Here is a 144,179-nt window from a genome sequence, read left to right as displayed (position 1 = left end):
ACACACACACACACACACGTGGTGTGTGAGGATGTGACACTGCATACTACAGCACTGAGAAAACTGTTGCGCCTTTCTTCGTCCTTTTTTTCTTTTCAAACTTAACTACGGTAGCGGTGGTCTCAAAAACATAAGGAAAACTTTGACTGGAAAAGACTCGCTCACCGTATAGAAAAATAAGTAAAACTCCTTAGACTGAGACTTTAGAAAAATATATTTTATTTTATTTTATCATGCTGTGCTCATGGTGCTCTGTGCTCATGGTGCAATTAAAAAGCAAACGTTTCGGTCCTCAGACCTTCGTCAGTGCTATGGTTTTTCACAGACAAAGAACTTACTTTTAAACAACTCCAAAACAATACAGCTCAGGTGCTGAGGATTAGCCTACTAATTGGTGACATCACCTGATTGTGGGTGTGGACATTACAGAAAGGATATACAAAATCACAGTTATATAGAAAACAAGAATATTACATACATCACATGTTGACAGACTTATATAATCACTTTATGAATATAACTTTTTACTTTATAGGTAGCACTGGAGGGAGAGATCTTCATTTAAGCCACCTGGATTGACAGACTTTAAATAAAAAATCCATCTAGATTCAGTTTGGAGGAGTTTAGTGTCTAAATCACCCCCTCTTCAAGATGTCTTAATTTGATCAATGACTGTGTAAGACAGATCTGCTGTGGAGTGACCGGCTTCCATGAAGTGTCTGGCGACAGGAGATTTGATGTCCTTGCGTCTGATGGCACTCATGTGTTCTATGATGCGTGTGCGGACTGCCCTAGATGTTTTGCCTACGTACTGTAGATTACATTTACATGTGATCATGTAGACTACATTAAAGGAACTACAATTCACAAATTGTCTGATAGTGTATTGTTTGTTAGTAACTGCACTAGTAAATGTGTTCGTTTTCTTGGAATTTTTACAGGCCACGCAATGTAGACAAGGGTAGAAGCCGGTGACTCCATCCAACCGCCCCGTGTGTTGCTGGGGGGGTATGTAGCAGTCTGCTTTCACCATATAGTCTCTGATGCTTTGAGATCTATAATGAGAGAAAAGAGGAGGGTCCGTAAACACTTTAGCACCTTCAGGGTCAGCTGACAAAACATGCCAGTGTTTCTCTATGATGCTACGTATATCGTTGCTCAAAGGATTATAAGTGGTGATGCAGGCACATGAATTTTCTTTTTGGTCTTTGCAACCTGGTTAGGATTATTCAATTTAGTTAAAGCAGAGTCAAGCCATTTTTTGGGGTACCCTCTATCAACAAAGTTTCTGTACATGATGTCTCTCTCTTTTTGAAAATCTGACTGACTGTTACAGATTCGTTTCAGTCTAAGGAATTGAGAATATGGTAAACCTTTCTTCAAAGCAGGGGGGTGTGCACTGGTGGCATGTAAAAGACTATTCTTGTCTGTGGGTTTGGTGTACAGAGTGGTGGACAATTTACCATCCTGAAAAAGTACACGGGTGTCTAGAAATGGAATTTCATGTTTGCTGAATTCCATGTTGAATTTAATGGTAGGTGCCAGATTGTTCAGGTAGGACACAAAACCATGAAGCTCTTCCTCAGTACCTTGCCAGATAAGGATAATGTCATCAATGTATCTCTTAAATATCAACATATTGTGGGCAAAAGGATTGTTGTGCCACACTGAATTGTGTTCAAGGAAGCCCAAGGCAATGCCTGCATAATCTGGACTGAATACTGAGCCCATAGGTGCCCCCTGCAGTTGGAGATGATAGGAGTTCTCAAATAGAAAATAGTTTTTGTGTAAAATCATACAGCATACTACTGCATGCTTTCATTACTTAATGCTCGCTGGAAGCTACCTCTTGTATTTTCCCATCACAACTCCTCAATAGGCTCCACTGAACAAAGGCTGTGTGATTTCACACCGCATGACAGTCACGGGCAATATTGGAAAAACACATACTGTATGCACAATAATCATCTGATCTCCCCCTCTTTGTTTTACTTAAAATCCAAGGTCACTCACCAAATGAAAGTTTCTGTTTTTCGGTTCAGGTTGATTTGATTCATTTAATTGCAGTATCACGAAAACATTGTGACATCTTTCTGTGTTTCTGTTGTTCAGCGGATGTTTGGGGAGAGAGAGGGGGGTGAGGAACGGGGATTGGACTGGCAGTGTTACAGGAGGACCAACAGGTCCATGTTCAAATAAATAATTTTGTTAAATGCTCACAAAATGTGTGGTTCATGAAATAGACTTACAATAGAATTTTGTATAGTAACTCATACAAATACTTGCATTTAAATGTGTTGAGGTTGGTTGAGGACTATAGAGGGTATATGCACATGCATAAAGTGAGTGGGAAAATGAGTGGCAAAGTGAATTTAACGTTGTTTAACATCGTTTAATGCAATCAGATGAGACTTTTTCTGTTTGGATGTATGGGCTGTCAAGGCCAGAAATAATTTTTTGCTATGTAGTATGAGTATATTTAACTCTGGACAATACACTGCATCTACACTTATAGTATAATAACCAGTAAGACGCCCTGAGGGCGCCCTAAAGGCAGAGATTGCGTGCATGGCACTGCACGCATCTGCCTGGGTGACAGCAGGCGGCTGGGCGAGCGCTGGCGCTTTAGCATGGGGGACATATGGAATGAATTCTGTACTGGCCATATGTGGAGTGTGTCATGTTTGTCAACATATGGAATGTCAGAACAGGTAAGCTCCATTATGGAGATCTAAGGGTGGCAGCGGTGGCAGTGTCTTGAGTGTGTATATAGGGTTTGATGAGGGACCAGGTAGGGCCGGGCCTTAATTTTCTGGCCTGTTGAGAACTCTAGTTTTCAAGGCTGCACTAATAACTTTGGGCGGGCCCGTCTAGAGTTTGACTGGACAGGTATCGGAGACATCAAAAGGGAGACATCCAAGAGGAAGGACAGGTGGGTGACGAGGCGTGATGTCACTGGACTGACAACCATATGACATTCCAGACAATGTGTCCATAGACAAAAATACGGTATAAAACACAATAAAAGAAAAGGGGAAAAGAAAACTCCTCCAATGTCTCCAGAAACTGTAGAAGTACCTATAGTACTACATTTATCAGACTTGTGTCGTTTGTTTTAAATTACTTTTCATCTTTCTCCTACTTCAGTCACTGCCCATACCCTTTGTGTACTGCAGTCACTGTTGCTGCCAAGCCGTTGTTGGTGTGGGTGAGGGGGCCACTGTTGTTGGTGTGGGTGAGGGGGCCACTGTTGTTGGTGTGGGTGAGGGGGCCACTGTTGTTGGTGTGGGTGAGGGGGCCACTGTTTCATCGGGAGAACGGAAGATATGTGGCAGCAGTTAAAGTTTCCCCGAACAACCAGTAGGAGTCACTACTAGTGCAGCAACAAGTTCACAATCCTCAAAAATAACTATTGTGTTTATTGAAATGCCAAGCAAGATTCCTTGCTCCAACCCAGGATTTTGCTGGTGTCAGTGGGATATTTGAGATTGTTCATTCACCCTCAGCATAACCGATCAGCATTCTGCTCTCACTTTAAAATGTGTAGTAATCTACCTCCTTTCACATGGCAGGAACTATTGATTGAGTTACATATAAATCCTGAAGTTCTGTTACATCCAGCCCTCCAGGCTGTTAAGAGGCCCACAATGATATCAGGGACTTTACAATTACAAGATCAACTTTCCTAATAAGTTGTTCTCCATCAATTCTTAATTTAAACCAACGTTGTGAGATGGACCTGAAGGCTGGCGGTTGTGATTTTGTCATGTTTCCTCCACAGAATACCAACATCTATGGTTCCCTTGCCAGGCTACTGAATTGCAGTGCTTGAAATGTTCTTTTTTTATGCATTCAAAATGGTGAAAAAACGAATTGCAATTACACCTGATAATTAGCATCTTTATCAAGAATCTACAAAATAATCTATCTTGAAACAAACAAAAGTGTTATAAATTTGAAGGGGAAAGAAATTGTGGAGAAGAAATAGGCTTGTTTTGGTGTGGTGGTTGCCTGGTTGGCCTGGTGTGACCAGCCGGTGGAGTCTGGTTTTGGATGAGAATCTAGGCTACGAATCAAACTCTCTCAATCAAACTCTTTTTTTCCAGTGTTCCCTCTAATGAACGGCACTAATTGATTGAAAACGCTGGTGGGAGGGGATGGGGGTGTGTGCGTGCGTGCGTGCGTGCGTGCGTGCGTGCGCGGTTACTTGGAACAGGATGTTAGTGTGAGAGAGTATTGCGAGCCAGCCTGAACAGTGGAGGGGCCCTGCAGTCCTGAGCATTGTACAAAAGAGATGATAAGGGTACAGTGAACACAAGGGAGCTGATACATAACGTTTTAGTGGGATGTTTTGTTCCCTCAGCCATCCCTCAGCCATATATATATATATATGCTTATTTTTGAGACAAATAGTATAGTATGACCTTGGTGTTGATGATGATGACATAGGAAGTTCAAGACCAGCATGCCTCTGACATTCTATTTATTTTGTAGTGGGCTCTCAATTTAACTTTTATTTCTTACTTTTTTGGGGTGGCTGTTATTTCTTCTGTCGCTGTTAAGTAGTCATAGCTGTCAGTTCCCATCTGATGTCGTGTGGGAGTCCAGGCTGCTCCAGACCATACTGAATAACAGCTGCTCGCTTGCATAAGATATAAAGGTCAGGCACCACATTTTCATCTTCATTTTCAGGATCGTCAACATCCTCTGGAACGCATGTTTTTCTGTATCCTCCAACGAGGATGATGCAATCGGCCACCATGCAACAGCTAGCCCATCCTATAGACATCCATGGATACAGGGCTTTCCCCCGGGCTTTCCCCAGGACCTTCTCCTACAGGAGAAGGTCTCTATAGATCGTTGAAGGTCCGGCCCAGAAGACGTTTGTGGCCATCCAAATATGTACAGCTCTCCAGGCATTATCGCCAAAGGATGAATGACTCTCGCGTTCTCCTGGTAAAAGCTGTGCAGAACAGTTATAGTTATCAGTTATAGTTATCAGTTAGAACAGCTGTGCAACCAACAGTTATTCTCTGTGTAAACACAGTGATGTTATAGTAGTCAAATTCATCCGTGTCCTCATCCACATAGCCCCCAAATACAAATATCTTTGTCCCGATGATTGTAGCAGAGTGAAGCAGCTGTCATGTTGACTCTATTAATTAGTTATTACTATTAATTAAAGACCAGACCAACGTGGTGGTGTCAAACTTGTGGATGTCATTAGTCCACAGAGTCAGTGTTGCTCTGTTCACAACACTATGCATATTTAATAGTACAGTGATACAAACAAAATGTATATATATATGGTCTATATCCATCAAGCTGACCAATCAGGCTTAAATTGTTACATTACCTGTTAACAGATAACAACCTAAGCACATTTTAAATGATAGAACCCAGTATTGTCTATTGGCAATTTTCAAACTTACATTAATCACTGTATTGCTAGCCTGACACTGAATTTTCATTTTGATTCACTCGCCAGGATATTTTTTTAATGGTATAGCGAATCAGGGCTGGAGCCATACTGTATTGCAGGAGCTATTTGCAAAACCAAATGGAAGTTGTGTGTATGCCAGAGACAAACAGATCAGATTGATAGGGAAACAGTTCTGAAATGAATCATGTCACAAGCAGATTCCATGCACTTTTTCTATATATATTATAGACAACGTATAGACAACTTAGACAGCAGAATACTGAAATTCTGTAGCTACCGTATTATGTTATTGCTTGTAGATAAGCTACTGCTACAGTGTTACAGTTTCACCTCCAAAGCATTGTCAAGGTTTGTTCATTATCTCTCAGGAAGACAACAGAGAATCTTTAATGGCAGCTATTCAAAATGGAACCCCATTAACTGTGAAGTTCCACAAGGTAGCTGCCTATAGGACTTTGTTATATACTCCATTTTCACTAATGATTTACCATTGTACCAGTGTATTTTTCTTTTTAAACAATTAATGTATGCTTATTGCTGATGGCATAACATTATACAGTACCGTGTGGCTACATCTGAGCAATCTCTAACGGACAGTCTGACACGTTAAACAGGTCTTTAGCAGACATTTATGAATTAGTTGTGTGCAACAAGTTGGTGTTAAATATTTCTATGACTGATATTGGACGTTGGGCAAAAATCCTCAGTTAATCCACACAAATTGTGTGTACTGTACACAATAAGTGAACACAATAAAACTTCTGGGAGTAACTATTGATAGCTCTTTATCTTATCTTGGTCTAAATAATATTGTCATCAAAATGGGAAGAGGAATTGGTATGACTAGGAGGTGTTCTGCAGGTGTTCATCACTCCCTCCATATAATGAAATCCGTTATTTATTTACCTATGAATTGGTTCTGTCTCATTTAGAATACTGCCCTGTTATCTGGTGCATGTCAGCTACAAAATCTGATTTGAAAAAGTTGCAGGTTGCTCAGAATAAATCGGCTCGCATGGCACTAATCTGTTCATCCAGGACGGGTATATATATGAACATGAACATCTGGCATGGTGAATGGTTGAAATTGGCTAATGGTTGAAATTATTGGTGAGTCTTCTAATGCGGAACATTATCACCACCGGTAAGCCGTATAGCTTGGCTCACCAGTTACAACATGGTTACAATTACAACACTAGAAGAGCAGATTCTGGAAGCATAAGAACAAAAACAAGACCAAAATCTAATTGTCTCAAAATCACCATAGGTCAATAATACTCAATGATACCTTGCCAACTTGTCAAGTAGGCCTATACATAACTGTGATTTGTGTATTTGTTTAATTTGACTGGACTGCTAGATTTGATTTTATAATGTAAATTAGTTTTTTGTATTCATTTAGATTTTGGTTTATTGTTTTATTTACTTGAATTTGTATTTTTAGTTGTGCATCTGTATTGCATTTGCTTTGTTCCATATAATATATGGCCTCGTGACATCATGCCTTGTGACACGTCACATCACCATATATGGCAGTCTCCATATATGAAGATCACGACACTGACCTCATCAAACTCTGGCCATGGAGAAGACTGGATCATCACCTAGATCTGCATATATAGAGCCGGCCAGCAACTTTACATCTGACCTCAATCTGCATAATGGAAACCCTTAGATCTCCATATATGGAGCCGACCTGTTCTGAAATTCCATATATTGATCTGACCTCATCAAACCCTGTACACTCAAGACACGCTCCATATGGCCAGACCTCATCAAACCATGTACACTCAAGACACTTCTCCCGCTGCCACCCTTAGATCTCCATATATGGAGCTGACCTGTTCTGACATTCCATATGTTGATCTGACCTCATCAAACCCTGTACACTCAAGACACACTCCATATATGGCCAGTACAGAATTCATTCCATATGTTGATCCTGACCCCCCATGCCAAAGCGCCAGCGCTCCACACCCACTTCACATTTCTACACCTGTAAACCTGTGATGTGACAATAACGTTGAGTAGAGACTGAGAGAGGGAGAGATGCAGAGAAACTCAGTTCTTGTCCCCTGTTCAGGTTTCCAACGCAACATGACATTGTTTGAACCACGGAGGAGCACAGCGAGCCAGGAGCAACGGAGGCCACAGAGCACAGGGACAGTCAAACAGTGAACATTGATATTGCTGAATGGGGAGAGATGTGCTCTGGAAGGTCCTCGGTTTGACCCTGCAGACCTGCCTATAGTCTATGTTTTGAAGTGCCCATGAGCAATCCACTTACTGTAACCCCTCACTGCTCCACATTGTGTTAATTGTGTTAATGGCACTTTATACCAATAGTTATTGGGTTAAATGCAAAGGACATAGCTTTACTGAGGTCATGTTAAATCTTATCATGTGAAATGCTGCTGTTGTGGTCGGATGTGTCCCATCCCGTCACAATATGGCTTGAGGTTGTGTTGGTATGCAATCTTTTGAAAATAGTCGAAATGTGCTGAAGTGGTTAATGTATATGTTTTGTAATAATTATTTAAAACTACAAAGTATCTTATAAAGTTTTCAAATAAATGTATAGTGGAGTAAAAGTACAATATTTGCTATGTTAAAGTACTGGAAATTAGAATAGGCCTAAAGTATACAAATATACCTCCAAATTGTAAGTACAGTACTTAAGTAAATACTTAGTTACTTTACACCTGTCAACAGGGACTGTTGGGCGGGAGTCCTCCCGGTGGGGACTCCTCTGGCAGGTGAGTCAGACTCAATGCAACAACAGTGACATGCAGCACAGTCACAGAAATGTGGGTGTGGAAGAATTAATTGTCATATAATGACTATAAAGTCAGGAGAAAAGGCAAGAATAAATGGGTATACTACATTTAGAAAGAAAGAAAATAAATGCCGGCTATTAAATATTTGATTAATTAAATTAATTAACGAATTAATTAATTAAATTTAATGGAATTAAACCTTAAATCTCACACGCAGTTTAGTCATAATTGCAATAAATGAGCATGCTGTTGGTTTTTGCTTATTCTTATCTGACTGTCAGAAACAGACTCATGCAGCCACATCTCTTCTTGATTCTGAGATAGTGAATCAACCTCTGACGGGACTCAGATTAACATGCTCAATCTGTTATGCCCAAAGACGGCGAAATGCCACTGATTGGCGCACTGCAAATGCGTGCATATGACACTAAATTCCCCGACAATCCGTATGTAGCCTACTTTATTTCCTCCCCGTTCACTATACGTTGCTCGTCAGTGACGTCACGAGGCTGTCCCGTGACATTAAAAGCACAATGGCTGAACTATTATAGCATTTAGCTTCCAGAGTGATTTACACATACATCAAATACATATAGATATAGTCAAAATAGTTGATTATGCACGGGCCACGGCCGGGTGAACGGGGAGGAAATAAACACGGATTGTATATACAATCTAGTGTCATATGCACGCATTTGCAGTGTGCCAATCCGTGGCATTTCGCCGTCTTTCGGTGAGACCGGGTTGGTTATGCAGCATGGGGCACAACATAAAGTCTATACATTTAGTGGGATTAGGCATGCACGGTTTGGGAAGCCGTGGATATGGTTTAGCTGGATATGCACGGCTTGGGATATTCCTTCTCAGAATGCATTTCTTTCATGTGGATTCCAAGGGATTCAATTTCCCAAAAGTTGCGTAACTGTTCTGACAGTCCTCTCCGACGCTGATGACTGATGTGCGTCACTTCAATGTCCACAACTTCAGTTATGATATTTAGCGTGGTGACTTCTCCTTGCACCAGCCATCCAAATACACTTTCCAGTGCAACTAGTCCTTTATTCAGTCTCTCCATTTTTTCCTGTGACCATTTTCCAATATTGGTCTCCGCCAATTATAGTTTATATAGCATATAGTTAAACGAATTAAAATTAAGATCATATAGATTTGTTTTAAGTTTAAAATGGTCAAATTATACCAAATTATATTTATATTATGAAATGATGTGTAATTATTTTTAATAAATTAAAAGCCTGCGACTCAGCAGAGATCAGTGACTATAGCATTGCAATTTCTTAATGGCAAGAGGTGCTCCTATAAACCACCATCTTCGTGTGCTTTAGCCTCCACAACAATTTAGCTCAAATACAACTTTATAAAACAAACTTATTAGAATGTCTATTGTCTAGATTAGAAAACAATTGAGAATTGGGGTGGCAATGGTTTTGTGGTGGTGTCTTAACAGGTGTTATTAATTTATTTTCGTTTATCACTGCAGCAGGTCTTTCGGGCATCACATGCAAAACAACGCTTTGATATTTTAAATTAGATTTATTTAAAAAGGAACGACTCAATGAACAGGAGGACAATAATGTCAATGTACAATAGTCTATCACTTATATGGGTATAGGGGTATACACAAACGTATACGACACTCCACCGAACCTTAATTGACATATCAAAATGTATAAGTACATTTTCTAAAAGTATTTAAATAATTGTGTGCCGCTGCTTCTTTAAGAACAGCGTGCATCGACAAGAAAGTGCAAATTTAAGTACAACGTTATTCAATGCAGGCTTGTACAGTATCAATGAAAACAGTTTATGAATTCTATCACGCCAATATTCAACTGAGCTGGACTGAGGAAAGTCAATGATGTTGATGCTGTTTTAAAGTGCAACTGGGGACAAATTGGAAACAAATGCAATGTAGGCAGTCTCTATATAACCATTGGCATGACAGGTAATTAAATCATATTAACCCGTTGGAATGAATTCAGGCCAAAAACAAAACAAACTAAAAATAGGCCTGCAATGTGCATATCAGTTTGGGGGGGGGGGGGGTGGGAGATTCCGAGACATAAACAGTGAACATGGCCTGCATGGGTGTGGGTATGCTATTTATCATGGGTTGTGCTGTGCATAGGCCCTTATAACTATATCTGCAGGCTGCGGTAGACTATCTCAATCTCAATCATTGTTTTTGCCCGATTCTTGATCACTCTGGTCGTCCGTGAAGCACACGTCCACGTCGCTGTCATTGTCACTCTTGTGCTCGTTGTCCTCGAACATGTCCCCGTGCTTCATCATGTCGTCGCCGGCCTTTTTGACAGTCTGCCCCGGGTGCCTGGACTTGACGTGGCGCTCCAGGTCCCTCCTGCGCACCAGCACCTTGCCGCAGAACTCGCACCTGTAGGGCGTGTTGCCCTCCGCGTGCAGCCGGATGTGCTTGTTCAGGTTGCTCGGGTCGCCGAACGGCCGGAAGCACACCTTGCACTTCAGCGGCTTGTAGCCGGTGTGAGTCCTCATGTGGATCTTGAGGCCGTACTTTCTCGAGTACAGCTTGCCGCAGTACAGACACAGGTGGCCCTTCTTGGGCTTGCCGGAGCCCGCCGTGTGGTGGTGGTTGTTGTTGCTGTTGCTGACGGGAGGCATGGAGTCGAGCCTGGCCCGGTTCTTTTCCACGGCTATCTCGGAGAGCTGCTGCGTGTGCATCGCGATCTCCCTGTCGATGTTCGTGATGGAGCCCAGGTCCTGGCCCAGAGACGGCGACGCGCCGAAGTAGGACATCGACTCGGGGTACTTCAGGAGGTTGCTGAAGTGGAATTTGAGCGGATAATAAGGGGGGCTGTAGAGGAGCTCCCCGTTGTAGACGGTGAACGGCATGAGGGGGATGTTGCAGTCGCCTCCGTAGGGCTTGACCCCGTCGAACGGGGGCAGAGAGAACCTCTCGAAGTGGAGTCCGGAGGGCATGTGGGCGTAGCGGGACGGGGACACCACGCCGGAGTGCATCCGACTCTCCACGTGCTTGAAGGCCGAGCTCTCCTCGATGTGCGGGAGCAACGGGAAGCCCCGCATGGCGTTTGCCCCGCACGGCACCGCCGGAGACGAGGGCTCCATCGGGTGCACGCACTTGGCAGGGTCCAGAGAGTCGTTCAGCGGGCGCGTTGGTGTTTTCATGTTCCCAACAATGAGTTTGCTGCTGAACCCCAGTCCGTTGTGCTTATTCCCGCTGGGCTCGTCTCTGGAAGGCTCGGCCGCCACCACCGGGACCTTGGAGATGATGCCCATCGGCTTGAATGCAGAGCGGACGCCTGGATGGAAGCCCATGTTGCTGAGCACCGAGGACGCAGCGCCATGAAGGCCGAGAAGGTGGCCTGCATGGTTCCTCGCCGAGGTAACGCTCATGTCTAGCGCTCTGTCCTGTTCCTCGGAGGAGCTGCTTTTCTTTGACAGACCGACCACTTTATGGCTATTAACAAAAGGCGACGAAGACGACACCGCGAGCCGCCTGCCAGAGTCTGAGATGGAGTTGTTTTGGCCGCTCCTCGGAGAGGTCGAGGTGTTGGGGATGTCGCCGGATTTCGGCGACCTGCTGAAGTTCTCCGAGCCTCTCGCCTGCTCACTGTTCACGAAGCCCCGGCCGTTGCTTAGAGCGCAGTGGAAGTGAACGTGGGCCTTCAGTGTGTTTGGGTACTTGAATATTCTCCAGCAGTACCAGCAGATGTAACGCTCCTCACCTGGAGAAGGAACCGAAAACATGTGTTAGAATAATGATGATAATAACACATTTATATTATATATATACTTTAATGTTTTTCATTTTACCCCAATACGCACAACACAAGTTGCATGCATGCATGCGTAAAGGTGGCATGCATATATGGATGTTCACAAATCTAAATTGGCTGTCATCACCCATGTCTTAATGTTTGTATATGATCATACAAAATAGCAGTTAATATAAACCTTTAGAACCTTTTAAATCTCCATCAAGACCCATATAAACGACACCAGTTGAGCTGGTTAATATAGATGTGCGGGCTAATGATTTTGTAATGCGCATACGGGCCATTCATTGCATATTATCCACATCAAAAGAGCAAACGCCCTCTCCAATCTGGCGCTCGGAAACCAATGCATTGAATATGGGAGACTCTCTTTTCCGTGGAAGTGACGGCAGCTGTGCCTTGAAATCGCAAGTCGCCAGAAACAATGGCGCTTGCCCATCTGTTGACGCCAAATAATGGGGAAGCGTATGTCAAGGAGCGCACGGTGTGTTTGGCCGCGGAGCGGCGCGCACAGTGGATTCGTCGCAAATCAGGGCAATATACACCCCACATAAAAGTTAGCTTTCATTAGGCAACAATACCTTCCGCTCCCAGCTAATTTACCGTGAAGCACCTTGTTTGAATTTATTTGCTTTTGAATACATGAATATTAATGATGCGATGACATGTGTTAACCCCTCTGTCTCTCTCTCTGCCGCAACTGAATATAACCATCCGCTACTTCGATGGTCATTGAGACACATCAATCTCCGCTTTTAATTGCTGGTTTTTAATCCATGTTTCGTCCACTGTAATTAATTAGTTCAACACACTTATCATTTTGATTAATATGAGGGTCAGGCCTGTATATAGTCTATAGGCCTATATGTCCCTAAAGTATTTACATGGCTTACCAGGTTCGTATAAACAGTAACCTATAATGCATCTGAGCAGCCCCCCTGAAAGATTTGCGTTGATAATAATCTTTAGAAACCAAGTAACCGGATTAGTCTGATGGCAAGAAAATTAATACTTGAAAAGATTAATCCCTGCATAGTCGGCCTCAACGAAATGTTTACCCTATCATCATCGGGTATGTATAACTTGACAAATTCATCAATTTAATAATGGTAAAAAATAAATGATAAAACGAAATCACGTTTGTTTTATATAATAACAGGCGCCCATCAACTAATACACTGCAATATGCATAGCGAATGTTCATAGCCTATAAAGCTGCAGGTCTGTTATAGCTATAAACGAATTCATTTAATTTAATTTAATTTACCATGTCATTTATATATTTATCATAATATCTTTTTTTAAGTTTTGATTTGTGAATTGAAAAGTGCAGCCTGCATACATGGGAAAATGTAGCAGGCCAATTGATTGACATGATGACGTTATTGACAGTCACTTAAAGTTAAACCGATGAACCTCTCAGTATATCAACATGTGTTCCATCATTCCATGCTTTGCACTGCAGCAGCCATGCAACATTAAAACTAAAAAGCCATGCTATTAAGATTGATCAGGATAGATTAGCCTAAATTAGATGCATATATTTGTAGTCCTATATTTACCTTTCTCGTCGTGCGTTGGAGTAGCCGTGGTTGGGATGTCGTACCATTGGGCTAGCGTGTTGGAATACCACACACTCAGCTCTTCTCCGGCAGGAATCTCTCTGAGCACACGGTAGAAAATCTGTATGGTGGAAGATGGAGTTTAGCAGTTTCCCCCAAACAAACAGCATGGCTAAATATCCCTCTTTTTGTCTTAGATCGAAAAGATTAAAAAAAAAAAAAATGAAATCCCAACTTTGTTTAATCAATTCAGTGAATTCCAAAAGTATTTCACAAATAAAATAAATCTAATAATCTGGATCTTGAACTATATATACGTTTCAGTTGGTTCCCAGTTTTGGAACCACTGCAGACAAGTTTTAGACCATTTACCTAAAATGTGCACAATTTCACAGAAAGTCAGAAAACACACCTGTCCACCAGGTAAATCCGAGACCGCTTCCAGGTTTTGTTCTTGGCTGTTCCTGGCGGCACGTATGAACCCAATCCAGTCTGGGACAGGACAACCCGATTCATCCACGAATTCTCCCCTGATCAAACGAATCTATAAGGGACACACAATACATTGGAGAAATTAAACAGACATCCCACCACCAGATAACATTTTAGAATGAAACATTTTTGGCCTATATAGTTCAACAAAATATATTCCACAATGATTTAGTTCTCGCTCTGCGTATATATGCCCTTATGAATAAAATTTAAAAAAAAGTTGACTATAGCTATACACCGTAATTATTTTCAAATTTACATCGTTCGTTCCAACAATACCTGGAGGTGTGCCCATAACCAAACCCCGTTTAATGCGTCTTTATCCGCTCTGTTGGGCCGCTGTTATAATGTATATAGCCACTAAGGAGAATGACATATACGGGCCTAATTGAGTTGATATGGGAAACGAATTTGAGGAGTGTCAAAGCGTTTCTAAACTGTTCAAGCAAATTAAAGATTGAAGCGTGACATTTGACACAGAAAATGCACCTGATGATCACGATATAGCCCGGGGCCATGCATTTAGACGCATCAATCACAAATCGCTGACAGCTTTAACAATAAGAGGGGTGTATTTATGATGTTAGTTATAGGTTGAAAATGTTCGCATCCTATACATTCAGTTTTGTTAAGTGTGATGCTGGCCTAAAAAAATATGTATACTTAAAAAAAATCATGCTGAATATATTATATATGTTACTATATTATATTGCAACATGTTGCAATATAAATTTGGTTTGATTCAGAATGCTTTTTAGACTATTTCTCAATTTCCTTCGCTTGGGGCTATATATATATGGTCCATGCTGGATGGGCCATCTTTCGATGGCCGGATCACATTAAAATTAAATGGCTCATTGGAATAACTAGCCCCGTAGCCTGTGTGAAATGTGAGGCGGGTGAGGGCATGAAATCCCACACAACGTCCCAGGTCGCCCATTAGGCCGGTTAAGTAGAAACACAGACTTGACAGTCAGCCACACTAATAGAACTCAATTATTTCCGACTTGACAGCACAAACCAATTAATAACCAAAGGTCCAATGGGCAATGACAGCTCTGTTGTAAAATGTAGAAAAATGTCTATATTCAGTTCGTTCCTTTTACTTGGTTTATTATTATTATTATTATTATTATTGAAAGAATATCAAAACAATAGTTTATTTATTATTTTGATACGTGGAATTTATTTTTCATATAGGCCTATATAGGCATCTCTTGTAATCATTTCAGCAATTATGTGCTGTTACGCTCATAAAGTCATCGAACAATTCAATTTAAACATGACTTTTGATTGCATTAATAATAGGCTAAATATGATATATCATTCATTATTAAATGCACGTCATTCCACTTGGACTGAATGTAAATTCACTTGGATAGCAATTGAATTGGAGAGAGAGAGAGAGAGAGAGAGAGAGAGAGAGAGAAGGAGAGAGAGAGAGAAAAAAAAAGTTTTTAATTCTGTACCTTTTTCTTGGGTCCAACAACTTCTTTACGGTCCGACACGTACTTCCCTAGTTTGAAGATGCCCGGCACCGGTCCTATCCGGAGCCCAGCCGAGATGCTGCAGTCTGCAAACACACTGATAGTGGACGCCCGTGTGGCTTGCATGGCTGGCGCTGCGTGTGCTGAGATGAGAACCATGAAGACCACAGCCAGTGACTGATTGAGACAAGTAGAGAGAGAGAGAGAGAGAGAGAGAGAGAGAGGGAGAGAGGCAGAGGAGGAGAGACGAGGACAGGCCGATCTCCGCCCGCAAAGTGACGCGGTGGCGTATGTGGTCCTGCTTTTCTAACGGAGCGGGGAGCAAGGTATCCCTCGACACATTAACGCGCAAGGACGAGCAGGGGAGGGGGGGGGGGGGATTTGTGGTGACAGTGTGTGTGCAGTATAGGCTTATGTGTGTGTGTGTGTGTGTGTGTGTGTGTGTGTGTGTGTGTGTGTGGGAGATTTTGACTCTCCCAGCAGCTGTGTGGGAGAGAAAACGGGCCGGGGTTGGTCACATGGAGACTTTCCCTCACCCCTAGCACATAATGAATTGCACCAAAACGGTCAAGAGACAATAGGCCAGGCGACCTTCCCATCCCCAAAATCCAATTTGTCAAGGGCAGAGAAAAGAGAGTGCAGAATCAAAGGTCTGGAGCAACCATTAATCCTCAGCATGTGGCTTTGTCCGCTACTAACCGCTAGACAGTTCCGATATTTTAACTGACAAATCCACTGTATAATTTATCCATAAATTCTCCCCCTTTTCATTCTTCCCTTTCAAACCTGTTTTTGGAAATCAGTGACTACTTTAAATCTACTTGGCTGGCCCTCTTTTGGTTTTATATACTTCAAAGCACTTTTATTCTCCTCCTTTTGTGTTCGTCCTCGGACAAAGGCGGCAGGAATGTTTAGAGGACTTGTTAACTTCTATTGACTCTCGGCGTGTGCCGGGTTGAGATCAGGCAGGTACTCAACGGGAGAACGACCAGGCGGAAAAACAGCTAACCACCACCGTCTTTAATATTTCATATACACACACTTTATGTCATTTATCGTCGTCTCCACTGAATATATTTTTTTATATAGAAGTTCAAGAAAAATAATTCTTTTAAAAATGTATTTATGCAAAATCCACAATAGGCCTATTAATTAATAGGCCTATTAATAAATAGATTAGATTAATTTACACCCACAATTAAATACATTTCTATATGAATACCTTTTTAATTTGTTGTCAGAACGGTTAGAATATGGCAACTTGAATGAAGTGATATAAATCAATCTTCTCTGATATAGCTTATATAGGCATGGTGCAATATGGATTCTAAATATTTTTCAAAACACAATGTATATAGGCGGTATAGGCCTATAAAGTTATTATACGTATGCCTTATGTGCCTGCCTGAAGGATATCGAATAGCTGCTATCTCCGAAGTATTGCTCATCAGTGGATAAACAAAAAACAAATAAATCATTCCATATTTAAATGGCATTCCATTATGGACAATGCATGATGCCACCATCGCCGGTGATGGTGGTTTGTGTCTTATTGTCACAGAAAGCTTAAAAGGGGGTGACAGTGCCAGTGACAGTCGCTTTGTGGCCCGCAGGTTTTAAACCTGTGTTTGACCCCTTTGATCATGTGGCGTGGAAGCCTCGCGGAGAACAAGAAGCTGTGGGCGATAAATTCAGGCCATGAACGTGTCTTTCTAACCTCTGCCCCTTCCACTCGATGACACTGGGCAGCAATGGAGCAAGAAAAAGATTGTTTCTCTCTCTCTCTCTCTCTCTCTCTCTCTCTCTCTCTCTCTCTCTCTCTCTCTCTCTCTCTCTCTCTCTCTCTCTCTCTCTCTCTCTCTCTCTCTCTCTCTCTCTCTCTCTCTCTCTCTCTCTCTCTCTCTCTCTCTCTCTCTCTCTCTCTCTCTCTCTCTCTCTCTCTCTCTCGTAAAGGCATCCCACTGCTTCATTCTCTGGGGCTTCTCTCCTCTCCGCTTCACAAGTCAAAAGAGCGTGAACGACACGCGAACAATTTCATCAATAGGCGCATGTTATCGCCGGCTGTGCGGATGGTTATTTATTAACGTGTTGCCCATTCGTGGCTGGTTCCCATCCACTCGGGATGAACGGGTCCATGGGCCTGCACAAACCCTCTCTCACAGTGGCCGGGCCGCGATTCTCCCGCATCCTATAATGTGGGGCTGCTGAAAGTCCTATACAGTTACCATAAGTGAAATTAATTATTCGAGGAGGGGAAAAGGGAGACATTTCCTTTCTGTTTGCGATGGCTCTAAAAGTAGAAGGGTGAATCCCGCTCCAATGCGCGCACTGAAGCACGGCGAAACAGTCAAAGGATGGGTGTCAAAGTGAAAGCACTGTTCGAAGCAAATGGGATGGAAAATTAAATGAAATTAAATGGCTTGACCGGCGGCATTGTCCCTCTCCTTTTCAAAGACACATTAATTACATGGTCGGATCCTTATTCGGGAACAATATTGCGGAGTCAATCACGGCATTCCACAAGTTCCTATTCTCTTAAATGAACTCCCCGTCTCTTTAATGAACTTAAATAACGACCCTTTCTTTGAAGAAATCGGAGCTTGAGCGGTTGGGGACGTTTTTATGGGAGCTGGCCTTTTATACCGTTGTCCCTGGAAGACTGGAAGTTGCCAGCGCTTGGATTTGACCGTCCAGCGATATATACGGGGCTCTGATTTAACTGGTTGGCCATTAATGAGCCATGAATATAGAGGAACAACCTGCCTGCAAAGCAACGTGGTAAATACAAGGAGTAATGCTCCCACCAGGGATCTCCATTCATGCTCGCAAACTACTTTGGCGAGCCAAGGGGTCCACCACCACCTCTCCTGGACCGGCTTCAATAGGGCTGCCATTTAAAACCCCTCCGAGCTTAGAAAGAAAACACATTTTTTATGTCGACCCATAAAACGTTGTTTGTATCTTTTTTTGTTGAAAGGGCCCTTAATCCAATCATTGTCCCATGCACCGCGGCAGTATGGTCCAATTGTTGAAGATTCCCACGTTTTATAAGTGTCAACATCAGCATGCTGCAGGTGCACTCGACACACACTGGTCATATTGAACAAAAATACATAGAAATATATAGCCTTATCTTCTGCGGGCGAAAATCTAAATCTAAATAATAATAATAATAAATAGACCTATAGCATATATACTGCCAACAAACTGAACATTTTATTTTTCTATATCTAATTCGTAATTTTGCATTGGCCTATTTTAGGCGGAACCCCGTGTATTTTTTTCTTCCTAAAAGCTTATGGGAGATGCGGGCTTCACAAAAGGCCAACCAGCTGTGTTGGTGCGGGTGGGACATTACTGGCGCGTTTGAATAGTAATTATGCTTGTATGGGACTCCAACCAGATGACATGATTGGGATTTTAACCCAGACTAATATTCAAAATCGCATTAGAGAGCAGCCAAATAAATGGCAACCGATTCACTGCTGTTCATGCGTGCTCTTATTTTCAATGCTTTCTTTAAAAAAGAAAGAGGGGAGGGTGAAGTGGGCTGCCCCATTTTGGTATTCAAAGTCCCTACAAAGTTTGCGACGGGCTTTTCAGAGAGATTTCCCTAACTTCAGCTCACTTGTTTCGGTTGAGAAGACGCGGATAATGGCGTGTAACGTCGTGTGAATTGATATGTTTCGGTGTACCTTATAAATTCATACCTTTTCTCACTCGACCGCCTCAGAAAGAAACTGTCACTCCACGCGATTCTCTCTGCTGTCGAGCGCATTTAGCGTGAGGTCTATTTGTGAAGTTCATTCCTAGGCAAATGTATGCAAGGGGGCTCGCCATGAATAGAGCAGCGTGTCAGCCGACCCTAATTGGGATTTAGGCACTTAAAGCATATGCAGAACGTGACAGAAAGTCACAGGTTTCAAAGAAGTCAAAACTTTTGCCCTCCACGTTGAATATGGGAAACGTTCCTTATAGTATTTTAACCAGCATTTTCTTACGGAGCGAGGGTTACTGACCTAAGTGGCAATGCAACTTGTTTCGCCTAAACAACCCACGCCAATGAAATATAAACAGCTGTAACCTTGACTAGAAAACATTGGCCTATGCTTGAAAAGGACCTGCTATTTATTTAGTTGTATATGATTCTGCCTTCTTTTGAGTCTGATCTTTTCTTTTTGAGTGGAAGCAATTAGTATGCCCTTTGCATTTGTTTTGTCAGTTTGATTTAACTGATCTTGTATATATAGTGCAAACAAAAAGGTCTGAATTGTTGGACAATATCCTTGGGCAGAATAAAAATAAATAAATAATCAAGAACCCAAAAGAGCTCAATTCAAATACCACAATTGTAATTTATTTCCCCAAATTGCAATGCTTATTGGTGATTTAGCAATCTAAGCTAATTTAGAGAACATGTAATGTAATGTAATTTCAAATCACAATATAGAGGTTTTAACATTTTTAATGTAAACCGTTTTAACGGAAATGCTAATTCAAATGGCCAATTTGTATTTATATAATTACAATATAATAAAATTTTAACAAATTACAAAACAAATCATTCTTATCAGCTTGTTATTCTATTTTCACTGTTTTCCAGTGGCCCCATCATATCACCACACTTTAAAATTAACATGACAGTAGCACCATGGACAGCTCCCGATTTGCAGGCTACACAATTCTAGGCCTATATTGGTAAATCACCTCATCATATTGATGTTTTTCGTGGATCAATTTGGTTGGCTGCACATTACTAAGGGTATTAAAGTGTTATCTCATGATATGAATCGGGGCTAAACGGAATGAATAGATTAGAATGTCTTGTCCCTCATTAGAGCGCTCGTTTGACAGGCCGCCATGCATCCATAATCCGTGTTGCGTTTCTGCACAAAGCGGAAAAAAGGGGAAGCGACTATAATTGTCCCTATATACGTCTTCGGGTGGGATGTGCTTGTGGAGATGATGACCCTGTAGTTCACAGAACAGATATGAAATTATAGAGATAGTCTATAATGATAATTTAAAATACATCCTTCATTAAATGATTTATATTTGGATCATGCGTGCGTGCACGTGCGTGCATTTGTTTAATTGAAGCTGACAATTCATTGATAATTTAAATGTTTGCTATTTTATTGATATAGAACCACATGCTTATCTAGCTCTATAATGAGAAATATGAGTCATGAAAAAACTAAATGCCTACTTCAAACATCTCACCAAGGTCAATCAAAATATGTGTATACCTTACCTTGTGATTATTTCCTATTGTTACATTATAATACATCCATATAGGCCTATAGACATTTTTAATCAATAACATGAGTCATGCACCAGCAGTATTCTCTCTTTGTATTATTTCTTCTCTCCTGAAGGACATGCTGGCACAGTGAGATCAAATCCCTGCTGATCAGCAACAGGAAGAAAAGGTGGACAGAATGCGGCTGCCATCACTCCACTGTGGGAAAGAATCTGACTGATGGCTCTCTTCTCCAAGCATGGCAGGATATACCAGGTGACACACACACACTTCCCTCATGACCTCCTTTAGCCCAGTATACTCAAAGTGTGGTCGGGAGACCCACAGAGGTCCTTGAAGAGACCCATGCAGCAAAATGAGGAACAGTTTAGATTTAAGCCATATTCCCCCCCCCCCCCCTCCCCTTTTGTTTGCTATTCAAAATAGCTGATTTACAAATGTGTTGCAATGTGATGTGTTGGGAGCTTGTAGATGTGTTATTTCCCCCCAAAATATTGAAACGTCTTGACAAATCTTCTATTATGGGGGTCCCTGGCAGAGAATATATTCAAATAGGGGTCCACGGATATATATATATATTGTTTTGAGAACCACTGCATTAGCCTATTGTTCCCACAATGTCTCACTCTTATCAAGTGAAAATATATATTTAGCTTACTGCTTTGGCTTTCATGAAATTTGTTCTCAAAGTGGGATGGGTCTTCCAGGGGGTCCCCTATACAACAGCGGTTCTCAACCTTTTCAGGCTGCTAAGCAGTTCAATTTCACTATTATTTCACCATGTAAAAAGTATATAGCCAATAAGAGAATTTATAAGAATGACTATTGTGACATTATTCTCTCCCACTTATAATAATGTATTATAACAGCAAAATATTCTCTTATGGGGTCCCTGGGACAAAATCCTTTTAAATGAGGGTCTGCACTAAGTCTATACATATCAATGTGGGTGTCCTTGACATGAAAATGTCTGAGAACCACTGGCGTATAATGTAATCTATGCGACATTGTCAACCTGCCATCCTCACAGATTGGGCATGTCAGATAGGCGGAAAGTTTCAAAACTATTTCAGATCATTTCAACTCTTATTCGAAATAGTAAAAAAAGTGTTAGTGTGGGCTTTAAGCATGCTATTTTCAACGAGCAACACAGTTGACAATGTATAAAATAGGGCTTAAGTGGTTAAGGCAAGGGTTCAAAATGAATGAGATATCAAACAAGACAAGGTAATTGAATGCTGATTGCTTTATTTGCAGCTAATAGAAAAAAAAGGGGATAGGGGGTGTGTAAGGGCACACAAAAGTTTCGAGATCACATTTCAGGCCTATATGGTCAAGGCATGACTCGCTAGAAAGGGGTCATCCATGGTCTTCATGTCCAGGTCAAAGGGCAAAGGCCAGAGCCCAGACATGGGGTTTTGGTCAATGCAAAGCTCAAAGGGGGGCGTGGGGGTTTATAGGGTGCGAGAAGGTCACACGGCCACTCTCGCTTCATTCACTGTCCGACTCGTCGCCGGCTCCAGTGATGATGTAGGTCTGCTCCTGGTGGTCCGTCTCCATCACGTCTTCAGTTTTGACAGTTCTGGAGGGGGATATCGGTATTATATTCATATATCTTCACTTGAATGGGCTATATATGCATGCACGCCATTTTGGAAAGAACTTGGGCCACTTCCCTATATATACTTCCTTCACAGGTGTTACCGGCGATGATACTAATGAAGGCTCTGTTCCATTCTGGTCAAACAGAGCAGGGCGCTGCTGCTGCTATTGTGCATGTTGGCTACTTGGCTCGCTGGAAACACTCTGCTACACCAGTGGGTCTCAAAGTGTCCTTGAATGAGTTCCAAATGGCCCGGTACGGGTGTGTAACTCTGAGTGTATACAAACGGAACCAAATGGGTCCATTTGGTTCCATTTGTGCACTCTCAGAGTTATAGGGGCCCTTGAAATTAAAAAAAAGTTTGAGAACCACTGCACACTAAATGGAAAAGAGCCTTAATTAGTATCATTGGTATAGGGAAGGGGCATATATAGCCCATTGAGTGATTTGCTGAAAAACCAACCGTGCATAATTATAATGTATAAATTGCTGAAAAACCAACTGTGTAGAACAATTCCTGCACGCTCTTACCTAATGAGGACCGTCCTGCGCTCTGTCAACTCCACGGCTTGTCCCGCATAGTCCTCGAGGGTGGCGTCATATCCTTCAGATGAATATCCCAGAATTCCAATGCCCATTCCCCCTGCAGCGCCACCCTTCAGCCCGCCAGTTCTACTAACAGTGGAGCCGTCTCCGCCCATTCCTCCCTTGCCCTTCACTCCTCCTGCAGCGCCAGCTCCCACGTCACCTCCCATACCACCACCCATTCTTGCAGCCCCTGCTGCCCCAGAGCCTAAACCCCCATGAGGACCACCTGCCCCAGAGCCTAAACCCCCATGAGGACCACCCGCACCGCCATATCCTCCATCGCCTGCACCGCCCATACCGCCAGCTCCATCATGGCCGCCGGCTCCCATTCCTCCTACCCCTCCTACCCCACCAGGCCCTGTCCCTGATGTGCTATCTGACCCTGTTAGGCCACCATCACCACCCCTACCGCCCGCTCCACCTAGACCTCCACCTACCTGGACACCCTTAGTAGTACCAAAATCACCAGAAACCCTGTCTGCACCTGCCCCTCCAGCCCCCATACCAGCACCCATCCTACCAGCACCCATGCCGGTACCATCAGCACCCACACCACCAGCACCCATGCAGGTACCATCAGCAGCCATACCAGCACAAGGAGCACCCATACCTGCAGCTACACCTCCAGCACCCCTAGCTGCACCTAAACCATCAGCACCCATACCGGTACCATCAACACCCATCATATCAGCACCCATACCGGCACCACCAGCACCCATACCACCACCAACACCACCAGCACCCAAACCGGTACCATCAACACCCATCATACCAGCACCCATACCGGCACCACCAGCACCCATACCACCACCAACACCACCAGCACCCAAACCGGTACCATCAACACCCATCATACCAGCACCCATACCGGCACCACCAGCACCCATACCACCACCAACACCACCAGCACCCAAACCGGTACCATCAACGCCCATCATACCAGCACCCATACCGGCACCACCAGCACCCATACCACCACCAACACCACCGGCACCCAAACCGGTACCATCAACGCCCATCATACCAGCACCCATACCGGCACCACCAGCACCCATACCACCACCAACACCACCAGCACCCATACCGGTACCATCAACGCCCATCATACCAGCACCCATACCGGCACCACCAGCACCCATACCACCACCAACACCACCGGCACCCAAACCGGTACCATCAACGCCCATCATACCAGCACCCATACCGGCACCACCAGCACCCATACCACCACCAACACCACCAGCACCCATACCGGTACCATCAACGCCCATACCAGTACCATCAGCACCCATCATACCAGAACCCATACCAGCACCACCAGCACCTATACTGGTACCATCAGCACCCATCATGCCAGCACCTATACCACCAACACCAGCACCCATAACGGTACCATCAGCACTGATCATACCAGCACCCATACCAGCACCACCAGCACCCATAACGGTACCATCAGCACCGATCATACCAGCACCCATACTGCCTGCACCCATACCAGCACCACCAGCACCCATACCGGCACCACCAGCACCCATACCAGCACCACCAGCACCCATACCAGCACCATAACCACCGGGACCCATACCAGCACCACCAGCACCACCAGCACCCATCCCTGCACCATAACCACCGGGACCCATACCAGCACCACCAGCACCACCAGCACCCATCCCTGCACCATAACCACCAGGACCCATAGCACCGACTCCATCAGCACCACCCATTCCTCCTGTACCACCCATGTCTCCTACACCTCCCACCCCGGCAGTGCCCATCCCTGCAGTACCGGCAGCACCCATTATTCCACCCACTCCTCCGGGAGAGCTGCCTAGTCCTCCGGTGCCCGTCCCTCCTGCAACGTCCCCACCCATTCCTGCACCCGCCATGCCTCCGATGCCACCAGCAGCCATTCCTCCAGCCATTCCACCAGGACCACCCATGCCTCCTCCACCCATTGCACCGGGACCACCCATGCCTCCTCCACCCATTGCACCAGGACCACCCATGCCTCCTCCACCCATTGCACCAGGACCACCCATGCCTCCTCCACCCATACCCATTCCACCAGGACCACCCATGCCTCCTCCACCCATACCCATTCCACCAGGACCACCCATGCCTCCGATGCCACCAGTAGCCATTCCTCCACCCATTCCACCAGCACCACCCATACCCATTCCACCAGCACCACCCATACCCATTCCACCAGCACCACCCATGCCTCCTCCGCCCATACCCATACCCATGCCACCACCCATGCCTCCTCCGCCCATACCCATGCCACCACCCATGCCTCCTCCACCCATACCCATGGCCATGCCACCATACACGGCGCCGCTTGTAATGGCCATGGTTTGCACCTGGCCAGCAAGTCGCACGTCCTCTCCCTCGATCAGTGTTCTGTGAATAAAAAATAGATAAATAATGTTAAATAATACATCTTTTGACATAATAAAGCAATGCCAATGTACCAGTTCATGGCACCACAAGCTAGCATATAGCTTCAGCTTGTTCCCTCACCTGTAAGTTGTGATCTCCATCTCTAGAGCCATCTTGATATTCAGAAGGTCCTGGTACTCACGCAGGTGCAGTGCAATTTTCCCCTTCATGGACTTTAGCTCGAGCTGCAGGGCTTCAATCTTTGCCTGTTATGTAAACAGGACCGACAATAGACTGTAAGACTGCCATTCTGTCTGTGTGTCTATCTGTGTGTGGCAGTTCAAATTAAAAGATTAAACAGCATAGTGAATAGTATAACTACACTAAATGGTATGATAATATCTTTACCTGCAATTCCTCTAGTTCCTTCCTATATTTCTCTTGCGCCTCTCGTATCTTGGCCTCAAGACCATCATTTTTAGTCGTCATGCCATCCAGGTCTCGCTCCTTATTTTGGATCTGGAGGAAAGCAACATTTCAATAGGCTAACCTTTTTTAATTCAATTGAAATAAACAATAACAATCATCATCACTTTTCACACTCACGTCCTTCTTGGCGTTTGTTATTGCTTCTCTGCCGCTTCGCATTTTATCCACCTGGTTCGATGTCTTGCTGGTCATGTCTTGAAACTTATCTCCATACCACGAATCCATTTCCTAAAACATATACAATGGATATTTGGTATTTGGTTGGAAGATCGAAAACACATTTGGGTTGGCTGCAATGCTGCAATCTTATCATCATTATTATACAGGGTCAGCATAATAATTTAGTCATACTGGGCCATTAAAAGTATAAGTTGTGCAGTGTTATTATTTTACCTGGAGATTTTTGGCTGCAATGTCGTCATACTGACTTTGGATTTGTTTCAATGCACCTGCAAGGTCAGGCAAGGCGAATGCACTCTCTGCCGAGACGTGAGCTGAGTAGATCTGTTTCATTAATTCATCAATTTCCTGAGAGAAAGAAAGATGAACCAATCAGATTTCTTTTTAACAAAGTCTGTATGGATGCAATCTTTATTTAAAGATGTGACCCACCTGTTGATGGACCCTTTTCAGAAATTCTATTTCTATCTCCAGATGCTCCAGATTTTTCTCCAGGACGATGCGGGAAGTGGTGGCTTTGTCAACATCCTGTAAAATGCACAGCATTGTCATGATATGTGAACTGAGGTTAGGGAAGAATTTAGTTGACAAAAATAGTAATTTAATGGTAACATACTGGACGGAAGACTTCAATTTCCATCTCGGCTCTGTGCCTCAGCTCAAGTGCCTCTTCATACTTGACTTTAATTGCCGCCAGTTGACCATTCATGGCCTCCTTAGTAGCAACGGCGCCATTCTGAGGACCAAGAAACCATGTAATAGTGTCATCCATCAGATGTTTTAGGTATGAGTAAAGCTTGTGTAAAACCTAGATCAGTTTATTGCATTCCAAACATGTGCTTAAGACCTGTGTCTGTGTGCACGTGTGTGTGTGTGTGTGTGTGTGTGTGTGTGTGTGTGTGTGTGTGTGTGTGTGTGTGTGTGTATTGAGTATTGAGTTACTTCTGTGCATAAAATCTAGCTGAACTCGAAGACATCCGCACTGCATCTTAACACACGCAGGAACCTCTGTATTATTTGCCTGCCAGAAATAAGCCTGTTTCCAGGTTAAGAAACCTTGAAAACTATAACAATTCATCTTCATGCTCTATTGATCGTTTTAAATGTACTGTGCATAACAAATATAAATAGACTTGACAAATTCTGTCTCACCCGCTGAACTTTCATCTGCTCAACAATTTTCAGTAATTCCTTCAGCTGTTCCTCGTACATGTTGCTGAGAGCTGATGGCTTCTGAAAACGGTTCCTGTAGGCATTAATCTCTGCCTCCAACATTAGGTTCTGTGCTTCCAGGGACCGAACCTGTGACAGTGGGAAAGATAACAACTTGTATTGTAACACTTCATGTGTCCCTGGAACAAACCTCTCATAGTAGTGAAAATAATATTCCTTCTTTTTAAGGATGGCAATGTCAGTCACTCAGTTGGTTTGGTGGTCCAACTAGAAAAGAATGGTTGATTAATTTTGATGGGGATTGTACCTTTTCGATATATACGGCCAGCCTGTCATTGAGCACAATCATTTCCTTTTTTTCATGTGTGCGCGTGGTTAGGAATTCCTGATTCTCTGCGGAAGCCACTTCCAGATCAATAGCTGGACGTCCATCATACCCCACACATGCCACTGCTCCTGCACCAACACTGCAATAACAAGTGAGAAAGCATTACTCAATTACTTTTTTAATCCATTATATAATTCAAATACTGTATTACAAACTATGAGAATTATAATACACTATGATGATCCTTGCCAAACAGACTGTGTGTGAGTGTCCCACAGCTATGAAGCCTTATAGCCATTCATTTGGCCATCCTTTGTGGCTTGACCTTTTGCTTACCTGGCTCCGCGGGATTTGCGTGCAGCAGAGGCCGTCCTCCGTCCCGCTGTCTCCATGCGCATGTTGCCGGCCCCAGCGCTACGCGGGCCGTTGGCAGAGGCATGGCGGGGCTCTCTCTTGGTGGGGCAAGGGCTGGTCACCCTCGACACCTCGTAGGATGCGCTGATGTCCGACTCCTCAAAGTGACGGCGGTAGGACGAAATCCTCTCTTGGCTGTGGCTCATGATTGCTGGTAGCAGTGAGGCCTCTTGTTCTCTGGAATGGAGTGGAAGAAAAATGCACCTCGGTTGTATACTGCGGTACTACTGTCACTGCAGCTTTCTCACAATGTTAGCTCCGGCCCTTCCTCTGGGTTTTATACTTACTGTCCAAGTCAGCTGGGCTGTGACGATTGGACTGGACAGTGTGTGGTGCATGAACCAAAGCCTTTGGAATCTCTAACCTCCACACCACCCAGGGCTTGACCTGCTTGTCTGATATCTGTCAGCACCTTGTGAAGAGCTGAGCTGGGTTCATGAAACGGCTGGGTGGAGGCAATAGTTGAGGCTATCAACGTAGCTGACACGGCTCTATCTCATATAATATGTAAAGTACACACAAATCGGGCTAATTTCCCCAAACCTCAGCATCCATGGCATCGTTGGGTGACAGGCAGAGTTCGGTCTGTCACGGAAGCCAGTAGGTGCACTGCTGATGTGATCCGTGGTGATGGCATGAGGGACTTTAATTGCTAGCTGAGCAGAAGCTTGAGAGTGACTCGATTAGGTCATGGCAGAGGGACAAAGGACCCCTGCAAAATTTGACATAAATTAGTACTTATTAGTCTGGTCTGTTTTCTACATTAAAACATTGGTATGCAGGAAAAGAAAGCTGAATTAAGTGCTTTGTAGAGGAAATGAGGAGCCAGGGGAGGGGGAGGGGTGGTCTTGGCTGTAGTCTGGAGTTCACGGTTGACATGGCATAGAGATATGAGAGGGGGAAATAGTGTTCTGGCCTGTCCAGCAAAACGCTCCATTGACACCTATACTGTACAGGTCAGGCCCCACTCTCTGACTGTCTGACACAGGTCAGCAAACACTGTCTGCTTTACTGTAGGCCTAAACATTAACTGGCCACTGCCATGAACTCTCTTAATCCTTAAACACAAATATAAAACATTTATGCTGTTTGAATTATTTCATTCACCTCAGACTTGAAATGATTGAAGAGGCCTTTCCAATCTCTACTATATCAGTGGTTGACTGAATGTCCATTTCCTTCCATTGACCTCAGATCTTGCAGCTGTGTGTCACTCTCAGAGATGTGACCACGAGTCACACACCAGCACTTGTTGGCATACAATAAATCACATAATAAATCATTGCCTGCAGGGCACTCTGGCTATTATATTATTTTAAAGGACAACTTTAGTTTTTTTCAACCAACGTTCATGTTTTAGGTTGTTATTAGAGAAAGTAAAAGATGAGTGTAAATTTTTTTTCATGTGCTGCTTGCTTTTGTTTTAGGGCTAAATATGTATTTCTTTACAAAATTTGATAGCGATTTCTTTTTTTATTATTTACTATAGTCCTACTAGACCCAATAAATTACATCTGGCCACAAAAGATCACGGGATCCACTGAATGTGTCAAACTGACATATTGAGCCTATACGACACACAGTGTGGCTTCCCCCCAGTATAGGCCTCCTTCACATTCAGTAGATCCTGTGATCTTTTGTGGCCAGATTTAATTTCTTGGGGTCTAGTAGGACTATAGTAAATAATAAAAAAATAAATCGCTACAGTACAGTACAATCCCTAAAAAGAAAGAAAGCAGCAAATGAAAAAAAATTACACTCATATTTTACTATCTCTAATAACAACCTAAAACATGAATCTTGAATCATGAATGCTATAGGTTGTCTTTTGCCCTCCACCAAGGAGGGGGTTTCTCATTTTGCCATTCATTGTGTCATTTGTCATTCACTGTGTCCCACAGTATGAGGGTACAAAATGTTCACTCCAGAATCATTATTTAAGTTTTCATTCTGTAGAAAGGCCTACATTAGTTTGTTACAGGGAGCTCAGATAAAGCCTTATCTGCTCCAGGAGGTCTTCCACTATTTTTGTGTATGAAAATAGTCATTTCTCAAGTAGCCATCATAACGTCTCTGAACAAGAAATTGCATACCATTATCCACAAATCCAGTATCAATAGGCAATAGTTCCCTGGCCATAGATGAGAGATGTGCTATGATCATACAAGCAATAGTGAAATGGAAAACAATTGTCACATTCGTCATCATCATAAACTAGGAACCTGTGAATGTCCTCTGGAGGGCTAGTGACAAATTTGTAGAGAGGCAGTGGATATTGGACATGGTTAATTGAATACGGTAGATCATGCTAGCCTTTGTCAGATACATATTTGGTGGGTGTCTTCATTTAGCTGCCAGTGACATCACCATCTTAACCACATTACACCCTAGCCGATCTACAAGCTCACAATGTGTCTCATTGTGACATGTTGCGAGCTTGTAGAGAGGGGCGTGGGGGGGTGTACGATCAGCTCTTTTTATGTAACAGAATTCTGAGGAAGACCTGTGTATCATTCAGACAGGTGAAAAAGAAAACTTGTAATCTATCAAATGTTTGTGGCTGTAAAATAAATGAAGAAAAAAAAACCCTCACCTTCAAGCTGTCAAGTATGTCAACTGTATGTAGTGTAGTCCTCAAAACAAAACAAATCAGATCAAAATATTTTGTTTTCCAACTTTATTTTGATTATGTTGACAAAAACTATATTAACTGAGGCACAAATGCAAATCAAACTATGATTATTTACAATATATCAGCCTGAAATGTGTATTGTTTTCTTGGTAATTTGCAGTGGTGGAAAAATAACTCACAATTGTTAGTAAAAGTATCGCAATTGCAGTATATAAATACTCTGTTACAAGGAAAAGTCTGGAAATCAAAAGATATGTTAGAGCATCACAGTTCATTAGTCGTTTGCATAGAAAATCTGTATGCACTTAAGAATCTGAAATTAAATCTTAACATTTTGTCCTATAGTACTGTATGTGTATATACATTCTCTCCCAAAGCATACAGTCTAGGTATACAAGTAGTAAGGTCTAGAACTGAACCCTTGCATACTTAGTTGTGCCTATGATAACCCACTGTTCAGTGGTTGTAAATGGCTGTAACAGTATGGCAGCAGTTATAGCAGCTGGTAGCAAACAAATGGTTGTCGCGGAGCTGTGGGGAAACCCCTGCGGGTATTAAAAGTCTTTGGCAGTCATTCACACAGCAGATTTATGCCTTAACAATCGTGTATTATATAATAATAATAATATAATAAGTGCACAGCCCATCTGAAAACCTTTTATAAGAGCCTTTGAGAGAAATTCCAGACTGATTAAGATGAGGACTTCAAGTTCAGCGGTCCCTCCATCAGTTCAGCTGTTCGTTTTTTGCCCAGTCTTGCCATCCGCCAGGGTAATGCTTCACACTAAAAGAAAGAACGACGGTTTGTGAATATAGTGATAATACCTTGATATCAGGTCAATACATCATGATATTCAAAACAAAACAGTTCAAAGGTACCACGAAGCAAATCAGCATGTTCATTCATTTTGTATAAATGTTCCTGCAACACACTTGCGTGGGCTATTTTCGGCACAGAGCTATGGTGTAGAATTCCGTAGATTAAAAAAGCAGGTAGCTGTCCGGGCACCTAGGCTGCAATGGAGCCCGACAGTGTGTCATGGGTTTGGGGAATCCCGATCCTGACGACCTTTGCTGCATGTCACTTCCATCTCTCTCCCCATTTCCTGGCAGTATATATAAATATATAATATATATATAAATAAGGCACAAAAGACCAAAAACTAATCTTAAAAGAAAAAAGAAAAATCCTGGGGGACTCCAGTCAATGACATATGGGAGTTTAAAACATGGTTAAAACATAAAAAAGTTAAACTATTTCTACCCTGATACTTTGAATACAGTGTGTACTGCAGCTCTCTTATGACATTGACAAGCTACTGTAGGTACTAGATACTGTAGTAAAGATATTACCTATTGTAGTGCTAGTCCTATACTTTAGGACAGTGCTACAGTCGAGGGTGAAGTTTAGACGTGTGCTTTAAAAGACTGATGTGCAGAATGGTCTCTGAGTTCAACATAGATATGTAATAACTGGGTGCTACAGTCGAGGATGAAGTTTAGAGTGACGTGTGCTTTAAAAGACTGATGTCCAGAATGGTCTCTCAGTTCAACATAGATATCTATTAACTGTTCAAAGTCCTATACTTAAGTTCTCATACATAGATAATAAAATAAATAAATCAACAATCAAAGTAGAGAATCAACAGCTCTGTCTGTTTGTCTCCTATCAGCAACAGCTGTGCTTGATTACAGACCTTCCATAAATATCAGGGAAACCACAACCACAAAGTAACAGTTTTTGTATTGGCTTTTGTTTGAAATGTACCCAGTCTGCATACTGTAAAATAAAATTATCATTTCTCAATCAAACCTTGGTCTTGATTGACAATGCATTGACATCAAATTGGCAAATAAGAAACAGCTCAAATGGCTCTTTAAGTATTCTAACATCAAACCAGTGCCAGCTATTCATCAGCTTGCCAAAATTATCCATAGAGGTAATATATCGAAAAGTGAGAATCCAGCCAAAAAGATGTCAAGACAACAAAGTACCAAAGTGCATATTGTTGTGTTTGTTGGTATCCCGTTCTGTTATCACCAGATAAATGTAATCTCTTCTAAACACGTGTACAGAGTAATGCCATGGGCGCTGGCACAGGTCACTTAACTTTACATGCACACAGATAAGATTGTTATAACCTACAATTAGAAGTAAGGACTTTGTGCAAACTGCAAAGCACCATCAAGAAAGTCAAGACCTAGGACAATGGTCAAACTATTAATTCTAGATTATTCTTTATTCGTGATATATATACACAGATTTAATGTTTGTCTTGTCTAGACAAACATTAAAAACGCCATTGACAATGGACAGAGTTTAATGTTTGTTTTGTCTGTCACTGAGCAAATCGGCATATGATGTTATGTTATCGCGATGATGTAAGATGATAAGGGTTGGTAAAGCGCCCCTCACTTCACACAGGTGTGATTTTTTCTTTGGGTCTTTTCTCCTTTATTTAGATGTGGGGAGAGTCGGGGGTGACATGCAACAAATTTGCCGCTGTGGTTGGGAATCGAACCCAGGACATAGTCAGGCATCAAAGCCTATGTGGTATGCACCATAACCACATAACCATAACCATCTATTCCCCATGTTTACTATTATTATTAATGTTGCTACAAAGTCGTGACGACTTGTGAGTAACCAGAACAAAATACTTTTACTCTTTTTTTTTTTTTTAAGATATTTTTTTGCGGCTTACGCCTTTTATTGATTTTTAAAGGGACAGACAGTAGGCTGACAGGAAACGGGAGAGAGATGGGGGGATGACATGCGGTAAAGGCCGTGTCGGGTTCGGGAGTCGAACCCGCGGCACACCGCGACTGGATCACCAGTCCGGTGCCCAGACCGTTACGCTACGGCCTGGGCCAATACTTTTACTCTTAAGTAGCTGCGCAGAAGGCTTAACAAAAAAGAACACCGTGGTTCAATTTATGTCAGGCTTTAGGCAATTACAACATTCTGGTATAGTTTCTGATTATTTTGGTGGACAGTTGTCTGAGAGAACTGTGTAGCAAGTCATTCTCACGCTTTATATCCCAGTGAGGTGGCCATGTCGAGGGCTTTCTTGCTCCTAATCCCAGCCAGGCAGCTGAAGACAATGTTATCCATATGCTGGGGCATATCTCCACCATACTTCTCCTTGAACTCATCTGGATCCAGTTGGAAGGCATGGTCTACCTGTCCCACTGCAAAGTCAAAGGAGCACATTTAGCTAATAGTCCAACACAGTGGTCCTCAAACCTTTTGTGCCAAAGGCACACTGATAGGCAAGTCAAAATCTCAAGACACACAAGCTCCAATACAATATACATGCTCCAAACGCTGTGATCTAGTATATCTGCTATTTCTTTTATATAGGGACAGACAGTAGGCTGACAGGAAATGGGGAGAGAGATGGGGGAGTGACATGCAGTAAAGGCCGTTGGGATCGGGAGTCGAACCCGAGGCACACTGCCAGACTGGATTACCAGCCAAGGTGCCTGGACCGCTGAGCCACGGCCCAGGCCATAAATCTGCTATTTTAAATTATAAAATATAATTAGATTTAAAATGTTCCCCTATAACAGTGGTTCAAATATACAGTATGCCAGTTCGTAGGTATATATATTTTTTAAGTTATAGAATTTGCCTTTGGATAGTGTGAAATGAGAGCTAAATTACTGCAGTAAATTGAAGAATTCATAACAATTGGTAATTGGTATACAGTATATTGCAATAATGTGTGGTTGTCACAAAACCCCACGGTACACCTGGACAAATGGTGTGCCTTGACAAACCATGAAGTGAACTAGTTGTCTTAGTAACTTGACTAGCACACTTATATTTGTGTTGTAAACATGTGCTCTCCTCCTATAGGATTGCACTAAGCTGGTATTTATGGTCTTACAGTAGTAGTACAGTGGAATCATCTGACAAGACTTATCAGCAACATTATGTCACATGGGTCTTGTTATGAAATGTTCAAAAATGCAATATGATAATTACACCTTCACGGCTTCACCTTTGATACACCATAAAATCCTCAGTGTTAATTTGATTAAACATACAATAGACCAGGGGTACTCAACTGGCGGACCGCAGTCCGCGACCGGACCGCGGACCACCTCTTTGCGGACCACCCAAAAAAACAAACAATTTAAGTTAATAATATAAATAACATCAGATGGTACATTTCTCATGTGAAATTGCTGCAAAGGCCCCCAAAATGTCCCCCAAGGGCCTCCAAAATTCTGGCGCGCGCTATGAGCGCGCGCAGTGTGGCCTGCCAGGGCGTATAACTCCCGGCCTGATTTGGAGTTCCACTCCGGGCCTGCACTCTGCACCCCATTATTGGTTGGGTGGAAGGGGATCTGATTTGTATAAGCTTGGCTTGACCATACTAAACGGGCATAGAGCCCCGCTCTCCGAAGGACGCCGCATGGGACCGGACCTCGGTCTTATTCAAAAATAAATTGTGGACCTTCATCATTTCTAGTTGAGGACCCCTGCAATAGACTAATAGAGGCTATAGAGCAGTGGTTCGATCTACAAGTTGCCTCTTTTTTAGGTGATATTTGACAATTTGTCCAATGTTTGACAATTTGAGTATGGTTTGTTTATTTTTCATTTTAGAGGTACTTAAAAAGGTCTTGAAAGTCCTTAAATAATAATTTTAGAAATGTGCAGCCAGATACCCTATATAGACGTATACTTTATATTGGTGGTTTATTCACAGTCGGGTGAGAAAACATTTGGGGGCCATTCTGGGAGTTCCGAGTTCCGACCCACTGTTTGAGAACCACTGCAATAGATGAGGAACTCACAGGGTACGTTGATGGACCCCGGGATGCTTCCATACTCTCGCAGCTCCCAGGGCTCCCGCACATCGCAGACCACTGCCTTGTGTCCAGCCAGGATCTGCTTCAGTTGGTCATAGCTCACGTCTTCTGCGTTTCCTGACGACGAGCTGTAACACCGTAGCAACAATTCTGTCTTTGAGGTCAGTGCATCTATAATGTAAACAAAGGATGCAAATAAACAGATTCCATGTGAGGATTGAGAATGATGCTATTCTTTTTTTCCCTAGACCTGGGCGATATTATGGACAAAATCAACTCCATATTATTATGACTGTTGGTGCATGCATTCAAATAATTTTGATTAGTATCAGTATAACCATTGGTACTGAGTAATGTACTGAAGTAATTTTTTTTTACTACACTACATTTCTAGGAAGAAAAAGAGTAGGCCTATATATGAATTATCCACGTGAGCCTTGTCCTATTACAAATAATAGTGAAAATAGCAGATCTACATCAACATGCCCACACAACGCGTCACATTGCAGGGCATTTTGTGAGATTTTAGATCTGCTATTTCCACAATTATATGATAGAGCAAGGCTTCACTGTAGTGTATTTGTCCACCAGTAGGCCTATTTATACTTTTTTGACTCTGGGGTTTGTTGAGTACTGGCGGTTCGCGAGTGTCGGATAGCGTTACGCCATTGTTTTAGTCCAACATGCACTGACAGCAAATAACAGAACAACAGGAATGCAATGCAAAGAAATACCGTCGCAATGCAAATATCTATAGTCTCATCATCACACAATACCATCCCAGCCCTCGCTGCTTACTCACAATAGAATACCATCTAGGCAACGCCTTAATTGACACACACACACACACACATTAAAGTAATTTACGACTTCTGCCGTTTAATCACTACTTTACTTACTAGCCCCATATGTGCCCTCTCCTCCACATATGGGGCTACTTTACTTTACTTACATGAACAACGAGCGTGCGTGTTGCTGAGCAGACTGGACACCGTGGTGGTGGTCAGTGGTGATCGTCCCGAGGCACAACACGCACCACAACGAACTGGGTTCAAGATCAGCCGAGGAATGACACCCGTCGTAACCCGCAGGCACCTTCTGAGAGCCATGGAGATAGATAGATAGACAACTTTCTTTCTACACCTATTACTACACGGATTTCGTATGCCAGATGAGAGATCCCTGCCTGTGTGTACACACAATACACACACCGACCGACTGTTATGGTGGAACAGGAGCTTGCAATGTTGCTCTTCAGTTTGGCACTGACACTGACATGCGCGACGCGTGCTTTACGTAAAAAAAAAAAAAATACGGGTCACGGTCAAGGACACACCGTTTAAGGCAATTCGAAACGCAGCATATGCGTAACAAAACCGTTTAGGACCGACATCATAATATTAAAGATGGATCCCCACGGTATGATCGTGCTCCTCAAACGGGACCGCTGTGCGGTGTGCGCTGCGAGCGACGGACCCCCCTTTAAATCTTCAAATCGATATTAGGCTGTTTAAATCAAAGGGCACGGCTTGTCCCCTCTGAGCCACCGTTATTGCGTCACGTGTTGACGGTGGTGAGTTGACCATGTGACTCTTGGTCTTGGTGCCCCCCCCCTCCCTCTCTACCAAATGCTATCGATTCTTATGATGCTATCCTGATTCCTGACAGGCTAAACTCCTGATGATCGATTTGCTTTCTGATCGTCGCTGTGTCGCAGTTTGTAGTACTGCATGCACCTCGTCAACAGACCGGAGTTACAACGCTGCGATTGACCCAATTAAACCCTCTGTATCTGTCTCTACTCTTCTACACCTCTGCTTTCTGGGATACTAAACTAAACTATATAGCTAGCTTGGTGGCTAGTTAGGAAGTGTTCCAACTGTTGGCTCACATTGGCTGATAAAATAATAACCAGGGGAACACAACGAACGAGGTGAGAGTTTACTTTTTGAGATGTGTTGTTGTTATTATTGGGTACGTGTTTAGTAAAAAAACGTCTTATACAGGTTCGTTGCTTTTTTGTTGAGTAGTTTTTGATGATAAAGCATGATGAGCCAAAGAGGCCTTTTTGCTGCTTATCTACATTGACTGAGCCTCCCATCAGGTCTCCTCTCCTTATATATCTGATTACTAAACACCTATAGGTGGACTATAGCCTGGACACACTACCCTGTGTTAGCCTTGGGCCAATGTATTTTAATGCCGATTGACTGATCTGTGACATCTGTCTGAAGAATCGGCCAAAGACCTCTCTGTTAGCCTTGTATTGGTCGAAGGTTACTACTCTACGTGGTAACACCTGTCACCTGATGCTATGTATTTTTTTTTTAAACACCTGATAGTGTACAAATGTAGTGTCCATTAAGTTACATTTGTACTTGTACACACATTTACACAACCCATCACTGAGGAATGAGGATTGCATGTGTGTGATCATGAGACTAACAGCTGGTAACCTGGACCTCCTATGTTGACAGTTGACACCTGGACCTGGTGTAGCCTTAGCCCTCCAAGCAGAACCCAAATGCTACTGAAGTTTCTGACATTTGTTCGACCCAGTGCATTGGGTCCTGTTCCTCGTCGTCCATGCCACCTGATTAAAACATTTACTGGCTCATGTTTACATGTTAAAACGCCTCCCCGCGCTGTTTGACGATATTCTTCAGTATGAGGCTTTCTGAATATGTAAAGTATAAGTACACATACATACCTTTGCGAATATCTCCTGTGGCGCGGAAGCCGTTAAGTATTTTTAATATATGTTTGCCCGATTTGGAAGCTTGGATTCTTCTTGTTTATTGACACCTCATTGTACCGCCTATCTGGCTAGCTAGTGGCGCTATAGCTATGACACAGCAGATCAGAGGCAGGGACGTAGCCTCACAAGCCAACCGCACACCGGGAGGCGGTACAATAAACGGTAAACAAACAAGAAGAAATAAAGCGACCAAATCGGTCAAACAAAGATTAAAAATACTTAACGGCTTCCGCGCCACAGGAGATATTCGCACCGGGATGTATAGCTACTTAAAGTTACCGAATTCAGAATAACTCAAGGAAAATAATGGCGTCACATGCCGCGGGGCCTATTTTAGAGAGAATCTCCACATCCGCATTTAGGAATTTCCATACGAAAATACAGTAGCGAGCAGGGACCCAACGTGAAACTCAACAAAATATCAAAAAAGTTTTACGTAGGGTCCCGAAAGGGGCTAGTGTAGCCTAAGATTTAGACTCTTGTAGATATCGTAGGTATAGTAGTATTTTTATTTAATCGATTCTGATCTCAAAGGATCCCCAAATAAAACCTTGGTTCAGCAGGAGTTTCCTTGATTTTACAACCACATCTCCTCCCAGATAAAATCCACCAGAACACAGAAAATTACATCAACATTACAAATAAACCTTGATTCTCACAGTTTGATGTTGGCAGGCCTGCCTGGGAAGGACTTCCATAAATGATAAACGAAAAGTTTAAAAACAATTACAAGGTAACTTTTTTTAAGCTATTTTCAAATAGCCTATATATACATATGTATACATATGTGTATATACATATGTATATATAGGCTGAACGTTGGTTTAGGTTTACAACATTTTGCTTAGGACCCCCTTGGAACCTCTCCAAGGAGGACCTCTTGGGGTCCCCAGAACCCACTTTGAGAACCACTGCAGTAAGACATACACATATGATCTAGTACCGCCCATGCTTCATCACGTTGATCTGTGTTGATAATGAATGAAATTAACCCATTCTCGGCGGGAACCCCTTTTGGTGTTGGCATTATGTTATGCTTTAGCTATTGAAAAATAGCAGATCTACAAGCTCATAGCGCACCACCGAGTGGCACGCTATGAGCTTGTAGGTCTGCTATTTTTGAAAAATCGTTAAAATTGATTAATCCTCACCTGGCCTGCACTTTGCCCAGCTCCAGATGCGACTAAAGGACCCCTTCTCCTTGAAAGCCGCCGACATGACCAAGCGGTCTAACAAGCCGAGGAAACCTCGAGATGAGGAGTCATCGGATGAAGTCAGCGGTAAGCTACTGATGACGGAGATAAAATATCGTACCGGTCCACTACCAAGTAGGGACTGTCTGGGACGATTGGAAACCAGGGCCGATCGTGTGTCATGTCATTTTCAAATGATCGGAATCGGATCGGGGAGCAAACAAATGTGATCGGGACATCCCTAGTATCAATATAATTTATATCCATATCATGATATTAGACTGGATATTGTCTGTGGTTATTTGATATTGTACTATTATTATGGCCTAAGTGTTCTCTAAAAATATAAATATCTGATCGGGAAAATGACATTCAGGGGCTGTGAGTGGTAGTTTATAGAATAATGTAATGATCCAGTCAAAATGGATTGGATGTTTTGGTTTGTCTTCCCATGTTCTCTGGAGCTTTTCTGTTTTGTCTTTTCACCTTGATGTGACTCATGTCCAGATAAAGGGCAGCCTGTGGCTGAAGCGACTTAACCTTGTCGTTTTCCACTCAAAGTAAATGTAACATGTTCCATTAGAGAGCCTGTTATCTGTTTTTGATAAGAAGAGACCTGAACTTCTAGTTTTCTTTACCCTGTCGTCTGGTCAACCGCCGATCCACCGATTTCATGGCCCCACACTCCCTGGCCTCGGTAGTCCACACACAGAGTTGTCACGATTATGAAATTTTACTTCACAAATAATTGCCACTCAAATAATTGTGATTAACCTTTTTAGTTGTGTCTGTCGTTGAACATTATTGGAACTTTCATTTTTATTTGGCTTTTAGGCTTTGTAAACAAAAGTATAGAGGGTATGCGCATGCATAAAGTGAATGGGAAATCGAGTGGCAAAGTGACTTGGCTAAGTGAGTTTAATGTTGTTTAACGTCGTTTAATGCGATCAGATAGGACTTTTCTGTTTGGATGTATGGTTTGTCAAGGCCAGAAAGTCGTTTTTTGCAACTTAGTAGTTGTTCCTGCACAACGTCCGCGTATGATGATGATGTCACGTGCATACCCTCTATTAACTAGAAAAGCAGCTCCTGCAGAAACCCGGTGTGCTCGCTTCACTTTTTAAGCCCTCAGCCAATAAAATCATCGCTATGGGCTATACACACAGACACACAAAGCTGGGCATAGGAGCCCCTCAAAAAGGGTATGGGCATATACTAATGACATCAGGGTCCATATATGGGCATAAAAGAGACACAGACAGATGGGTACTCTGACTAAGGGCGCGTTCGGAAACGTGCACCGGGAATGTGGTCAGTTTGTTGAGTGTGGTGGGCGGTGACGTCACAGAGTGCGTTCAGTGTGCCTTATTTCCGAACGACCACAGCTGTGACGCATTCACACGAATCACACCGGACAACCCCAGCTTCAGGGTAGGGTCGCTCAGTGCGTGCACTCGGCACACCCGGTGTGCAGCGCACTGGATTTTCGAACGACAACGCACTGAGTGCACTGAATAAACGAACGACAAGAGAGCACACCAGTGCGTTCAGGGCGCATTTCCGAACGCGCCCTATGTCCTGGCACTACAACTCAGGGACATATTGGTTGGATAGTTGGAGCAACATACTATACTGTAGATGTGAGAAATACGAGCATAAATAACTGCATAAAGCTGAACATATTGAAGTTTGAACTAGATTTCTAGCACAAAGTATGTGGAAGTACTTAGATTCCAGAAAAAGTGGCAGAATGTAGAAGAATAAAGAAAAATTATTAATTTAAACGGTAGAGAACTACCTAAATAGTGTGTGCTGCTCGCTGGAGCACACACTTGAAAAAATATATATACCCTTGAAAATATATGAACATTTTTAACATGGAAATGGTTAAGACGATTATGAAGGAAATGATTGTGAACAGTCTGCCAGACAGAATATTCTCCCTAGGGGGCACGGTGGCACAGTCGGTAGTGCTGTTGCCTCACAGCTAGAAGGTCCTGGGTTCGATTCCCGCTGGGGACGCTGTTCCATCCTCCGCGTCATCAGTGCCCATACCTGAGGCGGGGTTGGTGAAATGGCCTTTCTGTGTGGAGTTTGCATGTTCCCTAGGGTAGGTACCCTCACAAAAAACATGCAGTAATCCTGGTCTCTAAACTAGCTCCCCCTGGCCAGCCGGGGCGCCTGATGGAGGGGAAAGGAACTGGTCGGAATAATGTGTTCCTTCCACGTGCTACGTCCCCCTCTGTCGGGTGAAAAGAAGCAGCTTGGACTCTTCATGCATAGAAGTAAGCATGAGGTCAGTCCGCTGCCCCCCCAGGTTGGCAGAGGAAGCCTAGCACCCAGGATTTACATAAGATAATTGACACTGGGTGAAAAAATGGGTTGCAAAATTGTCAGATAAAAATGTAAGAAAAACTAAATAATATTCTCCCTACAGTATAGCAATTGAGCATCTTACATTTTTGATGCCCACGGTTCCACCCACAACAAGGCAATTTTGATACAGGATGAGTGAGTCCCATGCTGTTTTGAGATGCTGCATGGTTGCCCATAACCCATTCTGACCGGGCACCCATTTTGGTGTCGGCATCATGTTATGCTTTAGCTATTGAAAAATAGCAGATCTACAAGCTCATATCGCGCCACCGAGTGGCGCGATACGAGCTTGTAGGTCTGCTATTTTTGAAAAATCGAAGAGCGACTGACATTTTTAGAATCTGATCTCAGGTCAGAATGGGTTCATCAGACCAGTGTGTGTCCGGCGGAAACCTCGTATGAATCTGATCTCAGGTCAGAATGGGTTAAGCAAATTATTTCGTTTATTCAGAGATTCTGAACTGCGATTGTTAGAAAATAAAAAAAATTACTGAGTTTTACACTGTGTGTGTGTGTGACGTGTATTTGGCTTGTTTTGCAGGGTTGACATGCCAACATGTGAGCAAGGCGGTGGACCTGGGGTCAGTGAAGAAGTCTGTGATCTCCAGTCTGTGGTCGGTGTGCGCCGAGTGTCTGAGAGACCGGGTCCTCATCGACGGAGACGCAGCCAGCTCCCACGACATCCTCGTTTGTCTCAAGTGTGGATTCCAGGTCAGAGTTTAGCCTGAAGCTTGACTTTTATATTATATATGCATACCAATGTCACGGACCGAAAATAGTTGTGAAAAGCTCACAACGCATCACATTGTTCACGTGTTGTGGGTTGAGTTTTAAAGGACCACTTCACCACTTTTCAACCTATCTTCATATAATTGGTCCTCACTAATAATCATGATAAAATGCCACAATTTATTTCTACTCAGTCTGTGTTTCATAGGAGGGCTGTGGGCAGTTTAGAATCCTGTCCACCAGTGACATCATCGTTAGGCATGTTTTGATTTTTATTAACGTGAGAACGATGGCTTCCATTTTTGCATTGCAACTTTTCAGTACTAGAAAGCCTGCAGTTTCTATTAGCTTGGATTCCCCATCGATGATGTCACTGGTGGACGGGTTTCTGAACTGCCCACAGCCCTCCTATGAGACACAGACAGAGTAGAAAGAAATGGTGGCATTTTATCATGATTATTAGTGAGGACCAATTATATGAACATAGGTTGAAAAGTGGTGAAGTGGTCCTTTAAGATCAGCAATTGGCTGATTGTTGGTGTGTAACTATATAAAGTATTTTTTATATGCTGTAGTACAATGTTGCTTGCTGAAAATAACTGATTTTGAAGTTCGCTAGAATGCAGCCACGAAATCTATGCAGTGGAAAACATTTTCAGAAAGACTGATTAATGCTTAATTTTATCTGAACATTGTTGGCCTTGTAGGCTCTCTTAATACTGAGATGGTTGGCTTGTGCGCTCACACTAGTCTCATGTTGCCAGACTGTTTGTTGCCTCTCGCAATTTCCAAATGCTTCTGTCATACAGTCTGGAGCAACGGAAGCTCTATCATGAGTAAAATATAAAGCGGAAGTGGAGCCTCCTCCCCACTACTGTTTCATGATTACAGTCGCGCAAATCTATCCTAATATAAATAGAAATCATCTAAGAATATATAGCTTGTTGCTTAGCACAAAAGGAAATAAAACAATGAACGGATTTTGAGAGGTGTAGTTCTAGACTCTATATAGCATTCGGAGATTGTGTAAAGCCCAACACACACAGTCTGTGAACGCCTCGCGTCAAAACAGCCGCCTCCGTTATTTTCAATGTACCTGTCCCACACCGGCAGTGTCAGACGCGCGATGTCGCGCGTTCACGCCTCCCCATGGCGCTCCGATACGCTTATGTTCTATTTTCCAGGTGCGGTAGCGCGCCGCGTCCTGTCGGTGTTGCTGTGCGGCTATGACGTGCGGCAATACTGTGTCGCGTCGCTGCGCACCCGCTTCACAGACAGTGTGTATTGGGCTAGTTGTCTGGCTACGCAAGACTACGCCTGCATTGAATTGCTCTAGATATACAGTAACTCAATTTGTCTCCAGAGTAGTGTTTTTGTTTTAAAGTCCATGCTGTGTTCCTTCTACAGGGCTGTAACCAGTCAGAGATCCAGCACTCCGCCAAGCATCACCAAGCTCTCCATCAAGAGTCTCACTGCATCACTATCAGCCTCAACACCTGGAAGGCCTGGTGAGAAGCCTTAGATGTTTGTAATGGTACCCTTCTTCAGATCTGTAATGGAAAACCAAGCTCTGTAGACATTGTAAATGCTCCCGTGTACATGTTAATATATGGGGACTAGGTTGGTGGAGGGTGTGTAGAGCTCAGGATCACATTAGATGATTCACACAGGGGTGAAAAATGGGTTACAAAATCGTGGGATAAAAATATATTAGAAATAAAATAAAATAAAATCATGTATGTGATTTAATTGTCAGTGATGGAAATCTAGTGGTAACAATTGTTGCGCATAGTGGCATCTTAATAATTACTTAACACAATCAGTCCCGGGATTCCTTCAAAATAGGAGCTCTGGGGTGCCGGGAAAACATGGCCGCTTTTACTTTACAGTCCCACATAAAAAAGGAAAAAAACTCAGAATATTATTCTCTCGTCTGATATCTTTGAAGATGCGCTAGGATGTGTACACACGTCATTGCAACCCGTCGGTTGGATTCCCTACGACGTGTGGACACGTCAGATAGACGGAACCTGTTAATTAAGCAATATTACACGAGAGGGTGTGGGTTAACGTGATTATTGCCACGACAGGGATGCGGTCAGGAACGAGACAAAGTTCAGTTCAGCAAGCATCACTGAAGTGGCAATAATCCCGTTAAACCACACCCTCGAGTGTAATATTGCAATTCTACAACAGTTACCCTTAAAACTAAGAAAATCGCTGAAAGAATATACTGTATATTTTTAATGACAGATGTAGTCACTACGACCGCAAATGTCCCAAGAAACTAGCTAGCCTAGCCACCGAGTTTGCTAGCGCTCTGGGAGAACAGAGCAGCTGAATTATTTGTTTTGATTAGGTGGTGAATGGTGCTAGTTTAACCCACGGCTATAAGGCTGTTTCAACCAATCGGATTGCTTCCTCGAAACGACCTGTGGTAGAATTATGTATAAACCAGGCATTTAGTCCAAACCACACCAGTTTGTAACTCCTTGCACGAAACCGTTTTAAAGTCAACCACACCAATGCAACTCCTTGCACCTGCCATTGGGGATAATGGTTGCATGTTACAAGGAGTTGTGTGGCGAAACATTGGTGCGGTTTGGGCATTAGAGTGGGCAGACTAGACAGTCACACTCAGCTGTGCATACTGTGTGAATATGTTTCTGACAATAGTTTTAGGGCGCAGTCACACCACACCTTTATTCTACCTATGAGGGTGGATTCTGCCTATGCATTTCAAAGTGTTTCTTTTTTGTGTGTGTGCAGAAAACAATTCACAAATGGAAGCAAACCACTCCATTCCCACTGAAATGCAATGGTAGAATTTGCCTTAAAAAATAAATAAAAGAGCTTTGTGACTGTGTCCTCAGGGAAGTGTTTGGTAAATGCTCTGCTATTCGAATTATTTGTCATCATTTAATAATGTTGTTCCATCAGTTTTTAGTCATTTTGGTGACCTTCTGTCTTTTTAACAGGTGTTTTGAATGTAATGAAGAGCTCTCCACTCACTGTAACAAGAAGGCTTTGGCCCAGACCCTGGACTTTCTACAAAAGCACTCGGTCAAGGCAGCATCAGGTAATTTGTTTGGTTGTGGACCTCAAGGCCTTGGCTCATCTGCATCTGTTGAAAATGAGCTTTTTGTCCCTTTTCTTTCCCTGGTCTAACTGTGTACACCAGGGAAAGGCTAGATCTGGTGTTGTTTTTGGCAGCAAATTTAGATTTTAGTTTTAGTCATTGTCTCTTGAATAGTTTTCAGCATGCAACCAATTGTAAAATGACTTATAGCCCTACTGGATCTCTTGTCCACTAGTCCCTTCCTAACATTTCAGTCTAGTTTTTATTTGTTGAAGAAATTGTCAGTACATTTAGTCTTAGTTTTTTATTTAGTTTTCGTTAGTGAAAAAAGGTAGTCGACGAACATTTTTTGTCTTTTGTTTTAGTCGACGAAAACAATACTGTAACATATACATTATTTTCCAAACATAAATACAACATGGATACATGGCATGAATGAGAAAAAAGGTCAAAGGGTGTATGTGCAAGAGTTAAATCTTAATAGTTAAATTGTATTCATCAAATGGGTTCTAAGCCTGTATTTAATATGATTTAGTGAAGTAGACAGTGACGAGATCTCAATATAGCTGTTCCATACCTGATGGAAAATTGACCCAGACCAGTATGGAACTTTGGGAGATGTAAATGAGTTGCCTATCTTGTATTGAAATGAGCAATGCACATCACTGTTGAACTGGAACATTTCTGAGCTGAAATGGATTAGAAAGAGCTCTTGTGTTCAGAGGGAGTGAAACTTCATAATATTGTAGTGGCCCAGGCAGAGTGACCACACACACCACTGTGTTCCAATTAAATTCCCCTCCCAGTCAGTGACCACTTACTTAAGCTAAAAGCTAATACAAAGTGTTGAGAGGAAGCGAAGGCGATGGAGAACAGGTTAAATGACTAAGGAAACAGAGAAGGTGCTATTCCAGCAGCTCACCTACCCCCCCTGGTGGCAACTGACATATACCCCCCCCCCCCCACACACACACGCAACACCCACACCTTTTAACCCATTTTGACCTGAGATCAGATTAAAAAAATGTCTTCTACATCCTGACAGTTTTCTAAAATAGCAGACCTACAAGCTCGTAGCGCACCACTCGGTGGCACGCTATGAGCTTGTAGATCTGCTATTTTTCAATAGCTAAGCTAAAGCATAACATAATGCTAACACCAAAAGAGACAGTTGAGACAAGTTTCAAATGCGCCAGTCAGTAACAATTTTATCTGAGAGAGAATGCATTCCATTAACCCATTCTGGGCGAGAACCCCTTTTGGTGTTCTATAAGTCTTCTGGACGGGAACCCCTCTTGGGGTTCTGTACAGTATGTACAGTATTCAAACATTTTAAAACGTTTTTCAGAAAACCTTGTTTAGAATCGGCCTCAGTCCAAAATGTGTTAAGTAAGCAGATTGTTGTTTGTTCCAAGTGATCCTGCTGTATAAGTTGGATGGATATACTGTAAAATAATGCACAACCACTGTGGCGGTGCTGAGAAAGATTCAAGCTAAAATGTCTTCTGTTGGAAAAATGTCACATTTTATATACAATGCAAATGCAAGCTCCTCCTCCTTACAAAGTAATTTTCCATATTTAAAAAATTCTAAAGGCTTTCATATATCTGTCCACACAGTGCTGTCTGAAACTTGATGTTTTTTTGTTTTTTTTCACTTAATTTTTATTGAAGGAAGAACAGACAAGAAAAACACAACTGACAAGACTTTACGGAAAGAAAAAGAAAAGACAAAAAGTAAAAGAAAAAAAGGCTGCATTTTTCATATTACAAAAAACATTCAATGAAATCCTATTGCAATATCGCTAGGCTGAGAGAAGAGATTCCACTTTTCCCAAAACTTGATGTTTTTTTTTTTTTTTTTTTTTTTTTTTTGCGGCTTACGCCTTTTATTGATTTTTTAAGGGACAGATAGTAGGCTGACAGGAAACGGGAGAGAGATGGGGGGATGACATGCGGTAAAGGCCGTGTCGGGTTCGGGAGTCGAACCCGCGGCACACCGCGACTGGATCACCAGTCCGGTGCCCAGACCGTTACGCTACGGCCTGGGCCAACTTGATGTTTTTTAAATGAAAAGCAAGTTGTAACTTTAATAGCAAAATGGCTTCCCTGTTGTATAAAGACACTATGATTGGCTCAACACAGACATTTAGCGGTTGCCTGTACAAATATCAGGAACTGAGGTGCAGAGGTTTTGGGAATTAATAGAGAATGTCCAGTACTTCAACTCTCACACACAGCCATTACCATTTCATGGCTTACTTTCTTTGCAGTTCTATTTCCCTGACACCTTACTCAGGCCATCTGAGCCCCCTCCACTCAACCATATGAATATCCACAGATGCCCCCCTCACCCTGTTTGTTCACCCTCCCCGACCCCTGCTGTCCGACCCGTGCCTGCATCCCTATGCTTCTGCCTCGGGCTGGCATGACGGGACTCTCCGGTCCGTAATCTGGTCGGTGGGCTCTACGCCATGTGTCCGTTTTGCATCCCCCCTCTCTGCTTGTGCTCAGCCTCTCCTCCTGCCCGGTAGGCAGTGTCCAGCATGGGCCTGGTCTCGGACCAAGTCAGACTGGTACCCCCTTCGTTCGCTCTATTGCCAGACTGCAGAGACGCGGGGATGGCACTCCAGCCCCCCGCCCGTCCCTCCACCTGCCGCATGGCTGCACATATTAGAGGAATTAGGCGCTTGAGCGACGCTTCCCGGCTGGGTTCCCTGAAGAACGAGTGCAGCTGTGTGGGCTCCAGCCACTACTCTGTTGCTCTCTCTATCTCTCTCTCTCTCTCTCTATCTCTCTCTCTCTCTCTCTCTGGCATACTCTCTCTCTTTCTCACTCTGTCCTGCCACCTCTGCGCCTGTGTGTGCTGTACTTGTGGGATCCAGGGTCCTTGATAAGTCGAGGGACAGGGAGTCCAACAGCTGTAGTGTACACCTTTTCACTGGACACAAGCACTCACTCACTCACTCTCTCAGCATATAGAGCTCTATAGTCTCTATAGGCTTGCAGCTACATTTTTTGCAAACCATGAACACATGACTGAATTCTGAACATTTCTGGGCCACAATAACCTATACCTGACCTGTCCTTCGAAGATCACGTTTTCTAGTTTGTTTATTCAGTAGTCAGAAAAGAGATACAAACTAGACAAAGTGCCAATCGGCACAGGTCTCCACCAGGGCAGGTCAGGTTGTGGCCTCATGGTGGCGCTATAACAGGCTGTTGAGGAAGATTTGGGCCGGAGGTTGGTGTTGGAGGGATGCAGGTACAATGTTTTTCCATGTGTGCATACATAAGTTGTATACAGATCGATGCAGTTATAGCTAAAAACAGGAATTGGCCTGTTATAGCGCCACCGTGAGGCTGATTTTGAGGAAAAAATTGTGGCATGTCGTCCTCGGCCTAGTGAAAATGTGCGTGTATAATTTAACGGAAATTGCACACTGTGTTTGTGATTTGTGGCCTTTTTTCGAAATGGACGAATCGTGTGAGCTTTGGAAGCCAATCTTAGCCAATCAGGATGGAAGATGGGAAATGGTGGCGCTCCGTGTTGATCACATGACTATGGAGATAGTGTATAACGATTTGCGTGAAATTTGGATAAAATCTGAAGGAGTAATAATAGAAAATGTGTTTTACATATGTGGGCCTCCTGGTGGCGCTATAAAGAGCAGATGTGAAAAATTCCAGGCAAAGGTTTTTCCTTGGCCTCTAGGGAGTTGGCATACAAAGTTATCCACAGATCCGTGCAGTTAGAGGTAAAAACACTTTTCGGCCAGTTATAGCGCCACCTTGAGTCTGAGTTGAAATTGTTGATGTGGCATTTCGTCCTCGGCCTAGTGGGAATGTGGGTGCACAATTTCACGGAAATCACGCGATGTGTTCATGATTTGCAGCATTCTGTTTGAAACTGAGCACTCCTGTGAACTTTGGAAGCCAATCTTAACCAATCAGGATGGAGTGTGAGAAATCTGAAAGACCGGACAAAATCTGTAGGTGTACTGTGCAAAAACTTGTTTTGCACAAAGCGGCCTCCTGGTGGCGCTATAACAGGCCGTTCTGGAAAGTTTGGGGCAGAGGTTCATCGTTTGCATCCAGGGAGTGTGTGTGCAAAATGTGGCATCGACCGGGTTAACGGTGGCCGAGATTAGCTGCTCACGGACACACGGACGGACGGACGGACACACGGACGGACACACGGACGGACGGAGTGCAAAACATACTCTCCCCACATGCCTTCGGCCTGGTGGAGACAATGAATGCACACCTGTGTTTGTGAGGTGATATGACCTTGGCTATATCATATGTGCCTAAAGGAAAAGTAAACAAATGTTAACCCCAAGTAATGATTTGCCCTGTTCAATATAATACAAAAAAATATATACCGGTATATAAATATAAAACCATTGGTGTAAACTACTAAGTACATTTACTTAAGTACAATTTTGAGGGATTTGTACTTTACCTGTACTTTTACTCGACTACAATTATTGGAATACTTTAGTTCCTAGTTACTTCGTAGATCTTGATTATCATCGCAAAACACACATGAACTACTTCAGCCCTAGCCTCGGTACCAGGCTTTCATTTTTGTTGGTGCAAAAATTGAAAGCCTGGAGGAACGCATTGGCCGCTCTGGTCTAAAAGTGGGAGTCAACCCTTCCGGGTGGGCGTCGCTCCAAATGATGTGACGTAGCGCTGCACTAGGGGGGAGAGGAGGGGCCGGGGGTGACGGACAGATCGATGAGATCCAATCAGGGCCGCGACCCGCCCCTCTAGACCACAAACCTAACACGTTAGCTCAGGCTACTTCAGCCCTATTATATATACATTTTGGCCGTTTGAATAGCCGATCTACAAGCTCACACTGCGTTGCATTGCGACGCATTGTAGAGCTTGTAGATCTGCTATTTTGGAAACATTTGAAAACTTGAAATGGGACTGCATAATGATGAGTACTTTCTATTTTTTGTACTTTAAGTACATTTTTACCTTAGTACTTCTACTCAATACCTTTGTACTTTTACTCAAGTACATTTTGAATTCCGGACGTTTACTTGTAACGGACCATTTCTACATTCCATTATTCATACTTTAAAATTCAAGTTTTAAAACACTTGAGTAGGCCTACTTTTTCCACCACTGCCCACACATTAGTTGAAATTGTAAATGGCACATACAGTACTGTATTAGACATTTTAGAGGTCTATTTGACAAATCTTCTGTTAACCCAAACCAGGAAAGCATCTGTGTCATTTTAGACTTTAGCGTTGGCTATTCAAAAATGGCACATATACAAGCTCACAGCTGCGAGCTAGCTTGTACATCTGGCATTTTTTTTTGACATTTTTGAAAAATCTTGAAAGAACTACCGGATTTAGAAGACATTTGTAGGGTCGGCCTCAGGACAGGTCTTTCAATTGTTTGAGTAATTTCCCCCAGATCTGTTTTGTTCTTTCAACTGCCTGCCAAAGGTATGAATTTGCACAACTGGTATGATATGAGTTGCATTTAAATAAATAACAAGATAAAAAATGGATGAAAATAAAATATATTCTTATACCGTACACTTTTACATTACATTCATACCAACTACACATTACTTAAAGACACTAGACTTATGCTAATTATGTTAATAATAATAATAAATAAGCATTGTTGTTTTAAACATACAGTTTCTGCATGCATGTTATAGTAGGCGAAGATTAGGCCAACATTGGAAAACATTCAGCAAAATCTACAAGCTTGCATGGTGTAGAGGGAAAAAAAGTACAGACCCCTGGGGGACCCTGGTCAACAAAGTATATACTTTATAGTTAGTTACTGCAACTTTACTTTATAAGTGGTCATTTTGCTTAAAATCAGCTGTGATTGTCACCCACTATCTAGTACCTACATTCTTCCTCTTTGCCTCTCTGAATTACCTGTCACCTACCCTGCACCTGATTGTTCCACCGTCTGGCTAATTGGGTAAAGAAGCAGACAGCCATTGTTGTATTGAAATTGACTGTCACTGTCTCTTGGGGAGCTTGTGAAATTGCATTCTAGCTTGAAGGCCAGGTTTTAGGCAGCGGCTGTTGTTGCGCTCTCCCCCCCCCCCCCCACACATAGACCTCAGGCACAAAAGAGCCCCAGAAAGGAATTTTTCAGAATGTATAATAGTTTGTACAACAACAGCTTGTGGAAGAAAGGAAATCTATTAACTGTGCGCTCTCACCATCAAGGCCTTCAGCTCAAGTATCAGAGTCCCGGTAAAAAGCAAATTGACCTCTGGGAGCCCAGCTCAGTCTTGTAACACAGCTGGGCTGTCTTTGTGGAGTAAATTAAAATGTTGCCACTGAATAGACATCAGAGCTTGCGGCACTCTGCCTATATTTCTCCATTTTGCTTTCCTTGTGTTTATTGTTATGAATTTACCTGAACGCCACTGTCTCAGGAGGTGGAGTGAGCGTTAGGCAACCGGAAGGTTCCCGGTCCGATCCCTGAACCGGAAGGTTCCCGGTCCGATCCCTGCCTCTTCCTTGCATTGTGTTTTGAGAGTGTCCTTGAGCAAGGTTGGTCCTGATGAGCAGGTTGGTGTTTTGCAGGTTTGCCACCGTGTGTGAATGGACGAATGTGACACACACTGTAAAGGCCTTTGGATAAAGACGCTATAGAAATGACAGACCAGGCATTTATCAATATCAATCAAGATACTTTTTTGTGGTTTGATTGACCAGAGTGTGGAGTGTGGACACTCTTATCACAAAAGCACTGTGTGTGTTCCTGCCGTGGTGTTCAAATAACAGGCTTTAGAATGTGAATTAGTTTTAGTTTTTGATCAAGGTAAGACTTCCGAAATAAAGTCTGAACAAAATTTCACCCACTTTTTACATGTGTAAATGGTGATGTGACAAAACGGTGTATAACTGTCCGTTTCTTTTGCCTTCTTATTGTTAAGACCTGGCCAAAGGGTAACACAAAAATATGAACTCCCTCCTTTTCAGTCCCCTAACACAGCCAGTCAACACCAGTTTAAAAAAAACAAAGTGTCCTTGAGCAAGTTTGGTCCTGATGAGAAAGGTTGGTGCTTGGTTTTCTCACCGCCGTTGGTGTGTGAATGGATGCATATATAACACACAATGTAAAGGGCTTTGAATAAAGACCCTATAGAAATGACAGACCATTTATCAATATCAATCCAGATCATTCATTGGGAAGAAGGCACACAAGGAACTACACATAACTGTACACGCATGATCCTAGGGTCATAATACAATACATATCCATGAACTTCAGCCCTTTCAATAGTATATAAAGTATATATACATTTACTGTGTCCCTTTAGATACAGAATTAAGGTGACATCTTCATGGTCACCAGGGGTACAGTATTCGGGGTCCATAGATTAGCAACTTTTGTATCTTTTTCCACGTGTCGCCTAAAGATGTTTTTGGCCCCACAGTGCTTTTGTGATAGAGTGTCCACACTCTGGTCAATCAAAACACAAAAAAGTATCTTGATTGATATTGATAAATGCCTGGTCTATCATTTCTATAGCGTCTTTATCCAATCTTTTAAGAATTGCTCTTCGGTTTCACTTCAACGAATGTATATTCAATACAATGAAGAGAAATACATTTAATTTGAGCGGCTTTGGATAAACATTGGTGTTGGTAATGCCTGCTATCCTGGATGGCAAATGTAGAGCTGCTATTTTCGGTGTGCAAACCATAGACTGTAAAAAATATGGACAAAGCGTTCTCTGGGTCTAACATGAACGTAAAATGAAGCCTGAAATCGCTTCATTGTAAATCGCCATCTTTCTAGATCCGTTTGGTACCAGCTGGCCATTGGCTGGCTCCGTTTTGGACCAGCTGGCCATTGGCTGCCCAGACAACGAGGCGGGACTTCCCCCCCTTTTTCTCCGTTGGTTTTTATTTTGACTCGAGTGGGAGGGGAATCCCGATCATAGACTGTAACGGTAGCCACGCCCCTCAGAACATACGCGATGGTTTTTTTTCTTTATGGTCATTTTTTTAATTAATGGGACCATAATTTTCCAAAAAGAATATTATGACATTAGAAATGAGACTTTAAACTAGTGACTGGAAGAAGAAAGTATTCATGACCATGTTTATTAAGGTAATACAGTCTAGGTGAAGTTGGGCCCAAATACATGGGCCTCTATGGAGCTATGGGGCTTTTTGGGTCCAGCCCAGCGCCACAACAGGCCATTATATGAACTACCGATTTCAAATGAGGCTTCACGAAATATCTGGCTGACTGCCCCCCTGGTGCAAACACCAGTCTTCCAAACACAGCATGTAGAGACAACAAGGTCGCATCACGCTGCGCTGTGACGCGTAAACCAAATCTAACACAGGCTTTAGAGAAGACTTATTTTTTTTGTGTGTGCTTATTGTTCACGTCACGTAAGCTGCCTATCAGTTAGGCCTGGTTATCAGTCAACAGCCAGCAAGAAACTTGTCCCCTGGTGGTGCTTTCACGGAGGTAATCAAGGGTGATTCCATCTTTATTCCCACCACCGCACACGGAAGTAGGCCAGATAGTGGGCAGTGTGTGTGTGTGTGTGCGCGCGTGAATGGAATATGCTGCTTCAGTGTCTTGGCCTCAGATGGCAAAGAAACGGGCTTTTCATGCCCCGCAGTCACAACAAATTAGCAAATTAATAAGACATTTGGTGTTGCATGGTCTTCCTCTTGACTGGCCGTTCTCTGACTGCATGAGGGGACGTGGCCTTGGCTGTCCACACCACTGCACTGTACATGAAACCAACTGGCCATACGATGGGGATATGTCTGATTATAATGAACACCTCGTTGGTCATAATTCATGATCCTTGTAGGATTAGGGCTGCAACTATCGATTATCTTGGTGATATCCATTACTTTTTTTGATTCATTGGATAATGGAGAAGCTTTAAAAATATATATCTCTTCTATCCGATATAGACAAATAGATATCAATGTGATTTAAAAAATATATTATTCTTTATACTTTATACTCTTTATATTTATAATAAATTGCCCATTTACAAGGTTACAACAAATGACGCTTCTAGATGGACTCAAAATGATTGTTATTAACTGATACCTGAATTTGATTATGATAATTAATTAATATTTGTATGCTGAATTATTGCTGCACTAGCTTCCTGCATTGTATTAGTAGGTAGATTTTATTTTTTTCCTACAATTTAGTTTTTGGCATGTAGCCCATTTTAATACTAAAACACACACTTAGGTTTCTTTTCAGTTAATGGAGGTTGTGATTACTACTACCAAAGACCATAGCTATAGTAATGTCATATTGTCATAGGTAGGGGGGTGAGGTTGTCTGACCGAGTCCCACTGTAATGGACTTTGTCTGGTGTTGGCAACAGTCAAATGTAAAAACCTACACAAATTGGATAGTGCACAGAATTCTGTCGCCTTATTTCATCTATGCTTATTACTTTACTGGTGACTGGCAACCTTTTTTTTTTTTTGTAAGCAACACAATTCCGAATTCCTATTGCATTCCCTTCTGAATGGCATGTGTGGTTTTAGTCATTGGAGGATTCTCGAGCGTTTGTGTCGTGCGGCACGTGTGTGCGCTCTGCTCTGAGCTCTGCTCTGCCCTGGGGACAGGCTCCACAGTGCTACTGCTGTCCACACTCGGTGGGTGAGCACGGAGGGCCAGGTGGTGGTTTGCCGAGCGCAGCACAGTCAAGCGTGGACGCGGCGCATCCAGACGTTCGCCTTCCCCGACGACTGCTGCAGGGAGAGGAAAAATCTGCTTTTCCATATGCTTGTGCTCGTCGCAAAACCCTCGTCCCTCCTCCACCCCACACACACACCCACCCCTCGTTTCCCTTACCAGATGGCTCTCTGAGCATTGTTTACCTTGGGAGACGGTCCCAGATGCAGAGTGTGACCATGCTGGGCATCCTCATTCCGCTCAGCTTGTTCCTCTGCCATTCCTCTGCTGCTTATCCTGGCAGCTCAGGTTGCACATCCAGGCCTAATTGGTTTAGTGTCTTTTACTCTTGACATGGAGCACGGCGACGTGTCGGTCTGTCGGATCAATATTTTGATATGGAAGTTCTATGTGCTATGGTCTAGGTAACGAGTGGAAGAGAGGGAGATTAACCCATTTTGGGTAGGAACCCCTTTTGGCGTTTCAAGCATTATGTCATGCTTTAGCTATAGAAAAACAGCAGATCTACAAGGTCTGCTATTTTTGAAAAGTCGTGAAAATGTGGTGAAAATCTTTGAATATATATTTCAGAGCGAACATTTTTAACTAAAATATTGGCTTCTGGGGGGTCCCTGGAACTACATCTTTCGAGATGGGGGTCTGTGGCCCAATAGAGATAATTCTGGGGGTCATTGACATGAAAAAGGTTGAGCACCACTGACATAGAAACATGGGTTTTTCAGAAGAATTTTAGGATTTTGAAGCCTTTTTTTTTATCGACCACACACACAATATTCCTCAACATCCCGCCTGCCAATCGCTGTGATTTTTTTTTTTTTGCGTTAATGCGATAAAAGAATTAGTGCCATTAATAAGGTGTTGCGTTAACGCATTAATAACGCGTTAACTTTGACAGCATTATTAAAAAGTTAAATATATTTTCATGAATTGTGCATTGTGTGTGTGTGTGTGTGTGTGTGTGTGTGTGTGTGTGTGTGTGTGTGTGTGTGTGTGTGTGTGTGTGTGTGTGTGTGTGTGTGTGTGTGTGTGTGTGTGTGTGTGTGTGTGTGTGTGTGTGTGTGTGTGTGTGTGTGTGTGTGTGTGTGTGTGTGTGTGTGTGTGTGTGTGTGCGTGCCAGGGTACAGAACATAGACTGGGTCACTGTTACAGAACATGGACTGTAAAACCTCTGTCTTTAATGGACACTGGAGGGAGGATGGAGATAGTCAGATTGTCTAGTATCAATAATCAGACAGTCTATTATCGTGAACTTGAGAGTTGGCCTTAACATATTCTTTGAAAGGTGTAGCGAACTAGCGTGTATAAAGGAAGCATATTTGAAAGTTAAGGCATTGATAGATTAATTAAAGAACAGTGTGTGTGAACAGTGTGTTAATGTCATAGAATAGATAGACAATACATTTAGATTTTTAAACAAAGGAGCAGATGGAGCCAAAGACTTGGAAGAGGTAGCTATTCTTACACATTTCTTTTGAATAATGAGTAATTTGTGTACATTATTTGCCCAGACAATATTGCAACAAATGAGATATGGATACATTAAACTGTAATAAAGGGTTAAGTGTTAGAGAGTTTTGTGTCCGGGTAGCTCAGTCGGTAGAGCTCTCGCCTTTGGACCACAAGGTCATGGGTTCGATTCCCGGGCACCGCCAACTCAGCGAATTAGTAGCACGGCTTTGTGCAGCAAGTCGTGCGGGAAGTACTGGGAGGTACTGATGGTAGGTGTAGCGCTCCACTTCAGCATTCCATCTCCCATGGGAGTCTAGCCAGCGCATTGTAACGGGGATACACTGCTGCGTGTTACCGGCTGATACCGACAATATAATAAGCCACTCCCGACCGACTTCTTCTTGAAACTTTGTTGGTTACTATTTAATTAATACATTGTAAATGGTGCATTTATATAGCGCTTTTATCCAAATCACTTTACATTAGATTGTGCATTACATTCAACCATTCACATACACAGATGGCGGAGAAAATCACCATCCGGTCGCTACCGGCCACTCTACCCCTGAGCCCCATTAATAGTCGACAATCACAAACCAACACTATTATATTGATGTCACAACAGAATGTTCACTATGACATAATCAATATTCCCCAGCCTTCTCGCATACATAAGAAGTAGGCATTGTCCCCCTCTCTCTCACGCTCGCTCGCACACACACACACACACACACACACACACACACACACACACACACACACACACACACACACCCTCACATATATCCATGCATCATTTCACACCTGCTTCACACACATTCCAATATACAGCGTTTTTCTTTTTTGTGAACCCCCTCCCTCCCATAAACCTTTCTCCGTGTCCTGTAACCACAGCCATATGGGTGTTCCCATATGGCTGTGGTGTTGGAGGGAGGGATGGAACAGGAACCAAGCCCCCAGATGTTTGCCCATCGCGGATAGCCAGATGCTGTTGGCACCACTGGGCGGATCGCCATGACGGCCATCGTTCTCGCCAAGCTGTAGCACATCTCTCTCCTCCTCCCTCAGGCTTCACTTCTATTACTCCACCCTTTCAACAAGTGTCACTCACTGTATGTAGGTCTAGTCTCACGTAGCCAGACTACTATTACACTATCTCCGAATGTTATATAGAGTCTGGCATTTCCGTTCATGAAAATATATTTAACTTTTTAATAATGCTGTCAAAGTTAACGAGTTATTAATGCGTTAACGCAACACCTTTATTAACGGCACTAATTCTTTTATCGCATTAACGCAAAAAAAATAAAAATCACAGCGATTGGCAGGCGGGATGTTGAGGAATATTGGTTCCTGCAATGCACTCCCTTCCCAGACCCCTTGTTAGGATGTTTTAAGTGGAGTAACAGGCAGCCTTCCATTTACATTTCACAAGTTTTGCTTGTGTCGTACGTTCCAGTCCAAAAATAATTCATCCATCCAGACCAAAAGCAAAACCCCCGCTGTTAATGTTGCATCGCATTGTAAACAGCTGTGCCTCGTTATAGCCACACACGTTTCTAACTTGCGGTCACAGTCCCGATACTTTTCAGTTGTGTGGTACTTTTAAATGGATTTAACTGTAACAGAAAGTTCTATCCAGACTATCCACAGTCCCATCTCCCAGTCACGGAGCTGGGACTGACGCACACAGAGACGAGTCGACGAGCAGCACATATCCAGACCAGCTAGAAGCTAGAAGCCAGAGGTGTTGCCAGTATAACTCTATGGCAGAAACAAGCAACCTAGGTCTATACAAAATAAGCCAAAAAGAAGCAACACTGGTCGTTTCTGGCCAGTGTTGCCACATCTGTTTATAAGCGATTTTGGGATTATTTTTGTAGATTGAAAAAATAGGTCTAGTCTCACGTAGCCAGACTACTATTCCACTATCTCCGAATGTTATATAGAGTCCGGCATTTCCGTTCATGAAAATAATCAAAATATATTTAACTTTTTATTATTTTTAACCCATTTTGACCTGAGATCAGATTCTAAAAATGTCTTCTACAGTTTTCTGAAAAAGCTATGTTTCTATGTCAGTCGTGCTTTGATTTTTGAAAAATAGCAGACCTACAAGCTCGTAGTGCTAGCTATGGGCTTGTAGATCTGCTATTTTTCAATAGCTAACACCAAAAGGGATTCCCGCCCAAAATGGGTTAACATCCATTTCGGCTATGTATGCTTAGATGATATCTATTATCTATCTATCCAGTGTTAATTTAACCCATTTAGACCTGGTGCAACCTATAGTATACTTTGTTTTACCAAGTTGTTGCTATACATGTAGCAACATAATTTTAATTTTTTAAAGTTTTTAATAAGACTTTGAAGGTTTTAAGAAACCTTAGATTAGGTTTCAGAAGGCATTTTTAGAATTGGCCTCAGGTCTAAAATGGGTTAACGCTGAACGTGTACAAATGTGCCTAAATGGACCCCATTTGTGTCACTTTTTACACTGAGGATTTTACTGTGTTTAAACATTTTCATTGGTCCAGGCAAGAAAAAGACAAACTTGGCCTTGTACAATTATCATTTTGTACTCAAAAGCGGATTTTAGCAGTTTTTCTACCACTGTAAAAATGTAATAAAGAAATGTGTGCGCGCAATTTAATGTGGATTTTTCTTTTCCGAGTTCCAGTTTAATAGAGGAGTTGCCATTTTGTTTCCTATGGCTTCACCTTCTCAGGGGGAAAATGGAATGAGTGTTAGAGGGCCACGAGTAAAAAGCCCTCGGTTGCTATAGCGTGGGCCAGGACACTTCTGTCAAGGTCCTTGTCCTTGGAGAAGAAAGCTTGCTGGGTAGAGGCCAGTAGCGGGCTGCTGACTGGACTATTGGATGAAAAGCCTTTCAGTTAATGTGTTGTGCTCGCGGAGAGTGTCTCAGCTCCATGAATCAGAGAGCCAAGCAAGGGGCAAGGACAGGCTCATGTCGAGAGGAGGATTGGTGAGAGCAAAGGGCAGGTTGTTAATTATGACTATAAGAATTGGTTGGTTGGGTTCAGTTTCCATGGTTTTGGACACACAGGTGGGTTTAAGTTGGACCAAAGCCATTTCACACATTGTACTGTGAAGAGATGTAAAGTCAGTGTGTAAGGGCTCCACTAAGTATTTGTATTATAATTTTTCTCTGAATGAACAACATACAACATAAAACACTTGTGTAGTGTTTTCAAAATATATTATTATTATAATAATAATATATAAAATAAAAATAATCACAGTAACCCTAATCTACTGTACCTTCTTGGTGGCCTGAGTTTAGCAAAAAATATATTTGTTCTCTTTTAGTTAAGGATTGATATTGAGATGAAATATTAACTGTCCAAGTCCTTCCAGTCTGATATATCTAGGCGAGTTGGAAAAATCATCTACTGTACGCATGGCTTACACATACAGTTAGTAGACTTCATTATCAGCTGTGCACTGCTGCAGAAGAAGAATTTAAGATGAATAGTATAAATTCAGAGTTTGTCATCGATCTATCTATAGCTTGTTCTTTACAGCAGGTTGGTGCCTTGCATGGTTCCCTTTCCCATCAGTGTGTCAATGGTAAACGTTCCTTTTCAAGTGTAGCACATTGTAAAGCGCTTTGGATAAAAAGCGCTATAGAAATGCAGAACATCTCTTCTTCCCTAACTGCAGAGATATGGCATTGGAACTGGCTGGCGTATTGAGCTGTTTACTGCCTTGTTTATATGCTGTCTTGCTTCTGGTTTGGCTTCATGTTGAACTAGTGACCGCAGAGGACAATTCTGCACCTAAGCTTCCTCTTGACTCCTCTGTATTAGTTCAAAGACTGTTAGCTACCAGTAGGGATGGGTATCGTTAGGATTCATGAGTCCGGTACCGATTCCACTTCTTCTTATCCATTCCATTTCCTAACGGTTCCCTATTTCGGTTTCAAAATGGTATTTCGATGAAAGGAGATTTCAAGTTGTTGCAAATGAATAGTTTTATTTCTTAAAAGATAACGTTCTGGTGATTAGACTCTAATTGCATTTAATGTATAAGATTAGCTATTAATAGGGAGAACCCCCCATTAGGGTCTAGTCGCTGGTGGTGGCAGTGCAGATGAACATTCTTCCTTCTCAACACTAGACTGGGTGTAGTTGAGGATGGAGGTGGTTTGCTTGTTGCAAACTGAAAAGAGAAGTGTCAGAGGCAGTGATACTCAAAAGCTGAGTCCAATCGCCTGACTATTAAAAGGGAAGAAACAGTGCGTGACTTTGTGTCTGTGGGAACCAATAGGGAGGACCGAAAATTGAATTATTAGGTACCCGGTACCCAAGCAAGTTCACTCATTCACTGCCAAGGACGAGTTTGAACAAGTTTTTCCAAAAGTTCACACTGCCAAGGACGAGTATTTTTTTGGAGCTCTTGGCTTACGTATGATCCACCATTCAAGCCCCGGAAGTGCCTTTTCTGCAGAGCTTTCATCCAGGTGGCCGTGGTTTGGAGGTTATTCTGTGAGTTTAGGTTTAGTCATAGTTTTTGAGAGGTTAAAGTTCTGCGAAAAAGGCAGTCCCTTCAAGTCCCAGTGAAGCGAGGAACAAGGAAACTGCGTGGTCGCAAAAAACGACTCCCATCCACCCCAGACTATTCTAGAACACTCATGTCTTCCTTCCGGTATCGTTCCACTTTTTCCACAACCACCATTTTCAATTGACTCTTAACTATTGAACAGATGAATATGAATATAGCATGAAGATAATTTCTTTGTGACCACTTACCGTATATGTCTACCTGTAACCTCGGGTTCTGGCCATCTAAGTGAGTTCCAGTTTTTGGTTAGTTTGCACAGTGGTGTTCAGGAGTAACAGCTGGCTTTAGAGAGCTCTCGCCCTCCCTCTCCCCCTCCCCAACCAACGGAAACTTCTCCAGCTGTCATCTGCTGCCCCAGATGACCAGCCTCTCCTTACAGCTGTCACCACAGCACCCTACTCCCAGCTACTGTAACCAGACTGTTTTTTCAGCTCCTAGACCTGATTCCAGTCTCACGATCTGATGTTCCCTTCCAACAGCCACGGCGTCTGTAACAGTATCCAGTTTACTTGTGAAAGCTCGGCATCAGTCATTGATTGATTGATTGATTGATTGATTGATTGAAATATTTATTAACAGTTTGCAATACAATTCAAGCACAACTCAATACAAAGACTGTTAACTGTGAGTGGACGACCCAATAAAGCATTACACTTGTTTACAAGAGGGTCCACCTTGTTCAATTCATCAAAACATTTAGGGACATACAAATATACACTTCTATATAGTCAAAGAGCAGAACGGGAATTCATCATAAAGGAGGTAAAAAGGGAAAAGAAACAAACAGTGAGGGGAAAAGGGGTGGGTGGGTGGGTAAGGGGGGGGGGGGGGGGGGGGATTCACATTTTACGGGGTCCAGTTTCGAATTGCAGCCGTCCGTAGGTGCCCTTTGAGAGTGGATTTGAAGGAGTCAGGGGATTTGCATGTCTTAATGACTGTTGGTAGGGCGTTCCACATTTTGGTGGCACCATAGGAGCGCAAATAATTTAGTCCCTTGTTTGTGCCGAATCTGGGTTGCACATGGTTTGTTTCACTCCCTCTGGTGTTGTGGGTGTGGACTTCGTTTACATTCAGGAAGTATTTGGGTCATGTCCTATATCACGGTGCACCAGACCCGACTCACTCTACTGTAGACGTTGTATAATTGTCCCTTCCCAGACCCGAGGCCTGCTCAGCCTTTGCTATTTACTAGTTTATATCCTGTCCATATGCATTGTGTTTGATTGTTTTGTTAATCATGCCATTGCAAGGTGGAGGATGGTTCACCGTGCGTCTTTTTCTGGCCTTCTCTCTCTACCAGGGTCGTCATCCAGGATCATTAAATTGCGAGAGGAGCCTTTTGACTATGCAGACCCGCCCAGAGGGAAGAGTCCTGCGATCAATAGCACACTGGCCCCTGTTAAAGGCATCAACAACCTGGGTAACACCTGCTTCTTTAACGCTGTAATGCAGGTTGGTATTGCAAGAAGTACAGTCCTATGCATATATTTCATGAGCACATTATATAAAGGGCAGTTAACCAGTGTACTATTATTATGACTGCATTTGTATAAGCAACCAAGGTTGTTGCAAATACATTATGGTAAATCCAAGGCCAGGCCACTTTGAAGCATGTGCTAATATGTAGAATGAATGTCATTGCTTCCTATTTGATTTGTATACCCGTAATATATTATTATGCCACCCTTTGGACATAATTGCTTTTTCATGCTGCTTTGACATTTATGATCATGCATCATGTGCACTGACTGCATTGTAGATCCATACACACCGCTATGAGTGTCCCACTGTCCCTACCTCTCTATTCAAGTGGAACCTTTTACAAGACATGTTCATTACAGCAGCAAACCAGTGTAAACAAGCTAGGCTGTGATGCGTTTCGGCTTGCTAGGTCATTTTGAAGCATTGTATGTGTTGCTAGCAGTACATCTATTATTACAATTGGGAGAATTCCACGCCCACATTCCTTGTGGCGACAGTTTTGGCGACACCTTTCTGGCGACTCTTCACAAGCGTTAACTAGGGGTGCATGATTATGAAATTATGACCGATATCCGATTATGTGTGCAGGGTCGTATCTGCCGATAACGATTCCGACCGATTCCGATATCATACGGATTATGCTGCCTTCGAACATTAGAAATACACAAAACAAAAGCGACAGAGACATGGTCACATTATTATTGCATCATCAATATCTGTGAAAATAATCTGTGTTATTTTGAGTCTGATCTGATATGGCATTTTTGTGACCGATTTCGATATGCTACAAATGTAACCGCGACGCAGCATAACATCATAAATGAGCCCAGAATGTCCACGTTCTGTTCAATCACCGCGGAATCGCGGGACGCGGATGCAGCCTACATTCCGAGAAAAAATGTTGTTTTCTTTTTTTTTGTTCAATTAGTTTATTTTATTGTGAGCGCTGCGCCGCGTTGTGAGTCTGCTATTTTCAGCATGCAACCAAGTGTAAAATGACTTATGCTGCATCTCTTGTCCACTAGTCCCTTCCTAACATTTTAGTCTAGTTTTTATTTGTTAACGAAATTGTCAATATATTTAGTCTTATAGTTTAGTCATCATAGCTTAGTTTTTATTTAGTTTCCATTTAGTGTTCCTCGGTGGAAAAAGGTAGTCGACGAGCATTTTTCGTCTTAGTTTTAGTCGACGAAATCAACACCGCTCCGAAGGCGTGTGAACCACCATTCTTCTGTGCGTTAGAATCTGGTCTCAGGTCAGAATGGGTTAAGGTACAAGGCTGGAGGCAGACGCTTTCACCTGCCCACAGATGAGTGGCTCTCAGGTGGTCTCAGGTGTTTTCCATCCATCACAGCTACAGAGCCACACTGGTCCTTTTCTGGTCATGTCGTGGTGACTGTAAGCTGGCATTCTTCCTCAACAATATCACTCTTTGTCTGCCATTTTGGTAATCAACCTTCAGGGTCGTCTTCGTTGATTGAAATTTCGAGTGAGCGCAGATCTACAAGATCACAATGCGCTGCAAGCGCTGCGTGTTGTGTACCGGGCCTTTCGCTCCCATTTGTGTTGTGTCTCTAAAGGAAATTGCAATCTTGCTGGTGAAAACATGTAATTGTCAGCAGGAGAGCCATGTCGGTGCTCACAATGATAGCGCTATTGTGTGTTCTCCATAGCAACTGTCTTCATTGCCAGAATGTGACAAAACAAATATCTGTTGAAAGGGTAGAAAGAGATGCTCCATTATCACGGAGGGGCAATGTTGTCTCCTCAACAAGGATCTTCTCCTCATTGCATTTCAAATCAGTTCATCGGTTCGTTTTAAGCCTCTCTTGGCTGAAATGAACAGAAGCGAGAATTATTTCACAAGAGTACATTTTATCGGCCACTTTTGCGTTTTCCACTAGCTCAGAGAGAAAGCCGCAATTTAGTCTCTTTTGAGTGTTTATTTTATTCAGAAGGCTCATCTTCTTTTAATTTTAAACTCACTGTTGATGACATACAGACGGGTGACAAATTAAAGGAAAAACCGAAATAACTGACAAATGCGATGGACTGCATGATACAATTAAGCAATTAACATCCTATCATGCTCTGTGACATGTATAAAAATGCTGAGCAGGCCCGCTTGACCTCGATTTTGGATTAAAGATGACAAGAGAAAAATATCTAAATGACTCTGAAAGAGGGCTCATTATTAGGGCAAGTAACGTCAGGAGTTCAGTCATAAATACAGCTCAACTGGCTAGTGTTTCAATAGGAATGGTGACTGTGTTTTATGTAATAATATAGAATAGGATGGAAGAAAAGTGTGTATGTGTGCGTGTGTGCGACGCTGCTTAACGGTGCCATCCAGTGGTATTAGCGAGGCGTTTCAGCTGTCGTGCTCGTACACAGGGACACGTATAGGGACACATAATACTGTAGCTGCGTATAGGAGTGGCTAGCACCACTAAAAAATAAGAAATATACGATAAGATAATATAAGATTTTTTAAATCCTTTTTTTTTTCTCCAAAAATAGCAGATGTACAAGCTCGCAGCTCAATACATCAGTGATGCGATTTAGTGGGAAGTGTAAGTGTCACTGCAAATCAAACAAAGTTATTCTGCGTAATCACATTTATCCTATGATGATACTTCTATCCTGATGCGGTGGTGGTCTCTTCCAGGGTGACATTAATGCCCCTCACCCACAGTACACGAGGGCTCACTGAACGGTTTGATGAGTATGACAATTATGTGAATCATAATGTTATGGCCTTCGCAGTCACCACCAACCTCAACCCACTTTAACGGACGTGTTAGACGGCACTCTCCACCATCAACCACCACCATCAAAACGCCACACATGAGGGAATATCTTTATTTAGAATGTTCCATCTCTCTAGTAGAGATGCAGAGACTTACAGAGAATGTACATACAGTATAGGCAAAATCTGTTGTTTGTCATAGCTTGTGCTTTATTTGTGTTCTTAGGCTTTAATGTGTATTTTGCCAGTTTTTCCTTTTTCCCAGCTCCTTTTACCCTCATAGTACTGTGAAATAACTGAAATTATATAATGCAAGTCTGTAATTATTTGTATGAAAGTATCTGTATTCTCTCTTCATAGAACCTGTCCCAGACACACATGCTAAACGACCTCATCCAGGAAGTAAAGGAGAAGGGCCACAAACTGAGGATCAGCCCCCCTGTAGAGGCCAACCTGGTACTGCCAATGAACCCACCATACACACACACACACACACACACACCCTGGTCCATTACATATACTAATATTACTTGTTATTTATGATTTAACGAAAGTCGCTTTTTGTTTTCTTGCATCTGTTCTCTGACAGCATGACATTAAAGTTGCATTGTTTAGAATTACCGTGAATGGAAGTGTGAAATGTCAAAAGCGTGTATCTATTGTAGGCATTCAGTGCTGGGGGGGAAAGAAAATATTCCTGTAATTTGGAGCTGGGAGGTGAAGATCATGATGGGACATCTTATCCATTCCTCACCACATCAAATTGGTTGGAAGTGCAGTTTTGATTTATTTTCATTTGAGACGTTTTTTCCCCCCCAGGGTCTGTTGACGGTGTCCCTGCCCAGCCCAGAGCCACTGACCTCAGCCATGTTCCTGTTCCTTCACACCATGAAGGACATGGGGAAGGGACCAGTCAACCCCAAGATCCTCTTCAATCAGCTCTGCCATAAGTAAGATGTGCACCCACCATTACAAGTCATGCTGGGGACAGATTTGAAACCTGATTATAACCCCAATATGGCCATTTATAATCAAGATCTGCAATGATTTGTTTAAAATAGGGGAAGTCACTATGGACGGCATGCACACATGTAGTGTGAGAGGGTTTAGGATTCATATATGTCACCAGATCAACTGATCAAGTCGGATCGGTTTGATTTTTATGATTGTAATCCGTAATCTGGCCCAATTTGAACGTGATCCTATTCCTAATATTGATATGATATAGTACTTTATTGTCGGTTCACACTGAAATGTGTCTTGCGACACAGCAGCCAAGTATGCAGAACACATATACACACATTTGACATAACACAAAGAACATTAGTTAGTTAGTTTGAACTGGTTCTGAACAGTCTTGGAAAAGCGACTGCAATCAGTGTGTTCAACGTGAGTCTTTTCACTGTCACTGGATTTCTCTGGATTTCAAATGTTTTTGAGGCATCACAGATGGATGCTTGTTGCTTTTACTGTTTTTTTTAACACATTATGAACTAATCCATGATACAAAAGTTAAGTCCCCTTTGTCATTTTGATCCAATGATTTGGCAAAACAATAAAGGGCAAAGTGTTCATCATTTTCGGTGGTCGACTCGACACAGTCGCGCAACCAAGTATAAACCAAGCCTTCAAAGTGAACACCAACTGTTAGCCAGGCCAACATACTGGGTGTTTACAACACTCGGGGCCACAGCTTTCACCTGCTTCTACCCCCCCCCCCCCCCCCCCCCTTCCTACCATGGTGACCACTTCACCGAGGGCTAGATTTCAACCAGCCAGTCCAAGCTCCACCTGGTCCCAGCCAGTCCAAGCTCCACCTGGTCCCAGCCAGTCCAAGCTCCACCTGGTCCCAGCCAGTACACCCACGAGCGCTCCATAATAAAGAACAGCGGCGAACACACACAAACACACACACACGCTGACGGCCTGACACACACATAACATCAAACGGAATGCAGACTAGTCTACCGTAACCAAACAAATGGGAGCAGCCAACTATTTTTGTGTCCTTTGGCCCCATCACTGCCGCAGCACCTGTGTCGTGATTGATCAGCGGTGGGCTCTAACCAGCCGTGTGACAGGCAGGCAGTCACACCGCACGCGGCCCCACATGGTAAACGTAGCCGTCCACAGGCTTGTCTTTGAACTCTCTGCATGGTTGGATGGCTGTGTCTTTTATTGACGAGTGGTGTGTGAGTGGTTTGGCTGGTTGGGCTCTTGTTGTTTGAACATGGTACAGTGCTGGTTGGCCGCACGCTGAGTCTGTGTGATATATAGAGAGCTGCAACTATCCATTATTTACTTGGCTATTATGATATCCATAGCTTGTGAGTTTTAGTAGTTTTTCTTTATCGAGGGTTCCCACTGACACACCGTGATACGTTGTTAGCGTGTAGATCTGTTCTTTTTGTCACGCGACACCTTGGCTTGGAGTCTGTCTTTGGGGCACTGGGGCACTGATGTAAGAGCCTCATTATTGCTCTTCCATCTATGATTGCTACAGGCCTGGACATGGGGCTCACAATGTGTCCCTAGAGGGGCTGAGGGCAGTCTGCTGCTGCCTCTACAGTATGTCTGACTGTCTAAAGACTAGATTGCTCTCTGGTGCTGCTTTTTCAAGTGCTCAGGTACCTACAGTAGCTTTCCTAGCTTCCAGTGTGTGTGTGTGTGTGTGTGTGTGTGTGTATGTTTGTGTGATGCCACCTCACCTGGTACCATCTCAGCCTGTAGCGCAGCATACGCAGTCACTGGTGCGTTCAGACAGGCAGACATTGCATGCTTATTGCTTACGCACGCACGCACATCGCACGCATGCACACACCTTGCCCTTGCACCTTGAGCCTGGTAGGAATAGGAGGAGTAATAGAAGAACGGATTTGCACTTGCTGTATTATAAACAATATTGAAAATTAGTTCCATTTTGTTTTCTACTGCCCGTTGTACCATGAGCTTGGTTTTTATTTGCAGAATTTACTACACACTATTTATGTATGTGTGTGTATGTGTATGTGTATGTGTATGTGTATGTGTATGTGTATGTGTATGTGTATGTGTATGTGTATGTGTATGTGTATGTGTATGTGTATGTGTATGTGTATGTGTATGTGTATGTGTTTATCCTCCAACAGCCACTCAATCACAGCTAGGATAACTGCTAAGGCCGAATGTTTACTATGTCATCTGTAGTTCTGTACACGCCATTGTGAATCTCCCCGGAACCTAAGCTCTCCCAATCAACCGAGGAGGAACAGGAAGAAGCAAGGTCAAGAGTTGCTCCTGTTTACAGGAAACCTTTTTTGCAACGACCTGCAACGACCTTCAGAATAGCTAGAGAGATACAGTAGTGACACTGTGCCCTCTGCTGTCACCTCTCCACACAGAGAGCCGAGAGGCTCGGCTCTGACCTTGACCTTTAGGGGGACGGCTCCTTTTCTCCTCTGCACACCGCCCTCATGTACAGTATGTTTGTGTTGAGAGGCAGGTTAATAGGCAGGTTAATACGGCTTAGACCAGCCTCAGTGCAAGTGTTTGTGACATTGGTGGTCTGTGTGTGTGTGTGTGTGCGTGTGACCGTGTGTGTGTGTGTGTGTGTGTGTGTGTAAAAACGCCGGGACAACGCTCCACACTTCCCAAACTCTTCTCCCTTCTGGCTCCAAAACTGTGGAATGCACTTCCCATTGCAGTCAGAACTGCAGCATCACTCCCAATCTTCCGCCGTAGCCTGAAAACCCACCTTTTCAGACTCCATCATGGCCCATAGCACTTACCCTAACCCCTTACATAGCATTTCTGTTGGCTTAGATAGCATTTGACACAGACTTATAGCATATTATGTAGACAGCACTATAATTGTATTGTATATAGTCATAGCACGCCATAGTACATATGTATAGCATAGTAGTGAATATGTATAGTTTATTATGTATAGTGTATGTATAGTTTCATCATATAGATATTCCACTGTTACCTTCTTATCTTACGCATGTTTCATGATAAATGCTTTTATGTGATGTATTCCCATGCTTTTGTTCTTGCCTAAATGTAAGTCGCTCTGGATTAAGAGCGTCTGCTAAATGCCTAAATTGTAAATTGTAAATTGTAAATTGTGTGTGTGTGTTAAAGCACGTGCACATACATACATGCATGTGCTTTCACCCGTAAGCAGCTGGGTGCCTCCAGCCTGACACCATGGATTGTTGCCAGGCCAGGCCAGACCTCCCTCCTCATGCCAGCTGTACGGGGGGTCCTGGTCTTAGATCAGATCAACACCAAGCCCAGGCAGTCGCATGGATGTTCTGGTCAACAGGACACACTCTCTGGTGCCAGGGGAGGTCTCGGGGCTAGTTAGTGGGGGTCAGAGACGGATGACAAGTAGCTTTAACTGAAAAAATAGGAATTAAAATTTCCAAAAAGTTAGCACATCCAAAAATTAAACAAGGTACTCACATTTCCATTTCTTTATTGGCACACACCAAAAAGGAACGCTAGCGCGTTTCGGCTATGCAGCCTTCATCACATGCTCTGATGAAGGCTGCATAGCCGAAACGCGTTTCTCATTTAAGTAGCTTTAACTGTTCTGTATTCTTTTCCTGTAAGAGTACACACAATGTCTGTCTGCCAGATACTGAGGATCAGATCTCTTCATATGCAATCACTCAAGGCTAGCAAGCAGCATGCAAGTTTCAATCAAAAGCATTCTGCTATTCAATGTCTTGATTGTTAGCTTAATCTGTTGAAATTTTGCCCAAGTGGATGAAGAGGCCTCGGGATGGCATTCATTGTACACCAGCTTTCCTCTTGGACTTCAATCCAGTTCATTTTCCACCATGGCCATTTATTGTGTCACACGATGCATTTTTCAGTTGCAGAAGTACACGTTCTCTCGACAAACCTTTCGAGTTGAGCTATAAAGGCTCCTTACAAGAAAACTGCAGGGGTTCAACAATGAATCCCGTCTAGTGCTATTTTCTTTTTTTTATCACAAAAATCATGCACACGCACAAAGGTACAGATAACATCCTGCTGTATACAGGCTGAGGACTCGAGGAAATAAAGCACACTGAAGGTTGTTTTTCATCTGGTTATAAAATGTCAGACACTGACTAGACTAGAGAATGAAGGCTACTGTGGGCCCAACCTGCCTGTCAATAAGAATCCTCCTGTCGGAGACAAAAGAGCATATACATGTCTGCATTTGCATTCTGATATAATAGTGAAAAGCCCCCTCCATATCATAGCATATTCACTATGTCCTGTTCTGTTTTCTTGTACAGCTATACTGTATATACTGATATATATATATATATATATATATATATATATATATATATATATATATATATATATGTATATACTGATACTGTGTATTGTGCGATATATTTCACTGGCACTAGCTGTTGTACAGGTTAGTAACCAGTAGCAGTGATAATTTTGACAGCAAACTTTGGTTTAGTTTTAGTCCTAGTCTTTTGAATATAAATGTCATTTTGTTTTATTCATATTTTCTTCTTTAGTCTAGTTTTAGTCTACAAAAAATAAATACGATTTTAGTAGACTAAATCTTCAGTTGATTTTGTCGACATACTATTTTGACAAGCATGGTGTCATAACAGCAGATCTTACACACTTGGTTGCAATAGAGCTCACAGTGCGTCTCACTCGCGATGCGTTGTGAGCTTGTAGATCTGCAACACCCGAGCACAACCAATCTAATGACTTATAAAATAAAATGACTTATCTAAAAATTTACCAGCAAAATAGAAAACCTACTGAAGTAAAAAGAAAAATACCTCTGGTAAAGAAATGTCCCAGTATTACATTGTATTATAGCAGTGAATGCTGAGGGTTAAGGAGATGATATGTAAAATGTACTTTAATAAAGTTGAAGTTGGGGCGATGTTCTTATTGTGCCCAAATGCCCAAGCCCGATATCAGCGCAATTCGGCGTTGCTTGGCAATGGTCGACAGTGCAAATTGGGGGATTATGCCCAAAGATGTACATTACATGCCAAGATGCGGGGGAGTGGATTATGCCCAAATATGTCTGATTGATTGAATACTTTATTAACAGTGCAGAAAAAGCATGAAGGACCAATGGTCCTTCATACATCATAGACACACATTATTTTAGGACCGTTGGTTCCAAAAGAAATTAGCATAGGAGGAGAACAAATTTAACCCCTTGTTTGAGCCAAATATGGGTTGAATGGGATTAGTTGCTGCTCCCTCTGGTGTTGTGGTTGTGGATGGCGTTTTGTAAGTGGTTTGACAGGTACATGGGTGTCTTTGTGGTCTGGTAGATCAGGCCCATTGCAAGTTGCTGCACTCTGTCCTCTACCCCTGAGCCATCCCAAACTAGCAGAATAAATATAGGGGTAAGGTGAGTTGAGTAAGGCCAAGCTGTGGCCTGACCAATTTGTGTCGGGAAGTCTGGGGCCTTGTTTTAGGGCCTTTTGTGGTGCTATGGTAACATGAGGTGCATGGCTGCATGCATAGTCGTAGTTCCCTTGAATTAGTTCTCCTGTTAGAGTCCTCAATGTATTATTACTGAAGACCGATTTACTGTATGTACGCTATTGTAGTGTACATTTGTAAATTATAGTTCTATTCTCTGTACTGTGTGTGTGAGTGGGGGCAAATGTGTGGTGACTCTTGTGCAGGTGCATTCTGTGGCGTGCGTGCCTGCGCGCGCAATCGCGCATGTGCCTGCCTGCCCGCCTGCCACAGCATGCAGAGATTCGCCTTGTGTCTGGTACCAAGTCATCCGGCCGTTAATCGTGTTTGCAGCGCAGCTGTTTGCATGGGCCCGGGCCAGATTGGGAGCAGTGCTACAGGGCCCTTCTGCCTCTCTTCCACTGGGATGAGCTTCAAGACTGGCACATTCCCACTGATCATCACATTGGAGCTCCTCTCTACTTCTCTCCTTTTTTTAATCTCACTCTCTTGCTCTGTTCCTCAATGTCTCTCTCTCTCTCTCTCTCTCTCTCTCGCTCATGATTCTCGACTTGCTGTGAGCACACTGTGTTTACTTGTCAAGGGCCTGTTTTTTTGCTGTTTGCTGAATGGGTACCAGTCCAAGATTATTCTGTGCTCAAATTATTGGACAAGCAATGTTAAATTGAGCATCCTTGCATGAGAACGTAAATGTTCACTGTCATTTTTTTGGTTAAAATAAATATTGTCAATTGTCAAAACACTGACTGAACTGGTTCTAAAATCTAAATTAAGCAAGAATCCATTCCACGCTGGTAAAAAAGGGGTCCATGAGATGTGTGTGTGTGTGTGTGTGTGTGTGTGTGTGTGTGTGTGTGTGTGTGTGTGTGTGTGTGTGTGTGTGTGTGTGTGTGTGTGTGTGTGTGTGTGTGTGTGTGTGTGTGTGTGTGTGTGTGTGTGTGTGTGTGTGTGTGTGTGTGTGTGTGTGGGGCCAGCGACATACTCAAGGAGAGGCGCATCTGGCTAGCGCTCGGGCATTAATGCCCAATTTGTAGTTGACACACTCTGTACTGCAGTGGCATCCTGAAGCTATTGATTCAGTCTGATATCATCCTGAAGCTATTGATTCAGTCTGATATCATTATGATTTGCATAGCTCCTTGATGCCAGTGTTGACCCACTAATGCTTGGACCATGAACACACTATGTATGGTAGACAGTAGGCACTAGGCAGCAGAGTTGATGAGTTAGGTTACCAGATCTAGCATGCATTGCTGAATACTACACGATACCTACCCCCAACCCACTGGGGGCGGCGGTGGCTCAGGGGTAGATTGGCCGGTAACCGCAAGGTTGCCAGTTCGAACCCGGGGCTCCCCCAGAGTTAGTGTCAAAGTGTCCTTGAGCAAGCCTCTGGACCCCTAATTGCTCCTGATGTGCAGGTTGGTGCCTTTCATGGTTTCCGCTGCCATCGTTGTATGAATGTGTGTGTGAATGTACGAATGCACAATCTATGTAAAGCGCCTTGGATAAAGGAGCCATAATAAATGCACCATTGACTGTTTATAAGCTGCACAAACCTGAGAAAGCAGGAAGGCACTTAATAAGCATGAATACCATGGTGTGGCCATTCAGCCTTATGGCACGTGTCTAACAATGCTCATTTGCGTGCCTAACAACAGCTATTGCTTTCCATGGGAAAATGCATGTCTGGAGTCCTTGAGAAAACAGAATATCCATTTTCTTTCTTATTGATGGTTGTGTTTGCATTAGATTTGATTGTATAGGCTGTTGATTTCCTTTCTTTTGTTTTACTTGTGTGAGCAATTATTGTTGTCCCCCTATGGCAGGGGTGGGCAACTGGCGGCCCGGGGGCCACATGCGGCACCCACCTTCACTTAATGTGGCCCTCAGGTTAATATCAGAATACTGATATAATATTGGTTCCAGCTGTTTACAATTCCACATGCAAACATGACCTGCTTTAATTACTTCAGTCTACATTAGTAGCTCTATGCTCAACACACGTATAATTAAAGGCATTTGAAATTACATAAAAAAATAAATTTTCAGGATTCCAATTAGAATATAGCAAAAATAGCCGATCTACAAGCTCAAAACGCGTTGCAGTGCGTTTTGAGCTTGTAGATCGGCTATTTTTGCTACGACAGTAATATATGGCCCTAGGGAGTGAGTGTGGAAATATAGTGGCCCTCTCCATCGTCAAAGTTGCCCACCCCTGCCCTATGGATATCCGGGAATTCAATCTCATCTCCACACCCCAAATCAATGTGTGATGTGATTTTAAGCTATGGGGGTGTTGAAGTATTTATGCTTGAGGGTGGTGATAGTTCATGTTTATTGGCAGCTAAATGTAATCCACCATAAATATTATTTCACCAACGTGTTGTTGTGTGTGCCCTGTCCAGACCAGTGGACCATATGGTTCTCCAAATAAAGGGAAAGATGGGCATATTATTTATTTGCTTAGACATGGTTAGGGTAATAGGGTTATTCACGTTGAGTCATATTATGTCTTTACAAAATCAAACTTGCATATTGTCAGTGGAATATTGCTGACTCAACAACATCAGGAAAGCCATATTCACGCCGATGGTGTAGGATCTGACACAATACGTCAGTGTTTGAAAGTAACTATAAGTACATTTACTTAAGTGCTGTACTTAAGTACAATTTTGAGGTATTTGTACTCAGTTGAGTATTCCCAATTTTCAACACTTTAACTTCTACTCCAATACATCTCAAGAGGCAAATATTGTACTTTTAATCCACTGCATTTATTTGAAAACTTTAGTTACTTTGATTATTATTACAACAATTCAAAAAGTAAGTAAAATAATTGAGTACTTTTTCCACCACTGCAGTACTTGCTTATTGGAAGTCAGGTGTCCCAGTTCACCACCCTCAATCTAGACTGGAGACCGACCATACCTCTTTTTAGAGTGTCTTTGCTCTTTTTAGAGTGTTTTAAACATTGTTATAATTTAGCTATTGAAAAATAGCAGATCTACAAGCTCATACGAGCTTGTAGGTCTGCTATTTTTGAAAAATCGTGAAAATATTTATTTCAGAAAACTGGAGGATTTGGAATATAATTTTTTTAAATTTGAGGTCAGGCCTAAATGGGATAATGTGTCAGGTCCCTCATGTCCACCCTTTCTCATTCCTCAGGGCTCCACGGTTCAAGGGCTACCAGCAGCAGGACAGCCAGGAGCTTCTGCACTACTTACTAGACTCCATACGAGTAGAAGAAACCAAGGTGAGTTTGGATGGATGTCCCCCAAATGTGGTTCTTGCTATACAGCTTGTATCTTAACTTTAAAATCTTATAAGAGTTTGGCTTTTCAAGTTGTCATTTAACGTTATCAATTGGATTGTTGAAAATATGTATATAGCCAAAAGAATAATGCAAAGGCCTTCCATTCCATAAACATCAGACTGTATTGACAAATCTAACAGTCGAGTTAGTTCGACCACAACAATCAATGTACAGTAGCAATGATACCACAACCATACATGCTGATTCGGTGTAGACGGAGGCAGCTGAATCAGGTCTAGAAAACACACAGCAGAATGTTCTGTGGCGTTTATGGTGTGCTCTACTGGGATTAGTGTCCAACAAACACACCTCTCAGAAAACAGCACATCTCAGTCATTTGGATCACGACTGATCTGCTCACACCAAAAGTTATTCAAGGCGAGTGAGAAAAGCGTCATGTGGGACATTGAGACAATTTGTACAGGCACACAAGGTCCGCTCTTTTTTTTCCTTCCTCCAGCCAGCCCATTCTTTGTATTTCAACCTTATGGTGCCATGTTTTCTGGCAAGTGAAGAGTGTTCCTCCCCGTGCGGGGCAATTAGACGAGGACCCCACAGCGGCCCGTTCGCAGGGCTGAGCCTGCCCCCCCCCCTCGGCCCCACCAGCAACGCTCAGTGGGCCCAGGAGGAGGAGGAGGAGGAAAGGAGCGGGTGTGCGTGGAGTGGTCACCCCGGGGCCTGGGAGGGGGCACAGGCAGGGCCTCCTTCTCCCTGGTCCCATTCAAAACTTGTGAACGCAGACAGTTGTGCCACTTGGGGGACTTGCAAGTGGCACGACCGGCATCATTGTGTGATCTTGGGAAACCCACAGCTGGTGAATGAGCTGCGGGGCCGGCCCATTGTGCTGGAGGGTCAGCCCATGTCCCCCTCCTCCCGCTCACTGGCGCACACACACACACATAGGTCCCCCCCCCCCCCTCCCCTCCCCAAACTAATCAAGGCGACAGAAAAAGGGGGTGGGCAGGGGGGGTTACAGGGGTACAGGGTTAAGCCTGCTCTCTTCATCCACTTCAGACAAGCATACAAGTATACAGCCATGCACAGATACAGTAACTTACTACCCTATGCGAGTAAGATTCTTAAAATGAAGGACGGCCTTATGGATGCCTTATGGGAGGTTCCCACAATGCATTGTAGTGCTCAAAAATATCCGAGACACAAGAAAAAAAATTACATCTGACACGCTTTTCCTTGCATGTTTAATTTTGCTTAGGTCAACGGTACACTTTTGATACTTTGTGAATGCAAACTCGTCTAAATCGCAACATCTTAAAACCTATTTTGGGCGGGAACACATTTTGGTGTTAGCATTATGTTATGCTTTAGCTATTTAAAAATAGCAGATCTACAAGCTCATAGCGCGCCACCGAGTGGCGCGCTACGAGCTTGTAGGTCTGCTATTTTTGAAAAATCAAAGAACGACTGACGTAGAAGACATTTTTAGAATCTGATCTCAGGTCAGAATGGGTCTTAAATCGGAAAGTACACATGCACTCAATTAACCCACAACGACCTCGCCTTGCACGTGTCACATGACTGGTCCGTACGGCGGAGAGGGTGTCGCCAACCTTTGAGCCCCTAAGTGTTTGTGTTGATGGGCCATTAGCATGGGAGGTCTAAATATGCTAATTCTAAACACAGCCAATTATCGCCGATTAGCTGAGACGCTAGGTATTACTCTCTCAGGGCATGGCCTGTCCTTCTTCAACCCATCTTCTTCTTTTAGCTTCCACCACCAACCAGCCAACCATCTCCACTGCACTCCACCGCACCCCGAGCTCCCTCCCCCTCGTCCCCCTCTCTGTTGGTTTGGGAGAGAGGGGGGCAGGGGTGGGGGGTGCTGGTAATTAATTAGTAGGCGAGTCTCTGCGTGGCCTGACCGTGTTGTTGGCTGAGTGGGTTGCGGGCCGGCCGGGGCCTGGATGGGATTAACAAGGGTTTTTTGACCTAAATAGTCATTCCAGTGCGTGGGTGCCAGGACAATGGGGGGACGACTGGTCGGTTTCCACAGACACAGACCACGGCCAATTATCTATTGATTGGTGCTTTACTGTGGCGGGACGCCCTCTTCACAACTCTCAACACCAACACACTCACTGACCACGCCACCTTCAATAAGAGGAGCCTGTGGAGATGACACTGACACACACACACACACACTTCTGAGTTAAATTAACGCTAAGGATTATTATACTGTGCACACACATTCCCAGACGACGGATCATGCTAATGTCACTAGACAAGTACAGTGATTGCTTCATCTTAATGATGCCTCTAATATGTGTACCTGTCAAACTGACCATTATCTGAAATAACATTTAGCTAATTGACGTACAGTAACAGTAACAATCATTAATCCACTTCTACACTTACTGTTTTTTCTTCCCACTCTTGAAGTCAAGTAATTTAGGTTCAGTTCTCTTATCTGCAATCTGCATCAATGTATATTTGTGTGTGTGTGTGACTGTGTGTGTGTGTGCGTGTGCGTGTGTATGTGCGCGTGCGTGTGCGTGACGTTTGCCAGAGAGTGAAAGCCAGCATCCTGAAAGCCTTCAACAACCCCACAGAGAAGACCGCAGACGAGGAGACCAAACGCCAAGTGAAAGGTTCGAACACACACTGTACAGACACAACATGGCCTGGATCAATAGCCCCATCTTGTGGCGTATGTTGAAATACACCTCAGGCCATTTTAAGCAGCAGGGACTTTGGTCCTACTTAATATATAATACTTTAAACTGTAAGCCAATTATAATGACTATATTTGAATTGGAAGAGGTTGGGTTAATGTTGCTGTGTTTGCCAGGCCTACCAAGTGTTGGTATCAGAAGCCTCTTGACCACTACACTGCAAATTACCTGTTCACTGTTACTATTAATAATGCTGTTCCAGTGCTCGTTCATCTACGAGTGCCTAGTTTGACTCAGTCAGAGTACTAAGTGGAATGGAATATGTTTGTTATGGCTCTGTTTTTTATGCTGACTGATGAAACAGTTCATTATAAAGCCAGAAATGCTTACATGAATCTCTCATTTTTCCTACAGCGTACGGGAAGGAAGGTGTCAAGATGAACTTTGTCGATCGTATCTTTGTAGGCGAGCTGACCAACACAATTATGTGTGAAGAGTGTGAGCACGTAAGTATGTGTGCACAATTAAAGAAAAGTAACCTAATCTATATTCCAGGTTCTGTTTTTGTTTAGTTTTGTTTTGAATGTTTGACATCCTGTTGTTGGCGTCTATATAGTCATTTGAGAATATATTCTCCCTAAACAGACTGGTGCCTCATTGTGTTAGGTTAGGTGTTCTACGAGTGCTGTATGTGTTCCTGGCAAGGCAGTGATTGCCAGTGCCATGGCACCTGTTTCCCTCACCCTCAGTCTGAAGCCGCACTCACCTCTTCAATAAAGCACAGTTGAGAGTCCCAATGTTCTTTCTTTATAGAGCAAATTACAAAGATAGCTTCTAAACTGGATGTTCACAGTGTATTTTGTAGGCTAATCAACCAAATTGTCTCTGCTTTTAGTTTTGATTTAAGCTGCACGAGGTAACTTTGCTCTTCTACCCTGGATTGGAACCTGGTTTCCTGGTTACATTGACATTTAGTGATGTTTATTTTCCTGCTGAAAATATAAACTGATATATTTTCTTTCTTTTCCTTCTCTGCCTCTCAGATTTCAACAGTGAAGGAGGCCTTCATAGACATCTCTCTACCCATTATAGAGGAGAGGGTAAGCCTTTATATAACAGTGACGTATAACGACTATGCCAGACAGTACAGACAATACAAGAATATGACTAGAAAAAGTGTTCGTCCTATCTGGGAAACTCCCCCCTGTCAGGTGATAAAAAGCGGCCTGCTCATGCATTGAAGGAAGCATGAGCTCAGTTCGGGGCTTTCCCCAGGTTGGCAGAGGTAGAGTAGCGCCAGGATTACAATTAAGGCAATAGAGTGGCCCGGACCCGGAAGAGAATTCCCCATTATTTTTTCCCATAGACGTTTCAAAAAGTATTTATTTAAAGACCTTTTAAGCCTCGGACAAAGCCAACTCTTGTTGTGACAAATCATGACAATAAACACAATGTTTTGGGCCGATCAAATAATTAGAAAGAAGAAAAAAGGGCAGGGTACAACACTGTGATCAAGTCAACAGTGCCAGAGATTACCTGATCACAGACGGACACACAGGCGGACGGACAGACAAAACATAGCTTCTCCAGAAGAGACTATGTTTTGCAAGATTCTCCCCATGCCTTCGGCCTGGTGGAGACAATTTAGCGCAGCAATCCCTGGTTGATTGATTAATGGCGAGACCATTTTCATCAACAGAAAAATACATTCTGCTACTGTATACAGACCATTTCTTTATGGTTTCTTCATAACATTGAAATGCTGTCATCTTTTCTTTTCGTCATGGTCAGATATCCAAACCGTGCAACCCTGGAAGGCTGGGTAAGATCCCACGGGAGCAGGAAGGTCACGCGTCTCACACTGATGAGATGGTCGCTGCAGCACACTCTCACAACAGGAACACCAGGAAGCTCAGTGGGCAGGTGTGTACAGTGTGCACGTGTGATTAGTCTTACGCTCTTTTTCATTCCATTGAATTTCTTCACCATTCCGCTCATAGCGCGCCACCGAGTGGCGTGCTACGAGCTTGTAGGTCTGCTATTTTTGAAAAATCGAAGAACGACTGATGTAGAAGACATTTTTAGAATCTGATCTCAGGTCAGAATAATATTTACCCCTCCTTACAATCCTTGTTGATTCTCTGTCCTGCCAGAAGCTGCAGAGCAAGAGATCTCCAGGTTCCGTGGAGGAGAGGGGAGCAGGCTGTGGAGCGGAGCGGACCGAGGAGGAGGCGGTGGCGGTGGCGACGGCCAGCGGAGCGGCCCGCGGCGTCTCGGTGTGCAGGATGGCGGCTGCGGGCAGCCTTTCGGACGGCAGCGAGAAGGACTCGGGCCCTCAGGACAGCAGCAATGACGCCGACAGCGAGGCCTCGGAGAGCGAGTGGACCCCGCGGCCCCCCTCTTCCGGCCAGAGCCACTTGCGAGGCTCCACCCCGACCTCCACCGCCACCCTCACGCCCTCCCCGACGGCCATCTCCAGCCCGTCACCCTCGCCGTCCCCTTCCCCCAGGCAAGGCGGCGCCGTGGAGCAACTGGTCAGCGCCGTCTCGAAAATGAACCTGAGCTCTACCTCCGCGGCGGACTGTTCGCCCGCCACGCACTGCTCTCCCGAGGACCCGGGAGAGACGCAGCCTCAGCAGCCCCGCGACGTCCCCCACCACCATCACCACCACCACCACCAGGGGGCCTTCCAGGCGCTCTCCCACAGCTACACGCCCTGCTCCAAGGAGTGCTCCGTCCAGTCCTGCCTCCATCAGTTCACCTCCGTGGAGCTGCTGATGGGCAACAACAAGCTGCTGTGTGAGAACTGCACCGAGCGCAGGCAGAAGCAGCTCCGCAAGAGCGGCTCAGCCGGTGAGAGCAGGGGTGGCACAGGGTGACGGGGGTGAGCGTGGGTAGCCCGAATTTGGTGTTTTATTTATTTATTTTGTTCTATTTTAGCTTATTTCCGACTGACAGAGTTGTTGTCAGTCGGATGGTCAAAAGTGTGGGGGGGGGGGGGGGGGGGGTGAAATGAGGGTGTCGCAACCTACTCGAAGTGGTGTTTGCCAGGAGTGTTTGAACTGGGGATGGCCCGGTATGTCAGCCGTATCGGTTATCGCCTTATATTTGCCCCATTGACTGCCACTAATAAATTGACGCTCACCGATGGCAGTGGCTGATGTTCGCATGATGGCTGATCAATTTTGCACTGGCTAATTGTTGGTGTGTGTTATCTGCAGAAAAATAAATAAATAAATAAACAAACAATAACATCAGTATTGGCACAGAATTTCCCAATCGGTGCATCCCTAGTTTGAACTACGCACTGACAGTAATGGAACCTAGATCAGGTTCAACCTAGAGACCACTGCCCCATTTGTTCACTGACATTATTGTGACATTTTCTCACGGCAAGAATACTAAAATAATTCGACTTGAACTTTGTGTAAATGTGTTGTCTGCACAGATAAGAGGGCAGAGAAGGTGTACACCAGTGCAAGGAAGCAGATACTGATCTCTTCACTGCCACCTGTTGTCACGTTGCATCTCAAACGCTTCCACCAGGTTAGAACTTTGAACTTTTCCCTTTGCACATTTTGCTGAGGTTAACCCATATCCTTAGACATAATATTTCATTCATGCACAATGTTATGTAATGTTAAGTCACAGTGCGTTCAGGCTGTAATGGCGTGTTGGGGTTTTGCTTTCTTAAGGCAGGGATGAACCTACGAAAGGTGAACCGCCATGTTGACTTTCCTTTAATCCTGGATCTTTCTCCATTCTGCTCTGCAACCTGCAAGGTAAACCTGCTTTTACTGCTGTTAGCAGACACAGGCTTTACACAGGCTTTACCTTCTGACATTACTGTTAATAGAGAAGACACCGTTCTATTTTTGTGTTGATCCTCTCTGATTGTGAAGAATGACCGGGATGTCACATTTTACATTTATCTTTGTGAATGTGAAACATATTCTTCTTATTTTCTTTGGTAGAACCTGGCTTCTGCAGACCGTGTCCTCTACAACCTCTATGGGATTGTTGAGCACAGTGGCTCCATGCGTGGAGGTCACTACACCGCCTACGTCAGAGTCCGTGCTCCCCAGCGGAGAGCAGAGCCACAGCGCAGAAACCTGCCAGGTAAGGGTTGTTTTTTTCTGTAAAGTCACTTGCAAATACATTATTGGTAGTGCTGGTTGATGCTTTTTTTGGGCTGGATTCTAAAGTGTATAGTAGTTGCTTATTTGGGCTTGCTTCCACATTTCTTCACAACAAGGAAACCCAGATGAATACTATGCAATTGTCCACAGACATCCATCTGAACATATTTTGTGCCTTTTTTATTAAAATGCTAATTAAAAATATTTAGATTTATTCTCAATGTGTTTTTAAATAACGTATGTCCAACCTCACAATGTGTCGCTGTGAGCCTGTAGATCAGCTATTTTCATTTGTGCTTGTTTTCATAGACCTGGCCACTTGTTTCTCTTGCAAAACTGGCAACACAGCAAGAGAAAGAGGAACTTATGCACACACAAACGCAAAGACTTATGGGCTATATGAAAAATGTGGATAGCAGTAGCCTACCCGTTGGGAGACTGGACTCTAGCTACCTGCAGCACTGCAGTCTCCCTCAAATGCCTCTCAATGTCATGAAACTATTCCAGCACAGGCAGCGCAAATCGTCGCATGTACTGTATAGGCCTATGCGCTCATGCAAAACACTGTTTAAATGGCTTAAGCATCTAACTTGCAACATTGTTTTTAATTTGCGCGATTTTTATTGCGCAAATGTATTGGAAATATGATAAACATCCTACAAATTTCATAGGACATTGCTTTACAAAAATAGGACTGGTTGTTAAAGATCCCTAAATATAGTATTAGTTTTATATACATTTTAGAAGTGAAAACATATGTTTAGATGCGATGTGACAGCCTGTCAGCTGGTCAGACAATGCTGCTCCACTTTTCTACGACAGAGAAACAGGTGAGGACAAAGCCTACGACAGCTCCCCGACCTGACGTGATATTTGGCCGGGTGCTGGTTCAAGTTCATGCGGGGATGTTAAATGCCGAAGATTGCGGTGATTCCAGTGTACGCCGCGTTGATAATGAAGGCCCTAATGACTCCCTGCTGTGTGTGTGTGTGTGTGTGTGTGTGTGTGTGTGTGCTCCAGGTACGAGGGAAGCCAGCGGAAGCTCGCCGGGCCAGTGGGTCTATGTCAGCGACACCACCGTTCAGACTGTACCAGAGTCCAGGGTCCTTAACTCTCAGGCATACCTGCTGTTCTACGAGGAAATGCTGTAGTACGACTACATGGCATTTTTGCTAATGATGTCATTCTTTTATCTGCTTTTCAGAGCGAGAGTACTATCTTTAATACTGTTATCTATAAATAGGAGGTGTGAGAGAACAACCGAAAGATGTTTCGCAGTTTGGGCCTGATGGGGCTTTTCATGTAGCTGTCATTTTTGCTTACAGTTCCTCGATTTGAAGTTGGCACTTTATATCCGACTGCATAGAGATCAATGAAAGGTTGACATTTGACAATTTAATTAATGCTGAAGTGATTTGAGTGTGCTGCTTTAGTATAATTTGAGGGTCCAGTTTTTCCACTTCAGCATGTTTTTCTTTTAAAGTGTTCACCGAGGACCTTAGACATCTGACATCACGGGTTAGAGAGTCATTGAACCATTTAAAGAGCGAGAGAGAAGCTGAAATGAGCTTTTCTTATACTGTACCTCTACAGCTCACCTAGGCCTGAGTTGCACACTGCATGAAGGGATTTGCTAGCCAACGAGAAACAAGCCAGACTTAACGCATGTTGGACTGTGCACTGCTCAGCACTGAATGGTTGAAGACGGTAATTTTCGGCTGTCTTTCTGTTTTCTGAAAGTCCTTAATAATTCTTCTGTGTGCGTGTACGTGTGCGTGTGCACAGCAGAGAAAAAGAACATTTGCTTAAAGATTAGCACAAATTAGGAAAAAGCTAAGTTATTCGCAACCTGAAGTGGTGGAATGGAATGTAGTTTTTTTTTTCTTTTACACCAGAATAAATGAATGTATATCTCTTACTGATTTATGATAGCCAAAGAAGAGTTTGGCAATTGAAAGTCCTATCAGAATATACGTATAAATTAAACACCCAAGGTGTTTTCTTCATAATGAGTTTCTTGGATATTTCCTTTTATCGCTGAGGGTCTTGAGTGTTGCAACATTACGAAGTACTTACTGTATGTGATTAACAGAACAAACAATTCACTCTGCCTCTGTTGTATTTCAACTAGTTCTAGACATGCAACCGCAACATATGACTCACTTTGATATCGGGAACGCAGACAACTTTATTTTATTTTTTCCTCAATACCATCACTAATGTTGATTGGATTTTCTTTTTTAAGAGCAGAAAAGAGGAAGAGCTATTAAGGCTCCAAGCCTGACCAAAAACATCTTACATGAAAATTGCATGGGCTCATAGTGTAGTGAATGCCTACTATTTTTATTGCCTACTCTTAAATTCCCCTGTCTTGTGAGTTATTTATCTTTTTATATGAAAATATTTTAAACGATAATGTTGTTTTCATTGCTTGTCTGACAATTGCCAAAATATTCAGATGAGGTGAGGAGTTTTCTGTACATTAAGGTAAATAGATGTTTCAAAAACAAGCAGATTTTCAGTGCCTACATGTGTGCTTCAGATTGAATAAATGCAAAGGGGAATGTGTGGCATATTTATGTACGGTATTAGCCTTCTGTATGCAAAAGAGTACAAAATCATTTCATGTCTATTGGGGAAACAATATGTACTGTATGTATGGTGCCTCAGGCTTGCAGGGTTTTTCTTCCAGGCTGATATTTCCGGTTTGTTTCCTGAAAATGACGATGATTTCAGTTATAAACTGTTTAAAACTGTTAGGATATGTACAGTATATCAGATGATAGGCTATTAAAAAAAAACAATAAATCTAATTTATGAACTGTAGTAATCTTAAAGGCTATTGTCTTTCTTAGCACATTTTATTCCTTTTCATACAACGCCGGTGTATAAGGTAATTTATAATCTTTGCTCAGTGCAAGACATCTGTAAGTCCTAGCCTGTCACTGCAGATACAGTACAGCCATATTCACTCTGTCGTTGGTGACTATGTGCCCTGACGGGTGCAAAGCAGCGCTGTTTCGGAACATGTCGCGAGCTGGTGAAGAAGAGGTGGGTGTGGAATCGGGGAAAGGGCAACGTCTAAAACTATCAGCTTAACCCCTCCTCTTGCTCCGGCACAGTATGACATCTGGATCACACTGTTGCGACATGAAAACAGGTTGTCAAGCCACCACCAACATAACGGCAAAATCTTTTTGAAATGTATTTGTCTATTTTTAAAAGGAGGAGGAGGCTGCTGCATTTTGCTTGGGGACATGCTGCTGATTCAGGATTAACTATGATTTTAATCCCAGTTAATGAAAGGCTCCCAGCACTCCTGTTAAATGGCCACAAAACAAGAGGGAGATGGTAAACTCAACGCTCGTATCTTCAAATTGACCAGTAGGTGGAGGTTAAATTTCACTGCACTGCTATGCGAGTCATTAACCAGGCGAATACAACATTTGCAGTACCACACTACATTGGGACACACCAGAAACAATGTAGCAAGCAAAACTACTAGTACTACATCACAAAGCAACTGCCAATGCCATTGGCCCTCAAGGTTACATTGCACCAGATACAAGACATGAATAACATAGACATGAAATAGATTTGCATATTTGGTGCACATTACTCTCATTTTTCTGTCAAGAAGGTATCCCACAAGGGCATATATAGGCTATAGGGTAGAATCCCATCATTAGATCAACAGAATTATGATGTGGCAAGCATGCATTTTATATTATTTGATGTGTTATCTATTTTCCCGTGCATTTTATACGTAATAGGCTGCTGTCACTGCAGTATAAAAAGTATTAATCTTTGTCCTTTTAGATTCAGGCCAGCAGCCGCAGACTGACTGCAAGTGCCGGTCAGCCTTCACAAGATTACAAAACAAGATCAATCATTTTTAAGATATCATTTTAGTCCTTTTTTTTAAAAACCAATCTGAATTATGCAGTATGTTATAACTAGCACATACACAGCAGTGGTCAGAGGCAGTCTGGTTCCTCTAACTCTTCCTTTGAGAAATGTAGACCCTGCGCTGTTGGGTTAATGGACCCTGCACTGTTGGGTTGGACCCTGCACTGTTGGGTTGGACCCTGCGCTGACAATTAATAATGCCTGGAACTCATAAGCTCAATATCTGGCCACTTGCCAAAGTGAGGACTGCCTTAGATGGATTGGTAGGAAATAGGAATACGGTCCCTGGTGTGGGAACTCCAGTTTGAATATTGTCATAAAGGTCATGGAGCATTTAAGCCTTTCATTGCACAAAGCAACTGTCTGATATGCATAGGCTATTTGTTTTTAAACAAATTTTTTGTGTTATTTAACTTATGTATTAGGTTGACTGTGACTCATGATTATGACAGTCATGTTTCAGGGCTAGTGGATTTCAGATGTAGCCTACATACACACATACAGAGACACGGTGCATAATGAAGTTAGTTTCTAGTAAATAGCATAGCATACATTCCATAGGGCTGGACCACAGACAAATAACTTGGAACTGTTGTCCTTGTCCCTAAATAAATCAAATATTTAAGGTGTTATTTTTTAATTTAGTTATAGAGCGCAATACACAAATATAAGTCAGAAACCTTGCTGTTATTAGATCTCAATTTCAAAATAGGATAGCATTTTATCAATAATTAACATCTCCAAAGTTTAAAAGCTTCTTCTTTCAGTCTGACTGGAAAAACTGGTCTATGCATTCATTCACTCCCAACAGGTTAGATAAGATTATGGTTATTCTGGACTTCCCAAAAAGACTACAAATGCTACCTACAGCCAATCAATGCACAATACTGTGCATTAAAGAAAAGCTCGACATATTAATAGTGTAACTAAAACTTAAACTGTCTAACGTGCATGGGTTAACTTTGGTCTCAAAAGTATAGGGCATCTGAAAAAGGGGGCCTTGACACTTTTTTTTTTAGAAGACTTGATTATTTAAGAATGTATTGAATGGGTGTGCTATTTTGTTTGTATGTTATATTATGTGTATATAGCAATAGCATTATTTTCTCATGCCAGTAAAGGAATTGAAAGTTATTAAATGACAATGTTGGGGTCTGCTCATAATTCCAACATCCCATTATTCCGTTACGTTGGTAGTTTGTTGGTTTGAAGGTTATTCTTTCTTCCGTGTTATGAAATATAATACCACAGATTTTGTGATTTACCATTACCGGTATGTCGCGTGCTACGGCGCTACGGCCCTCCTCCAAGATGGCTCGCGTGCACGAGACTGTACCCGACACCACGCACGTGTCGTCTCAACTCTCACAGGCACTGTGAGGCACACAGCTCGTGCACCGGCCGTGGCTAGCAGCCAGCTCACTTCTCCGTTGACTGAACTGAAGCCATTTTGATTATCTGCTAGTCTGAAAAACGGTGGAAAACTGCTTTCTTGGAAAGACGGAAAAGGTGGGAATGCTGATAATAATAATAGGCCGGAGCAGCTGTATTTTAAACCCGGTTTTATTCCAGCCTCGTAAGAAGTGAGACTGTATGTTGTTGAACATTGATCTTGCAATCCAAACGGCTGCTTGAGCTCAACGCGTCGTATTTTATTCTGTAGCATTAGCATTCAGATTAGCATGGGTATCCCGTTCCTCCTCGGCTCTTAAACGTTTTGTCAACAGCGGGTTCGAGGCCCCCGATTTGAGTCTACACGCACAACATGATTATCAACGTTAACCGAATAATGCCTCGCCACGGTGGTTCCGAGTTTATTTCACAATCTGGACGGAAATGGATGCTAATAATGTTAGCTGTTTAGCTAGCTAGTATCGGTTAAATATTCATTTTTGCTTCATTTTGTGTTGCAGCCATTAGCTGCTAGCGTCAGCTGTCCTCTGTATGCTTCGAGGTTCGACGTTGTGTTATAAATAAACTAATAAAGATGTTGTGGTGTTGTGTTTTTGCAGGGCTGCAGGGACAGGGATGTGGGACCAGGGAGGACAGCCCTGGCCGCAGTGGCCTCTCAGCCAGCAGCAGTGGATGCAGTCTTTTCAACACCAGCAAGATCCAGGTCAGTGAATGACAACAAGATCCGATCTCATATTTCACTTGGATCAGTGGTTTTCATATCAAGGTCCATTATTTATTCGGCATTTGAGCCACGGACCACCACCATTTGATGACCCTCAGACCCAAAACTTGATGTATTGATAGACATAACAAATCTTCTACATTCTCTAATTGTGCAGACCTTGAAAACGTTCACCACTGAGTTAGATAAAACAAAATGTTTTAGTTTTAAACCTGTTTGACTTGTTTCTTACACCAGGTCAAGTGGACTGGGCAGCACTGGCTCAGGCGTGGATTGCACAAAAAGAGTCGACGGGAGCGGAACAGCTCCAACCCAATGGTCAAGATATCCCGGGCCTAGACCCTGTTCCACAGAACAACCATGGAGCCTTCCACGGTGACCCATCTTTTGGAAGAATGTGGCAGCCTGGTACGTAATTTATAGAAATCAGTGATCTATCTCTAAATCAACAACCAAGATCATCTGTTCGGGAGTAGCCATGGATCAAGATCATCGATATATTTCATATCGAGTCTGACTTTTGCTTTCGTATGATAGGTCTTGGTCTCTCTGTACCCCCCTAATAGTCACTAGACATCTGCACGGAGAGCCCGAACTTCTGCACATGTACAAAAAAAAAAAGTGCTGACCATGTAGCCAAGGATGTTTGTTAACTCGACATTTCTGTGTGCTAGTGCTGCAAGAATTGGCCAAAAATGACTGTTGAATATTCCTTTTAAAACACAGCGTGAACATCATGCAGCAAAACGTTCTTTCTTTCTCTATATGCGCCGGCCACAGTGCTGAGAAATGCGCTTTCTTGCGAGATCAAATGAATGATTCTCATTCATACTTTCTTTATCTTATAGCCTAATTTTTGTAATGGTTTAGTTTTGATAATCCAACGTTGTGCTCATTGTGCTGTGATAGTAAGTCTTGATCCAAGGCTAGTTCGGCAGCATTCTTACTTGGCGATTGCATATTCAGTATCATTGACTTGAACTTCCGTTCTCACAGAAAAACATGAATGAGCCTTTGACCATTTTTGGCTTCTGTCCATCGTCCACAGAATGGGGAATGCACGGCCAACCCCCTCCCCCGCCTCCCCCGGACCAGGCCTGGATCCCGCCAGCGTCGGTGCCGATGGACGTGGTGAACCCCAACGAGGACAGCAACAGCCAGGACAGCATAGACTTCACCTCCGACGCCCACCATGGGGTTTACCCCCAGAACAGCCATGGGTATGGGGCTCAGCCCGACAGCTACGCCATGGTCCCCTTGGCCATGAACCAGTTTGATTATCAGGTATGCAGATGTCACAGTAGGATTTGTTGAAGCGTTTGCGATTATAAGTGTGCCAGCCAGCAAGTAAAAGGAGGATCCATAGAAACTGTGCTGATTGCCACAATCTAGGCGCCTTCTAGAACAGTCAGTGCTTTCTTGATGCCTTGCAGAGAATGTTCGATTGTTGAAGACCCAGCATGGTTTGGTATGATTTTTTATCCGTTAATCTTTGCTTTTTTCATATTTTAACTTTTTAGACCATTGTGGATTGGATAAATATTACCTGCCTTGTTCTTGAAAAGGCACAAACCACACCAAATCCTGTAAATGCCATTTGGTGGCAATTTGCCAGAGTCTGTTGTGTAATTGGTTTGAACGTTAACTTTAAATGTGTGTTCTACCATTCTACAGCATGGCGCTGCTCCAAATTATGGTCCCGCTGGCTTCCATCCCCCATACTGGCCGGGCCCTCCTCAGAATAGACGAGACAACAGAGCCCCTGGATTCAGGGATCGGCCCAGGTCCCCTATCCAGCTCCCTATCAAACCGGATACCCCGTCATCACTAGGTGAGTTGTTTGTTGTTCTTAACTTTTAACACTTTGTTTAAACATTTGATATTCTTTTGAGCGGACACGCCCCCCTCCTGTTAAAGCCCATTCAACTTCAGAGTGACTCCACATTAACCATGTTGGACTCTTTGAAAACAGTCCTTTTTCTGGTGACTGACATTGTACTAGTAATGCATGAGGAGATGAACTTTTTTTATTTAATACTTTTATTTCTAACAGACATTTATAAAGGGAAATAAGGAATAGAAAAATGTCAGCTCCCCCATACAACATTAGAGGGGCGATATCAGTTACCAGGGTCATCAGTTTTAGTCTAATATTTGAAATTGAATGGGCTTATATAGAAGGGTGTGTCACTGATCAAATCAATATTGATGTCCAAATAGGAGGCCTGGATACACACTGCACACAAAAAACAGAGTAGATGTTAACACGCAGCCTGCAAGAACCGTAGTAACCGTAGGATTAAATTAATCGTCTAGCCTGCCAGAACCGTAGCCTGCGTTTTCCAGGGTTTATATTGTTTAATCCATGTTTTGATCTGATCGTATTGTTAGCTGCCCCTCGTTAGCATAACAGTCAAAGTGGGACAGTGGCAGCGGCCATTTTGAAGATGCGTGCATCCACTTGCACTCGTTTCTGGTGAAAACAAGGTTTTTCAACGGCCTCCAGCAGGCGCTGTGATACTCACGTTTTTTCACCACCGACCGAGAGAACAACAACCGGTCAAGACACCACACTCAGCATTTTGTCATTGTAACATCCGGTTACGGATATTTGGCCCTTCAAAATAAGTGGTGCGCGCGATAAAACCTTGGCAATGTGCGATAGATAGATTAATTAATGCTGGCAGCAAAACATTTAAAATGATCTCAGAAGTGTAAGTGAAATGACATTTAACTCATTGTTACATTTCCCTAAATTGTGTTGGTAATATATTTGTTACTTGGCTCTAATCTACAAGCTCACATTTTGCAATGTGAGCTTGTAGATCAGCTATTGTATTTTTGAACAAATCAAATAATGTGACTGTAATGACATGCCGAATATAGTAATGCCATCTTGAAAGTGGTAATGAAAAGTATGTATACAAGTAACTGTAAATATGGTGGGAAAATATACAGATGGTTAGAAAGTGTCGTCATGATGAAACCGGATGTTTAAAAAAAGAAAGTTGCACAATTAATTAATTTACAATTAAACACTACACCAAAATGTAGATCTGTTACTCTCGGCTGCAGATGCTGTGAAAAGGCGCACACTGCCTGCATGGATACGAGAGGGCCTTGAGAAAATGGACAGAGAGAAGCAGAAGAAAATCGAGCGAGAAAGAATGGAGAAGGAGCGCATCATATCGGGAAAAGATGAAGGCCTCGATGAGGAGGATGAGGAGGACGATGGAGGGGGCGAGGCCCGTGTTCCCCGCCGGAGTAAATTTGTAAGTCAACAGAGGCCATCTGGTATTATTCTTTTACAAGTTCTGCCTACGTGTTTCATTGAATGGACTTTCTGCATTCATCGTCAACAGGACAGTGATGATGAGGAGGGGAATGAAGAAGAAAAAGAGGAAAAGGCCTCCCTTAAAAAAGAGTTTGCCAGCCGGAGCCCGTCTCCTCCCTTGGAGGACAGCGAACCAGAGATGACCGAGGAGGAAAGGGAGTTCCAACTGGTCAGTGTCCCTGTCTATGAGAGCATGATGAGCCATTGGGCTCATCACTGTTTTATACTGTTCATGGCGGCTGTTTTGCCCTGAATGATTAAAAGCATTGGGCTGAGCTTCTCTCGTTGGCCAACCTCTTCCCCAGATGTTCCTGACCAAAACGCTGCTGACCGAGATCTTGCTGGAAGTCACGAATGAAGAGATCCAGCACGTGGCCAGAGAAACGCACCGCAAGGCCACCAAAGGTCTGCTCTTGTTTTCTCCAGCTCATCCATCATCTGTGCCTGACACCAAGACATTGTGTTTAAGTCTGAAGAGAATCCATTCTGTGTTTCATAGTCTCTAAAATGGACTCAATTGTGCCCTGTTAACCAGGCTAATTGAGAGGCACACTTGGGAATATCATGTCTGATTATGGTATGCTTTCTCAACCATTCTCTGCTAATGCATCGGAAGGAAAGAGCAGAGCATGGTGTTTTTTAAGAGCACAATGACAAAAAGAGAAAAAAAAAGTCCATTTGGTTCCTTGGCTTTATGGGACCAGGGCTACTTGACTGGCTGTAAGTCTGACTAGCGTCTCACCAGTGACTGTATGATCACCTCCCGCCTATAGATACACAGGTTCTTGCTCGGTTGAAGAGACAGTGCATTAGTACAGAGTGGTTTCTATCCCTCCTGTCCGACTGTTTGACTTGGATTGTGTGGCAAACCGCTTGTTTGTTAACCCTCTCTCTTCTCTCCATTTTTTTTCTCTTATCAAAGACAGCTCTTGTGAATAGTGCGTTATCTGTGACCCCCTACTCTAGCGACTCTCTTGCCGTTGAGAAAGTGGTGGCTGTATGTGTTTTAACATGTTGTTCCTGTTGTTGATGTGAATCAAAGCTCCTGCAAAACAGCTGGCACGGTCAAGTGCATTGGCTTCTCTGACTGGTCTCAGTGAGTATCCCATTTCTGTTACTGGGAAGGGCACGAGGGTTGGACAGTGGGTGGGTGGGTTGAGATTGGGGCAGAGTTGACAACGTCAATGATTCCGCAGGGTTTTTGGACTTCACTGAATAGAAGCATGCTCTCTTAGAAATATTGAGAAGTAGATCTATTTTTAAGGGTTGATGAATTAGAAGGGGAATGAGCGTGCAGTTTTGAGTATATGATTTTGGTCACTTCTTATCTCAATAATCGGGACTCTGTCGTCTGACAGGCGGGCTTGGTGATTACGGTTCGGACGAGAGCGAGGATGAGGATGACCATAGCACCCGGGGGTCTGAGTCGTCCGATACAGACGAGGAGGAGTTGCGTCACCGCATCCGTGAGAAGCAGGATGCCTTCCGCCGTAAAGAGAGGGAGATGCAGCAGCTACAGGAGAGACAAGCCCTGGAGGCTTCGATGCTTGCACGTGGTGAGAGTTTGATGTTGGTTTCTCAGCATGTTCAATGGATGGATATCCAGTCAGTCAATTTAAACTTGATTTATATAGCTCATTTGAGAATCTCTTTTAAAATGTAACCTTGGACAGTAAATATTTGCCTCTGACAAGTTTGTTTTTCTGTGTTCACAGAAGAGATGGCGAAGGAGAGATTGAGCAGAGAAGGGGGGGATTATGACGAGGTTCAGGCAGAGAGTTTACACAAACAGGAAGCTAGGGAGAGGGAGGCGGAGCCTGTGGTAGAGAGGCGTAGGTCCCGTAGTGAGAAGGAGGGAAGTGAGGGCAGGCACTCGGGGCGAGGGAAGGACAAAACAGCGCGAGGTGGCAGTGAGTCCCCAGCTAACGGCCACAGCAGCAGTTCCCCGTCCAGCTCCAGCCGGAGTTCTAGTCGCTCCTCTTCCCCCTCCTCTTCATCTTCGAGCTCTTCCCGTAGCTCTTCGCGGTCCTCCACCCCACGCAGGAAGAGGAGGCGCAGTCGCTCATCCTCCCACAAGGCTCGTGGCCGCCGTAGTCGCAGCCGCAGCTCTCACAGGCGCCATAGTGACCGTAGTGACAAGGTCAGGGACAGGAGGCGCAGCAGCACAGAGCGTTCCGGACGACACAAGAACGGCCGCAGCGTTTCCAGGGAACGCAGGAACCACAGGAGTAGATCCAGGGACAGAGGCAGGGCCAAAGAGAGCCGTAGTCGCAGCAGAGACAGGGAGAGGAAGAGGAGTAGGGAACGGAGGGACAGCAGTCATAGTCGGAGTAGCAAACATAAGCAAAGTGTCTCCAGCAAGGACAGAGAGAGGAAAAAAGACCGGAGCCGCAGCCACGATAAAGACAGCAAAGACAAGAAAAAGAAGGATAAAGACAGGGAGAGAGAGAAGGAGAAAGAGTCCGATAAGAAGAAAGACAAGGCAAAACCTAAAGAGAAAGAAAGGGATAGGGAAAAAGATAAAGGAAGCAGTGCTGTGTCCGAGGAGAATGGGAAGTCAAAGAAGAGGAAAGAGAGCGACTCTCACACAGACTCTCAGAGTGACAAGCACTCCAGACATGACAGCAAGGCCAGCAAGAAGGGCTCCGCCAAAGCTAGCAAGAAGCGCTCCGAATCTGAATCTAGTAGGTCCCCAACCCCTGAAGTTAGCAAGGAAAAAAAATCTAAGAAATCCAAACGTAGTCGTTCAAGATCCACGGAAAAATCTCACAAGTCTGGTAAGAAGGCAAGCCGCAAACACAAGTCTAAGTCACGATCAAGGTAGTATTCGTTCTTTTCTCTCTCTTTTTCTGTAGTATGTCTTTGTTGTATGTCTCTGTATGATTTAGAGGAATTCTAGCCTATAATGAATAATCATTGTAAAACTCAAGGAAAGAAATTTCATGCAGCTTGTCCATATTCTATAAACGCAATGCAATCATAGCCATTTCCTCTTAACAATTCGATAAGCATTATTATTAAGGTTCAAGTCTGATTCTGATCATTTGTATACCAGAGCGCCAGTTACATTATGTTTCCATCATAGTGTATTTTCCTAAATAATTACTTATCTATTGCCTCTGCCTTTGTTGAGCTGGTTTTAGTTAATTACTGTTACTGTTTTACTGTGTTAATGTTTATCTGGCTGCCCTTCAGTGGATATGATTTAAATGTTAAAATATCAATGAACAGATCTGCCTGCCAAAGAAAAAAAGCAACAACCCTCTAGCACTGCTTATAAGTGCTTTGGCAGGGCTAATTATCCTCAAGTACTAATGAACTGTTTGTTTGTGAGTTTGGAGGGAAGTGGGTGCGCTTGTATTTATGTGTGTGTTTGTGTCTGCATGGCTCGTTGTAACCAGTGCAGTACTAAAGTTTGTCCCACGACTCTCTTTCAGGTCCACGTCTCCTTCCCGCCGCAGCAGGCGCTGAGGAGTACAGAGTGCCTCTTGAACTGTGCACTTTTTAAATTCCATGAGTTTAAACAGGCTTGTCTCATTATAGAGGCAACGGTGTAGGTGAAAATGCCACTCCTACCCTCAACCCCCCCCCCCCCCCTCTCCCCTGTTCAACTGTGTAAATAATGTTATTTTTAAAAGTGAATACTTGCGAAAGAAAGGACTCTTTGAATGCTAGCTTTTTTTTCCTTCTTTTTTTTGCTTGTAACATTTGTGGACATTTAAAACTCTGAAGTTGTATCGTTTTAAAACCCATAACAGGAGTGACCGTATCCAAATCATGTAAATTGTCCCAATAAAACTGATTGTACCGTGGCTATTTTCTTTCAATGATGCATGCTTGCTATAAATTGGATAATTAATTGCAAATGAAAAGCTACTAGTCAGGTTTCATGTAAAGTAAACTAATACCGTACATGACTCCATCGATAATAAGTTATTAAATATTCATAATCCAAGCCAAGGGCAAAATGTGTGCCTGTATATTATGATTAAAATAATTATGAATATGACAAAGTATTTTTGAATAGTCCAAGCCTTGGGGTTTTCTGTATTCATAAAGCAACATTAGATTGGTTATGATGGATTCATTTAGACATTAGCATTGACGTCAGGTCAATGTAGAAACTCCATGACTTGTATCGTTCATCGTGACTTGCATTCAGACGACTGTCATGCCATCGTGACAAGCATTGTGCAGACCCTATATAAAGAGTGGTTGTACAAGTGTAAGGCCTATATAGCTGCAGTACCGAACTGAACGGTGGGAGGCAGAAATACGCCGATGGGCGTCCAGTCTTCTGGCAAGCTAAATAACTTTTTTTTATCAGAAAAAATAATCGAAAGAGAATATTAAATGCATTACATTTATTATGTTATTTCTTCAAGTGACATGGCTATCGGTCATTCGGGTGAAAGGGATTAAAGGCATTGATGTGTCCTTGTCCTGAAAAGTACTAGGAACTATAAAGAGAGTTACGTTTCTACCCGAACCTAAGTGGAGTGGGGAAGCTACGGTCACATTGGCTAACCGCTAGCATAGTAGTGCAGCCATATAACCGCCAATGTAAACATAAATATATCACTTTTCAAAATGTACTCGAGGAAGTTCGGGCGTCTAATGCTTGGACTAGTTTGCACAAGTCCAAAAGCAAACGTGAAGAATCCTGTCCTGCAGCTGAAGAGTGCGTTCAGCTGGACCTCCGTGTGTAAACACCGCACACAGCTGTTGCAGAGTCAAAATGCCCTGCACTGTCATATCGGGTAAGTTTTAGGTTTATATAGATTATTATGTTGATAGACGATTATTGATCAAGCAGGGGAAATTGAGATGACCTGCCATGATGACTGAAATAATGTAAGACACATCTTTAATAAGTTTAACCATTATTGAAGTGAACATTGTGTGATTGCATTCACTGCACTGCCCAGAACCGCCCCCCCCCCCAAGCGAGCCCATCAACTTTAACATTTGTTAACTGTTCTGGTGAATTTGGGGACTTTGATACCTAATCCAAGAGAAATGACGATGCAGGATATGTGGTCAAAATGCAGGAGGTGCCTTCAGGATCCAGGAGGAGTGTTGGCAGCCCTGGATCATGGGCATGGCACATAACCATAACTTAATTTGGTCCAAAATAATAATAAAAAATATACACAATTTTAGCATATACGTCATTGTTAGACTTACATTTACCCTTCAATTTATTGTTTATGCCCCCAAAAAATGCCCATTCTTCCAAAGTGCCCATTTTTCCTGTTACCTTTTGTAACTGAGCAGCATGATAATTAGTCAGGGGATATTGATAAAATCTGGGAATACATTTCTTCCCCAACATCCAGCAGCTGTCAAATTCCTCTAGGGTGGTTGAATATAAACCAATGTGGGATATTAGTAGACACCTTTACAAACACATTGGTGAAGAAACTTCTTGGTAAGAAATGTATTCCCAGATTATACTGATGATACTGATAATATTCCCTGACTAAATGGAATGCCATTATGGCAAATGGATACATCAACACAGGCTTTTACTGTGAATCGTTAATATTTCCCTCACAATTATATTGTTATCTTCTCTAGTGTTCGTTCAGCCTCCCAAACTACAGTGGACCCCAATGAGCTGAAGAGGTTCCAGTCACTGGCCAGCAAGTGGTGGGATGAAGGAGGAGAATTTGCTGCTCTGCATTCCATGAATGACCTAAGAGTGCCTTTTATACGGTGTGTGTGTGTGTGTGTGTTTGTGTATTTGAGGGCACGCGTATATACTCTTACTCTATATCCAATATTTTTCTTTTAAAGCAGTGGTTTTCAACCCTTTTCACATCAAGGTCCATTATTTATTCTGCATTTGAGCCACAGACCACCATTTGCCTCTCAGTCCCAAAACTAAGATTTTGTCCACAATTCCATGCTGTATTGATGTTTGTACCATTTGGAGAGACGAGAGACAACAGGCAGATGTTGATCAACATAAAAAATTGTCTACATTCTGTCTGATTTGGACCAAAAATTAAGTTTTGATAGCGTAAAATGAAACCAAATGGACCCGTAACGAAGGGCATTTGGTTTAATTTTACGCTGTCAAGAGTTAAAGATCTATAAGGGCCAATTTACCAACTCCATCATTTAGCTGGGGACTCTCAAGGGCCACTGGTGGTCCACCGACCACTGGTTGAAAACCACTCTTTTATAGCAATATGTTTATTTCAATCAGCCACTGTCAATAAAATTGATAAACTATCAGGCTGATGTACTCAAAAATATCCAGAAGAGGGGTGAAACTTAGATAATTATTAGGCGAAAAACGTGCCAAGGAAGTAGAAAAAATAACTACCAGCTTTTTCTACTTTAACACCCAACCAATAAGCGTGAGTGAGTGAATTCTCATTGCAAACGGCGCTGTCTGTGTACTGTACGAGTGCATGTTTTGGGTGCTGGTTGGGGGATAATCTTTTGATTGATAAGATCTGCTATTGAAGATCATTGCTTTATCCATGTATATAAAGAGAGAGAGCCGACCATTGCTCTCCCCTTCCCCCTCTGTTGTCTCCCAGATGATGAGTCCTTATAGTGGCAGTGTGACATCTACTGCCTCTGTAGGTTGAATCTGACACGGGATGAGTCTGATACGACTCTGCCCTCAGGCTGTGTTTAAATGAGGCAATGTGACAACACTGCCCCTGTTGCTGCTTTATCTGCTACTAGTACTCCCCCAGTGTACCTTTAAAATCTTAATTCAGACTAGGTTGAGTACGGTAGTTAGTTTCAAATTAATGTTTCATGAAATAAATAATGGTGTGTAGTGGATTGTTATTGAGGGACATACCATTACACAAGTGTTGGGGCAGCAGTAGTCTTATCAGTCAGTCTTGGTCTTGGACAATCTGCCTATGATGAACTTAGCTGCCTCACTGCTTGTGCCAACGTTATGGCGCTGCACCACAGCTGGACTTTAATGAGGGACATACTGTATATAGAGAGACAGTGTGCCTTGTGCCTGAGGGAGACAGCTGTCAGATAGCTTGGGAAGGAAGAGAAAAAAGAGAGAGGAGGTGGAGAGATAAACAAATGGGCTAAGAGGGAATGTGCAGCTAGCCAGTAATTTCTCCAGAGGATCATTGATGTTGAGCATTGCTTAGGACGATAGTGTCTTGGTTGTGACCGTGAATGGTGGGAAATAAGTTGAGATTCTCTGGGAGAACCAACCAACACTATTCTTATCCCAAAGATCTACATACATGAGATGCTGGGGCATACTGTATGTTTTCATTGAAGATTACATTCCCTGTCCCTGCATTATATCCTAAAATGTGTGTTAATGGTGTGATGGTGCCATGATGGAAGGAGGCCTTAAATGTGACTTCTGTCTCGTCCATGTGCTCAGGGACAATCTGTTGACTGTGCTTGGAGGGCAGCCAGGGAAACCCCTTGCAGGACTCAAGATACTAGATGTTGGCTGTGGAGGTGGCCTGCTCACAGAGGTAAGTGTGTGTGTGTGTGTGTGTGTGTGTGTGTGTGTGTGTGTGTGTTATAGAGGCTATGTAGGCCAGTTGAATCTCATGGGCATCAGCCTTGTTTGACATACCTGCCATGAGGTCCCAATTGTTTGAATTGCTACTGTTCAAATCAGATGTCCGTTCCGTCCCTATGGCAGAATAGTAATCTGTGTGAGTAAGATAGTGCTTGTGGTGTTGCTCGGATGTGGTGTGCCCTTTCACACACGCACCAGTGCTTTAGCATACAGTACATGTACATGTCAGCTGGAGTCACGTTGTGTCTTCACTCTGTCTTGTGGATTTGGCTGGTCGTGGTTTGGTGGAGAGGACGGTCAGGTGGTTTACACTTGTTTATCCGTTTGTGTGTTTTGATAGGTAGACGTAAGAGGACAGGGCTCTTGTCTCGGGCCTTCATTTGAAGTGAACAAATACCAGCACTCTGGTGTGATCCAAGTAGACAAAATCAGGTCTCATGAGAGACGTCTCCTTTGCACACTCTGGCACATTTATACATGCACACAGACACATTTATACATGCGCACAGACATGTGCCCAGCTCTCTCACATGGACACACACACGTGTCTTACAGTGTCTCTAAGCATTGGAATTCTGTGCGTCTTCTTTCAAAATACTGCCTCTATGACTATTCCACTCGGAAGAAAACAATTGTGGGAGAGTGCAGATTTGCCTTTAGGTGACACACACACACACACACACACACACACACACACACACACACCCTCACACACACACGCACACACACGGTTTGCTGTGTGTTCACAGCAGTTCTCCAGCAGAGGGCACTGGATATCACAAGCCAGCTTGTTGTTTTGCTCTACCAGTTTATGTACAATACATACTTTTTGGAAACTAGTCTTGACATGTCATGTTCAGTCTACCAGAGTATTGATTGAACTGTATTTCTCCCTCTAATCATCCTAATCATTGCTAGTGATAAAATATTTCCAAATTGAAATATTGTCTGGTGGAATTATATATAAACCTCCTTTAAAAAAAATGTTAACTTTATATCAACAGTGAACACAATTCGTATTTGTTCTAAGAATGTTCCTCTGCATCTTTCCAGCCTCTGGGTCGCCTGGGAGCCGACGTGTTGGGCATTGACCCCGTAGAGGACAGCATTGGCACGGCGCGGGTCCACTCGTCCCGCGACCCGGACCTCCGTCACCGGGTGCAGTACCAGGCCTGCACTCTGGAGGACCTCACCGGGGAAGGGGACGAGGACGACGGCTTTGATGCTGTGGTGGCCTCGGAGGTGGTGGAGCATCTGGCCGACCTGGAAACATTCGCCTACTGCTGCAGCCATGTGCTCAAGGTGGGTAATAATGGGACGAGCTTAGCTTTTCACTCACTGTTAACCCATTTTGACCTGAGATCAGATTCTAAAAATGTCTTCTACATCCTGACAGTTTTCTGAAAAAGCTATGTTTCTAGGTCAGTCGTTCTTCGATTTTGTTTTAAAATAGCAGACCTACAAGCTCGTAGCGCGCCACTCGGTGGCGCGCTATGAGCTTGTAGATCTGCTATTTTTCAATAGCTAAAGCATAACATAATGCTAATACCAAAATGGGTTAAGTACAAACTTTGAGTATGTTATGTTCCTAGACAGCTTGCTGGAGGATTCGTCATATCGTGTCGGGTGGAAACCGTGTATGTCATTATTTATTTTTCATTAAAATGGTAAATTAGCAGCATCTACAAGCTCACAACATGTCAGATCGCGACACGTTGTGTGCTTGTAAATGAGCTATTTTCAGTGCTTTTGTGTGACATTCTTCTATGTCAAAGTAGGGAATTCATTAACGAAAAAACATGAAAAGTTTAAATATGCAGATACAAGTTTTCTGCCCGGCAACAATGATATGATAATTTGATGTAGTCTTTAGTGTGTGTGTGTATCGTATGCATACACATAGGACGACAATTGTGAGTCGTCGTGAAGCTTTTCATATCATATTTTGCCCACACTTCGCCCTCTAGAGGTGAAAGCCACATACAGTACAGTACGGTATACAGTACGTGACCATGAACATAATCTCCTGGGTCAGTGGGTCACAAAACAAACACTTTGAGGGGGGAAAGGGCTTCTGGTAATCTCTGCTTAATGCCACTGCTTTCAGGTCAATTGAAGATTCGATTTTCTGTCTATTTTTGCATACCGGATATGAAAAAAAAATCACACCAGTGTGAACCAAGTGGTGCAACTCCCATCTATTGGTTCTCTATATCGTTCCAATTTGTATGATTCCAATTTCTTCTCTGTATCGTTTGCGTCCAGCAGGTGGCAGCCATGTCACATACTTCTCTCGTTCCAATTTCATGCTCAGGGGTACACACACACACACACACACAAACAGGCACACGGACATTGTAAGCTGGATGTAGAAGTGGTTGCACCACTTAAAAATCCTTAAATAAAAAGACCTGGAATGTGGTACACAAAACTGCCGACATCAAACGGTGACATCTTTGCATGTCCACTTGTATGTGAAATGCTTTTATTCTGCAACACTTGGTCTCTGAATAGAATAGTTAGGCAGATGAACCACATAAAGGGTTCTGTCGAGCGTGCAGGCTCTTTTTATGTCCGTCTGATTGCCCGAGGTTTAACTCGTGTCCTTTGGCACTGAGCAGTGTGACCAAGCCAAACGTGATGTTGTAAACAACAAAGCAAGGAAGGGATGTCCGCACACTGATTTGTAGCTCCCAGGAAAATCTTTTATTGCCAATAAAATATTTTCCTGGGAGCTACAAATCAGTGTGCGGACATCCCTTCCTTTTTCATTGTACGTATTTTTGACCAGCACCTGTAGAATTTCTGGAGATGTGCGTGCTTCCTGTCGTATCCTAAACAACAAAACAAAACAACTGTTGTGACTCATGAGCGACTGATGGAAAACCATTAGTACCTCAATACTGTCTATAAAAGAAATGCAGTCATTTTTCCATATTTGAAACAGTTTGTCGTGTGTGTGTGTGTGTGTGTGTGTGTGTGTGTGTGTGCGCTTCCAGCCTGGCGGCTCGCTCTTCATCACTACGCTCAATAAGACCAACCTGTCCTATGCGCTGGGTATCATAGCGGCAGAACGGCTGCTACGCATCGTTCCGATGGGGACCCACGACTGGGAGAAGTTCATCAGCCCTGTGGAGCTGGAGCGCCTGGTCGAGTCCTGTAAGTCTGTGGTTTATCCTTCCTTCTCAGACCTCCTCTCCTCTTCCTCATTTCCTTCTCTATTCAGGAGTAATATATCTTTCACTATGCAGCCTGCAGGTCAGTAGTTTCGTTTTTTCTCGTAAGGCTAATGTACTAGTGCAGGGGTCGGCAACCCAAGATGTTGAATGAGCCATTTTCGACCAAAAAAATTAATTCAAAATCTATCTGGAGCCGCAAAAAAAATGTAAGCCTTAAAATGCTTATATAATGAAGACAACAGGGCTGCAAGTGGATATTAGCCTATCTATCAAAATAAAAAGTGCGCTATGGTTCAAGCCCGTTCGGAAATAGCGCACTGTGCAATGCAAACTAATAGGCGAGTGCGCTCCCGGTGCGCATTTCCGAACGCAGTCAACGCACCCTCCATTATTATGCCATGTTTTTTGCATTGTGTTCTTACCCGTTTAATGTGATTTCTGTGTGTGGACATCGCTGGAGAGCTTCTCAACATTGGGCATGTAAAATGTCACTTTAATCTTCACACACGACTGCAAGCTCTCATCGGTGAGGCGTGTGCGGTATTTGGATTTAATGTAGTTCATGTTTGAGAATATCTGCTCACAAAAGTACGTTGATCCAAAGATGGATAATACTCCAAATGCGAGTTTCTTCATGTTCACATAATTGTCTGGAAGAGCATTCCATGTTTTCCACACAAGTGTGTGGGAAGGCAGAAGGGAGCAAACTTTTAAGAAGTGGATCGCAGCTTTAAACTCCACCACTGCTGGCTGCTGCTTTGCTGTTTCATTGCAACCCGGGAGATAATAAAACGTCTATATGACTCCTTCATATAGTCACCGTCTGTGAATGGCTTGCCACGTTTTATTTATTGTTTGATAGTTTGTCACTGCAGATTTAGCCATGGTGCGTCATGGCAACTGCAGCCTGTTTTACGCAATCGCTACATTTACATTGTAAACGTGTACATAAACATTCAGATTCCAAATATAAAGTCCTCGCCACATGTGCCACGGGTGTTAGAATGTTGCTGGTACAGCGATTAGCATTGCTGCATCCCGCGTTGTTTAATAAAAAGCATTTTTATCCGAGCAGTTATTTACTGGCCATTGGCTTTCAACTACGCGCCCGCACCCGGTGTGCAACTGTTTCCCAACCCCGTTTGAGAAAAGGGGCGCTCGGATAAAAATGCTTTTTATTAAACAACGCGGGATGCAGCAATGCTAATCGCTGTACCAGCACATTTCTAACTCCCGTGGCACATGTGGCGAGGACTTTATATTTTAAATCGGAATGTTTATATACACGTTTGGACTGCGATTGCGTAACACAGGCTGCTGTTGCGTCATGACTGACAGTCATGTTTCAGGGCTATACTGCAGAATGCAGATTAAGCATACAGGCAATCCATCATAATATTTATTCTACACACTTTTTACAAAATTGGGAAACTTAAGAATGTTTCTGTCACGTTTGGCCTCCTACAGAAACCATAAATGAAAAATAAAAATGTGAAAAAATAAACATTATACATTTTCATAGATTCTTTTGTAATGCTACAGGGAGCCACTAGGGGAGTGCTCAAGAGCCGCAAGCGGCTCTTGAGCCGCCGGTTGCCGACCCCTGTACTAGTGGGTGTGAAAGCACCCCAGAGAGAACATTGACCACACAGCAGCTGGTAAAAACGCTTTGGACAAAACCTCTTAACTCCATTGGACCCTCAAACTGTCTTCTAAAGCAACTTACTCCCCCTCTCATGCAAGTAATTGACAATATATAAAGTCACAACGCCAACTTTGATGAGGCAGTATTGTTTTGTTTAAGGTTTTCTTAATTTCCTGAAAATAATTATATTTTTCCTTTCCTGAAGAATGAACATTTTGAATAATGACATGGATGGCACCCAAAAGATGATCACCATTTACTTTGTTTTATTGAGGTTATACTGGAGGTTATTTTGAATATACCTTGAATATACTTTGCTTGTTATTCTGAAGAAAAAGCTTAAATCATGCATCAGTATGCTTGCATCCAAATCAGGGGGACAGTCAGCCAGATATTTCGTGAAGCCTCATTTGAAATTGGTAGTTCATATAATGGCCTGTTGTGGCGCTGGACTGGACCCAAAAAGCCCCATAGCTCCATAGAGGCCCATGTATTTTGGCCCAACTTCACCTAGACTGTATTACCTTAATAAACATGGTCATGAATACTTTCTGCTTCCAGTCACTAGTTTAAAGTCTCATTTCTAATGTCATAATATTCTTTTTGGAAAATTATGGTCCCATTTATTTAAAAAATGACCATAAAGTTGCGCATGTTCTGAGGGGCGTGGCTACCGTTACAGTCTATGATCGGGATTCCCCTCCCACTCGAGTAAAAATAAAAACCAACGGAGAAGAAGGGGGGAAGTCCCGCCTCGTTGTCTGGGCCAGCCAATGGCCAGCTGGGCTAAAACGGATCTAGAAAGATGGCGACTTACAGTGCATTAGAATGCAAGGGATTTCAGGCTTCATTTTACGTTCATGTTAGACCCGGGGAACGCTTTGTCCATATTTTTTACAGTCTATGATCCAAATGCATGATTTTTAGCCCCTCCTATACACAGATTAATGTTTGGCCTCGAGTCTATTATATCGCTAGAAGCTCCAAAGCATTCATATTTTGAACGAGAGGCATGTTGAAGTCAGAAATGAAGCGTGTAGTATATTCATCACATCAAAACCACGGAGACCGCCCTGGATTAGGAGAGACGAGGAGACTCACAGCTAAGTGAGCGGTAAGCTTCGCTCTATGGTGGCCGAGTGTCCGACTGAAAAATAAAAAAGAATATTCTCGCCTCACCTGATATCATTGAGGATGTGCTAGGACGTGTACACCCGTCCCATGTACGCGTCGATTGGGTTCCCTAGGACGTGTGGAGCCGTCCTACGGACGGAAACGGTTAATTGCGTTTAATATTTGTGTTTGCACCGTTTGTTTTATATCACCATTACATCACCTAATCAACATGAGTTAGACTTTAATATATTAGCACCCCTTACTTCACACGGGTGTGTTTTCTATCTCTCAAAAGCAATCCTTGTATTGAATTCTTCACAGACTATTCAAAAACCAAACAAAAAACACAAAGTTACTGTACCGTAATTCAGTTTTTCATCATGGAAAAAGTGAGAACGTTCTACCAGAATGAAACACTAGGTTAACTTTATCTTTCTTCTGCGACTGACATTACTTCTGTCCCGCCTTGGCTTCTATTCTTTCCCCTCCCACCTTCCTTCTGCCTACCCTGTTTTCTCTCTCTCTCCCTCCACTCCCTCCTCTCCTCCTCTTCACAGATGGACTGTCGGTGCAGTCTGTGCGGGGCATGCTCTACAACCCTGTGTCAGGACGCTGGAGCTGGACCGACAGTACGGCCATCAACTACGCTCTGCATGCCGTCAAGCTGAGCGAGGAGCCACAGACTGAGGCAGACTGCCCCGACCCCGACCCCCAACGCCAAGCTGCTTCCTAGAAGCCAGCTGTGATGCAGCGTTTATGAGACTTTAGTGAAAGAAAGGAGATGGACCGTGCAAACCTAGCCCCTTTCGGGACCCTACATAAAGCTTTTCTAAAATTTTGATGAGTTTTATGTTGGGTCCCTGGTCAGAACTATATTTTCGTATGGGAATTCCAGAACGCGGAAGTAGAAATTCTCTCTAAGATTGAATCTGCGCCGTGTGACGGTCTTTTTTTGCTTGAGTTATTCTGAATTCGGGAACTTTAAGTACCTATACATCCCGCTGCGAATATCTCCTGTGGCGCGGAAGCCGTTAAGTATTTTTAATCTTTGTTTGACCGATTTGGTCGCTTTATTTCTTCTTGTTTGTTTACCGTTTATTGTACCGCCTCCCGGTGTGCGGTTGGCTTGTGCGCCTACGTCCCTGCCTCTGATCTGCTGTGTCATAGCTATAGCGCCACTAGCTAGCCAGATAGGCGGTACAATGAGGTGTCAATAAACAAGGAAGGAAGAGAAGAATCCAAGCTTCCAATTCGGGCAAACATATATTAAAAATTCTTAACGGCTTCCGCGCCACAGGAGATATTCGCAGCGGCATGTATGGGTACTTATACTAAACATATTCAGAAACGCTCACACGAAAAAATATCGTCACAGAGCGCGGCCAGGCGCTAAACATGTTGTTTATGTTTAAGAATGGCTGTGTACCAGGTGGCATGGTAGTGGTGCAACAGGACCCCATGGACTGGGTCGAACAAAATGTCAGAAACTTCAGTACCATTGGGTTCTGCTTGGAGGGCTAGTGCAAACCTAGCATTGAAAAGCTGTGAAGAGGGGAAGATGTGGTGTGGTTGTTGAGCTCTCCTGAGCATTATGAAAGTTCTGATGTTGGTTTTGTTCAGGGTTGGGACGACCTCCTGCTCCTTCGATGAGGAGTTGACGGGCTACTTCAGAACCATTAAGCATTGTGTTAACTGTTCAGTGTCCAAAGGTTGTCTACAATTGTCAATCAATGCACTTTTGCATCACCACTGTCCTAAAGAAGAGAATATCTAAATATATTGTATGTTTTGTGATTGTACATCTTGCCATGTCGAATCTCTTAAGATTCTCTAATATGACAACAGAAAAGAAAGCTTTCAAACTTGAGTTCATTGTGTGATTGGGCTGAAGTCACGTGCGCAGAGGGAATTCATTACTGGGGTCGGGGTTAGCAATGGTCTCCGCCGCTGCCACTATACTGACATTAGACCAATTATAATGTGGATGCCTGGATTTATTGCATAACCCGACACGTGCCTCTGACTCACTGTACTTCATTACTGCCTGACATCAAAGAGACTAGAGGTTGAGTATTCAGGGACACACGCGTCCGCCTCTAGTGGCTGGATGCACAATAAAGAACCCCCATAACTCAAGAGTGTACAAATGGACCCTTAAGGGTTTCATTTGTACACAGTCTAGAGTTGCAGATCTTTAAGGGTCCATTTTGGAACCCACTCGCAGGCAAGGAAGATCCCAAGGTGACTGAAGGAACAGGCCTTCAATAATTCTTGCAAAATCTTCATTTTCACAATCAAGAGTTATTCATAGTGATGCTAATGAATGATCAACAACACCAATATGAATGACTTAAAGCTGAGTAGGCCTATCACACTTGGCCTATCTACCTGTGCTGTTCCATTAGCTAGACCTAATATTTGTTTTAATATTTATTATTATTATGGTGGCCTAGTATATAATTATATTTTTCGTTTTGAATATTTTCTTATCCAGTAGACTATGATAATAATCCCTTGGGGATTTCCCAAAAAATCTCGTGACTTGAATTGAATTGTGGGCAAGCTGTTATTTCAGACCGTTTTTAGAGTTTATTGCGTCAATGGAGTCATGGTGTGTGTAACATTTAAACATTGCTGACAGTGTAAACATGGCAGTTTAGGCTGTTTTCTCTGGCATAGAGGGAGCCCTCACCGGTGTGGGCGGGGGTGACATCACTCGCTTCCATTGGAACAGACAAAAGACACACCGAACCGAACGCCTGCGGAAGACGCCGAACTGGGTGCGGGCACCATCAGGGCGAAGAGAGAGAAGATGATGCTTTTCGCATCGTGTCTCTGGCAGATAAACACAACATCGCCATGCCGTAGTGGACCAACTGCAGGAGTCTTTTGATGAAACCGAAAGCGGGGACTAGGAGGACTCGGAGGGAGGCAGCCGGGAGGGGGAACTGAGAGAGAGAGAGAGAAGAATGTATTGGGCTGCTGGCTTCGCCTCTTCCCGACCGTGTGTGGTGGAGCTGGGGCGGAATCACAGCCTGCCGGCTCTCGGGCTGTGTGGCTCCGATGAGCACCAGTCCTTGTATGGCTACATCATTGCGATCCCTTTGCATGAATACGGCGGGATCATGTCGGCGTTGGGGTCCGATTCCTGGTGGAAGAAGACTCTCTACATCACCGGCGGTGCCCTCCTGGCTGCTGCTGCATACCTACTGCACGAACTGCTCGCCATCAGGTTGGTGTCTGTGACGTAATAACGAGTCAATCCAATATGTTGCCATCGTCATAATCCATATGTGATAGACTTTGCATTGTAGTATGTGTTGTTTGGCTCAGAATTCTGGTAAAAGTGATTAATTTGGCCCTGTTACGTAGGCTACTGGTTGGATATAGGGGTGGCTGCATTAGGCTACATTTCTTCACATTTTCCCGACTGGGAATATAGCTGCAGGTTTGGGTAGCATTCAGCCATATTTGCCCCCGCAAGGACACGAGACTGGAACCGGAATCACGCGTGTGTTCGCTTCGTGTGCCAGGTCCCGTGGGCCGTATAGTGCTGCTGTCTCCACCGAGGAGCTTGTGCGTAAATAAAGCGCTCCTCTGGCGCTGCGGTGTCAGGACGACCTTTGCTGAACTCCTGTGTGACACGGTGCTGCATGCCGCCTTACTCTAAATGGCGTTCAATCAAAGGCTTTCATGATTCCATCACGCCTATCATTTCCTTCCACCATCTGAAAGCGGATGGACTGCATGATGGAGAATGAAATCCATGCAGTATTCTTTGCATTGCGAGATTTGTTCGGGGCCTTTCGGGCCTATATTGTGCAATGAATTGTGCTCCCCCTGACCGTCAAGGATTATTTGGATTGTCCAGTTCTGCGCCGTTACATGCAGTGACCATGCAGGCATGAACGTTTATCATTTCCGCCTCTGGGTAATAATCATCTTCTGCAGCGTTGCATTGCGTGCGGATACGCTGCTGAATCACGTGTACTGTAGGCTCCAGTGGCTCATCTGCTGCAGCTGTTTACTTTAGACCATGTAACATGATGTCGTCGACAGTGGCATCGGTTTAGTTATGGCATAATAAAGATTTCCAGGCCTGTCCTATCTCTGCTAGAGCCTTCATGTTGTCAGAACGTTTCAGAACCACTTTGCGAATAGACAGCGTCATTGAAGGACCGTTTCAGCACCACTAAAGTGAACAGCGACACTGAAGGCATATAGGCTATACTAGCTATTAGACAGTAACTTATTCTGGTGTAAATTAATTGAAAATGAACGCTAACAATGCACGCAGAAATACAGATTGTGTGAGGCCAGAAGGAAGTGTAGCCTATAACCAGCTATGTTGTCTTTGCTGTGATACATTCTCATACGTTGTGATGAGCGCTTTGACATTTTGTCTTATATGAACCTTTTATTGAGAAAAGGATATCCCCTTGAGATGTATCATCTCGTTTTCGGGGGTGTCTACAGTCTAACAACATACAGCAAATACAGAACAATACAACAAATACATTCATTCATAAACAAGGACAAAACAAACAACAAAGCTATCCTAGCCACTCCCACCCCACCTAATCACCCGCAACATAGTATCAATAAATCAATATGTTCATGTAATGATATATTTGCATGGTAGGCGTGTATATTCAGAGTACAGACCTATCTTGGATAGAAAAAGGAGACTTGTACATTAAGTGTGGGCGACTGCTAGTCCTGACCTAACCCTGTAGTTACTCTGAATTATTCACACTCAAAGATATGTGTCAGTGTGGTACTCAAAGACTAGCCAAGCCAAAGAACAGAACGTTGCTGCAAGATTAGTATTTATCTCCATCATAATACTACATGAAGACTTGTACTTTCAAATTGGTGATTCAGAGGCCCACCATTCTGGATTGATTGATTACCAAAGTAATTAATTTTGTAAATCCCTAAACCAGTCGCTAACTGGGTAGTCCCCAAGCTGCCTATAGTGCAGTGGTTTTCAACCAGTGGTCCTTGAGGGGTTTCCAGGTGGTCCCCAGCTAAATGATAGAGAGTTGTTAACCAAATGTACCCTTATAGAGCGTCGCAGTCCCGCCCCTTTGCCAGGCCCTGCAGGAAATAATTCCCAATGCATTTTTCCCATAGACATTTCAAAAAGTAATTATTTAAATATACAAAGCCAACTCGAGTTGTGACAAATCATGACAACAAACACAATATTTTGGACCAAACAAATAATTACAAAGAAGAAAAACAACAAAAAAAAGGAAAAAGGAAATGAAGCAGATCATTAAAACAAAATCCATATGATATCAACCTGCTGCTCGTTATTGATTCCAGGTTGTTGTTGGCTGTATAAAAGTTTCTTCCGACCTTCTGTTTTTATTTCGACAGAATTTGGTCTGTGCAAAAGTAGCGACATTTAACATTAGGTCCCTGAGAATATGATGGTGTTAATAAAGAAACCGCTGTCGCTGAGAATAGGGGGTGTGTGTGTGGGGGGGTGGGCATTGTTCTTTAAAAAACACAGCTCAGGGAACCAGGGACTGTCCCAGCTGTGTCAACAGCCTATAATAAGCGGAAGAAAAGCCTCCAAATGAACAGCATGCCCTGCTACTTTGGTCCAGTCATGGTATTATATATCACAGTGGCATGCATTATGTTACACAGCAATTGAGCTACGCTGTACGCTAGCTTTTCACAGACAAATCCTTCAGCCTTTTTATACGTTCATTGAGTTCATCTTTTTGTTTGTGTGCAGTGATGGAATGTACAGCAACTAAGTGCATGTACTATATGTCGTCTTCTATGTATGTCACATCAGCATTATGTTACACAGTCAGCAATTGAGAAATATGCTAGTTTCTCTCTCGGGGCAGATTCCTCTGCCTTTTAGAGGTTCATTGAGTCTTTCTTTCTGTTTGTGTTGTATAGGAAGGAGCAACAGCTAGACTCTAAGGATGCCATAATACTCCATCAGTTCTCCAGGCCAAAGAATGGCGTTCCCAGCCTCTCACCGTTCTGCCTCAAGATAGAGACATACCTGCGCATGCTGGACCTCCCCTACCAGGTAAAACTAACTGGATTCAGTATATTCTTTTAATAATAATAATAGCTTGAATTTATATAGCGCCTTTCATGAACCCAAGGACGCTTTACAAAATGTACCAACAACAATCAAAAACGATATGCCATAAGCCTGAGAGAATAAGTGTCTTTTCAAGGCAGCCTTAACCCATTCTGACCGGGCACCCATTTTGGTGTTAGCATCATGTTATGCTTTATCTATTGAAAAATAGCAGATCTACAAGCTCATATCGCGCCACCGAGTGGCGCGATACGAGCTTGTAGGTCTGCTATTTTTGAAAAATAGGAAGAACGACTGACATTTTTAGAATCTGATCTCAGGTCAGAATGGGTTAATCAGACCAGTGTGTGTCCGGCGGAAACCTCGTATGAATCTGATCTCAGGTCAGAATGGGTTAAAAAAGAGTTCCACGGGGGGGGGCTGCCACACTGAACGCTCTGTCCCCGAAGGTTCACTTGACTGCCTTGGGGACAGAGAGGAGGTCCAAGTTTGTGGACAGCAGGTTCCGTGTCACAGGAGGTTTATGGAGGAGGCTTGAGAGGTACTTTAGTTTCCAGTGTGCTGAATAAAAGACTACATTTTTTTTCTCCAATGGAAAATACAGGTTTGTAGTATAATCGGGGACTATAGACTATTTGACATTCAATGTTGTTTTTCCACAAATGAGTCTTGAAAAATGTGAGTCGTCTTATAATCAGAGTCGCCATATTCGGCACAATATGGTATTTGGTTTCAATTCTTCACATGGTTCTTATTGGTCCAGAAAACTCTGCCCGCTAGCTTTGATCAAACAACCATTCCAAGTGTTTATAATATATTATTATAAAACATGACTGGACTAAACTATTTACCCTCAACCGAGGTGTGAACATGTATTCGATGTGTTTAAATACAACTGCACATGATTCATTCCCCCCCCAGAAGAATGTACAGTATACATATTCTACATTATATTCTAATTTCCCCTGCAGAATTTCTTTGACGGGAAGCTGTCGCCACAGGGAAAGATGCCGTGGATCGAGTACAACCATGAGCAGGTGTCCGGATTAGAGTTCATCGTGGACTTCCTGGAGGAGAAGCTTGGTGTCAACCTCAACAACAACCTGAGTCCTCAGGAGAGGGCTGTGTCCCGCGCCATCACCAAGATGGTGGAGGAACATCTGTACTGGTGAGTTCAAAGACAGACTAATATGTGACTCTAAATACAGATTTACAGAAGAAAATAAGATTATGGCACAATGGACCTAAATGTCAACATCTAATTAAGGGAGAACACTTGTGTGGTAATTAACTTATTGGGAATGAACTAAATAAATCAAATACTGATTTCAAGGTGTTTAAGTTATTTTAAGGGACATTAGACTTTAATAGCTCTATATCTATCTGAACATAAGTGATCAAAAAACCGGTTGTGAGAAATGAAATGAAGAGTGAGGACCCACATGTCACAAAGGGTGGTGTGGGCTACTCCTTAACTATAAGGGGCATACCGACCCGTCCTGGCTAATTTTGGGTGTATAATGTGATCGTCTGTGTTATGTCACTGACAGGATGTCCTCCGTGGTACCGATGAGTCATACGTCTGCTGAGAAACACACTGTTGCTAGGAAGTCATGTACTGTAGCACTCTGTCTTGTCCCACAGAGGAGTAGGATTATTTTCCATTACCTAAAAGCATTCTCCATCATCATTCTGTACTTTCCACTCAGAGCTCCACACTGAATGCCGTCACCTTTTCTCCTTCTTGTTGTTTGACAATGTCAAAAATAAATGCCTGTTGGGCCTCAGTAGTATGCATTGCAATACTCAACGTCGTAACTGTTCATCTGTCCCTTTTCATCTCCGTTTCCGTCTGATCTCAGTCTGGCTTTGGCCCTTTTTTCCCCTGGAAAAGCAGTCTGCAACAAGTACCTTAATATACTGTCTGGAACTTGTCCGTTGTGAAAGATTCATCTCCAAGGGGTGGTTACAAACGCATTGAAATGTCACAGCAAAAAATGTCCCACTTTGAATAGTGGGTTCAGATTGATCACCTACAACTCTAGGGTGAGTGAAATGTAGGCATGTCGGTCTGATTGGTGGTTCTGAACAACCAGACCATATATGGGCGTGGGTATATTCATATTGGTCGTATCAGCGATTCTGGACGAGCGCCCAGCCGACCACCGTCACGTCACGCTGCATGGGCACTGCAGTGCCCAGCGTCGGGAGTTTATCATTATGTGGTCAAATGGGTGGCCCATGGTGCGTTTCAAGGTTTTCAGGTCGGCCCTGATCCAGAAAATGTTGGGGACTATTGAACTATATGTCTATATTTAAATGGAAGGGCTTCATATTTAACACAAAGGGCTTTAAAGCATGAGGAATGACGATATTAATTTAGCTTCTACTTGAATCTGTATCTGAGATCCAGAGTGCCATTTCATGCAAGCTGCCAAGTAATACGATTGATATTTTGTAGACAGAGTTCCCCCCCGCTGTGACCTCCTCGTCCTTTACTAATTCTTGGCATTTAATCCCCCCATATATCATATCCTTTTGATGTTGGCACTTGGCTTCTTTATGATGTAAACCACAATTTCAGTCAACCCCCTTCAGAAGAGTATGACTCAAGATTAATCACTCAATTATAAAATTGTATTATATATTCTCCCTGCTCCGCGTGCAGTGTGCGTACAGATAGTAACTCAGAGTGCAGTGCAGGGTACTGTAAATGACATAACCCAGAAGGCCCTGCCTTTATTATTACATATTGTTACTGTCGGGCAGAAACCTCGTATGTCCAAATCCATTACCTTTCAGGAAATGGAAAAAATAAAATAACCATGTGATCCAATGAAATTATTGCGACCATAGGTCTCAGATTACTATGAAAACCTGCAAATCCCGTACGCCAGTCGGGTCACGCCTCCATATATGGTCGTCAGTCCACGCCTCGACATGCCTCGTGACATCACAATACATGGGCATTCCCAGTATTAAGCCCATATATGGGAATGTCAATATATGGCCATATTGTGACAGTCTCATGATAACCAGTTTTCCAAAAGACCAAACATAGCAGATATACAAGCTCACGGCATGTTGCACCGCAACACATTGTCTATTTTAGGCTATTTTTGCAACTTTTAACGTACGGTCTGTGTGCCCTTGTTGTGCCCTTGTGCTTCCTGGAGGTCTGAGTGAAACAGTTGTAGAACGCTTGTAGAGGTTGTTTCACATTAACCTAAATACCTCCCATTCTTCTCTCTCTCTCCTTACCACTCTCTATCTTCCCTCACCTCCTTTTTCTGCGTTTCTACCACCCCCATCCAACCCCCCAGCCAACCAGTCCTTGTGCTATGTTTAGACCATGGTTTAGACTCACGTATTGATTGAATTATTTATGTCAAGGAAGGGCAGTGGGGCATCTTGTTGCTCTGTGTAGGGCCATCTGCTGTGACTATCAGCTGTCACCATGGCGTTGTGCTTTCACATCCATGAGCGAGACTGATTGAAGTTACTGTAACTGTGACTGTGACTGTATAGCTCCGGGAAGCTCCTCAGTGGCAACCATGTTGACTGTATCTTAATATTGTATACCTCACTGTTTCGAAACACTGGATCCATGGGGACCACCTGGACGACGGCCTTTTTGAATCCTTAGTTCCATCGTACACTGTCAGAGTTGCAGACCCGTAAGGGTCCATTTGGGAAACGTGGAGAAACGGTGGTCTATCTGGAGCCAAACACTTGATCGTTGTTGATGAATGGTTTGGAAACAAGGTGCAATTGATTAAAATGTTGTCTTTTTAGCCTGTGACATTGTATTTGTGGTATTAACTGAGAATTAACTATCTTTAAAATATATATAATTTTAAACATGGTGATTATTTTGAATCACATTTGATATTTTTTGTAATCTATATTTTCACTTAGTTTTTTAGGGAAACAGTTACAGCAGCTTTAGGGGACGTTAACCAACATAGCAGGAATTTGAACATGGTTTTGTTTTTAGTGTGTGTTTGTCCTTTAAGAGTGTAGTCTGTATATCATGTTACGGGAGGTACTGGACAGTCAACAGAGATGTACACCAGATGCTCTTATTTAATTTCCATGGCATGGCCAGTCAGTCATCCAGGAGACTACAGACTGGAGCCAGTGGGTCTAAAAACTCCACCATTATCTATAGGCATATCACCAGGAACCAGTGAACAACTAACGCAAAAGTATCTCATATACATGTCTCTCTTCTATAAACACATATTCATCAGTCAAGCCTGATATTTTCAGACAAATATTGCAGCTCTGAATCTCCGATACATGTCGGCTAATTGAGATAAGGTGAAGAAACCTGAAAGTTGTTGATAGTCAGCAGATGGCCAGCTAATGTGTGGGTAGCACCTCCAAAACAATTGCCAAAATGGCAAATGGTTGGTATTTTCACCCTTGCTATGAGTTGCTTAGTGATTGGATGATTGTAGTAACAAGGAAAAGAAACATGAGAAATGGGACTGATCCGTGTTGATCACATGAGTATAGAGATAGTGTATACTGATTTGCATGATGTATGGATAAAATGTGTACGAGTAATGAAATGTGATTAGTAAAAATCGGCCTCATGGTGGTGCTATAACAGGCCGTTCTGAAGAATTTAGTCGTTGGCATCCAAGGAGTGTCTGTGTTTGTTTGTGTGCAGTTTGGCATCGACTGGGCCAACGGTGCCAGAGATTAGCTGTACACGGACAGACAGACACACGGACTGATGGATGGATGGACTGACGGACGGACAGAGTGTAAAACATACTCTCCCCCCATGCCTTGGGCTGGTGGAGACAATAATAAGCTGTTAAAAAATATCATCCTCTTTGTGAATGCAATCCATCTCACAGGTTGGGTATCAGTAGGACGGACATGTCAGCTCAGTGGCCTTGTGGCCTTGAGTGTCTGTCCTGAGACTGGGAGGTCAGAGTCATAAAAAAGACAATAAAAATGGTACAAAATGGCTCCCTACTTGGCACTCAATCAAGGGTATCAAGGGTTGGAACGAGATTAATGCCTCATCCTAAGGAGATTCCTCAAGGATACTTACTTATACATTAGGTATTTTGTCAACTAAAACTATGGCGAAAAATATTCGACTACCTTAAAAAACTAAAAACGAAGTAACTAAACAAAATAGACTAAATTGTTGACTAAATTGTAGTCAACAAATTTGACTAAAATGTGGAGAAGAGATCGAGCCAAACTAAAAGGCAAGTAATTTTGTAAGTTTGGTTGCGCTCGGGTGAAAGTAGCTATTTTCAGCATGCAACCAAGTACAGTATATGACTCAGGCATTATTTATTACACCATCAAAATATTTTTTTTTGTCGGCAATATAAACTGTAGATAGGGTTAAAAAAAAATCAGATGACACAAACTAAATATTCAAATACTATAACTATAAATCAAAATGCTTTGACACGTATACAGTATATTATACATTATAGGACACGTGCACAGGTTGAACCATTCTTTTCAAGAAATTAAAAACATACCCTGTGTTCCATTGGGTCCAATCAAATGTAGTTATTATTTAGTTTAGTCCCAAGTTCTTGTTAATTATTTTCATTGGTTAAATATTTATAGAGAAAACTTTCAAGCTGGTGTCCCGATTTTGGGCATGTCATAATTATAGGCAGAGAATTATTTTGGAAATAGTTAAACTAGCAGATTTTCAAGCTCAATGCCTTGCGATACTTTGTGACGTAGGTAGAATCGGCTTAGAATCAGCTATTTTCACTAGTAATAGTGAAATTTGTTGTGAAATTAAAAAAGAACAGTGAGGATATACATGTGTCTACTGTATTGAACTGCATTGTTATCCTGCTTACTACATCACTTCACCTTGCACCAGTGCACAGCCTCTTCTCTCAGAGTGTGCGTGTGGGTGTGCGTGTGTGTAGAGACGAGGAAATGGTGCATAAACAATTTTGGCTTGCTTAAATGATCGGAATGCGCAAAATACAAATATCTATTCTGAAGAATCAGCTCTTCAGACTACACCTCACCCCCTATGGGCTCCTCTCTCCTTGTATCCCATCTGTGACCTTTTTTCGATATATGGTATAGTTTTTTCCCCATCTACTTGTTCAGTTTTCGTTTTTATAGTTTTTTATTTAGTTTATTTCACCACTAATGTTAATGTGATTTAGATAGCATGTTGTCTGGACAGATGATAAGTAAGTAAGTAGCCTTGCCAAGCCATGAGGCCCATAGGGCAGGAGCCTATCTCCTGTTTCAGTAGCCATGAGGCCCACAGGGCAGGAGCCTATCTCCTGTTTCAGTAGCGTGAGGCAGCTTGATGTACAAGTACACCCCCTGGACATGACGCTAGTATGTCGCAGGGACTTACCCCCAATCCAACCCTTGATGCTGAGTGTCAAGCAGGGAGGCACTGGGTCCCATTTTTAGAGTCTTTGGTATGACCCGGCTGGGGATCGAACCCCGACCTCCCAGTCTCAGGGCGGACACTCTAACCACAAGGCCACTGAGCTGGCTTAATATAAATGTTTACCTGGTATCCTACCGTAGTTTCTTTGAGGCGATACATTGTTCTCTCTTCACTCTATTTGTGTGACTATTTACAGTGCCGTTTGTTGTCTTTAGGGCTCATGCTTACTCCGATCTCTGGGTAAAAGCATCTGCTAAATGCCTAAATTATATTAATTTAAGTAGCCTACAGTGTCACATAAAGTTGTCTTATAAGCGTTGTTTGAATATAATGTATTAATGTACTGAGAATGGTACAGCCAGAACAGGCAGAGGAAGCTGTTTTAATACGCTCCAAGGTTTTAAGCAGCTCACCATGGTTTTTCATTACTTTTTCTATTACTATAAATATCACCTTAATAAATTTCTTATTGCCTGAATTTTCAAGTTAACTCAAAGCATTTAATTTTTATTGCTTTGGGTCATCAAGTTCCATTTCTGTACAGTTAACTTGATGATTGTGTTGTTTTCCAAATTCCAGCATTTCCAGGATAATAGTTGTATCTAATGTGTGTGGATATTATGCCATGTCAATGTGCAGTGTTTCATTTCAGTACATGTCTTGGTACTGGAGCTGGCAGCCTATTATAGCATCTGTGTTAATAATACTGTACACATACAATTATATAATATAAAATCCTCTCTGAGAGAGGTCGGGGCTCAATCCCTGCCAGAGCCATACCAAAGACTATACAAAAATGCCACCCAATGCCTCCCTTCTTGGCACTCGGCATTGAGGGTTGGATTGGGGGTAAGTCCCTGACTGTGACATACTAGTCAGTGTCATGTCCAGGGGGCATACTTGTACATCAAGCTGCCTCACGCCATATGGCCTGCATGCCAAGCATTGGTTCCCAAAGGCTAATTACTTATGTAATATGGAAATGCAGTGTTTCATCTCAACACGTGAGTTTACTGGCAAGTCTGGCAGCCTAATACTGCACATATATATAATACTGTACATACTACATAATAATACAGAACATGTAATCCATTCCTCTCTGCTGTGACAGTGTACATTCCTTGATTTCTCCAGGATGGGAGCCAGTTTTATATGATACTAGAGCAGCGGTGCCCATGTTGTGATGTCAGAACAGATCCATATAGGGGTTGTAGCGTGGCCGGGACAGATATGAACACAGATGGATTTTGTTCATAACCAATGAACACATTACAGGCACGGTACACAAACCCCCCCCCCACCCCCCATGTTCTCAGGGACACTGCTTGGCGTGCCTAGAGAAGGGAACCAGGACCCCTACGTAATGCGAGTTTTATTGCCCAGTGGAATGCAGGATACTGATAGCATCTGCAGGACACAAAGGGTAGACCCTCAATATCAGAGTTGGCCTCTCTGATATTCTCCAATGGAAAGCGAACAATTTGAATAAAACTGCTCACGTATTATGCCTTTGAACCACGCATATATATATTTGTATACTATGTATTGGGGTTCAACAATATATATATATCGTGTTGAATTAATGTGATGTGTGTCTGTAAATAATTATTTTCTGACTCCCCTGACTTCTATTTGACATACGGCTGTACTGTTTGATATCTCCACATGTATAAATTCATGCTGATTCCAAATATTCAGTCAGATGTGTTAACAGGAGTTCCCTAAGACTGTTTAATGCAGAAATAGTACTTTGGGCTTTAAGCAGAGGGGCAGTGCCACACATGACAGCTCACACACATCCTGCAGCTCCTTGCATGACAAGGACCACTAGTCTCCGCCTCTTCGATATAAGATGGCTGTCCAAGCAGCCATCTCTCTCTCTTCCGGCTCTCTACCTCTCATCTACTGGCGAAGGAGTAGGGAAGGTAGACACATGTCCCTTCCCCCCCCACAGCTCTCCTTCACTGACCAGGCCCTGGGTCGACTTCTGTCCCCACACCAGAGGAGCCATTCTGGGTAGACTCAGTGCCACAGTGGCCGGTTCCCAGAGACCGTGAGGCAACCCAGAACTGAACTGACTACAGCTCCTCTCTACACGCCTCTCAACACCACAGCGAGGATAAGACACCTCAAGTCTTCTCTACCGCTCAAATCTTCAAGAGGGTCAGCTTAAGCCAAGCGTCACCAAGAACGCACAGCTGATCCCGATGAGGGAAACCGGGGAAGCAAGCTGCCTCTGACGACTACAAAACCACCGCCCAGCTACATCCTTCTGGGCCTGCCATCCGCTGCCCCTAGCCGCCCGGGCGAGCTCAGCAGCACACGGCCCCAGCTACCACATGATGTACAGCCACTAGCCTCCCTGGCTAGCAACATGCAGCTACATCATCCTGGGCCTGCCATCCACTGCTGACGTCTCCTCCACAACACAGGCGAGCATATCTCACATGAAAAAATGGCAACTGAGTGTAGCGTTCAGGGCAGGTTAGATTGTTATTTTGAATGTAGAACTGCTAATTTTGAAACCTCTTTATTATTTCATGTTTCTCTTTCTTTATTTGTTTCATGAGATATCACTATTTACTTTTACCTGACCTTACTATGATCAAAAGGGTTCATTTAAACCTTTGTCAATTTTGGGATTGTTTGTACACATTTTGATTTTTAATAAACTTATATGATTTTCATTAAGATGTCGTTGTGTATTCTATCTCAATATTTACAGTACAAGTACCGATTGGAATATTTATTGCAAGTCTGTCCAAGAACTCATGTTACATTATACAGTGACGTGAGCAATATAATTATTATATTGTAATGTTTTAATAATTCAAAATTCATAAATTATGAATATTGATATTTGAAATATTACGTCCTGTCAGCTATTACCCCATTGGTGATACTTATTACAGGTGGTGCCCCGTGTGAGGCAGACTCTTATTCCAACTGTACGTACTGTAAATTATGAGATATCAAAATTAATATTTTCAACAAAAAAAAATATTTTTGAAAGAAAGTTCTCTTTTTAAATAACAATAATAATACAGGCCTAGTATTGTTGTTCTTATTTTCGTAATAGAGTTCAGTGATTTAAGTTGATCAATGTCTGGTTGGAAGTTCATTGTAGAATGATTCAAATCTAAAAACAGAAATTGAGTGAAAGCGTTTCAAGATAGGCACTATTTTCAAAAATCCCTTTCACTCCAAACCTGAGAAAGTTAGAGAAGGCATGGTGTGTTAACAGTACTTGTCAAAGTCATTTGTGCTAGATAGGAGAGCTAGCTTGGGGACTCCCCAAGTTATGATAATATATTAAATATTGTCATAATCATATCATATAACATATATGATCGACTCTGGCTACACTGAGTCATCAAGCTTTGTTCAGGATTAGCGATCTAGACAAGCACATTTTAAATCCATGGAGTTTTCCCTCCGTGTGGTACTAGTGGCGTTGACATTTATCCGCTACTATAGGTAATGTCAAATATCCTTCATCTGACACGTTGGATTCATATCTGTGTCAAATCGAGTTGATCTTGACATTATTTGGATGACCCTCTCCATAATTAGAGGACGTTTTGAAATACAGCTTTGTTTCACTTCCTGTAGAGTAAAAAAAATAAGTGTTATAGGTCTATCACTAACCCTTACGTGTAACTATAACCACTAATTCCCAATAGTCATAACTGCATACTGTTGGTTGAATAGAAGTGAAACTGTGACACTCAAGTTAGTAATTGGATGTAAGCAGCTTTTCGTAAGTTTGCTTTCCTTTTGTAAACTATAATGACACAGTAGCAGTTGGTGTGAAATTTTGCTGATACTGACTGTAACATTTGGACAGTATACTGGAGCAAAGTTCTATACACAGATCAGCAAGGCAACAGTCTGGTTATATGTTTTGGTTTTAATTCCTGCCTCACATTATTGACTTTGGCCTCTGGGCTGGCTCCATGCAGGCTAGAGTTTTTGATTGAGGTGTTTATTGAAACTAAATGTGTACCATGTTGTTGGCTTGTATTTAACTTGCGTTAAAGTTAAGCATCTCCCCACCTAGGGTGAGAGAGGAAGTTTGAGTGTGCACTGTGTGTGTTTGACAGGAACAGCTACTCTCAGAGAGGGTATCCATCTTGTCCCTCACACACACACACACACACACACACACACACACACACACACACACACAACACACAAACCCCTTTCAAGATTTCTTATCAATCATTGAAAAGGGGGGTGAGTGTTTTGGTGTAGCCCATTATCCTGGTTCCAGGCCATAAACCGACAGGATAAGCTGAGTCAACAACCAGTTGAAGTCACACCAACCCCATTTTGTTTTGGCCTCTAGGCTGGCAGACCCCTGACCCCCATTTCTTCATCTTCATCTCAAGAGGAGGAGGAGGGGGGGGTTCTGGGCCTGTCGTGTCATACAGGCAGTGAAAACAAACCATAACACCAATTTTGTTGAATCCATACTAGTGGTATGTAATGGCCTTTTTAGTAACTATTCGTCCATACTGTATCGGTGTAATACACTTTCATAGTTAACGGACCACGGTTATTCAGAGATCCATACAACTTCTAGTTTGAGTACATTTACTTATAAACTATAAACTCTCTCCTCTGTGTGTGCTGTGAAAATCCTGTTCGTTTTGTAACAAATTGTGAGAAATTCACTTCAGTGGCAAATGTGTTCTTGTTAACCAAAACTAATTATAATGATATCCAACTTAAGTCCAGTATGATCTAGACTTAAACTTTAATTCATTTTTGGCAGAACAGATTGTTTACAATCAGTTCAGAACCCTAAAGTTATAAACAAGTAAATACTATTTTTAACTGTTTCTAACTATCAAGGTTTACCTACAAAGTATTTTCAACTTAATTTTAAGTAGACCAAACATTTCTAGTTTCCTAAATCACAAGTATATGTTAACAATTGGTGCATTATCAACTATTTTGACCAGCCCAAAGAGAAATCTCATAATTTGTTTTCCTTTCCCTGTGACTATCTCTCAGCAGTCCTCGTCTTAATACTGCTCAAATATGCTGCATAACGTAATATATGCAGTGGCACAGGCCATGAGGGGGTTAACAGAAAACTTTGATCCCAAGCTGCAAAAAACTTTCCAAATTGATTGTGATACAGATATGTGTCAACTGATTACACCGTTAACAACAGCTAAGAGTCAAAAGACCGAACTACTGAGAGATGTTTTAAAACAGGAAAATGTAAGAACGCAAAGATATGGTGATCTAACTAAAATCTGTAAACTGCAGAGTTCTGTCATCCGTCTGCAAGACAGAATTGCATGCCTAGAGAGTCGTAAATGTACCGCTAATGATGATATGGTTAAATGTTTTCAAGACCTCCTAGCCGAGGTCAGAGGTCAAACTCAGGCACGCAATGATCAGCTTTGCTGTGGACCTGTTGAGCAGAACCAGTTTGAGGTTAATCAGTCAAAAGTAATCGCAGAATTGAATTCTAATGTGAACAAACAAACAATAGAAATCGATCAGTTACGAGACACTGTGGCTTCACAGGATGCTAGTCTTAAAACTAGACAACAGCATATTTCAAGGCTGCAAGCTAAAATAGACACACACCGAATTGAGAAAGATGAATGGGAAAACCACAGGATGTGCAAAAACGCATCTCCTGTCATTAGCACTGAACAAGGAGGGGGGTCACTGAATCCTGTTTCCTCCCCAACCTCCTATGTGGCTAACCCTTTAACCTCTTTCTCAACATGGCCAGAGCACGTGCAGGAGCGACCCCAGGTCAGCCCAGCCACAACCCCTGCTCTGTCCGGAGTTGACCGGGCTATGACCCGGCCAACTGGCGGTCAGACTCCGGGTTTAGTCAGAGCACAGTATGATGTAAGCATGACACCTCCACCATACACTAGTGCAGGGCAGAGTCAAGTTGTTCCTGATTTTAACACACAGGCGCCCCAAGGGTCTCTCACTATGGACAACCCACGGGCACATGCTAAGACCCTGTGTGATGATGTCCTGTGGAAAATTTCTAAACATATGGACCATTTTTACCCACAGGCTTCAGGCAATACAGATACTCAAGCATATCTTGACTGTATTGTTGACAGGTTACGTTCGTATGAACCAGTCACGGTGGAAACAAAGGTGAACCTCATCCGTTTAACCTCAAGCCGTGAAGTTGTCTCCTGCCTTAGGCGGCAAGCAGGTCAAACCCTATTAGACTGGCATTCTGTCTGCCAAGCAATACTCCAGGAGTTTGAGGACCACAGTGTTGCTAAAAGTGGGCTGATTTCGGCTATGGAGGTTAAACAGCATGAGAGGGAAGATGTTAGGGTATTTTATAAACGTTTAATGAAAGCATTTTTCGGCGGTAAAAATAGTCCAAAGATGGAGGAAGATGTAAATTTCAAGGCGTTGTTCCTAAATAATTTACTTCCCTCTGTTGCGAAACACTTCCCTCTCGGAATCAATTCTGCGACCGTACGTGCCGCTGAATTGCGCTCCTTGGCAAAGGAAGCGTTCGATAGAGAGTGCCATGACTCAGTTACTTATGTAACTGACAGCACCCAAATCGACTGTCTCCCCAGAGTAAGAGGCAACGGCAGTTGCCCTTCCTCTTGGGAAAATCATCAACCTGTGTTGGTGAAGAGTTCCCCAAAGGAGTCTCGTAGACAGAAAAAAAGCACGCATCTACGCTACCAGAAAGGTTTCAAACCCCACTGATAATGACTGGAGAAAATCTATGAGGGATTATACACCTTGATAATTCTAAACAACGCGGTGGTTACTTCTTTATACGTGAATGTTTCAGACGCCCACTTCACTATATAGTTTGTGTCATTTGAAACATTCAGGGGGGGATACAGTGATTATATACACCTGTTGTTTGTAGTAATTATATACACCTGTTTGTACATTATGGGTCACGTATGTGTCATAACAGTTTGAGATGTTTATACGCAGGCAACATGTTTGCATGTATATAAACGAGTGTGTAATATACTGCAACATAAACCTTTTTAGTCACTCTATGATAATGAACATTGTCTGTGTGCCTTGATCATTATTTGTTTTACTAACCATAGGTGAGGTAACAGCATGTAGTAACTACACTGTAGCTCCATCCAAAATTGGATGTGATTTTGCCCTATCAAAGGTGATTTAAACTGACGAGTAATACCAGTAATTGTTACTACCAGAGTCCAGTCAAACAGGAATTGGACCAAATATTGTAATGTGTGTTCAATACAACTATATATAAATTATGTCCCCGCACACACTTCACCATTCAGGTGACTAGGGGGAGATGACTACTAGTATAGGTGTCAAGTATGCAGCTAACCTTTAACCTGTAGCTAAACTCCATTCACATCAGTTAGAGTGAACTCACTGCTCAAATTAAACTATGGTAAACAAAAGCAGATCTTAGAAAGAAGTGCTGTGAGCCCTGTCAATGCTAACACAGCACTCCTCCAATTATACATTATAATAGGAATTTCTAAACAGTCTCAGCTCTATTTGAGATTACCTGTATCTTCTGTGTTTTGTTTGTTTTTGAACTGTTAAATTTGTACTAGGGTTAATCAATCTATTCACGTCACAGTGAGTAGAACAAGTATGCTTCCTTTCCACATAGTAAACAAAGATACAGTAGTTTATGTGCATTTATAGGAGTTTTTGTTTTATTCCTTCATTTTTGTGTAGACATGTTTTGTGTTTAACTTGAAGCCCTCTGACTGTAGAGCCACGGCCTATTAAGATTTATTTCTTTCAAGAAGTCCAGAGTTATACAGTCACAAGAAGAGTTTAGCAGATAAGAAGTTGCCATTTAACCATGTGATGTATATGCTCTGTGTACTCTGTGTTCATCCTCTTACTTTTATTTTTGCCCTCAAAGATCAAGGACTCAACTTCTCGTTTCGTCATGAATTTGAGGACAAGGGGGGATTATGTAGCGTGGCCGGGACAGATATGAACACAGATGGATTTTGTTCATAACCAATGAACACATTACAGGCACGGTACACAAACCCCCCCCCCACCCCCCATGTTCTCAGGGACACTGCTTGGCGTGCCTAGAGAAGGGAACCAGGACCCCTACGTAATGCGAGTTTTATTGCCCAGTGGAATGCAGGATACTGATAGCATCTGCAGGACACAAAGGGTAGACCCTCAATATCAGAGTTGGCCTCTCTGATATTCTCCAATGGAAAGCGAACAATTTGAATAAAACTGCTCACGTATTATGCCTTTGAACCACGCATATATATATTTGTATACTATGTATTGGGGTTCAACAATATATATATATCGTGTTGAATTAATGTGATGTGTGTCTGTAAATAATTATTTTCTGACTCCCCTGACTTCTATTTGACATACGGCTGTACTGTTTGATATCTCCACATGTATAAATTCATGCTGATTCCAAATATTCAGTCAGATGTGTTAACAGGAGTTCCCTAAGACTGTTTAATGCAGAAATAGTACTTTGGGCTTTAAGCAGAGGGGCAGTGCCACACATGACAGCTCACACACATCCTGCAGCTCCTTGCATGACAAGGACCACTAGTCTCCGCCTCTTCGATATAAGATGGCTGTCCAAGCAGCCATCTCTCTCTCTTCCGGCTCTCTACCTCTCATCTACTGGCGAAGGAGTAGGGAAGGTAGACACATGTCCCTTCCCCCCCCACAGCTCTCCTTCACTGACCAGGCCCTGGGTCGACTTCTGTCCCCACACCAGAGGAGCCATTCTGGGTAGACTCAGTGCCACAGTGGCCGGTTCCCAGAGACCGTGAGGCAACCCAGAACTGAACTGACTACAGCTCCTCTCTACACGCCTCTCAACACCACAGCGAGGATAAGACACCTCAAGTCTTCTCTACCGCTCAAATCTTCAAGAGGGTCAGCTTAAGCCAAGCGTCACCAAGAACGCACAGCTGATCCCGATGAGGGAAACCGGGGAAGCAAGCTGCCTCTGACGACTACAAAACCACCGCCCAGCTACATCCTTCTGGGCCTGCCATCCGCTGCCCCTAGCCGCCCGGGCGAGCTCAGCAGCACACGGCCCCAGCTACCACATGATGTACAGCCACTAGCCTCCCTGGCTAGCAACATGCAGCTACATCATCCTGGGCCTGCCATCCACTGCTGACGTCTCCTCCACAACACAGGCGAGCATATCTCACATGAAAAAATGGCAACTGAGTGTAGCGTTCAGGGCAGGTTAGATTGTTATTTTGAATGTAGAACTGCTAATTTTGAAACCTCTTTATTATTTCATGTTTCTCTTTCTTTATTTGTTTCATGAGATATCACTATTTACTTTTACCTGACCTTACTATGATCAAAAGGGTTCATTTAAACCTTTGTCAATTTTGGGATTGTTTGTACACATTTTGATTTTTAATAAACTTATATGATTTTCATTAAGATGTCGTTGTGTATTCTATCTCAATATTTACAGTACAAGTACCGATTGGAATATTTATTGCAAGTCTGTCCAAGAACTCATGTTACATTATACAGTGACGTGAGCAATATAATTATTATATTGTAATGTTTTAATAATTCAAAATTCATAAATTATGAATATTGATATTTGAAATATTACGTCCTGTCAGCTATTACCCCATTGGTGATACTTATTACAGGGTGATCAGGTCCAGAGCCCGGGGCAGAGGCTTTTGTACTGGTTCTGGACAACAAATGCATGCCCCAATATTATACATGTGTCCCTTTTATGCGAATAACATGGAGTTATTCGTCAAGCATTGCAAATGAGGCTTTTGGTGTACCCGTTCCACCCATCTGTCTGTGTCCCTTTATTCCTATATATGGAGTTCTGTGTCAGGCATGCCCAAATATGGAGTGGTGTGATGTCAGAACAGACCAGTTCCATAATGGACCTTGGGCGCTTTGAGCAGGGGCCCTGTGGATTACAGACGTACGTGGTGCAGAGACTTGCTGCATTTATTTATAGTTAGATAATATTGTGTGCATTGGGTTCATGCCGTGTATCAAATGTGACAGATGCTACAGTATGTCTCGCACTGCTGTGTGCTGTGTCTCTGCTGTGGATATATTGATGTCGTGTTGTATTTCACGTCTTCTCCAGGACCGCCAGCCTATAGTAGCGTCTGTGCAGTATGCAGTATGCTAGTCCAGTGGTTCCCAAAGCTTTCAGGTCGAGACCCAAAAGAGACATTAGACGTTTGCCCGGGACCCAAACTAGTGACAATGGCAGATCTACAAGCTCACAACGCGTCGCTTCCGCGCCGCGTTGTGAGCTTGTAGATCTGCTGTTTTAACTACTTCTTCATTATTTAGATTTATTTTATTCATGGCATTTCTTACATTTCTTGCTTTGTTTGTTTTTAAAATGTATACAATTATATAAATGTTTATTAAAAGAAGTCTTTGGAGTGGCCCACAAATAGGGTTCCGACCCATTCTCGTCTGTTAAAACAGTCTCCCTCCTGTACTGTAAGTACTGTATTGTCTCCTGTCTTTCCCCCACAGGACGATAGCGTACTGCCAGTGGGTGGACAACCTGGAGGAGACCCAGAAGCTGCTGTCGGTCAGCGGGCCGCTGAGCGACGCGCTCAGGTGGCTGCTGGGTCACCTCAACGGCAGCATGGTGCGCCGGGAGATGTACGGCCACGGCATCGGGCGCTTCTCCAAGGAGGAGGTGTACGCCCTGATGGAGAGGGACATGAGGACGCTGGCCACGCTGCTGGGTATGTATGAGATGAGATGAGATGAGATGAGGGTCGCTAGCCCCTCCTATGCCCAGCTTAGTGTGTGTAACTGTGTATCCCATAGCAATGATTTGATTGAGGATGGGGGGGGGGGGGGGTGCAAAGTGAGGACGCCGATTGTGATTGGCTGAGCAACGTAATTGAGGATAATAAGTTAGGACGCCTATTGTGATTGGAATGTGATGATGTATGATGATAAGAGCTCCTCTCACTTCACACAAGTGTGATTTTTCTTTTTTACTTATTAGTAAAAGTATCAATACTACAATGTAGAACTACTACTAGTTACAAGTGAAAGTCCGGGATTCAGAATGTACAGAAATGTACTTAAAGTACCAAAAGTAAAAGTACTCAACATGCAGAATGTCCCATTTCAAGTTATCAAAAAAATGAGTAGTGGAGACAAATGACTGTCGTCTAAGTCCATAGTAATTATCCGTAATGTATAAATGATGGATAAGTGGTCAGGACACATAGGCCTTTTCGGGGAGGGGTCAGAACAAATTATGGACTTGGATGGTTATTCGTCTCAACCACTATAAAAAAAATCTTTTGAAAATAGCCAACGATATACTTAACCCCCCGTAGATTGTGTGCTATGCGGATTTTAAATAGTCACAACTGCACTTTCTGCACTTCAAACACCATAGGTACATTCTTTCATATGGTGTGGGAGTGTCCGAGTGTCCTCACATTTTGGAATTTGGTTGCTACTAACCTTTCGACTATTCTACAAGTTAACATCACACCCTCCCCATCTCTATTCTTATTAAATGATGTATCCCAGTTGCCATTAAATAACACCCGTATTCGTGTCTTCTTTGCTGGCGTAACGGCCGCAAAGAAGATGGTTGCTTCGCACTGGAAACCGCCTCATACATTGTCATTTCGCCAATGGGCTTTGACCTTTCTAGATATCATTTATCTAGAGATGTCTACAGCAAGATTGCATGGTGAAAAAGAGGAAAACATTGAGATTTGGTCTGGTATTGCAGATTTGGTTAAGGGCATGGTTTAATCATTATTATTATTATTATCATTATTTATTTATTTTTTGTTTCCATTGCACAGTAGTAGGAGTAATGACATTTTGTGGCATCTTTGGTCTCGGGGGGGAGGGGTGGGTGGGATTGTTTGTTTTTGTGTTCCTTGCTTTTGCTGTTATGTGTTGTTTTATATGTGTTTTGTTTTCTTTAAGTCATTCATGTTGTTAACGTGTCTTAAAATTTGATTTTTGTCTTTTTGTATTTGATAACAAAAAAAAAAAAAAAATAGCCACCGATTCGGCCTCAGGTCTTAATGGGTTAAGAATCAAGATACAATTACAGGGCGGGGTGACCTTTTCTCTCTCCCAATTGGATTTGGATGTATCCTCTGTCGTGTCCTAAAATTATTTTGTTTACTGAAGAGATGGAAAGACGGGGAGACCACGTGTGTGTGTGTGCGCACGCGTACATCTCAGAGGTCTAAATGTGGAAAATAGGAGGGATGGGCCAAAGTAACAGATTGTATTGGGGTCTTCGATCGCAGGGCTGTCTAAGTGAGACATCAACATGGAAATAAGCAGTCCTTTCCTATGGAGGAAACTCGTTTTCCATTGATCTGTGTACACTGTTATGAAAGATATTTGGAAAATAGAAGTTTCTCCCAGACAGAATGCATCTGTATTTTCAGAACCAACGCCATCATTTGTATAGCTTCTCTCCAGCGTTTGTGAAGTCTGTGTATACTTTCAAGTTTCTACGTCAAATAATTTGATGATAAAATGTCAAAGAGTGATGCTAAAAGCACAGTTGGTTGCCCATGCTTAAATGAGTTTATATTTGTATAATGTCTCTAATAAAGGATAAATGGTTGGGTGAGATCATCAAGTCTACTGTAACACCTTTTACAAGGCTTAAGGAGTTTAATTTAATTAATTAATTGGATCCTCATCAGGTCTGTGCAATGTAGCACAGGTAACTGGGGACTCAATATTTGCCATTGACAATGAAAGGAGAAATTAGGTCAAAATTCTGCCAAATATGACGTAAATTAAACATCAAAACATCAATCACATGTCAGTGGGAGCGCTTGGCCAAAAATGAGTTGGTTGCTTCGAGAGTGAGGTCTAGCCAACACCAATTCGGGATTCCTGGTTCGATGCCCTCCATCAATTCCTATGCATCAGGTTCTTCAGTTCTGCAGTGTTTAAAAAAATATATATATTATGGTTTTTTTTGTGGCTTTCGCCTTTATTTTATATTTTTTATGGAGGGACAGACAGTAGGCTGACAGGAAATGGGGAGAGAGATGGGGGGGGGGAAGACATGCAGTAAAGGCCGTCAGGATCGGGAGTCGAACCCGCGGCACACTGCCAGACTGTATTACCAGCCAAGGTGCCTGGACCACTGAGCCATGGCCCAGGCCGAGCTCTGCAGTGTTGTTAGCCAAGCTGTCGCACCGCTGCATGTCTACATAGGTGGTACGCTTCTTTCCCCTCCTGGCTTTGCCCTGGGTTGGCTCCCATAGGGACAATTTACTTGCCTCAAGTTCTGGGTGCCTGACGCAGTGCCCTGCCAGCCTCATCCTTCCCTCCTTCTCTCTCTGACTTTGTCCGTGACGCGTGGTAGGTCCATAGAGGTCCACATTTCTGATGCGGTGACACCTAGTGCCATTCGTAGCATTCTTGTGTAGACTCCATCCAGGGCTTTTTCCTGTTGTACTGTGAGGGTCCATGTCTCATTGTCTCGGCCCCATACAGCAGTACTGACTCCACAGTAGCTATGAACAGCCTCATCCCGTGCAAGATCCTGTTCAGTTGAGGCAGTCCAGGCCCCGAGGTACTTGAAGTCCTCGACTTGCTCGAGCACCGTCCCGTCTGCAGTGGCAATGGTTTTGTCCTCGGTGTTGACTGTCATTGCCTTTGTTTTCTTGGCATTGAGCTTGAGGCCGACACCCACTAGTCAGATACCCGAACAGCACCACTCGGTTCAGACAGGTCTGATGTTTCTCTTAGTGTTGATTGTCATGGCTGTTAGCTCCCACCTGATGTTGTGTGGGAGTCCCAACCACTCCAGACCATACTGAATAACTGCTAGCTTGCATATTGTCTTCAGACTAGGACTTAAATCTAAGATATACAAGTCATCAGTTTTGCCTCCTCTAGACAGGATGATACGATTACCCACTATGCAACAAGCGTCTATAGGTTTGGAATAATCATCAATTACTAGGTGGTAAGTGTAGGTATCATTAGTAAGTGGTCTAGGATGACCTTTCCTCTTGGGCTCAAGCATCTTCCAGGAGAAGGTCTCTGGATTGAATTTCCACAGGTCATTCAAGTTGTTGCCACCAAATATGTACAGCTCTCCATTGTAGGCAACGGCTGAATGTTGACAACGTCCTTCTGGTAGAAGCTGTGGAGAAAGTGTGCTCAGCCAGGCGTCGGTCTCTGTGTCAAACACACTGATGTTGAACTTCTCTCTCGAATAATCGCACCCAAATACAAACATCTTTTTCCCAATGATGGTGGCAGTTTGACTGATTGAAACAGGTGGGGGAGAGCCTCTAGTTTTAATTAAAGACCACGCCATTGTGGTGGTTTCATACATGTAGATGCCATTAGCGTAGTCGGTGTAGTATTCAGTTCGGTTGTATCCTCCATAAATATACATCGCCGTCCCCAAGACACAGGCTAAGTGCAATGCCCTCGTCTGTGGAAGGGCACCAGAACGCTTCTTCCATCTGTGGGTGTTGACATTAAATTCATACAGTACATTGTAGTATATTATTATATACTTTTTATTCATCCATTGTTCCAGATAACGTCCCCCAAACAGGTAAACGGTATCTTCTATCAGGACAGCTGTAAAAGAGTAGCGCATGGAAGGAACCTCAAGGTGATCTTCTCTTCCAGCTGTTACTTTTGGTAACTTCTTCCACAATAAAGACGCAGTGTCGAAGACGTGAACCTCCATCTGCTCCGTGTACTCCTTGAATCTGTGCCCTCCAAAGGAGTACACTTTGTGTCCCACTGCTACGGAAACATGATGGTATCTCTTTGCTCTGGTCTTCTGATGCACCGTCCAGCAAAACATACCTTCTCACGAAAGAGAGATAGAAGTTACCTAGAGTTAAAATTATTTGACTTAAGTCTTGCAGCTTAAACAAGTGTCACTGTTCATATTGTTTCTGTCGCCCAAACATCACATGAAGTTTGACCAATCCACAAAGACGATGTGTCACATTAGCCAATCAACAAGGTCGATGCCTGATGATCTCCCTAATTTGGAAGATTGATCACTGTGAGTTTCAGTGGTGTCATCAGTACCACTGATGACATAATTGCTAGTTACACCAGTCTTCTTTCTGCCAAGGTGTCTTCGCTATACCCTGGAGTGCATTGCCAGATTTCAAACACTTTTTTTAAGTTAAAAAATAAAAATCACACTCGTGAAGTGAGGGGCACTCATCATCATCGTACATAATTGTACATCATCATCTATGACTTAAAACTGTAATATACCAACAGTTTACACTGAGTGTGAATGCACACTTTAAACACTTTAAAAACAGAGTCAAGTGGGTGCAAATGAGAATCATCCTCTTTGGAGGATTCAAAGGAGATGACACTGCATTGATGAGCTGTTCATCTTAGACTTGAGTCCTAGTCTTAAGACATTATGTAAACTAGCAGTTATTCAGTACGGTCTGGTCAGTCTGAACTCCCACACGACATCAGGTGGGAACTGGTAGCCATGACAACCAACAACAAAATGTATAACAGAATATATTACATGAGTGTGCTCACTGCCAACAAGCTCACCAAAAGAAGGAAAAACTGAAAACATTGAGTCAACTAAACCATATGGATATTCTCCTTTCATTGTCAATGGCATTTAATGTTTGTGTTGGCACAAAAAGCCCATTTGCTCAGACACATGAAGTAAATTCTCTTTTCATTGTCAATGGCAAATGTGACACGGGTTAGGACAAAAAGCTGGCCCTAGCTGCCCTACTCTTACAAAACACTCTAAACATGGGTTGGGTATTTCTGTTTCTCTGCGTCTCACAGGAGATAAGAAGTACTTCATGGGTGCAAAGATGTCAACATTAGATGCCACGGTGTTTGGCCATTTAGCCCAGGCTATGTGGACGCTGCCGGGCACGCGACCAGAGCAACTCATTAAAGGTTAGTTGGCATGCTCCGTGTTAAAGCTACACTATTTTTTGTGCGTCAATAAAATGTTATTTTGACCAATCTTTATGGTAGATTCTGTATGTGGACTAAACTCCCCATTGCAGTAGACTCATTCCCAGTTGTCCTAGCATTTCACTCTACCTTGCTGACTTGCTGTACCCCTTTCTTCTACCTTTTTATTTCGATTAATGCTAAGGTGCTAAGATAAGGCTTCTAATGCGGACATATCTTGGTCACTAGTCCTCATTATTTTACCACAGATGTCAGTAGCCTGGAAATAGCCAGTCGAATGTGCCACAGCTAAAACGAGGGCCCTAGGCAGATTGGTCTGGCTGGCACTCCTTGGTTTGAATTACATTTTGCTCACCCCGGAGTTGTGGGTGACCAATCAGAGCCCACTATTCAAAGTGGGACAGTTTTAGCTGTGAATGTGTTTGTAAATGTGCTTGGAAATGAATATTCCACACTAATCACTGCGTAGATATTATAGTCTGGCCATGCCAGGCTAAAATGTCAGGAATTTGATTTAGAACAATAAAACTGTTACAGAGGCACTCTCTTGTATAAAGTTTGAGTTTCTTTATTTCATGAAACCTAGAGCGTTTCACACTTAGAGGAAGGCTGAAGAAACTCAAACTTACAAGAGAGTGCGGATATTCCATTTTTCCAGGAATTTGATTTAGACACTATGCTATATTTTGACAAGTTCATTATTTATTTAGCTGATAACCTATAGTATGTTTCAAACTAAATATTATTATTTGGTTAGCATGCTGTTATAAACGGATATGCTACTATAGGTAGGTTCAATGTTTACCTGGTAGCCTCGTCCCTTTGAAGCCCTGTTACACGCTTCTCTCTGCACTCTTGTTTATGTGATCATTTGTTTATTGACTAGTGTCTAACACACTGGATAAAAGCGTCTGCTAAATGCCTTGATTTTAATTGTTAACCCCTTTTTACAGTTTTCTGAAAAAGCTATGTTTCTATGTCAGTCGTTCTTTGATTTTTCAAAAATAGCAGACCTACAAGCTCGTAGCGTGTAGATCTTCTATTTTTCAATAGCTAAAGCATAACATAATGCTAACACCAAAAGGGGGTTCAACTTCCCACCCAAAATGGGTTTAATACAATATAACACAATTGCAGTGGCTGCATTTGGTCTTCCTGTATATCCCTGTCTGGTCTGACCCCTACTGGTTAACATATGGTACCGTCTGAAGGTCAAAATTCAATATCTTCCCTGAGCAAGTGAAGTGGTGAAAATGTCAGCACTCATGCATGGTACTCTGAATCTGGAGAGTACCTTTTATGAACATGCGACATTCTTTCATGTATCCGGCTTGTAATTATGTATACATGTATTTCCTTACAAAATTGTAGTGTGGAACCTGAAATTGAAAATATAAAGCATATTCCTGTTTTATGAGGTTTTTAATACCACAAGGGATACTGTATATTTCCAGATAACCTAGGGTTGGGTGTATCTGTCTGCCTCCACTAGATGGCAGTGAAGTACTGCTGCATTGCAGTGTTTGATGATGACACAGGCTTTGATTTTGTTTGTGCATCTTCAAAGAGATTGTTAACAGCAGGGAAAACACCGGAGACCGGAAAAAGGTATTTGTTTAGTTTTTTGGATGCAGAAAAGGATAAAGAAATCAAAGTGTGAACATGAAATCAGATGTTTCGGGAAGGCATCAAGCTGTGTCTTTGTGGTTGTGTACAGCCTAGTTTTTGATGGATGAGCTTACAATAAGAACATAAAACACCTCTGACTGAGCCATAATCAAAGCATGAACTCACAGCCTGTTGTTGCCAGTAAGTGTTATAAAGGCACTGATGTGTCTGCAGTCACCTTGTGGACCCCCACCAATGACTTCTATTTCAGCATGCTTACTTTTAAGAAAGAGAGAGGCTGTATTTTCTATAAGCTTGGAATCCCCATCGATGATGTCACTGGTAAGCAGGTCACTTAACGGTCCACAGCCGGCCCTCCAATGAGACGCAGAGTGAGTAGACGGAAAACATGGCATTTTATAATGAGCATTAGTGAGGACCAATTATATGAAGATAAGGTTGAAAATGTGAAAATGTTCAGACGGGGTGTCCGTGGCCAAATACATATCATTTTGGGGTTCCTTGGAACGAAAAGGTTTCAGAACTACTGATTTGGAAGGCATTTGTAGAATCAGCCTCTTGTTAAAAAAACACTCCTGTCTCCTGTCTTGGCTTTGTAGGTGAGCTGATCAACCTGGCCATGTTCTGCGAGCGCATGCGCCGGAAGTTCTGGCCCGAGTGGTTCGTGGACATGGAGGACCTGTACTACGAGGGGGACAGTGAAGGCAGCAGCACCGGCGGCTCCCCCAACGGCCTGCTGGACCTGGGCCTGTTCTCCAGGACTGACACGCTGGACGACAGTGACGCTAGCAGCAACTCGGCGGCGGCCACCCCGCACACCCCGCTCTCCTTCCACTCGCTCTTTGACTCAGACGTGGGCACGGGGTCGGACAACGAGGTTCAGCTCAAAGAGGAATCCAAGGAAGACCGGCTGGACGTTTGAGATAGGAGGCGCGAGGTGACCAGGTTTGGCTGACACGAGTCCCGACTGACTCCGCAGCCCTATAACCGGTCGAGTGTTACTGGCCCGCTCTGTGGTTTTACAGACGTGGAGCAAAGGTCTGGTACTACTTCAACCGGTCGTTCCTATACAGGGCCAGAGAAGAACACTCACTCATGGAGCAACTGCTCCAGCTATTCCATCCTGATGACAAAGTCCAAGTTCCCGAGAGTAACATCAGTGTGTAGCCTAACCGTCTCATGGACATTTATATGTGGGGCATATGAACCGAAAGCGCATACTATTATAAATACTATTGTTGCTGTCGGGCAGAAACCTTTTATCTCCATCTTTAAACGTATTTTACAAGATAACGATAAAGAGTTAAAGTTTATCTGTGGGTTGTATATACAACCCACAGATAAACTTTAACTCTTTCAAATAGATGCTCTTGTTAATACTTTTTATTTTTTCCAATATTATTGGAAAAAATAAAAAGTATCAACAAGAGCTTGTGACTATAATAACTAGTCTACAGCTAGTGGAACACAGGTTCTTTTTTCCATTTTCTGAGAACTAACCATTTTGGACATACAAGGTTTCCACCCGACAGCCACGATATGATTTGTTGGGACTGTTTATCTGACAGTTCCTCTTTGCCTTATTGGTCTCGTCACAACGCTGGTGATGGGTTATCGAAAGATAGGCATTCAAGTTGGCATTTGTTTACTTTTAAAGGTAGAGACTCGAGAGAGAAAGAAAATATCTGCACACTTCGTTAAAGCTCGCATATTATATGTACATTTCGACCATGTAGGTCTTCCTCCGGCAAATGTTTGATTGTCCCTGTGATTGGATTATTTTGCTAGGCTGCTTCTTCCGGCTCACAGGTGCTATACATTAGTCATTAGCCAATGACTTTGGTATAGATGTGATGCAAGAGTGCGGACTAGCCATCCGCACTCTCCTATATCTAACATCAGGGTCTTGAGCTCTCCACTCCAGTGTTGTTAGCTAAGATGTCGCGCCACAGTGCATCCACGCCGGTGGTGCGCTTCTTGCCTTTCCTAGCTTTGTCCTGGGTTGGCTCCCAGAGTGTACAGTTTGCTTGCCTCTATAGTTCCGCGTGCCTGACGCAGTGCCCTGCCAGCCTCATCCCTCTCTCTGACTTTGTCTGTGTGACCCGTGGTATAGGTACCCCGTATAAATAGGCTTACGTTCCTTTGTAAGATAATAATTTTAAAAGAATACCTACTGTACATGCTCGAAACATTGCACTCTCAAGAAAATAGTTTGGGAGCTTTAACCCAGTGTGTGGATATTTTAACTTATGTTTGATACATGCCTTGTTAGCCAGCACTTGGCCTAAATACAGGTACTAGATGTGCACACAATCTGCTCATTGAACAGAGTTAGAGAAGATACCTGTTGAAGACAAGGCATGTATACTGTCTCTCTTGTTGGAGGAAACACTGACTGCTCTGCTACTTTTTGTGTCTTGACGCACAACGTTATTAGTGTAGGTGGAAATTACCTAGCTGACAGTCGTCTATTCTGTTGCGTTACTTCAAAGGTCCACCTTCGGTCACTTCATCGCCGTACAAATAATCAAAGCGAAAGTGATTCATGAGTGTTTGCACGATCCACAATCGCTACGTTTCATCTGTAGGCCTAGAGCAGGGGGGCTGGCATGGGGAGGGGGAGGGGTACGGTACGCCTGTACCTGTTTCCGTTGGTTCAGATGTTATGTAATTTTTGGTTGCTTTAGTTGTTGACGCCAGGGGGTCCTTGATGGGGTTCCAGGGGATCCGCAGCCAAATGAGAAGTATACAACAATTAAATATATATTCACATCACAGGTTTACAGGTGTAAATCAGTGGATGAAATGTATTTTAATGTTACTTAGTTTAGATTAGTCATTGGTTAGACATGGGTTAAGGTTGGGTTTAGGTGTGCTGCCCCGTGGGAGGTTAGAGTTAGGGTGAGGGTTTGAGATAGGTTGTAGTTGTAGGACTAATGACTGGTCTAACCAATGACTAGTCTAAACCAAGTACTGTCTAAACGAAGTACTGCACCCGCACATGTACAATTTACAGTTATAAAAAAAAACGTTTTAAACCAATACCTCTTCATATCAGGGTCTATAGGGCAAAACCCTAATTAGAGTATTGTCGGGGGCCTGCAGTTACAGTGTGTGGCCGCTAGAGGGTGGTGTGTCCTCAAGCAAGCCTGCATGGCGTCTCCTCTGTTCCATAACCTCAAGGTCATTGGGAGGCCCTGCATGGCTGTCAGTGTCAGTGGTTCTTCTGTCACAGGCGGAAGAATGTGTATGGAATAGAATTATTATGCAGTCATTTACTTTCTCCTCAGTCTTGGTGCGTAAGTGATGCCCTTCCTCCTCTGATGATGAGTAGATTTGTGCACAGTGCACGATTGAGTGCAAGTGTGTGCGTGCGTGCGTGTCGTGTGTTCTTGTGGCCATGGACACGTGTGTGTGTGTGTGATATATTTCATGGAAAGACGTACCGTAATGGTGTGGAACAGAGTGCAGCTAAAAACAAGCGCCACTCAAATCAGTAACGAATGTGGTGAATGTGCAATTTTGGTTTGGAATCTTATAGATTTTAAGTTATTTAATATCATATCAGTGCCACTTTAATATTGTTTATATACCAACTTATGTGTCAAAGCTGTTTATTTTTGTTGGTTTTGGTTTGTTTCCTTGTTGCTCTCAAAGAGATATATAGTTTTTTGCACTAGCGTGAATTTACTGTGTGTGTGTGTGTGCAGTGTGTGTGTGTGTGTGTGTGTGTGTGTGTGTGCGCGCGCGTGTGCACTGTGTGTAGATGATAAGAGGTTGATTATGAATGGCAGTGTGTAATCTGGTTAACGTTTTTTCAGGAAAATGCTGGATGGGAAAATAATGAAATCTGCACACACACACACACACACACACACACAGTCACAGTGACAGATACCAAATGAACTACAATACAACTGTGTGTGTGATTTAATTTTAAAGGAAAAGAAGAAGCCGTACCTCCTCGTATTTAAAACTGGAGGTACAAAATGGACCAAAAACATTTCAGAAAGTGGTCAAATGTTAATTCTCTTCCGTTTTAGTTTTGAGAGGACTCACAGTAGCATTATGATGGTTGTAGAATAAAAAGAAGATAATGTAGTACTTGTACGTACATAGACAGCGTAATGTCAGGATATTATTGTGAATGATAAGTCTTGTTTATGGAAACCGATGACACAGCAAAATCTTCAGCGTTGTTTTAACTCGGAGAGTGTAAAGACTGTTCCATGCTAGAAGGCTTTCTTACCTTTAGTTGAAGTTGTTGCGTCCCCACCAAAGAGGTCCAGGTGTTATTTTGTGCAAAAGCGCATTATTGGCTATTTCCCCTACCATAAGCCCTCAATGAATTGCATTGAATTGAATGGGGCTATGGGGTGTTGTGATAATTTGCTTATTTCCATCGCTCAAAAATCTATTTTTTCTGTATATATCCTCTCTTCATAATGTAAATAGAGTCCCAAGCGGCACACTTTACTACTTATTTTGATGGAAATAAGCAAATTAGCACAAAAACCCAACCCCCATTGAGGGCTTATGGTAGGGGAAATGGCCAATAATGCACTTTTGCACAAAATAACACCTGGACCTCTTTTGTGGGGACGCAACAACTACAAATAAAGGTAAGAAAACCTAGTATGGAATTCTCCTTTAACCCCAGAGATGTTTTTTTCCGTGTGGGGCGACTGACTTGAGAATACGACATTGTATGTGGCCTGCCTGGGTTGTGTTGTGGGTTGTGTCCATGCTAACGCTACATACAGACTGACCACCATATCAATCTGGCCGCTTTAATCAAGCCATATTAGAGAATACATCAAAACGAAACATGTCTTGTTATTGAAACCATACTGTAACATTACAACCATGTAAATACGTGTGACAAACTGTAACATAATATACTATAATACCCTGTAGACCTGGTAATATCCCAGAGTGGCTGGTTGACACTGGTCACTCCTAACAATTTCAATAAAGAATAGCTGTGACAATTTTACACTTTTTGAGTGGTCCTTATGTGCTTGTAATGTCGGTTGAAGATAACCTATTGATGTCATGACGCACACACACACACACACACACACACACACACACACACACACACACACACACACACACACACACACACACACACACACACACACACACACACAGTACTTAAGTATTCAGTCAACATTTTCACATCTGCGACATTCCTGTGAGTGTGTGTGTGTGTGTGTGTGTGTGTGTGTGTGTGTGTGTGCTCACGCACGCTTGCGTGAGCGAGAGAGTGTTGAGTGTGTGTTTTCAATCAGGCTAACAAGCGGCAGTCATCCAGGCACGAAGGAGGAGGCTGATTAAGGTTCTGCCAGCCGCTGGAGGCAAGACGTGGGGAGAGGAGAGAGAAGGCAGGGAGGAGAGGAGAGGACAGAAAGAAGGGAGCTGAGGTGAGTATAGTGAAGAGGAAGAGAACTGCAGGAGGAGGAGGAGGAAGGAGGAGGAAGGAGGAGAGGAGAGGACAGAAAGAAGGGAGCTGAGGTGAGTATAGTGAAGAGGAAGAGAGAACTGCAGGAGGAGGAAGAGGAGGAAGGAGGAGAGGAGAGGAGAGGAGAGGAGAGGAGAGGAGAGGAGAGGAGAGGAGAGGAGAGGACAGAAAGAAGGGAGCTGAGGTGAGTATAGTGAAGAGGAAGAGAGAACTGCAGGAGGAGGAGAGCTGTAGTGACACAGGGGAAGCTGAGGGGTGGGATGGAGAGAGCTGCATGGGGGCCTCAGTGTTTACTGAAGCACATGAACACTAGCGGCCTCATTCTGGGCACGCCATAAAGTGAACTGGGCAAACATCCGGTGGAAATAAGCCACCTATTGGCAAACGAATATCTCTGAGCTCGAGATTGTAGATCAGCTATACTTTTAGTGTGTATACAGTATAGAGGGAAACAAGAAGACATATATCAGCTTACATTCCATTCTCTTTCATATTGTACCTTTATAGTGGGGCTTTCTGTAGTCACGTTTGCAGTCTCTAGTCGTGGTGTGGTGTGGGGGAGAGGAGAGGAGGCCAATGGGGCTTAGTGTCCCATTGGCCGTATAGAGCTAGTCTCCCAATGGCTTAGAGGCTAGCCAATCGTGAAAATCTCGCCACTAGACCACATGATTAGACTGGAAAGTCCGAACATTGATCAAGCTGATAAAAGTTGATAAAAAGGAGGTGACAAAGTACAGACCCCTGGAGGACAGTATACTGTATGGTCTGTAAGTGGTTAAGATAATGTACAAAAAGTTGACCTGGGTATATTGAGATCAATCTTTACAGGAGAGAGGAGTTTTTTATTGATTGAATACTTTATTGGCAGAAATGTAATCAGTACAGGGTACAGTCAAACAGAAATGTAATCAGTACAGGGTACAGTCAAACAGAAATGTAATCAGTACAGGGTACAGTCAAACAGAAATGTAATCAGTACAGGGTACAGTCAAACAGAAATGTAATAAGTACAGGGTACAGTCAAACAGAAATGTAATAAGTACAGGGTACAGTCAAACAGAAATGTAATCAGTACAGGGTACTGTCAAACAGAAATGTAATCAGTACAGGGTACAGTCAAACAGAAATGTAATAAGTACAGGGTACAGTCAAACACACGTCCAAAGGGATCGTCCTTGCAGCCTTGTTTCCATTCAGGTCCTGAGTATTCTCATGACATGAAAAATAATAGCATTCAAATCATCATGAAGGTAAAAATAACAAATATGTAAAGAAGGGGGTTATAAGGGGGTGGGGGTAGTCACTAGACTAGGGTAATCATTTCCTCTCCCTTTAGCATGCTGAAAGGTGGATTTTCAGGCCTGTTTTAAAGGAGGGGGTCAGGGCATTCCACACAGTGCTGTAGAAGGAGAATTTGCCCATGTTTGTTTTGAAAGTGGGTGGTTCCTCTTGTATTGTGGCTGTGGGAGTCGCTCACTTTATTTAGGTAGTTTGTCAGGTACAGAGGGCATAGAGGGAAAAGCTGCATTTACAATTTGAAATGTCTCTAATTTAAATTAGCTTAGCTCTGTTTTCTACCCGGAGCCATTTTGAAAGATTGGAGTCTAGGCCTATGTTTACTTTGGTACTTTTACCTTCAGGCATGCTTGAAGAAGGCCATCAGTGACCGAAACATTGCTTCTTTGAATAAATCGGTGCTCCTGTACCGTGCAGTTCGGAACTGTGCAGGCGTATTCTTTTTTATTATTGATGTACTTTAGAAAATAAATAAATACATAAAATAAACTCTCAGTATATCTTCCTCTGGAAATGTCTCGATAATTTGATTTAGCCAATACCGATTTTTCCCGATCTGACATTTATATTTTTATAGAACATTCATGCCATATCACAATAGTACAATATCCAAAATCACAGACAATATCCAGTCTAATATCATGATATGGATATAATATTGATACTAGGGATGTCCCGATCACGCTTTCTTGCTCCCAATCCGATCGGAACGGGACAACCCTACTGGAAATCAAGAGGGATTAGGGAGGAGGAGGATGGAGGCAGTGATAGCATCAGGACGGTAGAGAGATGGATGTAATTCTGTGAGCAAGGGAAGAGGAGAGCTGCAGCTTATTGGAGAATGTTGAGGGTGAGAAGGAGAGACATTGAGAAAAGAGGAGACAAGATAAGGATAAGAGGATACAGTACATGCATAGCTGGGCTGGGGGCTTGGAGAGACGAGAGAGAGGGGGCTGGGCTGGGCTGGGCTGGGTTAGGCTGGGCTGGGCTGGGCTGGGCTGGGCTGGGCTGGGCTGGGCTGGGCTGGGGGCTCGGGGAAATTAGAGAGAGGGGGCTGTGCGGGGCTGGGCTGGGCTGGGTTAGGCTGTGCTGGGCTGGGCTGGGGTCTCGGGGAGACGAGAGAGAGAGGGGGCTGTGTGGGGCTGTGCTGGGTTGGGTTGGGCTGGGCTGGGCTGGGCAGGGCAGGGGCTCGGGGAGAAGAGAGGGCCACGGATCAGGAACCTTGGGCTCCCTCGGGATGGAGCAGGTGCAGGCTGCAAGCGAAGCCTTTGGGCCTGACGGAGCAGTCAGAGCTTAAAACAATCTGCACTGCTTTTTTAATTTGGTTCTCTGAACACCCCACCCCTCTCACTCACTCACTCTCTCTCCCTCACTCTCTCTCCCTCTCTCCCTCTCCCTCTCCCTCTCCCTCTCCCTCTCCCTCTCCCTCTCCCTCTCCCTCTCCCTCTCCCTCTCCCTCTCCCTCTCCCTCTCCCTCTCCCTCTCCCTCTCCCTCTCTCTCTCTCTCTCTCTCTCTCTCTGTCTCTCTGTCTCTCAGATCAACACGTAGTGCAAAATTAAAAAGGGAACTCCCCTGGCACGCCAAAACAAATTAGTGCAAACAAATGACACAGAGTCAACACACAGACAGTAGGCGCATCTGGACTAGCGGAGCCGGTGGCTACCTTCTATGCTAACCACATTTGGCTGCACTCCTCAAGTGTATTGTAAATACAGTTTTGTGCTTTCAAAAAAAGAATAAGAATCTAGGCCTATATTTCTGAGCAAGGCTGCTAGCTGCCCTCTGCAATTCTGCTTTGTACATCTCTGAGTGTGTGTGTGTGTGTGTGTGTGTGTGTGTGTGTGTGTGTGTGTGTGTGTGGTGGTGGTGAGCATTGTTGGACTTGGCTGGCCCTCTCCCGTGGCCCTCGTGGCCCCGTCGGGCCCTCTGGCAGTGGCTGCAGTCTGTCCATCTGCCTCCTATTGGCTCTGGTGGGAGAGGGGCCACGGGACCCCGGGCCAGCTGCTCAACATCCCCCCCAGCACAACCTGCCTCCTGCTGCCAGGTGGGACCCCCAGGATGGGATACACAGTTGGACATCTACACAGTACACGCACGCACGCACGCACGCACGCACACACACACACACACACACACACACACACACACACACACACACACACACACACACACACACACACACACACACAATGTGCACACGGTGCACAGTACACTCAGATGCCCAGTGACCACATGTATGTTTAAGTGCGGTAAACAGCCCCATTATAAATGGTGGGCGGCCTGAAGTTTTCCAGGAGGCATTTCACAGCACACATGCACGCACACACACACACTGCATGTGCTGAACACACAGTATAGGAACACAGCCTTTTGATTCTGGGGGCTCAAGGGGGACGGATGGGGGGAGGGGGGGGGGATTCCAAC

General features: G+C 43.2%; 7 protein-coding genes across 11 annotated transcripts; 4 read left to right on the top strand and 3 right to left on the bottom strand.

The window, feature by feature from the left end:
- Positions 1 to 10,410: 10,410 nt before the first annotated feature.
- Positions 10,411 to 15,711, bottom strand: prdm13 (PR domain containing 13; the record flags this gene model as incomplete). Its single annotated transcript, XM_083760500.1, has 4 exons — positions 10,411 to 11,960; positions 13,574 to 13,694; positions 13,986 to 14,117; positions 15,535 to 15,711. 4 exons carry the CDS (start codon positions 15,709 to 15,711, stop codon positions 10,411 to 10,413), a joined length of 1,980 nt encoding a protein of 659 aa, XP_083616626.1.
- Positions 15,712 to 22,306: 6,595 nt separating this feature from the next.
- On the bottom strand, positions 22,307 to 28,115 carry LOC310856531 (uncharacterized protein; the record flags this gene model as incomplete). The annotated part of the gene is made up of 12 exons (XM_083762003.1): positions 22,307 to 22,397; positions 22,950 to 23,211; positions 24,457 to 25,406; positions 25,527 to 25,651; positions 25,794 to 25,904; positions 25,992 to 26,102; positions 26,268 to 26,402; positions 26,487 to 26,582; positions 26,671 to 26,790; positions 27,207 to 27,356; positions 27,535 to 27,694; positions 27,892 to 28,115. The coding sequence occupies 12 exons, from the start codon at positions 28,113 to 28,115 to the stop codon at positions 22,307 to 22,309; spliced, it is 2,535 nt and encodes an 844-aa protein (XP_083618129.1).
- Positions 28,116 to 30,665: 2,550 nt separating this feature from the next.
- On the bottom strand, positions 30,666 to 36,881 carry tstd3 (thiosulfate sulfurtransferase like domain containing 3). 2 transcript variants are annotated; one of them, XR_014568999.1, is made up of 5 exons: positions 36,378 to 36,881; positions 35,411 to 35,596; positions 33,634 to 33,793; positions 30,950 to 31,385; positions 30,666 to 30,914 (listed from the first exon to the last, which is right to left on the bottom strand). XR_014568999.1 is itself a non-coding variant. In XM_083760493.1 (4 exons), exons 1-4 carry the CDS (start codon positions 36,532 to 36,534, stop codon positions 31,328 to 31,330), a joined length of 561 nt encoding a protein of 186 aa, XP_083616619.1. In that variant the 5' UTR covers positions 36,535 to 36,881; the 3' UTR covers positions 30,666 to 31,327. The 2 variants fall into 2 exon arrangements, 1 of the variants encoding a protein (XP_083616619.1); XM_083760493.1 differs by having other exon boundaries at positions 30,666 to 31,385.
- Positions 36,882 to 37,066: 185 nt separating this feature from the next.
- Positions 37,067 to 84,886, top strand: usp45 (ubiquitin specific peptidase 45). Of its 2 annotated transcripts, none has more exons than XM_083761127.1 (18): positions 37,067 to 37,358; positions 39,361 to 39,463; positions 42,294 to 42,463; positions 43,889 to 43,989; positions 45,460 to 45,560; positions 62,595 to 62,746; positions 65,886 to 65,981; positions 66,345 to 66,475; positions 75,150 to 75,237; positions 77,822 to 77,903; positions 78,342 to 78,433; positions 78,971 to 79,027; positions 79,719 to 79,850; positions 80,081 to 80,780; positions 81,376 to 81,473; positions 81,623 to 81,709; positions 81,902 to 82,046; positions 83,087 to 84,886. In XM_083761127.1, the coding sequence occupies exons 2-18, from the start codon at positions 39,361 to 39,363 to the stop codon at positions 83,215 to 83,217; spliced, it is 2,466 nt and encodes an 821-aa protein (XP_083617253.1). In that variant the 5' UTR covers positions 37,067 to 37,358; the 3' UTR covers positions 83,218 to 84,886. The 2 variants fall into 2 exon arrangements, with proteins under 2 accessions (XP_083617253.1, XP_083617252.1); XM_083761126.1 differs by having other exon boundaries at positions 39,355 to 39,463.
- Positions 84,887 to 87,350: 2,464 nt separating this feature from the next.
- pnisr (PNN-interacting serine/arginine-rich protein) lies at positions 87,351 to 95,258 on the top strand. 2 transcript variants are annotated; one of them, XM_083761092.1, is made up of 12 exons: positions 87,351 to 87,484; positions 87,988 to 88,091; positions 88,350 to 88,520; positions 89,161 to 89,396; positions 89,787 to 89,943; positions 91,188 to 91,384; positions 91,475 to 91,615; positions 91,752 to 91,851; positions 92,489 to 92,542; positions 92,805 to 93,002; positions 93,162 to 94,266; positions 94,884 to 95,258. In XM_083761092.1, exons 2-12 carry the CDS (start codon positions 88,004 to 88,006, stop codon positions 94,915 to 94,917), a joined length of 2,481 nt encoding a protein of 826 aa, XP_083617218.1. In that variant the 5' UTR covers positions 87,351 to 87,484; positions 87,988 to 88,003; the 3' UTR covers positions 94,918 to 95,258. The 2 variants fall into 2 exon arrangements, with proteins under 2 accessions (XP_083617218.1, XP_083617217.1); XM_083761091.1 differs by having other exon boundaries at positions 91,167 to 91,384.
- Positions 95,259 to 95,953: 695 nt separating this feature from the next.
- Positions 95,954 to 105,962, top strand: coq3 (coenzyme Q3 methyltransferase). Of its 2 annotated transcripts, none has more exons than XM_083760715.1 (6): positions 95,954 to 96,206; positions 97,027 to 97,164; positions 98,831 to 98,927; positions 100,031 to 100,279; positions 101,977 to 102,136; positions 105,475 to 105,962. In XM_083760715.1, the coding sequence occupies exons 1-6, from the start codon at positions 96,037 to 96,039 to the stop codon at positions 105,648 to 105,650; spliced, it is 990 nt and encodes a 329-aa protein (XP_083616841.1). In that variant the 5' UTR covers positions 95,954 to 96,036; the 3' UTR covers positions 105,651 to 105,962. The 2 variants fall into 2 exon arrangements, with proteins under 2 accessions (XP_083616841.1, XP_083616842.1); XM_083760716.1 differs by lacking the exon at positions 95,954 to 96,206 and adding an exon at positions 96,247 to 96,300 and having other exon boundaries at positions 105,475 to 105,961.
- Positions 105,963 to 107,886: 1,924 nt separating this feature from the next.
- On the top strand, positions 107,887 to 136,193 carry faxcb (failed axon connections homolog, metaxin like GST domain containing b; the record flags this gene model as incomplete). Its single annotated transcript, XM_083760531.1, has 6 exons — positions 107,887 to 108,149; positions 110,843 to 110,978; positions 111,968 to 112,164; positions 127,933 to 128,150; positions 133,228 to 133,344; positions 135,594 to 136,193. 6 exons carry the CDS (start codon positions 107,887 to 107,889, stop codon positions 135,914 to 135,916), a joined length of 1,254 nt encoding a protein of 417 aa, XP_083616657.1. The 3' UTR covers positions 135,917 to 136,193.
- Positions 136,194 to 144,179: the final 7,986 nt, after the last annotated feature.

The sequence above is a fragment of the Protomyctophum parallelum genome (genome assembly GCF_964188405.1).
Source record: "Protomyctophum parallelum genome assembly, chromosome: 3".
In the NCBI taxonomy this organism is placed as follows: domain Eukaryota; kingdom Metazoa; phylum Chordata; class Actinopteri; order Myctophiformes; family Myctophidae; genus Protomyctophum; species Protomyctophum parallelum.
The sequence above is the reverse complement of the archived record's forward strand: the minus strand, read 5'-3'. Positions and strand labels throughout refer to the sequence as shown.

What these genes read in the sequence shown, in the direction of transcription:
- coq3 (XM_083760715.1), top strand. Translation starts at nt 96,037, where the DNA reads ATGTACTCGAGGAAGTTCGGGCGTCTAATGCTTGGACTAGTTTGCACA. An exon ending in GAGGTGGCCTGCTCACAGAG is followed by an intron (nt 98,928 to 100,030) that starts GTAAGTGTGTGT and finishes GCATCTTTCCAG; the next exon opens with CCTCTGGGTCGCCTGGGAGC. An exon ending in GGAGCGCCTGGTCGAGTCCT is followed by an intron (nt 102,137 to 105,474) that starts GTAAGTCTGTGG and finishes TCCTCTTCACAG; the next exon opens with ATGGACTGTCGGTGCAGTCT.
- usp45 (XM_083761127.1), top strand. Translation starts at nt 39,361, where the DNA reads ATGCGACTAAAGGACCCCTTCTCCTTGAAAGCCGCCGACATGACCAAG. An exon ending in GTCATCGGATGAAGTCAGCG is followed by an intron (nt 39,464 to 42,293) that starts GTAAGCTACTGA and finishes CTTGTTTTGCAG; the next exon opens with GGTTGACATGCCAACATGTG. An exon ending in CCCCTGTAGAGGCCAACCTG is followed by an intron (nt 65,982 to 66,344) that starts GTACTGCCAATG and finishes TTTCCCCCCCAG; the next exon opens with GGTCTGTTGACGGTGTCCCT.
- pnisr (XM_083761091.1), top strand. Translation starts at nt 88,004, where the DNA reads ATGTGGGACCAGGGAGGACAGCCCTGGCCGCAGTGGCCTCTCAGCCAG. An exon ending in TGAACCAGTTTGATTATCAG is followed by an intron (nt 89,397 to 89,786) that starts GTATGCAGATGT and finishes ACCATTCTACAG; the next exon opens with CATGGCGCTGCTCCAAATTA. An exon ending in GGCTTCTCTGACTGGTCTCA is followed by an intron (nt 92,543 to 92,804) that starts GTGAGTATCCCA and finishes GTCGTCTGACAG; the next exon opens with GCGGGCTTGGTGATTACGGT.
- tstd3 (XM_083760493.1), bottom strand. Translation starts at nt 36,534, where the DNA reads ATGGCTCTCAGAAGGTGCCTGCGGGTTACGACGGGTGTCATTCCTCGG. An exon ending in CACGCACGCTCGTTGTTCAT is followed by an intron (nt 35,597 to 36,377) that starts GTAAGTAAAGTA and finishes TTTACATTATAG; the next exon opens with ATGCACTGACCTCAAAGACA. An exon ending in GGGGTCCATCAACGTACCCT is followed by an intron (nt 33,794 to 35,410) that starts GTGAGTTCCTCA and finishes TTGACTTTGCAG; the next exon opens with TGGGACAGGTAGACCATGCC.